Source organism: Odontesthes bonariensis, chromosome 9, assembly GCF_027942865.1.
Source record: "Odontesthes bonariensis isolate fOdoBon6 chromosome 9, fOdoBon6.hap1, whole genome shotgun sequence".
In the NCBI taxonomy this organism is placed as follows: domain Eukaryota; kingdom Metazoa; phylum Chordata; class Actinopteri; order Atheriniformes; family Atherinopsidae; genus Odontesthes; species Odontesthes bonariensis.
The window spans coordinates 36,017,062-36,124,244 of NC_134514.1; the positions used below are offsets into that span (position 1 = coordinate 36,017,062).

Below are 107,183 nucleotides of genomic sequence, written 5' to 3' on the forward strand. Positions count from 1 at the left end.
TCCCCCATTGGGGGATGAATAAAGAATTTTTCTATTCTATTCTATCCTAACTTTGACTTCACTTTATGTTCTGTACAATGTGACCTGGTTAATGGGTGTTTTATATGTTATTTCTGTAATCCCTGACCTTTTGAAAATTTTATGAAAGTAGTTACGAGGACAGATGATTTGAAGTACTTAAAGGAAGTGTTTCAAAAGGAAAAAAAATAAACTTAGGATAACTATAAACTAATGCTCAGTTTCATAAACAGGTGTTAAAAGTTCTGGTACAGTTGAGGTCTAACAGTCAATATCATGACGGTAAAAATTACTGAAATAGTATAGAAATAGTATAAATCCCCCAATTTAACTAAAATTTGGATTATTTCTTCACCATTTGTTTTGCAAAGCAAAGAAAAATAGTAGCCTACAGACTATCAAATTTCTAAAATTCAAATTTCTTACATTTTCCATGTTGGAAGTTTCTTTGAGTCACAGGAAGTTTCTGGGAGTCTTTGGCTCTTTAGAAGATGCAGCAAATTGTCAGTCAAAGTGATTGAAATCAACAGCAATCGATGAGGGATGTCTGAGAAAACACTGTCCTTGAATGATAGAATTGTGTTTGTGTTTAAATGATGATACGACCTAAAAGATGCACCTGAGGAGGAACCATAGCAACCATGGAATGCTGGACATCCAAGTTTGTGCATTGGTTGTTTTCACGGATGTGGACATAATGATGCCACGTGATGTTTTTCACATATCACCTCTGTGATGGGATGTTATATCAAGTTTACCTGAAAACACATTCATATCTATGTATGAAGCAACGTGCCCCAGCCTTGAATCTGAGGGGAAAAGGCCCAGTCATAAGGGGAGATTGCTCTGGGAGAGAGGAGAGGGAAGTTAGTCCAGGTATGGATTGAAACAGAGTTTCCAGAGAGAGATGAACAGGGTGTTAAATTTTACAGAAGAATTTGCTTACTTAGGAACTGGGAAGAGGAAACTTGGAAGAGGGGTACTGGTTTAAGTTCCAACGGGAGGTTTTCCACAGGAGCGGAGCATCTTGAGGGAAGCAGGTAAGTGATCTGGGCAAGTAGGCTGCTCTTCGGCCAGATGGAGGACACCGAGAAGCATAGGGACAGAGATGTTAGAAGTGTGAGCTTCAAGAAACGCAGGAGAGCCATGAAAGAGCCGCTCTACTATGGCAGATAATCTGGTGGAGATTGGGTGCAGGCCGGCGATGAGATTGATGAACAACAGGTGTACTGACCGAGGAGAGGGAACCCAGGACTCCACCCAGCCGCAGGTCCCAGTCTGCCCAACCCATCCTAGATTCCAGAAGATAAACAAATGATAAAGTGAGAAGATTCAGTTGATGCATCTCCTGGATTACTGACTACCTGACAGACAGGACACAGTTTCTATGACCAACAGGAAAGGCTGTGTACCGAAAAGGGATGAGCAGACTCTACTTTCTGAAGAAGGCTCAAATCCTATAATGTGTGCAGCAAGATGCTGGAGATTTTCTATCAGTCCGTTGTGGGCAGTGTATTTTTCTTACCTGTTGTCTGCTGGGGGGAGCTGCATCGGAGCCAGCGATGCAAACAGACCAGATAAACTGACCAGGAATGCTGGCTTCATCACTAGATACAATCTGGAGACATCTGAGGCCGTGATGGAGAGGAGGACTCTGTTATCCAAACTGTTATCCATCGTGGGTAATCCTGAACATCCTCTCCTATCACGTACTGGACAGACAACGGAGTTCCTTCTCCAGGAGGCTCATTCAGCTCTGCTGTCACAAGGATCGCTACAGGAAATCCTTCCAGCCAAAGGCCGTCAGACTGTCCAGCAGTTCACACCAGACTTAATGAGTGAATAAGTATTCATCTGTGTTTATAAATACCTGCACTGCACTCATGTTCAACTTAATTATTCAATATTTATCAGAATCAGAATCAGAATCACTTTTTATTGCCAGGTATGTGGACACACACGAGGAATTTGACTCCGGTTACACCTCACTCTCTTTACTTCAACAATTACAAAAAAATAGACAAAAAAATAGACATAGAACAAGATTAAATCAGAAGTGCAAATTGGTGCATGGTGCAAGGATGAAACACTGAAGTCCGGTTTTAGCTGTTTAACACAGAGACAGCCTGAGGGAAGAAACTGTTCCTGTGTCTTGTTGTTTTGGCGTACAGAGTTCTGTAGCGCCAAAACAACAATTATACATGCACTCTCCATCTGCACATTACTGTATATACATTTGTTCATTATTATTTTGTAAATACTTGTTTTTCTATTCATTATTGTAACTTTAAAACTATATTAAATCTCTTTATCATGGATGTCTCGCATTCTACCAATTTCTGAAAAGACTACTCTGAATATTTCGAACGTAAATATATGCTTAATTATGCTTCTGAAAAATATCCTAAAATATAAGCCTATATTTGCTTCTTTTAGTTTATTCACTCTACAACATACTAACTGGCTTTTACTTTAAATTTTATTTAGTCGTACCTCCTGTAATTATATATATAACAAAGTATATTTTAAAGTGTTTTAGATGATTATATGATGAACATGTGCTTTATCAAAGTTTTTTGAGGTTTCGAAGTGCGAGTTTTTAAGCATATTTCAACATTTGAATAAATTTGACAGAAGCCTTTTGATCTAATCACACATTTGGTATAGCTCTAATTCAAGCAGGTTAATTTGTATGGCGACTTTACTTTTAATGTTTTAGAAATACCCAGTAAGCGTGCCATCTAGTTCTTCGTGAGTAATAAGTGTAGTTAAAGTCAATGTAGTTCCAATTCGACTTATTTGTGCATAAAAAGATAATTCCATGGATTATTGTTGATTCTCTTGAAGCCATTTTTTCAGACCACTTACTTTTGAAGTTAAATTCTTATCATTTTCATTCAGAAAAGTGGTTTTGAGATTGTTATTATATAACTATAGTGTCTTTTTAACCCAAAATCACATTATGCATGTTTGATAACAGTGCCTCGTGTTATGTTGATTGTTGTTGTTATAAAAAACATGTCAGTGATTTCATCATACATGGTTGAGAAAGTTTTAGCAAAGAATGTTTCACATAATCATGAATAAACATACTGAGGAACCTGGGATGCAGCTTGTACGAGGCTTTCTACAAAAGGTTAAAGGCTCATTTCTTTCTGAAGGTAAATGGCTGCAAGTGAAGATGGAGGGTTGAGTCTTTTCTGCCAGAGGACGTCGAGGCATAAATCAAGATGGAGGGTAGAGTTTTACAGAGGTACAATGACTTCAATTAGATTAGTTATATTTATTAAATCGTAAAAGTGATATAACTATGTACAAATCATAATAATATTTATAGTTCAGTCATTTTTCTCTGTGGATTCCTCGACTTTAGTTCATGTGATCTGTCCAACTTCAGTCCCTGAACACATCCACAGTCTGAAGCCCGTCTTCTGTGATGAAGGAAACTGTATTTACTTCTATAGATATTCTTTGTTGTTCATCAAAACTTAAAGCCATATAACTATGTACAGATCGCATCACATTTAACCATCAAACTCATATTTATAATCTTAGATATATTATTTAGATTTAGTAAACGATTTTGTGGGTGAACTTCTCGGCTTAGGCTCATGAGAAATATCCACTTTGTGAAGGGGAGGATCCTCTCCAGTCCCGTAGGCGACATGCACAGTCAGAAGCCCGTCGTCACTGATGGCCGATTCAGTTTCTCCCAGAGGTTCTGCTTTATTTAACGTCCCAGGCTCAGGCTCACGGCCATTTCTGTACCTACAAGAAGCAGAAGAAAAAGAGATGACATCATAAAAATACCTGATTGAAACATTTAAATGCTTTAAATGTGATGATTCATCTGAAAACGTCACATCATTTGATAGAAACACACCTCAGCATGTCATCAACCACTCGGTGGTAGATTCGTTGGTACTCCTCCACCGTGTGATTGTGAATAATGAGCGGGCCGTCGTCCTGTCTGGGAGCTCTGGAGGGCTGGAGGCTGAGGGCCACAGGAGACACTGCTGGGAGGTCTTCAGGTGGGATGGGGTCTTGAGGCTTTGGCACCAAACGCGGAACCTCTAAAGGAGGTTCAGAAGGGCCGGCCACCGCGCCGCGCTTCCTCTTCCGTGAGAGGTTTGCACTTGTGGAGCGCTTGCGTTTTTGAATACTTTAGCCACCTGGATAAGGTCAATAACACAGAAGAGACATTCAGACTGAAGGAACCCACTTAAAGGATAAGACCGGTTTTTTGACATTGGGCCCTTGATTTCACATTATAGCATGATGTTCTACTCACCCCTGCTTGTTGTTGAACATTTGGAGCTGTTCCGAAGATATTCGAGAGGCGTCTGGCTGCTCTCTTGAGATATTCGGCCATGAAACGGTTTCCTATGGGCAAGCTTATACAGGCACAAACTATGCTGTTTATAATTTATTAATTACTCTACACTAGCACTGATAACGTGGAGGTGCGTCGCTTACTTAAAAAAATCCGGGTTACTGTAATTTTGATTTTTTTTGTCGTAAAGTGGGTGTTACTGACGTCCTCGTCGTGCTACTGCCACAGGCAGCCCACAGACCTGCTGCCTATTTATTCATTCGGCTAAAATTCAAAATTAGTAACCCGGATTTTTTTAAGCAAGCGACGCACCTCCACGTTATCAGTGCTAGTGTAGAGTAATTAATAAATTATAAACAGCATAGTTTGTGCCTGTATAAGCTTGCCCATAGGAAACCGTTTCATGGCCGAATATCTCAAGAGAGCAGCCAGACGCCTCGCGAATATCTTCGGAACAGCTCCAAATGTTCAACAACAAGCAGGGGTGAGTAGAACATCATGTTATAATGTGAAATCAAGGGCCCAATGTCAAAAAACCGGTCTTATCCTTTAACAACTTACTTTTACATTCTTACAAAGCAAAATGTACAACAGTTGCACTGTGACCACATGAAAAAACTCATAATTTCACCAGGTTTTCACAGATCAAACCTTATTTTGTTCTACACTTGGATGTAGGAAGATAAATTATTAAAATGTTGGGTTGGGGTTTGTAATTAATTCAGTTAAGTCGTGCAGCAGACCTGTACACTTGCACAGTGGAACGTGTACAAAAACATTTACTATTTTGTCTGTTCACCATACTTTCCTCTACTATTAGTGATTTTATGCATAAATACAACCAGTTTCATTATTTTTACTTGATAAACTCCAATAAATACATTGATCTAGGTTCATTCAATAAGTAACTTAGAACTTTTGTCACTTTTTAACCCTTTATAACCTACCATAGAACTAATCCACCAGAGCACATATTTACATGCTTTTTTTTGGGGGGCATTTTAATTTGCGACACATCAATACAACCTCATGTCCCATATTTTAATAATATGTATGCAATAATTCCATACTAACTCAATACATTTCTAAAAAGTCCAATAAACCACAAAACAATTGAAATAGTTATATCTCATATATCTCTGAATACAGAGATGTCACAGATCCAGGCCTCAGAATTGGAAATATTTAGCCTAATAGCAAATTGCCTAAGTCATATTTGAATGTTTTTGGGGTTACTTACCAAAAAAAGCGTTAAAGATGCCCGAGTCAAAGAGATGACTAAGGCAGATAGTGATTTTGGACTCTAAAATGTGTTCTGATTGGCTGAGGACATAGGCAATAAGGCAGGGTGATGCAGCAGTGGGAGGAGAGTAGAGTTAGGCAGATATCACAATTTGGCCAAAAAATGACTTTGGTAATTATGCTATTAAGCTAATGAAATCCTTCCAAACCTCAGAGAAATTATTTTGTAACTTCATTCATAACTTCATTTTTGAGGCACACTCATTTCAATCAACTGTAACAAAAACTAAGATGAAATGCACGCTGTGCACAATTTGCAAAACAACCACATGTATGTATATCAAAATAGACTGGCCCTCATTTATCAAGCCGTCGTAGAAAGCATCGTTGATATGAGCGGAGAACTCGTCGTACGCAGAGGTTCAAGTGAGATTTACAGAACATGCGTACCACACCAATCCCATCGTAAAACCGAGCGGCTGTTGATAAATCCGGCGGCTGAAATCCATCGTAATGATCCTAACCACGCCTTCTACAAAAGGCCGCACCTCTAGAATTTGCGACATGGAAAGACGAAAGGCGGCAAAGAAACGCTGTCAACAGCGAACAGCGTTGGTGATGTAAATCGCAGACCGGACGAGTTATGTATTTTCCCCTACTGTGATGGTCAATAAAATGTGATAAACTCCAGATTAAATGAAATCTAAAATTGAACGATGTTTTACTTTTTCTCCAATAAGATCAGGAAGAAGTGGTCCGATATGAAATTTGCAGCTCTCCGACGCAGCATGTCACAAACGGGGGGGGGGGGGGGGGGGGGGGGGGCTCCGATCCAGGTTTGGATTTGAGTGCCTTGGAGGAGAGGGTGGCTGGCCTGATCGGAGCTACGTCTTTTTTCCTTGAATAACAGAATGCTTACCAAAAGTCAGAATCGCTGAATCAGTTCCCAGACATCCCAAGTCTCCCGGAAGGTCCGGGAGTCTCCCTGATATTGATAGTTAATCACGGATGCCCGCGAGTCGGATAAAATATCCCGGATTTTAGACTATTCGAGGGAGTTTTTTTTTTTTTTTTTTTTCAATGCGAGTGAGAGCGTGCAGGCAATAAAATAACTCGTGCAACTTGCGCGTTTCGACTGCGCAGGCACGAGAGAGAGAGGGGTGTGGGGAGAGGTTGCTTTTGAAACCTGTCTGTCCAAAGCAACGCTCTGTTCAACGAGCGTCCAGGGCGACTGCTTGTCGGGGGGGGGGGGGGGTGTGGAGTGGAGTGGAGAGGAGACTAGAGGAGACTGAGTCATCTCCCTGAAATGAGTTTTTGGAACTTGGGATGTCTGAGTTCCTCTCTCCTCCTGAGCGCTCTTGGCTGTGCAGGCTGGTGGAAAGAATCTCTGGGTACGGGGTCCTCTGGATGTACATCTGGAAATGGCACTCCCATGCAATAATAATATTGCATACCTTAACGGGCGTATATAAGGGTTCCCCCCGCAGCCGAGAGACAGATCCACCTGCCCTTTAGGAGCCCTGTACACCTCTCCATAGTGGCAAGCGTACTATGCGCAGTGTTAAAGTGCCTCTCCTGTACGGCTCATGAGCCACTCATCATTTTCCCGAAAGAAATCCTGCCGGTCCCGGAACACTCTCTCGCGCCTGATTCGCGCGTTCAGGTCCTCTAACAAAGCCAGATCTGCCATCGTTTCGCCATTACCGCGCCGCTAGAATCACCTCTTAAATAGGCGGTTGAATAATGAGCCATCACTCTTCCAATTACGGAGTTGTAGCCTACTTGTTTAATTTTTTTATTTATTTAATTTGCGTTTATGTTTATATTTATGTTGAAGTCAAATAAAACATGGGCCTTCTTTGAAGTGATAAGTCTGTAATTTTAACCTAGGGATTTGTTGCGACTCATGAGGCACGCACTAGTGACGCTGCTGTTTATGTATGCTATTGCAGTCACCGCAAGTCAAAATGGAAAAGTGCGTACACTGCTTCAGACCTGTCGTGGCGATTTCATCTTTCCTGCGCTCACGATGGATTTGATAAATGCCAACCTTTGCGCAGAAAAGAACGTACACACGACCTACGCATGTTTTTCGTCTTACGCAAGTTTGATAAATGAGGGCCACTGTGTCCCAGGAAGTTATATACAGAAAGGCACAAAGTCGAACTTTACTTTTCAGTGGCACCAGTGGAGTTGTGACAGTTCCTGTCCACAATAACACACAGCGGCACTCCACACACCTCACGCATGAAGGGAGTGCACTTCCCACATAGCCTGCATTTCCTCTGTCCCTGTGTGGCTCTTTTCTAGCTAGATGCCCCCTGAACAATAGCAACAGTGACGTGCTAATAGCACTCCGGGATTGGTTGTGAGTGCAACCCGCAGAACTCAGCTCTCAACTGCTACTGGAAAGGCCTGGTGTGTCGTCGACCGCTGCTCCAGTCTGCCACACTGCTCCTGATGGAGTTAAATGGTTGTTTCTTACAGCAGTGTCAATCAAATGAGGCAGCACTGTCACATACCACTTCCTGCTCTTTATCCACGAGGAACAGTAGCCAATCAGCTGGTCTGACAGGTCAACTCCTGCCATGAAGTGGTTGTAGTCCTTCACAGCAGATGGCACTGGCAGCTCCACTGCTGTGTACTTTCCACCAACCTTCTGCACTCCTTTTCCGGTGTCCCCTGAGGAGGCAGAGTGCAGAGTGGAGCATCCACTTGATGAAAATGAGAGCTCCCTCACTGATCCACCCTATTGTCTCTCATGGAGATTTTTTTTTATCATGGCGGTTAATTCTTGTTTTTGACTCTCAGTGCTCATGTTTAGCCTTTGCATTTAGCTGCATTATTTTCAAATGGATTTCAGGATCAGTTAAAAGAAAGTGGCCTACAACAGGACATCAGTTGGTGTGACTTTGATTGGCGCGCACATGTGGGCTGCATCTCCAGTCGTCCCAGAACACCTTTCATGCATGTAGATTTTCAACTTTTCACTTTATGGTCGTATTTTTTCGCACGAGTTCAACCTTGAGTCACGCAGCTACATATTGAGGATTCTTTCATTTCAGCTGAATCTAAAGAGCGTTTCCTCTTGTGGGAGCAAATATCTGTTTCTTTTTGTTATGCTTTTTCAGTTTAAAATCTCAAGGTATTTGCAAAAGAGACATTAATGAACCATCTTATAGGGTGTGCAAAATGTTCAGGGCTGTTTTAAAACGCATCAGTCAGCTGTTTGTGCAGTTAGGCTATTTATTTAATAAGTTGTTTAATTGTTTTTAATTTCCATGACATGCACAACACATCTGTGTGTAACTGCAGAGTTTGATGCATTTCACCTTCAGACTTTTCATAAGCCTGTAAATGTCTACAGTAGATTCACCCTAGGGTCATTTGAACCGTGACATCCAGTCAAGTAGCCCACCCAAAGTTTTTCCGAAATTGGCTGAACATCAGCCGAGTTACTGAGTTATCCCGAATAGCTTCGTACAAGCGCTAATGGACCCTGGCAGTATCTCCAAAATTACCACACTAAAATCACATGCCATGACACCAAACTTCTACAGTAGTACAAATATGGTCTGTACTCACCAAACGATGCATTTGGAAGTTTGAAAATAGTCCAGGAGTTTATTATTATCAACACAAGCCTGATAGCTTCTCTGCAGCTAAAGCTGTGTCGACGTCACTTCTGGGAGCTGGGAGCTTCAAAGTAAGATGAGGGTTGATCTACTACTGTAGACAACAAAGCAAGGCTGCTCAATTTCTCCATTGATAAAATAAATTCACAACTCTACAACATAAAAATTCATGTAGAATATACTTTGTTGTCTGCAGTAGTAGATCAACCCTCATCTTACATTGAAGCTCCCAGATCAAGGAAGTGACGTCGACGCAGCTTTAGCAGCAGAGAAGCTATCAGGCTTGTGTTGATGATATTAACTCCTGGTCTATGTACAAACTTCCAAATGCATCGTTTTGTGAGTACAGACCATATTTGTACAACTGTAGAAGTTTGGTGTCATGGCATGTGATTTTAGTGTGGTAATTTTGGAGATACTGCCAGGGTCCGTTAGCGCTTGTACCCTTAAGGCCGCATAAGGGATAAGAACTCCTGGGTGCTGTTGATGGTATATCCCTGCTCTTCTTCTGCCTGCAACTTGAAAATAAATTGGGTCAAAGGTTATGACAGAATCGTCATTGTTTTGTGTCTAAAACAATCTGTTCGTTTATAACTTTTTTTATTTTCTGGCTGAAATATGTTACCACACAATAAATAATAGAGAATATAATTTTATATTTGAAAATGGGATATTTTCTTGGGGGTGCTATGGCTAATCCAGGGGGAGCTATAGCACCCCCTAGCGCCCCCCTGGCGCCGCCCATGGCTCTCCGTGTGCGTGGAGACAGGGCTGGACTGGGACCAAAAAATGGCCCGGGCATTTTTTGGCCATGGCGGCCCACCTTTGAATATTTATACGATCACACAAGTAATCTGATCACTTTCTGTGAAAAATCCAATTAAATCCTAACACAAATGTATTCATTTAAATCCATCTCCTCACCTTACAAAAGCAGTTTTGTCATTAAATCGCTCTTCTCTGCCACTCTGTCAATCACTGTGTCAGTATCAAGGGACACAAGAACATCTTTCTCAGTGGCCATCAACATAAAGACTTCCAGTTTGCTGGCAGAAAGGCAACTCCTCAGTCTGTGTTTGATGTAGCGGAGGGTTGAAAATGACCGAAAATGACCGAGGCAGGAATATTAATTTCGTATTTCTCCGGTTACCTACCAATCCATTTCAGCAAAGCAATGTTTCACTAATATTACATGGGCAACTGTAACCTGTAACACCTGCAAACAATATAGTTATAACAAGCTAAAATAACACTGAACACTTTGGTGTCTACATGAGAGTGTCATAAACATTAATGACACACTTGATATCTATGACTGATGTCATTGGGTATTTGCAATATCTGCACACCAGTCAACTTTACATAAGCCTACAAAATGGAATGGCACTAGATACGTTATAGCCTTGCCTACATTAATGATGGTTTAAGTACTGTAATGCTAATGACAGGTGCATGTCACTTTCACACCTTCAAATAAAGTAAATCTACTCATAGCATTAGTTGAAAATAAAGACTCTGAATGATCTCTGTGACAGAAACGCGCACGCGCACGCGCAGACACACACACACACACACACACACACACACACACACACACACACACACACCACAGTCGGTGACCACCTCCTAACCAACAAGGTTGTGCAAAAAAACAGGCTAGGCTTTTTATTCGTGTTGCAGCCTGACTGGATAAAATAAGTAATAATTTCAGCATGATCAATTCCCCCCATACTGATGTAGTGAAGATGTAGCCCACCAGTCGTTTATCTATAAATACCAGGGGTGGAAAGTAACGAATTACATTTACTCACGTTACTGTAATTGAGTACTTTTTATGAGTAATTTGTAATTTTCTGAGTAGTTTTTGAAATGTGTAATTTTTACTTTTACTCGAGTACATTTTGACCCAAGTACTTTTACTTCGCTACATTTGAAACCCCTCACGTTACTGAGTAAAACAAATATTTATGGTGAAAAATTAAATGCGGGCGGATATTTAAACAGCTGTCCCGGAACTGAAAGTCAATAGCTGGGTTTCACCACAGCCATTATAACGAACAGCCTTGCCACTCTCTATTAAGCCCATAGACATAACCCTATAATATGTCTATGATTAAGCCCCATTGTACCGGCTTTTTGGGTGAAGTTCCACCAGAATTCCACTGGGGGCGTCGGTGGAGACCAGAATGAATGGGGCCCTATGGAGCTAGATGCTACAAATGGTCAGTTTCACCTAAGTCTCCTCAAGGGCGCTCAGATTTGAATGTAGTTTCTGAGAGCTCAACATGGGTTTCAAGTCAAAAATCTACTGAACGAGTATATATATCCCTTTGATTTCTTACAGGTTGGCTTCTTGTTGTCCACCACGCGCTAGCATTGTGCTAATGACAGCGCTCGACCAGAATTACGACCAGAGGCACCGCTTGACGGCTGGCTCCATACCAAGCGACAACAGAATTAAGATGGACTTTTTCCGCTTATGTTACCACAGCCTAAGAATCTGTGATGTTACCACACATTCTCTCTTACTACAGCTCTTCCTTGAAAACGCTGCTGCCTTTGAGACCAACAACAAGCAGGATTGTTGCCGTAAAGCGGCATCTCCGGTCGTAAGCTATATATGACGTCATATACACTTCAAATCCTTTTTTTAAGCAAATGAGTGGCTCTAAAAATCTAAAACTCAGCCATGGGTATTTTCTAAACACCCTCTTTCGAAAACAACATTCGAATTACTAGAGAAAAAATTATATCTTGAGATAAGGGCACGAAAGGGCGTATAGCTCCATAGGACTCCATTCATTCTGGTCTCCAAAATTGAGCGCCCCACGTGGAAAAAGGGTGGAACTGCAACCAAAATCGCCTCGTTGGAAACCGGAAATGCACCGTGAGTGGCGTATCTGTACTATTATAGAATCTGTGGTTTCACTTGACGTCACTTCCGTATTTTCTAAGCGCGCGAACCTAAGTGGTGGGCAACTTGAGCTGGGTCCCATTGAAAACACTGTGTTTTGTCTGCCACTTTTTGCCCAAAATGCCTCAGTTTTGTGCCGTTTTTGGATGTTGCAATCGGTCTAACCGAGAGAAGGGAAAGGGTTACTATCGAGTACCTAAGGTAATCGCCCATAGAGGTGAGAAATGGAAAAAACTCACAGAACAACGCCGCAAAAAGTGGATAGCTAACCTACGTTTACAGACTGGAGGGGCTGAATCTGCAAATGCTGTGTCTGCGGTGACCACTTCGTCAGAGGTATGCGCGAAATCTAACTGTTTAGTAGTAGTGCAGTAAAGTATTATGTTGTTAAATGCCAATCAACAGTAATGTAATACGGACTACATTTGGGCTTTGTTTTGAAGGCTGCCCCAGCGCGTTGTTGGCTACTGAGTCAGTGGACTGGGCTCCGACGTCAGTATTTGGATCTCGGCATTTTATCAAAACATAAACATTTTTTATTGTTATTCCACAATGAAGTCCCGCAGGTCAGAGGGTTCTGGGGAAGGTACACCTCCAGTACCTTGCCTGTGTGTCGGAGAACATGGACCTGCTGAACTCCTTCCCAAACATTAAGAAGCTGTCCCTGAAACTCAACACAGGCCTTCCAGCCTCAGCTGCCTGTGAGAGGCTTTTTAGTTCAGCCGGGTTGCTCTTCACAGCAAAGAGAGCAAGACTTACAGCAAAAAACTTCGAAAATCAGCTGCTGCTGAAATTGAACAAGAGCTTTTCCGGTCTAAAGTTGTAGATTATTGGCAGATTTGTGGGATCCTGTGAGCATTTTGTTTTATTTTGAGATGTGGGATCCTGTGGCATTTTATTGTGAATAGTGGGATCCTGTGGCATTTTAGTTTGATTTGTGGTATCGTGTGGGCACTTAATTTTGTGTGCATTTAGTTTTTTTAATACTTTGATTGTAGTTTAAATTTCTTTATTCTTATCATAGTGTTGTCCATTGGACAATAGGACTGAAAAAAATACTTTATTTATCCCAGAGGGAAATTAAATGTTGATGTAGCTCAATTAAATCAAGGAGTTATTATAGATGCTGATGGCTGTGGGCAGGAAAGATTTCCTGTAGCGGTCAGTTTTGCATCCAAACTGAAGAAGCCTTTGACTGAAGAGACTCTGTTTTCCGATAACAGTCTCATGGAGAGGATGTTCAGGGTTGTCCATAATTATGGTACAAGTTGTGACTGTCCTTGTGAGGAAGTATGTTCCTGAGCCCAGTTGATCTTTTGCAAGTGTGGATGTGCACTTTAATACACCTCGAAATAGATTAAAACAACTTGTACTGAATTTGATTCATGACTCATCCTTTTTTGCATTAAGAAACTGAAAGTATTTAAGTAACTTTTAGTCAAATTACATTTTAAATGAAGTAATTTTGTACTTTTACTCAAGTAAATTTTGAGATGGGTAATTTTACTTTTACTCTGAGTAGAATTTAGGCAAAGTAAAGATACTTTTACTTAATTTCAATTTTTCAGTACTCTTTCCACCTCTGATAAATACCTCATTTAAGTCTCCACGCACACGGGGAGCCCTCAGTCCTCCCATTATAAAAACATGTCGTCCTTCTGCTAACATTTCGCCTAACATTAGCCTACTTCTTACCGGGCTGGCTATTCTGACCTCCTCAATCTGTCCCTGGATCACATCTGTCTCCTCCTTCTCCTCTGAATCCACCTCGATAGCTTCTTCCTCTGTGTTTGGCCTACACTGTTCTACGGAGACACTCGTGCACTGGGGGCTGCTGAGGATGTTGACGGCCCTGGCCCTGCACTTGATGGCCCTGCACCCGGTGCTGTGGTCGTGGTGGAAGCACTTGCAAACATGTCAGTAAGCTTCGCACATTTTGCTGCTTGTAGGCTTTTTAGCCTTTTATCTCGCAGCTTCTGTGCACCACCCTTTCGTTTCTGTTGTTTATCCATTTGGGTTTTTGACTGATCTCTCCTAGTCCGTTCAGCTCAAATGGTAGGATTGATGACCTGTGTCAACGGTGAGGGGAGGGGCGGGCCAAAGAGGTGCTGAGAGATTTCATTGGACTAGCCCCGTCAACATGAAATCGTCTGCCGCCCGCCGGTCACTTTTTTTTTTTTTTTTTTACATTAATAAAAAAAAAAAAAAAACGACATCACCGGCCGTCGAGGGGCGTCGGCCCACCGGGAAAATGCCCGGTATGCCCGACTGTCAGTCCAGCCCTGCGTGGAGACTTAAATGAGGTATTTATAGATAAACGACTGGTAGGCTACATCTTCACTACATCAGTATGGGGGGAATTGATCATGCTGAAATTATTACTTATTTTATCCAGTCAGGCTGCAACACGAATAAAAAGCCTAGCCTGTTTTTGTGTGTGTGTATGTGTGTGTGTGTGTGTGCGCGCGTGCGCGTTTCTGTCACAGAGATCATTCAGTCTTTATTTTCAACTAATGCTATGAGTAGATTTACTTTATTTGAAGGTGTGAAAGTGACATGCACCTGTCATTAGCATTGCAGTACTTAAACCATCATTAATGTAGGCAAGGCTATAACGTCTCTAGTGCCATTCCATTTTGTAGGCTTATGTAAAGTTGACTGGTGTGCAGATATTGCAAATATACCCAATGACATCAGTCATAGATATCAAGTGTGTCATTAATGTTTATGACACTCTCATGTAGACACCAAAGTGTTCAGTGTTATTTTAGCTTGTTATAACTATATTGTTTGCAGGTGTTACAGGTTACAGTTGCCCATGTAATATTAGTGAAACATTGCTTTGCTGAAATGGATTGGTAGGTAACCGGAGAAATACGAAATTAATATTCCTGCCTCGGTCATTTTCGGTCATTTTCAACCCTCCGCTACATCAAACACAGACTGAGGAGTTGCCTTTCTGCCAGCAAACTGGAAGCCTTTATGTTGATGGCCACTGTGAAAGATGTTCTTGTGTCCCTTGATACTGACACAGTGATTGACAGAGTGGCAGAAAATAGCGATTTAATGAAAAAACTGCTTTTGTAAGGTGAGGAGATTTATTTAAATGAATACATTTGTGTTAGGATTTAATTGGATTTTTCACAGAAAGTGATCAGATTACTTGTGTGATCGTATAAATATTCAAAGGTGGGCCGCCATGGCCAAAAATGCCCGGGCCATTTTTTGGTCCCAGTCCAGCCCTGTCTCAGTATGCCACCCAATCACAAAAACATGTAATTTTTGAAAAGCTGATTTAACATTTCGCTGACACAGTTTTAAAGACGAGAGTCGAGACGACTTCCTTCACGAACTAACTGCGGAGCAAGCGCGGGCAGGAGATGGAAACAAACGGAACGCAAGCTCCAGAAAGGCACCAACAGAAAGACCAAAATATATGGGATATTTGCAGACGTTTTGAAAACTGATTACCATAGGCTACTGGATGGCTTTCCCATTAGTAAAATTTAGTACCATTATTTCGAAATATTTTTTGTTGGGGTCTGAATAGGGGTGGATTTGAAAGCGTCAGTCGATGCAATTGGAAGCTGGCGCACGCCAGAGATCCTTTGACTATTTTAAGCAAGCCAAGCTGTTATCTTCATCGGAGCTGGTCAAAAATGACATATTGTGGGTAGCCTAGATATGTTTTCTTCTTAAAAGGCGAGCGTTACTGCATTTTTTGTATTTTTTTAATTCAGCATAATAAACCCTTATCAAATCTTACCGGTGCGCCGCACCGCCCCGAAATCTTTTACAGGAAAGCAGCACCGCCTCGCACCGGCTTACTTTCAAGGCTGCATCTGACTAACAGATGTTTATTTTTTAGTAAATATTAATATTAGGGCTGGGCAACGATTACATTTTTTTTTGTAATTCACTTTTTTTATTGCTTTTCAGCAGTACAACAAAAGGAACAACATACATGAACAATGAAAAGAATAAAACAACATAACATGAGAAAAAAAACAAAAAAACAACCCACACACAAAACATTACTCGCTAAAAAATGCTTACATAAACTAAACTAATCCAAACATAAAAATAATTACATACATCAACATACACAGGGTTAACATCTCCAGCATCTCACCTGGCTCCCTCACTCCCACAGTCACCATCCAACAACAAATCAGACTTTTGTCACAGTTAGGACACATCTCGCTTGTCATGATTTTGTTCAAGCTTCTGACCCACATACAGAGAACACTCAGAAGATACAGGATTTGGTAAAGCGAGTTTATTGTAAGCGTTAGGAGGGGGATGTCTGGAACGGTGAGGCGGCTCAGGGCTAGATCCACTGCAACACAGGACACAGGGTTAGATAAGCGGGAAGAGGAGGAATTTAACGTGGCTTGCAGTCGACTTACTCAGGGGCGTGTCTCCTCCGCCAGGGAGAGGTGGGTGAGATTCAGAGATGCTGTTAGGGAATGGGTTTGTAGATTCCTTCCAGATCGTGGTAGAAAGTGAAGAGGGCGGCTGCTTCAGGGCGGGCAGGTCTATGCAAAGAGCGGTTCCAGCTAGATGAGTCTTCCAAAGAGGTCCTCTATCGGAGGGAAGTCTTCTGGCTCGGAAAAAGGGTCTTGAAGCTTCACGGGTGGAACTTCCTGGGAAAAGCATTAACAGGTTAGAGAATATCGGTGATCAAAAGTCACAGGAGGGCTTGAGAGTTACCATATCGGAGTAACAATCCGGCGGTGTGTTGCTGGCGTCCGGCTCCTTATATACATCCTGGTGATGAGGCTGATAATCTACAGGTGCGGGAGTGGAGAACCTGCTGCAGACGATCAGCCTAAGCAGCCCATCCTAAAACGCCCTCTGGAGGAAGGAAGAGGCTAAAAACCCACTCAAGTCCTATTCCCTGCATCGCTATCCACATAAAGAGTCATCAACATTGCCCCACCAATCAACCATCTCGCACAACACTTATGAAGGGACCCCATAGTTTCATGAATATCTCCTCCTTATTGTTCAGCCTGAAAATCAGTTGCTCGTAGCTTGCTATTTTGTTCATTTCTCCTAACCACTCTTTAAATGGTATAATATTTTTGGTTTTCCAGTGTCTTAAAACAACCCTGCACCCTGTAGTAAGGGCCAATCTACACCATAAAGTTTGCTGGAATGATAAGTCTATTCCCTCTGTTATTATGCCCAAAATACATAGGGCGGGGCTCTGAGATAAATTTGTCCTGAACACTTTGTTGATGAACAATATTGCATTTTCCCAAAGGTTTTGTGTCATTTCACATTCATACAACATGTGTAAAAGTGTTCCCTTACTCCTCTCACATCTCCAGCACAAGTCGGATTCCCAGAGCTTTAGTTTCGCCCTACAAGGAGTCCAATAAAGCCTATATATGATTTTATATGTAATTAAGCGGGTCTGTATTTCTCTAGATGTCTTATACCAGGATCCGGTTATTTCCTTCCACTTCTCCATAGTTATCTCGCCCCGTAGATCCTCATCCCGTGCTCTCTTGAGACCCTCAAGTTTTGGTGGGTGGGATTGTCTCATAAAACTGTAATATCTAGATGCCCCACCCCTAGTCCCCTGGTTGCTCTGGACTATTTTTTGTAACTCAGTTTAAGGTAACAAGGGGAGTTTTCGTTGTGCAGACATTATACATCTTCTTAATTGCAGATATTTCCAAAAGTCTCGTTTTGGGATTCTGTATTTAGTTGCAATTTGTGTAAAAGACATAAAATTGTCCCCCTCAAAAACATCTCCCACATAGCTAATCCCTGCTTCAATCCAGGACTTCCAATAGAGAGTTTTTTTTTCCCCACTTTCAATAGTTTGTTATGCCAAAGGGATGACCTTCTAGTAAAAAAAGGGTTTAGTCTAATAAGACGATGTGATGCTTGCCAGGTTTCCCTTGCAAACAACAACAGTGGGTTTCTATATGGAATTTCTCCCTCAGTTTGTGAAATAAAAGCCTGTAACGGGATTGGCTCAGTAAGTTCTTTTTCAATCAAGACCCAACCCGGAGCTTGGTCCTCTGCAGTATATATTTTGGCCATCTGATTAAGAGAAAAGGCATAGTGGTACCAGTCCACTCTTGGCAGGTTGAGACCTCCGTCCTCCTCTGCAGCACATATTTTAATTCGATTTAAACGAGGTCTTTTACCTCCCCATAAAAAGGCATCTACTGCTGTATTGAATTTTTTAAGTAGTGCAGGAGGGAAGCTCATGGGTAGTAGGTGGATGATATAGTTAATCTGTGGAACAACCATCATTTTAAGAATGTTTATTTTTCCCAGCAGAGATAACCCTAATTTAGCCCAGTTTTGTAGGGTGCTCTCGATTTTCAAAATCAGGGGGAGAATGTTTTCTGTCATTATATCTTTTAAACCTGGTGTAAGCTTTATCCCTAAATACATTAGACCTGAAGGAAGCAATTTAAACTGCCAATTCTGTCTAATACTTGGTGGACACAGTCTAGAGAGGGGCATTGCTTCTGATTTTCCCCAATTTATTTTGTAACCTGAGATATGAGAGAAGGTATCAATCACAGGCAGAATTTGAGGGACAGCTGTTTCCGGATTTGTGGTCAGTAGCAAAATGTCATCCGCATACAAAAGTAATTTGTGTTCCATCTTTCCAGCTTGGATACCTTTGATATTTGTGTTATTTCTAATGGCAGCTGCTAAGGGTTCCAACGCCAATGCAAAAATTAGTGGGCTCAGCGGACAACCCTGCCTTGTACCCTGGTGAAGAAGGAAATGTGGGGACATTCTTCCATTTGTTAAAGGGGAACTCCGGGGCATTTGAAGCGCAATCCCATTGCTAGAGGTTGTCAAATACTTACAGTAGGACACAGACTGGTGCAAATCGGCGCTCCCTGTGCGGCGATTGCGCTGTTTGCGCAGCCTGTCATGCTAACCAAAGACGTGGTGGCGTTCAAGTATTTAAAACATTACAACAATACATGCCCAGTAATATTGTTGTAATGTTTTAAATACTTGAACGCAGTTTTTCTAGAGAAGATAATTGCTTTGTATATGGGAGTATCGTCCATTGACTCTTTTGGGCTTGCTGTTTATAAAGTTGTTTTGTAACGTCCCCATGCCAGTAATGTGAGAACCATGCATATGGTTTTGATGGTAAGGCTTGTGACTTTATTGTCGGATGGTTTATAAAGAGGTGTGACGTTTCTGCAGTGTGCAAGTTGTTGTTTTACGTGGAAGGTTTAGCACTTGCCCCTTGGCCACCACGTATTTGGCTAGCATGACAGGCTGCGCAATCAGCGCAATCGCCGCACAGGGAGCGCCGATTTGCACCAGTCTGTGTCCTACTGTCAGTATTTGACAACCTCTAGCAATGGGATTGTGCTTCAAATGCCCCGGAGTTCCCCTTTAACACTGAGGCCTTGGGGTTACAGTATAGAAGTCTAATCCATTTTATAAATGAGGAGCCTAATCTGAACCTAAATAGTGTCCTAAACAAATATCCCCACTCCACTCTATCAAACGCCTTTTCAGCGTCGAGAGACAAATCGACCACAGGTTCAGGGTTATTTCTTACTTGCCAAATTAAATGAAGTAATCTCCTAACATTATCTGCAGATGACCTTCCTCCAATAAAACCAACTTGGTCTGGAGGAATAAGACTGGGCAGGTGTGCCTCTAGCTAATATCTTGGCCAATATTTTTGCATCTACATTTAGAGACACCGGGCGATAGCTTCCACATTGCTGCGCATTCTTACATTTTTATGTATCAGAGTAATTACTGCCGATCGCATACTTTCTGGCATTTTGCCCCTTTCAATAGCATCCCTGAATACTATCACTAACCTTGGTGCTATTAGGTCCACAAATTCCTTATAAAAATCTGTCGGTAGTCCATCATCCCCAGAGCTCATTTTTTTTAATAGCTTGCTGAACTTCTACTAATGTGACATCTCCCCGTATTTTTTTTTTGTTTTTCCTTGGACAGGGTCGGCAATAGGGCTGAACGATTATGGAAAATAATCTAATTGCGATTTTTCGTGCCAATATTGCCATTGCGATGCGATATGCGATAATTTTTTAAGGTCTTTGTCTTCTGTATTATTAAACAAAGACAAGCAATACATCATATAGTATGGCCAATACTATATTACATTCATTTTAAACTGTTCTTTCCTGGAAGACAGACCTCTGTTATGATGTCAGGCTGAATGGATTTGAGAATCATCCCCGGTCAGCTGAATGACAGCCAGTGTAACGCGGCTCTGGTTTAACCTTATTTTGTTTAAAATAAGCCAGTATTGACCCTTCCCAGTCACGTGACTTTCGTAAAGCAACCGCCATTTTGGACGTATAGAAGACAACGATTTGCGAGTAACGATAGTAACAGTAACGATACAGACAGACTGAAAATTGAATAAAAGAAGAAAGAACAAGATGCAGAAAAAAACTCCAGTATCCAGCGAGGTCGGGCATTTAGTGGGCCAGCAGAGGGAGAGGTATTTGGAGAAGCTGAAAATTGGAGGTTTAGAAAACGACGTGTACTTGCTTCCATCAGGGCTGTTTACAGACGTCCGACAGCATGCCACCGCCTCGTCTTTACCCGACTTCGGCCCCCACAACCTTTATATTTATGTTGTAAAAAACCCATCGCCATACACCGGAAAGGATCTAAAGGCATACAAGAGTTTGGATGCCTACAAATATTTTGTGTCGGGCTATGTGACCTGCCTTTACCAGTGGATCGTCCCTGGAGCCGGTGGGCGCCATCTTTTTACAGCTAAGGTTTTTACATTTTTCATTTAACATTGTTCACCAGGATAAACGACATGTAAACCCGTTGACACAGTGTTATAATCTTGCTATTACGAGAATTGCAATGACCAAGTCATAGTGCTTTACTAAAGGCGCTGTGTTATGTTTTATCTAGTAGAAAGGCAACCCTGAAATGGCACGGGGGAACACTAGTGTGCCGTGAGAGATCATCTGGTGTGCCGTGGAAAATCCCTCTCAGGCTTTATCTTTATTTTGCATGTATATGTATATGTTGCCCCTGGCAACCATTAGCGTCTTCTGCCAACATGGCAGGGCATAAAAAGGGCAAACAAAGGAAAAGACAAATCTTTCCTCGTCTGCTGACTGTTGGTACACCCAGGCGCGCAACAATATGCCGGCATGACGTGTGAAATTGCCATTTAGATAGAGTTGAATGTAACGAATGGGTTATAAACGTGACGTTTTGGGGTAGCCTGTAACTTTCGTTTAGACTGATTTAACTTGACACTCGCCAGATGAATGGGCTCCGCCTTGTTCCCCGAACATTCTCAGAAAGTTCAGCGGACATACACGCGGGTCTGGCGATAAATAAAAGTACCCTTAACATGATTCCCTTGGTCAAGTGAAAAATGGTTGGTGAAATGTGCAGTTTATGAGCTCTAAATGAATAAAATAGCGTGAGTTTTATTGTGGTAGGATTTTGAAAGCCATAATTCCACTCGGTCCATATCCATATCCAGGCAAAGTGGTAAATAATCCTTTTGGTTTATCCGCAATAAATGGGCGTGTCAACCACATCAGATGACGTGTTGTGTTTGGGAGCTGAGCCAGGGAATTCTGTGTTTGTGGTTGGGACTCGGGAGTATGACAATTTTGGTAACATTCTAAATGAAGTGAGGAGGCATTTAAAAAAAAAAATCTGTGTTATATAGTCAAATGAAATGGTTTTCAAATTGTTATTTTTTAAATGGTTGATTTTGACCCCTGTTAACCCTTTAGGCGCCAAGATTGTTTTTTGAAAATACTGGATTTTGACATTAATATTTCAAAAGCTGGTGGCTGAAAGGGGGTTAAAGATAGATGCCTACTGTACATTAGAAAAATGTTGCCCATGATCCATAGTTTATGTGGGGTATGAAATTATTGATCTAATTTGCATATTATGACGTCATCAGGTGGCAGCCATTTTGAATCTCATTATGTTCAGGAAATATTGGAATAGGAGGGTTTCAGTTACGTCATCACGGGAGCGCGCGAATTTCAGCTGGTGGGCAGGAAGCTGGACTACAGCATAGCAACAGCATGGAGAATATGGAGATGAGTGAATATTGTAGTGGTTTGGAGCCGGCACATAGGGAAAGGTATTTGGCGTTAGTTGAGAAATACATTGGGCGTGACCCATACTTAATGAAAATGTCCGAATTTTCGCAAAACCGGAACGATTTGCCGAAAATAGAGGCTGTGGACATAACGAGCCACCTGGTTCTCCAGACGTCTTACTACATCAAGCAACAGATGAAGGCCCACAAAAGTTTGGAGGCATACAACTATTACCACAGCGGATGGATCAGCAAACTCGGAGTAAAACGTCTCCAGAATGATTGTGTTTTGGTGTTCGCCAGGGTAAGTTTGTTTATGGTGCATTATCCCAGGGGAAAATGCAGTGTGTAGTGCAGGGCTGGGCAGTAAAGCAGAACTTAACATGTTGAATGCCGAGCTGTGAATGTTGGCATTCATGTTTTGATAAAATGCCGAGATCCAAATGCATTGTGTCTTTGTTAGCCTAATGCACAAGGCAGAGAGAGAGCGAGCGATTCGGTTGTCAAGAACTTGGGAGCTAATGTGCCCTGTTAGCACTTAAGCACTTCGTGGATACTACTGAAACGTGAAGATTGTGACAAATTTGTTTTGTTTAGATCAACCACTCTCAGAGATCGCATGAAACACCGATGACGGTGACTTTAGCTTTGTGTTTTGGTAACCCAGCTTGACCGTCGGAGCCCAGTCCACTGACTCAGTGGCCAGCAACGCGCTGGAGCAGCCTTCAAAACAAAGCCCAAACGTAGTCCGTATTACATTACTGTTGATTGGCATTTAACAACATAATACTTTACTGCACTACTACTAAACAGTTCGATTTCGCACATACCTTTGACGAAGTGGTCACCGCAGACACGAGCATTTGCAGATTCAGCTCCTCCAGTCTGTAAACGTAGGTTAGCTATCCACTTTTTGCGGCGTTGTTCTGTGAGTTTTTTTTCCATTTCTCACCTCTATGGGCGATTACCTTAGGTACTCGATAGTAACCCTTTCCCTTCTCTCGGTTAGACCGATTGCAACATCCAAAAACGGCACAAAACTGAGGTATTTTGGGCAAAAAGTGGCAGACAAAACACAGTGTTTTCAATGGGCTCCAGCTCAGGTTGCCCACCACCTGGGTTCGCGCGCTTAGAAAAATACGGAAGTGACGTCAAGTGAAACCCACCTATTGAGTGATTATGAACTTGTTTTTTTAAAACTTTTTTTTTCTTTTTGTCTATTTATCATCATCTATAATGATCAGGGAACAGGAAAGCAACAGTAAAACAGAACAATGTAGTAAAATATTACTATATCATCATTACCATATAGTAGGAAAACACATGCGAAAAGTTGCCTATATTTTTTCAGGAAATGGTGGATATTGACTTGATGTTTGAACTTATTTTCATTTTTCTGTCTTTTACCTTCATTCATAAGGAGGAAACTAACAATAAAACAGGAGAAAGTGGTAAAATACTGTCATCAATAGGCTAACACATGCAAGAAGTGGAAGACATTGAATTGATTTTTTTTTTTTTTAACCTGTTCAACCTTATTCATAATGATCAGGAATGAGGAATACAATAATAAAACAAGTGGTAAAATGTCAGGATCATTGCGCTGGCGGATAGGTGCGCCGCGGCACCGGGGGCTGGATGGAGAGAGCGCATGCTAAAGATACCAGACCCACTTCTCCCACCCCTGATTCCTCGACCAACACCTCTACGGACACTGCGACCGCGTTCCCCACTACCACCCACTCCATTGAGGTTGGATAACGGCACCGAATGAGTTGGAGTGTGTGTGTGTGCTTGGAGAACAGCCTCGATTCGCATGCCGGCACCATTGCCTTCGGAAGTTTCACCGTGGGAAGCATGAGTGCTCGTCCGATCCTCCTTCTCACGAGGTAAAAAGTCTCCTTCGGAGTCGGAATCGGCAAATAGCATGCTCAATACTTCCGCACGGTTCAACTTCTTACAAGCCATGGTGTTAAAAACTCACTAACAGTTCGCTGACAATAAAAATTCGACTCGCGCGTCTCTACAGAAAAGCTCTGAATTACTGCTTCCGTGTCTGAGCTAGCGCGGCTTTTTTGCACTTCCTTATAAAAACACTGTGAACTACAAAATGACGTGAGCTTGGTCTTGTTTGAAAGGGTAACATGTTTGCCAACTAGTGGTAGGAGGACTGAACACCTTAAAGCCCGTTTATTTTATCTACAGACTGTTTTGTTTATGCTGACGTCATGTCGCAATTCTGCGACTTTGGCGGTTAGAGGGTTAAAGTAGGCCTATATCACTTTTTAATGAAACATTTTTACCTTTATAGAAACTGTCGAGGTTGGTAGCTCCAACAAGGAAGAGAGAGAGAAAGGAGAGGCTAAGGAGGATGAGAGAGAGGAAGAACAGGCTACCAAAGAGGGTGAGAGAGAGGAAGAACAGGCTACCAGTGAGAGAATTCCCGTCATGTAAGGGTAGGAGAGACTGGGAAAGTAGAGGTGGGTGTGGGTGGGTTGCTACGGGGGGGGGGGGGGGGGGGGGGGGGGCCCATTCAGAGAATGTTGTCCCGGGCCCAGCAAAACCTGTCAGCGGCCCTGCAGTAACATTACACATAAAGTGCAAACATAATATAGCAATTGTATACACACACAAACACACCTTTAAATTAAAACTGGCTGAACATCTTGATTATCTGCAGTAAGTAACAGCAACACAGCACAAACTAAAGTGCACAATGAGTATGGCTCTGCCAGCCATAATTCTCCTAGCTGAGGTCAGAAATATAATGGACCGTAAGGCTTTGATACGGCTCCGCTGTACGGCTTGACCACATGTCTGTTGTAGCCGCAAAAAACTCAACAGCCTTCAACTCTGCTGCCACTCTCTGCCTACACTGCATATGTAGCTCCGGTAGGGCATTCTGACTGAAATACGTGCGGGAGGGCATTCTGTACCTCTTATCCAGTGTAGTTACCAAATTATTGAACCCAGGCTTGGTCACCGTATTGACGGGCATCATGTCTTTCGTGATGCATTGGGTTACTGCTTCGGTGATTTCCGCGTGCCGTTTTGAAGTGTGTTCATGTGGCGTAACACCTTCAAACAGTTCGGTCAGTGATCCTTACCGAGTAACGTTATTAGGATTATTCTGCACACTGCTTGATTTTTTTGCCATACATCTATCATACACTGTTTTGTGTTGCGTTTTTAGGTGCTGAGAAAGGTTGGTAGTGTTGCCCTGTGATGTACCAACGCTGACCAGGCAGGTTTTACACAGTACCCGACTCCTTAAAACGAAAATAGTCCCACACAACTGATGTGCAGTTCCTCTTTGAAACTAGCATCCCCGCAGGGTCTGGTTCTGTTGAGCCTGAGCCCATTGTGTAGGTTACAGCTTTGCTTGCAAGTTCTCTCCGGTAGACTGTTTCATAACTTTGCTCCCCGTGTCACGTGACCAGAGTGCAGCCTCTGGTTAGACAATCTCGTTTGATCATATCACATGAACAGAGTATAATCGCAGCCTTTGCGATTAGAAAATTGCACTTGGTCATATCGTGATATTATCGCAAATGCAATATATCGTTCAGCCCTAGTCGGCAAGTGTGCCCGTGACAAGAACTTATCTATATCCGCCTGGTCAATTGTACCCTGGGATGAATACAATTTTACGATTAAAATTTTTTAATCCAATTAATCACATGATTTCCCTGATCACGATTAATTGCATTTCCAAATCCAAAAGTATAATGTATACCCCCCAGTATGCTGGACAAAGGACTGGTAGAGTCCCATATTTCTTCAATATCATTCAAGTACAATTAATAAAGCAGGCAGAGAATGTGTGGTTAGGTCTTAGTCCAGTAAATGTAGGTTTGGGTTGATCAGTTCCCTTGGAATACAGGTTTCTTTTTGGGGATAGGAATGAGAGTTCAGAAAGCAACACTGCTAAGGGGCTGGAAAAAGATTTCAGGAAGTCCTACATTTAGATGCAACAGCATCTAAGCTGTCCACTACTGGAGATACAAGTATTACCTACGCTTTCGTTTGAGAAATGGTAATCAAATCCACAAGATCTGCAGGGCTGAGTATTAGCTGGAAACATGCTTGAAGAAAAGCCAGATGCCAAGAGATTAGGTAAAGTCACTTTAATTTGACAAACCAACACAGTCATTTGGAACAAACCACCTCCCTGATGACGTTCCTGAAAGTGAACAGAAGGATTGGAAATCAGAGTTTCATAGTGAAAACTGGAGCAATCACTGAATAACTGCTGTGTTTGAGACAAACCTGCCGACCTTAGCTGGACCAATGGCGTCGCTTTAAAGGTTTATGGGGCACCTTGAACTGGTCACCTGGCCGCTTGGCTTGGTAGCGCGACTGCGGGCGGTTCATTGATGCATAGCCATGCTGCTGCGGCACCTTGGGCTCCTGGGGACGGTACACCTGCTGCTGCTGGGGCACCTTGGGCTCCTGGGGACGGTACACCTGCTGCTGCTGGGGCACCTTGGGCTCCTGGGGACGGTACACCTGCTGCTGCTGGGGCACCTTGGGCTCCTGGGGACGGTACACCTGCTGCTGATGGGGCACCTTGGGCTCCTGGGGACGGTACACCTGCTGCTGATGGGGCACCTTGGGCTCCTGGGGACGGTACTGCTGCTGATGGGGCACCTTGGGCTCCTGGGGACGGTACACCTGCTGCTGCTGGGGCACCTTGGGCTCCTGGGGACGGTACACCTGCTGCTGCTGGGGCACCTTGGGCTCCTGGGGACGGTACACCTGCTGCTGCTGGGGCACCTTGGGCTCCTGGGGACGGTACACCTGCTGCTGCTGGGGCACCTTGGGCTCCTGGGGGCGGTACACCTGCTGCTGGGGCTCCTGGGGGCGGTACACCTGCTGCTGGGGCTCCTGGGGGCGGTACACCTGCTGCTGGGGCTCCTGGGGGCGGTACACCTGCTGCTGGGGCTCCTGGGGGCGGTACACCTGCTGCTGGGGCTCCTGGGGGCGGTACACCTGCTGCTGGGGCTCCTGGGGGCGGTACACCTGCTGCTGGGGCTCCTGGGGGCGGTACACCTGCTGCTGGGGCTCCTGGGGGCGGTACACCTGCTGCTGGGGCTCCTGGGGGCGGTACACCTGCTGCTGGGGCACCTTGGGCTCCTGGGGATGGTAGACGTGCTGGTCATGGGGCACCTTGGGCTCCTGGGGGCGGTACACCTGCTGCTGGGGCTCCTGGGGATGGTACACGTGCTGATCATGGGGCACCGGACCCCCTAGTGGGTAGACCGGCTCAACAGGAAACACGGGCTCATAGCGGACAAGTGACACTTCCTTTCCATGTTTCTTCGCAGTTCCAGTAGTGTAGGCTGTTGGGGAAATATTTTAGTCCATGTATATAGGAGTCAAAGTCATCATTTTCATCAAGCTTACCATTTACTTCATGTCTTTCAAAAGGTATCAGGGACAACAGCAACAACCTAGAAAAGAAACTACATTTAATGCATATTCTAATGATACTAATCAAAATTTATCAATTTATTCAAAAAAACAAGTTGAAACTTACCTAAAAAGGAGCTTCATCAGATCAGTCATGGTTGGCATCAAACTCAGCCACATCTGACAACTGCTGCCTGGACACAAAATTTGACTAATGACAAAACAGTAGGTCACTGCAGTCAGTCTGAAACACTTTATACTTCCCTTTGTATCATTACTAAGTGGACACAGGTGTTAGTCGTTTGAGGTCGGCGAGGCTCGTCATAGTGCAGGAGAACTTTACTGCATGTCAAACTAAGACAGGACATTGAACAGTTTTACTTTTGTATGTGCAGCACTGTGCTTTATATGCATGGTTTGAGTTTCTTTCTGATTTCATATATATTTGGATGATAATTTGATCACAATGATGAGGCTGTAATCTTTGGAGCCACTTACCAAACTGAAAGCCGATTGGTTTAGATGTTTGCTCATCAATATAAAATTCTTAATGTGTGTCAGAGCTGGTGGTATTGTCTTGCATTCCTTTTCTTTGCTTTTAAATCAGTTATATAGTTTGATGTGTACAGGCCAATTGGTCTTATGAGCTGATTTGTACACAGCAATTCTCTTGCATTGTGTCTTTTTTCTTTACATTCTTTATAGAAGAGTACATGAAAACAAAGTTTAATCATAAACAGAATATATATTAAAGGAACATTCCACCAGTGGAGACATGAATATGTATTGAAAGTGGGCCATATATGTGGTAGAATAGTAGCATAAATTTATAATTTGGTGCCTTCTTGATCGAGAAAAGGCAGAAAATGACTTTTTTGTGCTTTTGGATTAAAGACAACAATCCCCATAGTGCATTGCAATGTTCGAGATCCTCAGGCCACTCCCCCGAGAGTAGCACCGACTACGCTACCTGGAAATCATGTCACACAATTTCTAGTGAAGAGTTTGCGAAATCATTCGTGAATTACTCCTCGTTTGTGTATCGAAATGGTGTGCACTTGCATGGTACCGGGATGTTCAGCCAGCACAAGGAAAATACACGGAGTAAGTTTTCATAGATTACCCAAAGAGTTGGACTTGTGCAAAAAGCCAGGAACTTTTGGAACTGCTAGCAATGCTAAACGCATTTGCCTGGAGGTAAGGCTTTTTTTCTAACTCGACTCTAGCGGCTACTGAGAACACACACTGATATAGTCGTATGCTGTAAAGCAGCACATCTCATATGATTTGGCTGTTTACAAAGTAAATATCTTGTATGTTTTGGTTGCTTGCTGTTCTAGTGTCTGCCTCGCTAACTCCACTCGTCAGCAAAGTTAGCAATGTAACGTTAGACACATTGCTATGTAGATCTAAATAAGTTCGTTATTAGCGATGTAAATCCACCATGTTTTACTGTGTTAGTCTGACGTTATTCAAATGTTTTTAACGTTATTGAACGTATGACATTTCAGACTAAAACGACGTCGACGTCTGCTGCAGAGTTGTCCTCATCATCAGAAAACATTGAATCCCAGACAGCGCCAGACGTCAGCTGTACCTTAAAGCTGCAGTCTGCAAGATTTGTTGTTGTCATACGTAAAGTTCTAATTTTTGGCATTTTAAGAGTTTACATGATCTATCAGAACGCTTGAAGTTGAAAACGGTGACCTCCGTAGTCGTAAAATGCAAGAAATGCTTATTTTTTAACCGAAAAATAAAAAGTTATTCAACTTCCTGTCCCGCCCCTTCAAAACACATGAGAACTCGTGCACGTAGACGTGCACGCCAGATGCGCCTACACGACTCCTCATTCATCAACTCACCTGTCATTTGCGATCATGGAAGACACAGTAAGTAGACTAGCCGTAATGAAGTTCAATAGTCTAGATAAATAACCGTGGGGACGAGCCAACCTTGTATCGCGCGTGCACAATCGGTGATTGACAGGCAGCAGAGCCCAGCTCGTAAACCTGATTGGTTACCTTTTACCGGTCCGGTCCGCAATTTTGTAAACAAACCTGCTGGCTTTGGAGGGACCTAGCGGGACATATAGGGGACCTAGAGAACTCGTTTTTTTTTGTATTGGGGTATTTAATGTACTACTTTCAGGATCCCCGGACAGTTCCAGGCATTATGCTTGAAAAAGAGTTGCAGACTGCAGCTTTAACCCATTCCTCGTGATACATTTTGTAATATTACCATGTCTTATATGTCCTAAATGTCTTTGTCTTATATGGTCTTTTGGCCTTATCCTTGCACTGCCTTACCTGTTTGCACTTCCATCGAGCACTTTACTGTATACTCAATCACAGGGTCAATACCTTTTTTTTAATCGTGTGGATACTGTTGTTTGTGTGTCTTTATGTTCATGACAATTCTTATTTTGTGAATTAAAAAACAAAATGTCACTCCTTCTCTCCTGTCTCCCTTCAACAAAGTTTAGAATAGCATCATAAACTTGGAAGGAGGTAACTGATTTGCAACAAACTTATAATGCAATGTATACTTGTAATGCTTCATAATTTATAGTAATTTTAGGTAGGCTATGATCACAATTCTGTCGTTTTGTCATCTGAGGTAACAGTAGCTATATTGTTCCAGTTCTTAAATGTTGGTCGTTCAATAACTCGAATACACTTGGAGCAACATTAGGCTACTAAGAACCACAACAACATACATTTAACCATTTAATTAAATAACTACACAAACAATACAACTGTTGAATGAATGTAAAACAAGGAAACTATAGCTCCTCCTGAGCGTCCTCCACTTCTTGGTGCCCGCAGTACTGGCCGTCTGGAGCTGGGTAGTTCTGGCGGATAGCCTGCACGACACAAGCAGGTAACACGACACGATGCCCTCTGCTCCTTGCAGGACCCACTCAAGAAAGTGCCGGTAGGCTGTTAGACGAAATTGTCTAGACAAAACATTGATCACAAAGTGAGTGATGGCATTTGAGCCTAGCGTGCCACAGTAGCTTGCATAACTGCAAGCTATTTGTGCAATGAACATGCCACGTTAGCGTGTTAGCAAGAGTACTCCTTGACATAGTAACAAAGAAAACAAACTTACTTTACAGAAAGACGTCCATTTGGCCCTGTAGGCTTTGGCTGTCGTTTCCAGTTGATTTTAGGTATTCTAAAGTAAGTCTCCAGGACGCCACTATCCATATGGGGTGCGAAACTCGGGTGATCAACAACACACACGTCCGTGTCATCCTCCGATTTCGTCCAGAAGAAAAAATTGGCACCGCTGGAATTCTCGGCAGCAGACAGACTCTTGTTCTGTGTCCATTGGCGCACAGTTAGAGCACAGGCACCACCAATTCGCCCCAGCTCGAGCCATTTCTTCTTCTAAATCCCAGTCCTCCGTATTGCATCTGTCTGAGTATTCGGTACCTTCGACCATGTTAGCTGCAGCTCTCAAAAGCACTGGCACTGATCTGTGATAGGTCTGTTAGCGCATTAGGTCCAACCCCCCTATGGGCGGTGTTGAAGGGTGGGAACTAGCGCTTGTAGTTTCTACAGAAATCCACCCCTCTTCCACTTCCTCCTACAATGACGCAAAATGACGATTTTTGCGTCATTGTAGGAGGAAGTGTAAAGAGGTGAATACGGATTTCTCCCGTCTCAGGGGGAAATGAGAGAGTGTTGCATGACCATTCAAAAGTATGACTGGGTTTCTAACAATGCAAAGCCTAATGCAAATGGGTGGAGTGTCCCTTTAATGTCTTATACTAAACTTATACTACTTATACTATACATTATATTAGTATAATGTATAGTATAATCCTAACGTATAACTTATAGCATTTAGTTTTATTTTAAATGTGCTGCCATATGAATGAAAGTGCCATAACATTTGTTGTGCAAACACACTTTTAACATCAGCATCTTTATGTAGTTTTTATGTAGAAGCCTCGCTCCACTGTCTGTTTCCTTGATTGACTTGCTGCTATCAGTTGTGTGTTTTGCCTTTAAGTGATATTTTAGACTGGAACTACTACGCTGAGAAAACAATTCAACTTGGCAGTGTTTACAGATGACTTTGGTTCTGTCGACTCCGCCGTCTGGAAGAACTTTAAAATGAAAATGGCCGAGTAAAAGTTCCGTACCCTTCTCCATGTTTGGTGGATCCGCCGATTACTTTCTTTTCCGGTTCCACAGCAGACAGCAACAGACTTTTACAATAATAAAATAAATAATAAGACAAAAACCCGTGGCGTAGTGGGTTGAGCAGGCGCCCCATGTACAAGAGGCTTTAGTCCTCGCTGCAGCTGGCCCCGGTTCGGCATCGGACGGCCCTGTGCTGCGTGTCATTCCCCCTCTCTCTGCTTCCTGTCTCTCTGAACTTTCCTATCCATTAAAGGCACAAAAGCCTTTTTTATTTTAAATTTAAAAAAAAAAAAAAAAAAAAAAAACCTGCGTTAATGGCAAATATTTATCAGCGTTAAATAATTAACTAGTTAACGCGATAATAACGCGTTAACTCGCCCAGCCCTAATTAATATATATGTTTGTATATACTCACTGGCCACTTTATTAGGTGCACCTGTTCAATTGCTTGTTAAGACAAATAGCTAATCAGCCAATTGCATGAATGCAACTCAATGCATTTAGGCATGTAGAGGTGGTCAAGGCAACTTGCTGAAGTTCAAACCGAGCATCAAAACGGGGAAGAAAGGGGATTGAAGTGGCTTTGAGCATGGCATGGTTGTTGGTGCCATACAGGCTGGTCTGAGTATTTCAAAAACTGGTGATCTGCTGGAATTTTCATGCACAACCATCTCTAGGGTTCACAGAGAATGATTCGAAAAAGAGAAAATATCGACAGATGTGTGGCCAAAAATCCCTTGTTGATGTCAGAGGTCAGAGGAGAATGGGCAGACTGGTTCGAGATGATAGGAAGGCAACAGTAACTCAAATAAGCACTCGTTCCAACCAAGGAATGCAGAATACCATCTCTGAACGCACAACACGTCAAACCTTGAAGAAGACGGGCTACAGCAGCAGAAGACCACACCGGGTGACTTGATGAAATATAAGGATTTACAAGAAGTTCTCACTGCCTAAATAAACCATATTTAACCTCGGATGTATGGGCACCACCTTCAAAGAAGGGAAAAGGAATGTTAAAATGAATGTTTCAGTCTCATAGCGCTACTTTGTGATTTCTCGTTTGGTTTGACCGACATTACGTAAAGAAGACATACAACACAGCCTATTAATGATTTATATATATGAACTATTTATTAAAACGATATAACCAAAAACATGAAACTTAAGACAAACAGGAAAAATGTGTATATGGATGATTGTATAGGAAACACTAAGTGAATTGCAAAAACTATGGGGAATGGAAGAATCGGAATTACTTAAATTGTCTAGATTTTGTTTACTGTTTGCAGTTAAAGGCTAACATCTTGGAGTCATTTATCATTTAAATGTGAATTCTCTCAACACCCATCGTATACCGTTACTTGGGTTGACACTTTAGCCTTGTTAGTCAGCTCTGAACACACCAGCCAGCTGGGTCCAAGTGGGTTTCTCTCGGTTCCGCGTCTCAAGGCCTTCCTTAGTTGTGGGTGACTTTTGTGGATTTTCAAGTTGCCTGGACAGGTCGCTCTTCTTCACGGGAGGAGGGCTTCTGCCCTGGAGACGGAACTGGCTGGTATCGAGAGTTTCACCACAAAGAATGACAGAAAAATGTCCAAGTGTCGGAGTTGGTTTGGTTGCTGACCAACTCTGATGAGGGGAACTTAAATTCACAAAATATTAACAAAAAGTTGACAAGCTTAATGCTGGGTTTCTTGGTAAGAAAAACTAACAATGTGATAACGTGTGCAGCAGCGGAGATTAAAAACGTGCGACGTAAACAAACACGAAGACGAGAGGACGATGCACGAATGAAAAACAAAAATGTATGTCTTTCTACAACTTCATTCTGTTTCTTTCTTTGCTCTGATCTTCTTCCTTCTCATCTTTCTATCCCGTCATCTTTCTGTCTTTCCATCTTATTTCTTCATTCTTTCATTTCCTTCATCCTTCTGACTCGTACTGACTTTCCTATCGCGGGTTCTGGGATTTGTTCGCGGAGGCGGGGCATGACGTAGGCTAACACTTTCAGCCAATTGTATGCCTGAATCTGTTGTGACGTCTGCCTGGGCGTGTTTTGTAGATCTAATTCTAGCGTTAGAGATTTTGGATAAAACAAAGAAACTCGATTTCTCTATTCCTCCGTATCATAAAACATTTAGAGGATTCTGAAAAGACCCCAACTTGTTAAGATATACGTACTATTGCACTGTTAGAGCTGCCGTGTTGTTGTTATCGGGGGCTTATTACACACGGGACTACTGTGATGACGTCATTAACACGCGCCGCCGCAGCAGCATCTTTACACAGAATTTGCTACTGCTTCTGGTAACATGGTTCCTAATTGCGTATTTCCAAATTGCCATGTTGCACAAAACTAGCAGTAGCAAACTCCGTGTAAAGACAGCCGACAGTCACAGAGCACGGAGTGAACGAGTTGTGCTGTAGCAGTGAGCGTTGATGGCGTCATACCAGTAGATGCGTGCCCCCAATAACAATAACAAAGTATTGGTGAAATAAAGACAGATAATGCCTTATTTAGAGGCCGTATTGTCAATGCCCTGTTCTTTCCCGTTATATTGATATACGTGGATCTCGCCGACTTTCACCAAACTGTTATCGGTGTGTAGATGAACGTATTTTATGCCAGAAATAAGGTCCAGGTTTATAAAAAAATTACTTCCCTTTAACTGTTATATTAGTAAATCATAATTTTAAGGGTCTCGGGCATGTAATGTCTACTCACATTCTTATCTTTCGCCTCCCTCCGACCCTCCCAGATCCCCATCATCTTTTCTCCCAGTGTATGGGACTACTTTATGCATGATTAATTATAAAATTAATTAATAATAATATGGATGAATATCAAAATATGAAGCCCTAACCACTGATCATGTGTTTACAATGCCAGTTATGCTGGTAAACAGTTGTAAAAAAAAAGACAGTTCTAAGAGCACAATAAACACAACACAAGTTGACCCAACAAAATCGTATTTATATACATTTATATAAAGAAAAGCCTGCTGATGTCAGCGTCTGTGTAATAAGCTGTCAGCTCATTGGTCACAGAGCAGGACAGGTTCTGGGAACAAGTTTATCGTAAATTTTCATATAGAGCGCCCTGTTGTTCATTTTCCATCGGTATTTTATCGACTATTTTTTGACTCTCACAGTAATACGGGACAAAGAAAAATCCTTTTCAGCTAAATACGGGACAGGTGCTTTTGTTTCTAAATACGGGACGATTCCGTTTTTCAAGGGACGGTTGGCCACCCTAACCTCCACTTTCCAAAGCTGAGAAAGATTGAGGGGGGGTTAAAGCCTGTGTGTAAGAAACTACCCATTCATTTGCATTGTAGTGGAGGAGACCAGAGATGGAACGTGGAGTCAGAAAAATATTTGTCAAACATTATTTGTTCCACCGTCCCCCCCGGGATCTGCACCCATGGGGGAGTGTATATATAAGATGAATCTCTACATCTGACAATGAGCAGTGGTTGAATAATCCAACTTTGCCCACATTCAGTTGGTATGGTTAGGATTTGGGTTAAGGGGGGAATGTCATGGTTTTCTCTGGTTGTCAGACCCAAATGCAGAAAACTCAAGAGTCAAGATAGTTTGAAGTGTTTTATTTTCAAAGTGAGGAAAATTGTCGTTGATGGAGTGGATCTTTCCAGGAAGTGAATTCAGTCAGGGGTTGGCACCACAGCGGCTGCAGGAATAACTGGGACTGAAACAGATGCACAGGTGAGTCTGGATAAGGTTTTCTGAGCAGGATGCAGATGATGGGAGACTTACAGTTTCTTAGATGTGGATCCACTTGGGGGGGGGCAGATAAACACTGAGGGGTTTCTGAAGGTTGAGGGTTTGAATCCAGATGGGTGTTCCAGAGCACGGTGGAGAGCGGACTGGGTTCGATCGGGAGCAGTAAGGAGAGCACGGCTGCCAGTAGTTAATCAGGTCCAGGTCTTGGGAGAGTCTTCAGGTTTGTGTACTGGATACAATGGTCCGAGCTTGGTTTCAGGAAACTGGAAAATCTTGGAAGCAAAAACACAACTAGTTAGTCTTCAAGGTATCGACAGGTTCATGGAAAGGTAATTCACAGGCTTGAAGTACCACTTATGGCAACAATCAGGCGCCGAAGCACTGACAGCGATCTCCTTAAATGCTCCTCCTTGATGATGGTAAGTTACTGCAGGTGTGCCTCGTCAGATGCCAGCCTCAGCCACCGTGCTCTGACTACCACCTGGTGGAAGGAAAAAGAACCACCACACTCCCAGAAACCCAACAGGGAAGGTGTGATGGCCACAAAGCTAGGTCGATAACCCCATGCATCTATACATTTACACAATAAGTTGTATTTTTCCTATGCTGCATCATGGGGGGATATTATATTCATTTGTCTTCAATATTTTGTATTTTCTTTGATTTCTGAGTTATTTAATCTAGTTTGATTAGAATTAGTAACTGTTAAACAAACTCTTTTGGTTCTCTGTTAGCAGATAATGTAACACAGAATGATTCCCATATTTTCTTTCCCATATTTAATATTTTCTCTTTTTGCCCATGTCTAACCAGCTCAGTACCTCACAGAAGGTTTGGTGAAAACCAAACACGGCATATCAGCACAAACACCTCTTCAAAGCTGTCGAACACGATAGTGGAGGAATGATAATTTAGGCCTGTTTTGAAGCAACAGAAACACGTCATCTTACAGTCATGAAGACGACAGGGAGCTCCTCCGTATAACAAAGTATTTTTAAGTGAAATGTATGGTAATTTGTTCAACAACTAAAGCTCGGCTGAAACTGGGTCATGCACCAAGTTAGTGATCCCAATTACACCATGAATTCAAATGTTGTAATACTCCAGTCAAGGCCCAGACCTCCAATTATATGGCAGGATCTCGAGAGAGCTGGGCATAAATAAATGTTGGCAAACCTGAAGCAACATTTTAAAGAAGGGTAGAATAAACTTTCTCCACGTTGATTTTCATTATTCTGTAGCATCTAAGAATTGTGAGAGGGTATACTCTTTTTTTTCGCATGACTGGACATGTGCAGGAGTAAAGCAGGAAGGATTGATGTGAATCACAGATTGTTTAATCCTGGACATATCACCTTAAAGAAAGAAGAAATGTGCACACAGATATAAAGTTTCTGTCCTTGTTGCCCACTGAGAGGGTTCAGGTATCTTAATTTGCTATCTATTGATTTAGCTATTTTTCCTCAATAGCTTGTTCTGCAACACAATAATTTCCCTTCATGGATGGATCCAATCCAATCCAATGCAGTTCAGTTAGATTCAATATTTATTTTAATTAACTATATTATTGTGGCCATGTCAGTTCAATGACCTGCAGCAGAAAAAAAACACGAATCAACAAGACAATACATGCAAGACACAAAACAAAACACTGCGAAGAAAAGCCACAAAGCCAGAGGGCACATCAAAATTCCAGCACGACTTTCAATTTCCAATATGGAAATAGTTGAAAAGAGCCAGAAAAAGACAAAATGGACATGTTTGAGTATATCTGAAGTATTCCATAGCATGTGGACTGTGAAGTCCCAGCTGAGTTCAAACAGGTACAAGGTCTCCTTGTTAGTTTTTACCGAGTTTTTACATTATTTAGTGGTTAAGGATGCATTACTCTGATGTTATTTTATGTATCTGGGGTAATGCCTTTTGGCTAACTACTACCCCACTATTTTCCTGTAATTTATTTCTGGTAAACAAACATTTAAACAAACCCTTTCACTGGACAAGCACATTTTCTACCAGCCAGAATATCAGATTTTCGGTTTTTTGGTTTGACATACACAGGACATTTATTTCAGTGCATTTCATTAAGATAATAAGTTGAATAAAAAACTTGTTTGAAGAGGCTGCAACAAAATTTGAAACAAAATCATTTTAATATATTGCACAACGGTTGATCATCTCATGCATAAAAACAAGAAGTCTTGTTTTCTAATCTCTACAGATGCATTTGTTGGTTTTTTTGCTTTATCATATTGATAATCTTTTAATTACAATTAAGTTTATTTAGCTCATCTCAGTTTATAATTTACAAAGATAATTTACAGTGCAAATACCATTGTTACTCACAAGACATTCCATGACTGAAAAAGGGACCAGTACTTTTTTTTTTTTTTACAGATTCATGCAAACACCATTCTCTTTGGGCCAGTGTTTTACTGCTCGGTTAAGGTCATGGTTGGTTTGACTCTTAATATCAGGATCAGAGGCAGGGTAGAAGCCTATCTTCACTGAATACAGGTTCGGGTAAACATATTTTGTGTGTGTCAATTCTGACAAAAGAACAGCAGAAGACAGAAGCAGTAAAACGATAAGTGACACCAAAGCACAGCAGAGAATCTCAGTGTTATTTATTATCACCTACACTGGTACAAACATTTACTTTATCGATGAGTTGAAAGTAAAATGTAAATTTTTCCAATGTCTTTCCTGTTTTTACTCTTGGTTGTTTTTGCTCCGTTTGAAACATTTTGTGGTATGCATGGTCTGCCAAATTTAGGCAGATCCTTTCCTTCTTTCTTTACGCTTTATCTATGTACAAGTGTTTCATCGTTCCTTAAGTGCAGTGTATTGATTGGTACACCTGCCATCGCAATCCTAAAAGATGAACATTTGTGCTTTGGCGATGGTGTTGACATTCAGTGTTGACAACTATTTAACAAAGCAATAAACTCAAGTTTTAAAATGTGCTGAAGGATGTTGGCAGAAAGGGTTTTGGTTTCTTGTACCAAACACATGCAGAAGTTACACACCCCACTGTGTGGAGCTACAAATCATCCTGTACACATTTGCTGAGAGATAAATAACATAGCTTGCATTGACTCAACCAGAAGTGGGGCTTTGTAAGACCATTGCACACAGTAAGATATGATTTAAGAGGAATTTAATTACATCTGCCTTCATTATTTTACTCTTAGTGCATTTACTTGTGAATGATGTCATTCAACATTATTGCTCATTTACTGTTCTCCTCCATTTGTTCAGTCTTAGAACTGGAAGAGCCGTGGCCCTTTGGTGTACGTCTTCCTGTCTTTAAACCAATCCTGGCTCCAGTTTGCTGGCGTACTCCACCTTCATGCGCTTGTTGGATCCTAAAGGCCTCTCTCAGGTTCTGAGCTCGGACCTCCATGCTTTGAATCTCTTCTACAAGTCGACTAGGAAACCAGCCCCTCTCACCATCATGGAGTCTTTCAGCCATCATCCAACCTGAAATACAAACACAAAAAGACCAATTGTGGCATCATGATGGAAAGGAAAAAAATGTGGATAATAATGCATAAGGCAAAACCTGACAATTGTAAGTCCTTTTTTTATTGGTCAAAAAATCAATTTTTTGTTTTGTTTTTGCATCTACTGAACTCACCGTCATTTGTTCGCTCGAGGAGGTTCATAACATCAGCCATTTCAATGGACAGCTCATCTGGCTCTTGAGCTGAGTATGACTGAATACACTGCACCTGTGGAGAGTCTGATGAATATTACAGACAGTTTTCAGTTCATGTCTCCTTATACTTTGAACTGTATGCAATGTTGTGATTTGTTTTCTCACCTGGCTGGTGGGAACTTGTAGACATGAAGCGTGTGCGCCTGTTAGGAGTGAGTGTACACATCCATCGAAGCTTATCACTCCTGGGACATTGATTTAATTTATTAGTATTCAGTTAAATAAATTCATAATTCATAATTGTTGCGTCTTTTTTTCTATATTGTCATATTTTTTTCTATCATTTGTCGAGTAACTACCATCTAGTACAAACCCGCACTTTAGTACAGACATGTGTATATTTGTTTTATTAACAAAATAAAATCATAAAAGACACAAAGATGTTTTGTATGCGTATTAAAGAAAAAACAATAGATTGTTTTGTTTTATCCTTGTTAGCTTTAGTTTTTTTGATTGTTTTAAACAGAACCTGTTTGTTCTTGGGTTTTATGCTAGATATCTTATTCTTGAACAGCAACATTCTGTCCACACTGAATTTTCTTTACTTTATATTAAACTATGTGTATGCCTGTCTGTCTTCACATTTTATCCCTGGTGTCTTATGAATACTCAACCCAAGTTTTTCTTTTTAGTTCCATTTAATTCTTAGAATTAATTATTATTATTCCATTGTTTATTTAGTTGTATATATTTTAGGCTAATTCATACATTATCTTGTGGCTGGAAATGTTATTTGTAAGTAGCAGTAAAATGATGGTAAAAGTAATGGTTTTGTCCCGCTGGCTGACACACTTTATAAATGGCATCAGGAACACCAGTATGAAAGCCATGTTTTACCGTTGTAGCAGTGTAGATAGTCTGAACTCCAATACATACAGCTGTATATACATGTACGTCTGGGTGATTATGAGATGATTCTTCAGAACAGATAGAAGAAATGAAAAATTCTGTTCCGTTTACAGTATTTGGACTTTCTTTAATCTTTTAGATCTTTAACTTTTGGAAGGATTTGGGTTTGTTTCAGCATTTAGTGACATAAATCTAATTAAGAGGTTTAGTAGGTGAAACAAAGTACTTTGTGGTGTTGTTAACTATTCAAACATCTAACATATAACCCCAACTACATACTACTTTGTTAGGATACCAGAAACCAGGGAAGTTCTAAGCTGCTGATTTCATTTAGTTTATGTTATCCTCTGCATCAAATCTGTGTCTAAATATTAACTCACAACTAAAGATATGATACGTTAATAAAGCCTGGTGTTTGATGTAGTGGAGTGGTATAATATAGAGTATAATGTTGCCTAAAACAAATACTTAAATAAAGTATTTATATCTCAAAATCTAACTTAGGTTCAGTACTGGCGTAAATGTACTCTTTTCATAACTGAAGCACAATAACCAGCGTCTGGACTTTCTGGAGCAAAGTTAGATTAAACTGTCGGGACTTATAGCATTTAAATGCTATTTTTAGTGCTTTGTATGGACATCTCACGTCTTTAGTTCTATTTAAAAGAAAAAAGGACACATTTTAAGACAGTGTAAGGATACAGACTGTGTAAGGATATTAGAAATACTGAGAGAAAACTTAATTAGAATTGGTCTTTGATGATTTGACTTTGGAATAACACTTGATTTTTAACTATCAGTGTCATCACTAGTAAACTATCTGCGCATTTATGGCAGCAGGGCAAGACAGCTGAGATAACTATATGAGATCCATGACACCTGTAGAGGATTAAAATTACATTTAAATTGTTTTAACAATATCAGGGAACTAAGACCATAACTGTTACAGAAAAAGCAACTTTATTCCATAGGGTTACATAAAGTATCTTAAATCAAAGAGCAAAGTAGCTGATGGGATTTTTGTGTTGTTTCATGTGTACTTGTTTTTTTCTCCTGAAATAAAATCCCTTTCCCAAAAGAACTGCACCTATGTTGTTGTTGTTGTTTTTTTTTTACCCCTGTTGGGAAATTTAACATATGCTGTAAAACCTTTGAAAAACAAAATATGAGCTCACCAACAGTTTGTTTGGAAGGAAAACAAAGTCTATCCTTAGCTGATCGTGGCTCAGATACTCACATACTGGAGGTCTTGATCATGTAGCTGATTGTACGATCCTCTTGGTTCTCCAGCATCTTAAGATTGAAGACATTGGCCAGCTGCTGACCCTGGTTTTCAAGATCCTCTGTTCTTAACATGGCCCGTGTGCATGAGTCAAGAACCTGGAACTTGTCCCCACTAACAAAATATGGCCTCAATTAACTTTCTCAGTTTTTATTACGAGACTCCATATTTTTTTTCTTCAATTTTTCTTTTTCCAGGTTCCAGTTGATATTTCTTACATCTGTATAAAACTAGTCTAAGCAATAGTTAGACAGTAATCCTTCCTTCATTGAGAAAATAAGTTCTAAGGCTGAAACTCCTACAAAGAGTTTTATAGACTCTGACAGACAGAGGACAGATGTAGCCTGTGCAGAACTCTCTCCAAAAGTTAAAAGAGTAATAGCTCTTGTGACAGACCAGCTGAAGGCTTTAATGAGTGTGTCTGTTTGGCTTCTTGTTAGCCAGTCGTTCCCGGGTTCTGTTGTGACCCTGTATTGGTCATCCATTTGAGCTGCATGTTGGTGCAGGGCAGTGGGTGACGAGCCTTCCTTTTTAAGGCTCCACGTCTTGTACTGCCCCTACACATCATCATTCTTTAGCAAAGTGTCGAGCCACACTCGTTGCAGTGTAGGATCTCTTAATGAAGGGAATGTGAGGAAATACAGCAGCAAGCTCTGTGGAGCACCTGCCTTTCTTCGACAGAGACAGGATCATTCTTTCCTTTCCTTGTTACAGTTGAGAGCTGAGCTGTAACAGTATCTGTGCAGTGTCCCCCAGTCATTGTTTCTTGCATTAAACTTCTAACTTACAGCTTGAAATTAAATGTATTTTCAATCCCACTAAGATTCCCATACAAAATGTAATGGGAATAAATAAAGCCATTTTCACACATGCACTAAAGATGTTCTGGAGCAGTGGCATGTGATCATGCCAATGACAACATTTGCTCCAAACTACTTGTGGAGAAACTCCACCTTGCCCCTTGTGAAAAACATCAGCAAATGAGATAATGGTCATACATGTCAGCTAATATTCTACAACATTGGTTCCAACTGAGGGATTGAGCGTGTGTGTGTGCTGGTGTGAGCTTGCCCTTTCTGCTGACCCGCATACTCGTTATTCTCCATGTGTTGTATTCTCACAGTGATTTCCACGCTAAAATGTCTGTACTGTGTTCAGCTTTCCGTGCCCTCTAGACAGCGGTTCCCCTGCACTCTCACATCTCCAGCAGCAAGCCTCCCGCTGGGAGGTGCTGCTATGTAAAAAACTGTCCAGACCAAATTGTTTGTATTTTTTCCTGGAACTCTCCTGTGTTCATGTGGGATAACAGCTTAAGAGAACAACATGGTAGGATTACTGTGAAACTGTTGCATTAGACTAGAAGACTGACAAAGTGATAACTGAAGATTGTAAAATACTTTACCAAATGCTTACCTTCGCTTCGTTATCAGTAGCAGATTGTTAAAGAGGAACATGTAGACTGGTTGGTGGAGCTTACGACTTCGCATAGTCTTGGTACTTTTTGGTCCGGTCATTAGCTGCACCTCGCCCTTTTTTAGCAACCAACGTGAGTGTGAAATGATGGGCACAGACTAAGAAGAAAATAAACATTCGGGACATAAAGAGAATTAGCTGTGCTCACTGTGACCTCACTGTGCTTCATTTATAGAATTTGCTTTGCCATGTGTTTTTTTTGGCATTGACTTTTGTGAGAAGCCTCAGTGTTGCATCTCTAGTCTAGTCCTGGTGAACACCCAGGTATCTGTAGCGTTCCACCACCTCTACCTCCCCTTCAAGGATTTAAAGAGCGGCTTATTCCTACTTCTTCTAAAATATAAAAGAATAAATATTTTTGGGTCCAGCAATTTGTTAATTTAAAGCCTTGTGTTGTAAACACTTTATGTGTAAAAAAAAATTCTAACCCAGTGGATAAGATGAGGGGATTGTTCCACAAAGTGGTCAGTCAGTGTTTTTGCTTTCAACCTCCTGTCGATCCTTTGTGGTTTACTCTCATTGCTCCGTCATCAGACTCCATGCATAAAGTTAGTGTAGTGATGCTAGCATCACAAATTCCCTTCTTGATATGTTTGATAAGAAAAAGTCTTAAATGATGTTATGAAATTCCTTTAGTTATGTCTCAGCATGTAATAGGATAAAGACATGAAAAAATCTGGGCGACACATTGATTTGAACCTGGTCTTTTCTGGATTGTCCATGTTCACATGGACAGGAGAAGTCATTAAACTGCTCACCCCATAATTAGTAGACAGTTAGATCTAATTGCTCCTCTGTCCTAAGAAGACCTGTGCGACTTCTCTGGAGGTGAAAATGCAAAACATTAAAACTTAGTTTACCTTGGATTTAAATTCCAGTGTTTTCTCAATGCTGATGAGCTCCTCTGTGCGACTCATTTTTCGCACCCCTTCGTTGCACTCTTTTACAATCTGAGGAAGATAAAATTTAAAACCCTAAGCCTCATAATTTAAATGGAATTTCATTTTTACAATTTATCCCCAAAGGAAAATCATATTCTTTCAAATATTGCCAAGGAAAATAGACTAACAAATAAATAAATAGATGAATAAATAAACAATTAAAAAGTAAAGAAAGTAGCTGAAAGTAACTTGGATATAATGAAAAACTTAGGTGCTATCTAAGTTATATGTCAAAATAAAATAAAAAGGTTAAGGCTAGGTCCAAACTTTCCACAACAACATGGTTAGCCTGAGGAAACAGACTAACTTTTTCCTGAGGTTGTCCAAACGTTGCTCAGCTATTTGCTTACATGCTTCTAAAGATTTCTAAAATCATGTTGGCAAAAATATTCTTTATCAACAATCAGTGCAAACCTTGGTATCTTAATGATCACGATACAAAAGAATACACCATGATTGGTACACCAAGCCAGCTGATTGGTGCTCACCTGCTCCAGTTGCTGATGTGCTTTTATGGCAGTTTCCTCCCTCTCTGAGTTTTCCTCAGCTTTTTTCAAGATGTTCTGCAAAGAGAAACAAATAAAAAACAATGGAAAGCTTCTAAAGTGACACCAAAATACCATTTATTGCTACAGCTTTTTACATTTTTGGATACTAAACGTGCCACAAATAGAGGTAGATAGCCTACAATGAATTCAGCTATTACACAGGTTGGCATGCTCACTTGTACAAGCAACTTGAGCCTTGTGATCCTCTGGAAAGGAAGGATGAGGAAAGAGGTAAAAGACAGGCCCCTGACCCGTGGATGTCTTTCCAGTGAAGCCATGGCCTCCCGAAATGCCAGGTTTTCCTCTCTGGGGAGACAGTCATGGTAAGACAACATAATAACCATACAGCTCTGTCAAACAAATGCATACACTATATCTTCTTTTCAGTGCAGTGACAGAGAAAAAAAACACTTCTACACTACAGAAGCACAAAGTTTAGTCTGATCCACCCAGAAATAAACATTGCACACTGGTTGTGTTGACAGCTGACTGATATTTAAGTAAGATATCTCTAAGCTCTTTACCTTGTATCCTTTTTTCCTTTGCCAAAATTGGGAGCCACAGCAGAATTATCATCACCTTTTTTTCAACCCAATATCATAAGTGAAATAAACATGAGAATTACTTTGTGATGAAATATCTGTTGTTGGCGCAACGCCTGGAACAATGCAAACAGAAAATCAAGTAGCAGCTTTGTCATGATTTCTCAGGGTGTGGTACACAAGACTCTCCTTGCTGTGGCGAACACACAAATTCCAATGCTCAATTGACTTTTCAAGAACCTCATTCGAGACATTGCTTTACAATTTTTGATCAGTGTGTGTTCTGTTAGGTTTAGGCACAGAGCCACTTGGTTGAGGTTAGAAAAATAAATGGTGTTGGCAAACGGAGGTGTCTTGAACCTTATTCCTGCTCCTCTTTAGATTTGCAAAAGCAGTGGCTTCATCACCATCACCTGAGGCAGTGTTTGTCACTATGGTAACCAAGCAGGCTGGTCTGACAGTTGGACATAAGAGCATGACTGTGCATGACTCCTCTGCACACTACAGTCAATGGAGGCCAAGGTTGCCATTTGCCAAGATGCTGGCAGGTCATTTCAACACATTACACCTATTGTCCATCTTGTACAACAACAGAATGCTCTGTTACAAAATATTAAAATGTTGAAAATGCTAAATCTATTTGAACAATGGGAGGACAATCAAACTAACAAAAGGCAAATATACTTTCATCCAATTGCTATAAAAGGAAGTAGATTAACTAAAAACCAAAATTGCAAACAATATAATTGCAATCTGTGTGGAATTTGATCTGGTCAAAGCAGATGTAAGAGTTGTGAGGGAAGGACTATCATCCCTGTCAGATGAAGTATTGCTCATTATTTATCAAAAAAAAGGTGAAAGAGCTAAATGGACATATGTAAGGACATGGAGGGCAGAAAAAGAACAGGAGGTATATGAATTTGTGGGGTACCTGAACATTAGCTGTCCATGTCAAGATTGAGCTGTCTTATCACAGCCTAACGGAGAAAAGCTGAATACACACCATGTGTGATCTTTGCTCAATTTCACAATCAAGAAGATGCATTGGATATCATGAGAAGAGCCAGATATTGAGGGAAATTAACTTTTAAGTGAAAACTAATTGCCGTTTTCCCAGTCTATATGCTGTCGCCAGAGTGGTAAACATCAGGAAAATTCAGACCAAGTCAGGGTGTCTTGTATGGTATTTTCTTTCCTGCTTGATTCCTCATCCCACCAGAAGCAAGAGTTTGTGGATGTTGATAAAGCATTGTACTATGCGAGGAAATGAATCAGTGAAGACAATGACTTACTACATTGCAATATCTTTACAGAGACATCAGAATTCTTTTAGGTTTTTTAATCTTCTGTCTTTTAATCTATCGCAGTTCCCTAGAAAAGGTGTTACTCATAACACCAACTGACCTTTAGTATAAAGACATAAACAATAAGATGCTGCAGCAATCGGGGTGTTATCTAACTAAAGTTTTTTGTTTTGTATCCAGGGTAACGCTAACCCTCTGTGACATTCTACATATATTCTTGTGAAGACATGCTCTGAAAAAAACCCTCCCTCTCCAATCATGTATTCAGTACAAAATTCTATTCAGAACAGGGGACGATGATAAATCACCATTTTCTTAAGTAAGAAATCATTTGTGCAGCATACTGTATGAGCAATGGTAAACTGTAAATTGACTGTACTTATAGAGTGCTTTCTAGTCCAGTTGGCCCCTTAAAGTGCTTTTACACCCCAAGCCAGAAAAGCATATCTGCCAGATAATGCATGTATTCATAAAACAAGGTACTCACAAAATGCGTCTGTAGTTCTTCTCCTGGTACACCTGATTTATGACATATTTGATGAAGACACGGAAGTCCTCTACTGCGTGGTTATAAACAATGTCACACACATCAGAAATCAGAATAGACTTCTCAATGCGGTGCTCCAGATCCATTAGGAATCTGAAAATGTTAACAGACCATTATCCAAGGATAGAGCAGAAACTGACACTTTACAGTAGAAATGTAGATTCCAGTGGCACACTGATTGAAATTAAGTGGGGCCTTGTCCTACCTTTCACTGACTTTCATGACTTCCTCAATGTTGGAGAACAGGAAATGCATGTCGGATTGGCTGAGTGTGTTGAATAATTCAGGGTTGCGTAGAAAGTGTGCCTCCAGAATTTCCAAACTCTTGTAGTAGGATGCTTCTGAGGTAATAAGCTCAAACATGGCCTAGAGAGAAAAGCAAAACATGTAGCCCCATCGACACTTTCACTGATAAAATCACACTGATGCCATACTTCATTGGTGATTAAAGCTCCCATAATGTGCATTTTCACTTCACTGATTTTGATTTGAACCACAATTGATTGTAGATAGATTGTAATAATGGAGATTTTTTATTTTTCATTATATGTAATCTTAGCATCAAAGTTTGTTTGAGCATGTATTTCAGTCTTGAGCACACAGTGCATAATTATGTGAATTCATCTCAATTACTTTTCATTTCCTTCATCAACTAATTGTTTTGTCTCAGTCATCAAATGACTTAAGTGTGAGACTTTGATCAAGTGATAACAGGTGGTTCTATTTGTATGCAGTTCTATTTGTTTGGTCCTTTAAAAGATCCATGATTAGGTAGTTTACTTACAATGAAGTCAACAGTACAGTTACATACAAGCAAAAGCTGTTATGACAATTAAAACTCGACCATTCTTCCAGTTATTGTCAACTATGATAAAAAGAATAGCTTTTGTTTTACATTTAGTGTTGCCTGAATCAAGGATCAAATCAAGGATACCATACAATACGATACAAGCTGAAAAAGAGGAGAGACTGAAAAGAGGAAGTGTGTGTTTGCCAGTTTATATTTATTTAACATACCTAGTAGTATCTAACCTAGTTAGTGAGACAAATGATGATATAACAAACTGCGATGTAGAAAAACCTCATCTTGTTCTGGAAATAGAAATTGGGTTCAGAATGCCAACTGACAGAGAATAAGAAGTTCTTCAACAATATGGCCTGAGACTGTCAGAAAGGTCAGTGTATCTGACCTTTAAACACTTTATCTTCTTTTGAGGATTCCTTATTTGAATAATTCTTAAATTTAGTCATAGCACGGGTAACTTTTATCAGGTTTTTGAGTTGTTTTCTTTATGAGGTGGGTCTGCACTGATGTCCCACAAAAAACCCATTATTCAGCAACTGCTGATAATAGATTGGGGTTTTGAAATATTTCTACAGGTTGAAGAATCCATATGTGTTTTCGAGAATTGAGTGTGTTGTATTTGCTGTGCTGAGTTTGAGAACAGCTGCTGGGAAGTATACTGATCAGACACAACATCAAAAACACTGACAGGCGAAGAGAATAACATTCATTGTCACGCTCCTTCAGACTCATGAAATTGCTCACCTCTTGCATTATGATTTCATTTTGGGATAACTGGGTGAGAAGGCCACTGGCTTGCACCGCTTCCAGGTTCTGCCACAAACTTAATGATTGAGCACTGTTCCTCAGTTGAAGTTGTAATGTTGGTGGTGACACTACACCACCCTCTGCAACCACAGTTCCTGTCCTATGTCCAGGATAAAGGTTCTCACGCTGCCGCCGTTGCTCGATCTCCTGCTGTTTGGAAGTGTCCCGGTATTCCTGGTACAAAAAGGCTAAAGGGTAAAGACACAACCATTGTCCATTAGTTTCTTGATTACTGTTTGTTTAAGAATTTCAATTTACAAAATCTAAGCTTAATACAGCAGCAAAAAACTATGTCAACCCATGATGGCCAGCATAATAATGAGCAGGTCCTCCTCATGCCATCTGGTTTACAAAAGTTTTTAGGTATCTGTCAAGTGTTAGGCTAACAACCAAATTGTAACATTGCATTGTTACAAGATGAGTGGTGTTACTTATCTGTATATTACAGTTTTTCTCTATTGGTTTGGCTCATTTCTTGAAACAGAAATTACATTATCAAAATAACATGGACAAATCTCCAGACCACCTCGCAATTGTTCACAACAGAATGGCATTTCTCATTGCTTTCATCAAATTGCAATTGTCTTAATACATGTGTCAATTGTTTCAGTGCATCTCTGCAAAAGATTAAGTACAAGTAGCCTACAGTTTGCACAGTTTGCCTACATTTAGCACATTTTCCAAGTGAATAGATTTTGGTGATCTGAACTGATTAGTTGATTCTTGGTCTAATGGTTCTTCTATCCAAAATATGTCAGCATGATTTCATTGTATAAGTCATCACATGCACAATAATCTGTTCAATTGTCAAAATGGGCCAAGAACATGATACCATCAATACTATATAGAATCTCATGTAACGTTTGATAAATTCATGACAGTAATTGAGTGATTGATTTCTTGCTTAGAAGCAGTTCAATGTGCTTTACAGAGTAAAAGAAGTAAATAAAAACAGTGTGTGAAAACAGCTAAAAAGCACAGATGGGTACATGTAATTTTTTTACTCTAACTTTTGCAGATAATAATGGGATTGGAAGCAAATGAGACCCCTCACATCCTCATGTTTGTAAACGAAGCCGGCTTCAACCTGGCCAAGGGGCGAAGACGTGGCCACAACATTATTGGCCACCGGGCCATGGTGGATGTTCCAGGCCAGCGAGGGGGCAATATAATTATGTGTGCTGCCATTTCTGAGAATGGTGTGGCCACTCACATCCCCACTCTTGGCCCATACAACCCACAGAAGCTCCTCTTCTTCTTGGACCACCTTTATACTAATTTGGTCCCTGAATATGAGCGAGGTCTTCTTGAGTCTCACCTACCACGCTACGTGATTGTGTGGGACAATGTCAACATGCTCCCACCTTATTCCCCTTTCCTTAATCCTATTGAGGAGTTTTTCTCTGCTTGGAGGTGGAGAGTGTATGAGCATCATGCTCAAGACCAAAGATCTTGTCATGTTTAGACATTACAGAAGATCAGTGTAGGGGATGGTTGCGGCATGCACAGCGTTTCTTCCCGCTTTGCATTGCAAAGTAAATAAAATATACGTTGCGATGTTGATGAGAATCTGTGGCCAGACAGACAGCAACGTCTGGATGGCCAGGAGGGTGAGGACGGGGGAGGGTGAGGGTGAGGGTGAGGGTGAGGGTGAGGGTGAGCGGGAGGGGGACGACAGCAACCAGTAAAGTGTTGCCATAGTGTTTTCTGTAAGCTGCAGATTTATTTACAGTACTGTAGGCCACATAATTTTGCTTATTTTTTGTATGTGTTTATATTACAGTATATGTGTGCTATGTATATTTTTCTTTTCCTTCTATAATACTATACTGTATGGAAGTTACGTACTTCACAGTATTTGTGTGAATAAAAATGGTTGGTATGAGTGTATTGTGTGTGCTTTGAGGCTACTCTTACTGTGAAACTTTTTTCCTTCAGTTTTATACACTATTGTATTCTGTTAGGTAGTCCTATGCCATAGTAACAAAACATCTAAACATTTTGACTTGTAGTGCTCACACAATGCCAAAAGGACAATGCATTTTGGGGGCACTGACTATTTGAATGAGAAAGAAACTTCATTTTGACACATGGCTGAATTGTTTAGGGGGAGATATGAGCTATTGCTGGTGAACCATGGTGTTTTGCTGAACCATTCAGTTTAGTTTTGCAAAAAGTACTAAAGAGTGTTGAAAACGTCCGGTCAGTTTCAAGAAATGAGCCTAGGCAACTGAGAAAGATCTTTGCAATTTGGGTGGCACTGACTCTTTACATGGGAAAGAAATCAGGTCTGAAGCATGGGTGAACAGTTTTGGGAGAGATATGTGCTTTTGCAGGTTAGCTATGGTGTTGTGCTGAACTATAAGAGTGTTATGCCAAATGATCTTAGAGTTTTGAGAATGTAATTTCTGTTTCAAGAAATGAGCCAAACCAATAGAGAAAAACTGTAACTCCATGTAGTTTCAATGTTATGACTTACCCACCTACACAAACACTGATGGCAGTGGTATCTATATAATTATCCTTGATAGACTAATAATAAATTACTATCACAAAGAGCAATTAAGTATGTCAAAACATAACAACTATTGGTAAACAACTGTTTTTAGAGCCACTTTGGACCCATCATTGTAGCGAACATTGAAATAATTAAAAATGGATAATAGAAAAAAAGATAGATAGATAGATAGATAGATAGATAGATAGATAGATAGATAGATAGATAGATAGATAGATAGATAGATACTTTATTAATCCTGAGGGAAATTCAATTATTTTTTCTTAATTCAATTCAATAATACTCTATTAATTCCAAAAAGGAAACTGCGGTATAAATCGATATTAAGAATACTAAGTAAATCTCTCCACTGGGTTCCTGTCGCTCAGAGAATAGACTTTAAAACAGCTCTGCTTGTGTACAAGTCTCTTCATGGTCTCGTGCCAAAGTACATCTCTGACATGTTAGAGCCATATGAACCAACTGGGGCTCTGAGAACCTCAGGGCGGGGTCTCCTGCCTCAGGGAGGGGTCTCCTGCTGGTGCCCAGAGTCAGGACTAAACAAGGTGAGGCTGCGTTTCAGTTTGATGCTCTAAAATCTGGAACAGTCTTCCAGAAGATGTGAGACATGCCTCAACTCTGACAATGTTTAAATCCAGGCTGAAAACAGTTCTATTTAGCTGTGCATATAACACCTGAAAGTATTTTATCCGCACTCTTCACTTTTAAATTAATTAATTAATGATTATTTTTCATGTTTTTTTGGAATGATTTTATTTGCCTTCTTGTGATTTTATGTAGCTGTAAAGCACTTTGAATTGCCTTGTGTTTGAATTGTGCTCTCCAAATAAACTTGCTTTGCCTTGCCTATTTATACAGAATTCAATTTTTCTTTTTTCCTCCATTTATCTGAATTCCCGAACTGCTTTCCTCACTCTTCTCTCCTTTTCTTCTCATTCGTAATCACGTGCTCATCTGCTTCGACCCTCAACGTTATCAGGATTTTATCATCCAGATCTTATTTACTGTTTGAATATATGTTTTTTGGGCTTCATTAAACTGCAGTGTCTGCACTTTGGGTCCTCCATACACAATGCTAACATAAAATGGAAAAAAGGAAAGGGGATTGGCTGCAGAAGTTAATCACGTTGCCAATGTTGTTGGGTTTCTGGGAGTGTGGTGATTCTTTTTCCTTCCACCAGGTGGTAGTCAGGAGCACGGTGGCTGAGGCTGGCATCTGACGAGGCACACCTGCAGTAACTTACCATCATCAAGGAGGAGCATTTAAGGAGATCGCTGTCAGTCCTTCGGTGCCTGATTGTTGCCATAAGTGGTACTTCAAGCCTGTGAATTACCTTGCCGTGAACCTGTCGAGATACCTTGAAGACTAACTAGTTGTGTTTTTGCTTCCAAGATTTTCCAGTTTCCTGAAACCAAGCTCGGACCATTGTATCCAGTACACAAACCTGAAGACTCTCCCAAGACCTGGACCTGATTAACTACTGGCAGCCGTGCTCTCCTTACTGCTCCCGATCGAACCCAGTCCGCTCTCCATCGTACTCTGGAACACCCATCTGGATTCAAACCCTCAACCTTCAGAAACCCCTCAGTGTTTATCTGCCCCCCCCAAGTGGAGCCGCATCTAAAAAGCTGTAAGTCTCCAATCATCTGCATCCTGCTCAGAAAACCTTATCCAGACTCACCTGTGCATCTGTTTCAGTCCCAGTTATTCCTGCAACCACTGTGGTGCCAACCCCTGACTGAATTCACTTCCTGGAAAGACCCACTCAATCAAGACAAATTTCCTCACTTTGAAAATAAAACACTTCAAACTATCTTGACTCTTGAGAGTTTTCTGCATTTGGGTCTGACAACCAGAGAAAACCATAACAGAACAATCAGGCCATTCAGACCCAGCAGAGGCTCTCAATAGAACCTTAACAGAACAGCACCGACAAATTCAGTCACATGACAATATGCTTCATGCTCTACACGATCACTGCAGAACCGTTGATCAACGTCTGGAACGACTAACCAGTTTGATTCAAAACCTGCAGCCTAACCAGTCAGCTTTACCAGCAGACGGCGCCTCTGCTCAACCAGTCATTCCACCAGCTGTTCAACAAGTGGTTTCCCGTGATGTCACCTCTCCCAACCCGGAAAAGTTCTCTGAGGTTAGTTGTGGTGGATTCCTTTTTCAATGCTCTCTGGTTTTTAATAGATCACCGCAGTCATTTCCGACCGATGAGTCCAAGATCGCCCATATTTTGGGTCTTTCTGGCGAAGCTTTAAAATGGGCCGAGGCTCGGTTTCAAAACCCGACCCACTTCGGCTGCTCTTTTCAAGAGTTTATAGATGAGTTTAAACTCTCCTTTTCCGAGGAATCAGACGAGACCTCAGTTTCCAGAAAATTATGGAACTTAAAACAGGGCTCCAAATCAGTGGCTGAATTCTCCGTAGCGTTTCGCACTCTCGCAGCAGCGTCCGGGTGGGACACCCGAGCCCTAAAGACAGCCTTCTTCCAGTCGCTCAACGATTCTTTGAAGGACGAATTGACTGTCCTTGAGGAACCCAAGACACTAAATGATTTGATTTCCCTAACCACAAAAATAGATAATCGCTTACGTGAACGAAGGAAGCAGAGGGGCGAGAAACAGAATTTTGGACCAGCTAAGATATCTTCCTTTTCCAAGACCACTAGTCCATTAGTTTCATCCCTTGGATCAGAACCCAATTAACTCCAGAAGAACGACAAAGACGAAGGAACTAAAATCTGTGTCTTTACTGTGGCGAAATTGGACATTACATTGCTTCATGCCCCATCCGCCCAAAAGAGAGGGCCCGTCAGTAGATATGGGGAACCTGACAGGCCAAAAATTCCCGACTTCATCTCCCCGCCTTAAGGCTGATTCTTACTCGGCGCGACCTCGCTCATACTAGCTGGTCGCAAATGGCGCAAACGGTCACGTGTCCCAAAATTCCGCCACGCCCCCCGTCGCAAGCTAGAAAATCCTCGCGCGGCGCAAGGGCGCGCACACAACTTTTTTTCTGACTTCACGCGCGCTCAACTGAAAACAGCTGACCAAGAAAAAGAAAAAATGAACACTGCAGAGACCGCGGTGACCGAGACGGTGCGCCTCTACAAACATCTGTACGATGTATGTAGTGTATGAAGTTACACTGGGACAACGTTAGACAAAGTTTGTCTTGTTGCAAAGGACGAACATTCCACCTTCTCTTCTGTTTTTGCCGCAGCCGCTTAGCTCTGAGATACATATACAGTTCTACACCCAGAGTAAATTCATTAAGCATCGGATGTGCCAGCCTCTGCTGACGTGACACCACAGGTGGCATTGTGTATGCTTTCTTCCTATGCTTCATATGCAGCTTGTTTCCTCAACAGTGACGCTCGCTGGTTTGGAGAGAACTGCAAATGTGACGCATACTCGGCACAAACTGCGCTTATGAGCTGAAGGAACTGTGAAGGGTCTGGCGCTTTCGATGACGTCATTAATGGTTCTCGAGCCAGAACAGTTGCGCGTTTGCGCCGAGTATGAATCAGCCTTAACACTCCCGGCCGTCATCCAGTTAAACAAAGACTCACTACATCTCACCGCCCTTATTGACTCTGGTTGCGAGCAGAATCTCATAGACAAAACGTTGGTGGAACAAGCTAGGATAGAAACTTTCAGACTCCCTACACCTCTGAAAGTCTCAGCCCTAGATGGGAAGGAGTTACCCAGAATCACTCACCAAACCAGTCCAGCTAATTATTTCAGGTAATCATCGTGAAATGATCTCCTTCTTCGTCTTTCCCACTTCTGATCCATCCATAATTCTAGGATTCAATTGGCTCCAAATGCATAATCCCCATCTTGATTGGGCTGGGCTAAGTGTCAAATCATGGTCCACTAACTGTCTCTCTACCTGTTTGCAGTCAGCAGTTCCATCCAACCAGTCTCCGGCCATCCAGGATGAGGTGGACCCCAGTAATTTGGCTTCCGTCCCAGAGGAATACCATGATATAAGTCAAGTATTCAGTAAAAACAGAGCCTTATCTCTTCCACCTCACAGGCCATACGACTGTGCTGTTGATCTTCTCCCAGGAGCTCCACTACCCTCTAGCAGACTGTATAACATCTCGCGCCCTGAACGTCAAGCTATGGAGAAATATATAAATGAATCACTAGCTGCTGGACTCATTCGACATTCATCCTCCCCACTAGGAGCCGGGTTTTTCTTTGTAAGCAAAAAAGATGGATCACTCCAACCATGCATAGACTATAGAGGACTAAATCTAATCACTGTTAAGAACAAATACCCATTACCTCTGTTGTCCTCAGCTTTTGAACACGTCCAAGGCGCAACCATTTTCACAAAACTTGACCTGCGAAATGCTTACCATCTCGTCCGTATCCGCCAAGGGGACAAATGGAAGACTGCCTTCAAGACTCCCCTTGGACACTTTGAGTACCAAGTTATGCCATTTGGCCTTTCTAATGCACCCGCCGTTTTCCAAGCCTTAGTCAATGATGTCCTCCGAGATTTCCTGAATGTTTTCGTTTTTGTATATCTAGATGATATACTTGTCTACTCGAAGACCATGTCCGAACATCGGAACCACGTTCGGCAAGTTTTACAACGCCTGCTCGAAAATCGACTATACGCCAAAGCCGAGAAGTGTGAGTTCCACAAGTCCTCCGTCTCCTTCCTGGGTTACATTCTCGAGAGCGGACAGGTTCGATCAGACCCTGAAAAGATCAGAGCAGTCGTGGATTGGCCCATCCCAGAGTCACGTAAACAATTGCAAAGGTTTCTTGGCTTTGCCAATTTCTATCAGCAATTCATCAAAAACTGCAGTCAAACCGTCGCCCACCTAACAGCACTAACCTCTACCAAAGTACCGTTCTCTTGGACCACAGAAGCAAACTTGGCCTTCTCCACATTAAAACAAAGATTCGCCCACGCACCCATCCTAATCCAACCCGACCCATTAAAACAGTTCATTTTGGAGGTGGATGCTTCAGACACTGGAGTTGGGGCAGTCCTGTTCCAACGATCAGACCCTGACGGAAAATTGCACCCATGTGCTTTTTTCTCTACCAAATTGTCTTCTGCAGAAAAGAACTATGATGTGGGTGACCGCGAACTCCTAGCTATTAAGTCAGCACTAGAGGAATGGCGTCATTGGCTGGAGGGTGCTGAACATCCCATTCTGGTCTGGACGGATCATAAAAACTTATCCTATCTTCAGTCAGCTAAACGTTTGAACTCACATCAGTCCCGTTGGTCTTTGTTTTTCTCTCGTTTCAACTTTTCTATATCTTATCGCCCAGGATCAAAGAATACCAAACCCGATGCTCTGTCTCGTCAGTATTCTCCAGATGACTCCAACAAGGTTCCTGCTCCCATCCTTCCCCCTACTTGTACCATCGGTTATCTAACCTGGGAGATCGAAGACATGATACAGAAAGCACTCCAGTCTGAACCTGATCCCGGTAATGGCCCCACCTAAGAGAACGTACGTACCTTCTGCTGCCCGCTCTAAATTGATACACTGGTCTCATAGTTCCAAGTTCTCAGCTCACCCAGGCTCCAGTCGTACTATATCCCTCATCTCACGAAAATATTGGTGGCCATCTTTACACAAAGACGTCAAGGAGTACGTAGCGGCTTGCCCCGTGTGTGCTCGCAACAAGCCTTCTCACCGTCCTCCAGCAGGTTTATTACAACCACTACCCATTCCCAAACGACCATGGTCTCACATCGCTGTCGATTTCGTCACCGGACTTCCGTTATCCCAGAACATGACCACTATTCTCACCATAATTGACCGTTTCTCTAAAGCCTGTCACCTAATCTCCCTCAGGAAACTGCCATCTGCCTTCCAGACTGCCCAGCTCCTCGTGAAACACGTATTCCGTCTTCATGGCATTCCTCAGGAAGTCCTATCTGATCGAGGCCCACAGTTCATATCCCAGGTATGGAAACAGTTTTGTTTTGCTCTTGGTGCCAAATCTTCTCTCACTTCTGGTTACCATCCCCAGTCTAACGGACAACCCGTCTGATTGGAACAAATACCTATCATGGGTAGAATAACCCCACAACTCGCATGTTTCCTCAGCTACCGGCCTATCACCGTCTGAAATCTCTATTGGATACCAACCGCCACTTTTCCCAACTGAAGAAAAGGACATTTCAGTAACCTCTGTGCATCATCACATCCGTCGCTGCAGAAATGTCTGGAAGAATACCATCACCACATTACAACGTACCACAGAACAGAATCGTCGCTTCGGTGACCGAAAACGAGTACCAGCGCCTCACTATTCCCCGGGACAAAGGGTTTGGCTGTCCTCACGTGACATCCCTTTCAAGTCCGTTTCCAGGAAACTTGCCCCTCGCTATATTGGTCCTTATGAAATAGAATCAGTCATCAGTCCCGCTGCGGTTCGTCTCCGTTTGCCCCCTGCACTCCGTATCCATCCATCTTTTCATGTTTCCCAAATTAAACCCGTCCAGACCAGTTCCCTTTGCCCTCCAGCCAAACCCCCTCTTCCCGCCCGGGTCTTTGAGGGGCACCCAGTGTATTCGGTCCGACGGATCGTGAACTCCCGTCGGCGGGGTCGGGGCTGGCAGTACCTCGTCGATTGGGAGGGTTACGGTCCTGAGGACCGTTCCTGGGTGCCCCGTTCATTCATTTGTGATCCCTCCTTAATTACTGACTATGAGGCTTCTCTTCCATCCACTTCCTCTGGACCGCCAGGAGGCGGTCGTTGAGAAGGGGGTACTGTTGGGTTTCTGGGAGTGTGGTGGTTCTTTTTCCTTCCACCAGGTGGTAGTCAGAGCACGGTGGCTGAGGCTGGCATCTGACGAGGCACACCTGCAGTAACTTACCATCATCAAGGAGGAGCATTTAAGGAGATCGCTGTCAGTCCTTCGGTGCCTGATTGTTGCCATAAGTGGTACTTCAAGCCTGTGAATTACCTTTCCATGAACCTGTCGAGATACCTTGAAGACTAACTAGTTGTGTTTTTGCTTCCAAGATTTTCCAGTTTCCTGAAACCAAGCTCGGACCATTGTATCCAGTACACAAACCTGAAGACTCTCCCAAGACCTGGACCTGATTAACTACTGGCAGCCGTGCTCTCCTTACTGCTCCCGATCGAACCCAGTCCGCTCTCCACCGTGCTCCGGAACAACCATCTGGATTCAAACCCTCAACCTTCAGAAACCCCTCAGTGTTTATCTGCCCCCCCCAAGTGGATCCACATCTAAGAAACTGTAAGTCTCCAATCATCTGCATTCTGCTCAGAAAACCTTATCCAGACTCACCTGTGCATCTGTTTCAGTCCCAGTTATTCCTGCAACCGCTGTGGTGCCAACCCCTGTGGTGCCAACCCCTGACTGAATTCACTTCCTGGAAAGATCCACTCAATCAAGACAATTTTCCTCACTTTGAAAATAAAACACTTCAAACTATCTTGACTCTTGAGAGTTTTCTGCATTTGGGTCTGACAACCAGAGAAAACCATGACAAATGTTGCATTTGAGGCATGTTAATATTGAACATACCTTTAATGTAAACATAGCAAACAAAACATTGTGTGGCAATATATGCGAGGTAAGTCAGAAGAACAGATGTTAGCCTTGAAGAGGATAGGATGTAAATTCTCTGCTGTGATGCAGAAAGTGAAGAGGTGAAAGAGCTATTGTGGAGAGATATTATATCTCTCACTAGGTGGGTGAAAGTTTGCAGATGTATGAAGTGACTTTGAACAAAGGGGGGGGCCGTTGCATAATCTTCCACACTCATATACCACAGATTGCTTTGGTGGGCGTAGAATTACATAAGAGAGTGAAAGACACACAGAACAAATGCACAGGCAGATAAGACAATAAGTATATCTGTGCTATACTGATGGATTTCCTGGACTTTGTTCTCAATTTTAGGTATTCTTGATCTTTTAATTTTAATACTTGTGAAGGTAAACTGCTTGACTAACCCCTGAACCATTTTCTGTGAACACAGGGATTTGGCTACTCTATCAGTCTGTCAGTGCAGGTCAATATCAGCTGAGAGAGGCACCTAAACTAATGTCCCAAATCTGTTTGCATGTGTGCTGCAAACAACATGAATAAACAAGGATTTGTAAGATACATATCTTAAGTAGACCAAAAAACCTTGGCCTACTGGTTAAGTGCATAATCTTTTTAAATACATTTAATGGAAAAAGTACAAATAGAGAGAGTGCAAAGTGCAGGTTAGGCATTTTATAGTGTCAAATAGATGTTAAACAGATGAGTTTTCAAGAGATTACTGGTAGAAAAGGAAACCCCTACTTTGATAGCACTTGGCAGCATATTCCCCCATCGTACAACTACAAATTAAAACATTCTGGGAGACCAGCAAATAGATTGTTGCAAATTTGTCGCAGTGACAAAAGATAACCATGAACTATCTTCTGTGCTGGACTACGTCAGCTTCTGTGTGGACAATGTCACAACCCATAAGTACATCCGTACTTTTCCAAACGGTTAACCTTGGATGAACAGGGGAGTCCAAAGGCAATCACAGACTACAAAAGCAACTACTCTTGTCTGTCAACAGGAGAATTGTGCGCAGCACAACTGGCTACAATCTTTATTAACCTGTTCAATATCTCGCTTGAGCAAGCCACAGTCCCCATGTGTTTGAAATACAGCACCATTGTTTCTGTCCCAAAGCCAGCAGCCATCAAGTCCCTGAATGACTATCATCCAGTGGCCCTCACGCCCATTGTAATGAAGTGCTTTGAGCGTCTGGTCCTTGCACACATCAAAGCTAATGCTTCCCCTCCCTAGACCAACACCAATTTGCATACAGGGCTAAAAGGTGAACTGAGGATGCCCTCTCACAGGGTCTCCACACTGCCCTGTTACACCTGGAGGAATCAAACAGGTCTGTGCGGAGGTTATTCACTGATTACAGATCCGCCTTTAATAATAAACACTCCATAACCGTAACACTGGTGCACCGCAGGGATGTGTGCTCAGGCCCCTCATATACCCCCTTTTCACACGCGACTGCGTACCCATGCACAATACCAACATCATTGTGAAATTCGCAGACAACACTACTGCGATAGGTCATCTCAAACAGCAATTAGGCAGCCTATAGGGAGGAGGTGGGGAATCTGGAACACTGGAGGCATGATAACAATCTAGCCCTAAATTCCAGGAAGGAGGTGACACTGGACTTCAGATGGCGGAGACAAGGGGGCCACCAACCAATCAGCATTGGGGTAGTGATGGTGGAAGTAGTCCAGAGATTCAGATTCGTGGGTGTACACATCAGTCAAGACCTGTCATGGTCAACAAACACATCCGCATTGGCCGGAAAGGGTGTTCAGAGGCTCCACTTCCTGAGGACCCTGAAGAAGGCTCAGCTACCGCAAAAAAACGATGATAAATTTCTACAGGGGGAACCATAGAGTCAGTCATCACGTACTGCATAACAGAAGGGTTCTCTAGCTACACCTCGAACAATACGAAGGCCCTCCAATGCATTATCAGGTCTGCCCAGCAGATTTATTTATTTCTTGCACCTTGTGATTGTAAATATTTAGATATGATTGTATATTTCATATATATAATAGTTGTACATATTTGTTGTACATTTTATCATCCCAGTAGATACGCGTGTAGAAAGCCCCCAGATAGCTCCTAATAACAACAACACGGCAGCTCTGAACTAACAGTGCAATAGTACGCGTTCATTCATTCATTCGTCTTAAAGTGAAATAAAGACAGATAATGCCTTATTTAGAGGCTGTATTGTCTCTGCCCTGTTCTCTCCCCTTATATGGATATGGATCTCGGCTTATCTAAGTATCGTCCGAAGGATGCTGACTTTCACCAAACTGTTATCTGTGAGTAGATGAATGTATTTTATGCCAGCAATAAGGCCCAGGTTTAAAAAAAAAAAAAAAAACGAACTTCTCCTTTAACTGCTTTTATCTATTGTTTTCTACACTGCGTATCTGTTAGCTTGCTCAAAACGATATCTCACTGTACTTGTATAGTGATAATAAAGACTTCTACTCTACTCTACTCTACAGCTATACCACATCCACCCACAGATAAAATATTCCACCCATGGATAAGTGGGTGGAATGATTTATCCTTTGACCTACACACCTATGTTTTTGATGATTTTGAGGTTGTTGGTTTTGGCTTGGGATCTTTCTCCATTGCTCTGCAACCTGAAAGGAAAATACAGAACATACATGTTAGTGCAGACAAGTATGTGTATTTATATTGATTCAATAAATTATGCAAATGAGTGCAGAAATTACAAATATGAATTATCAGTGCCTATCCCATCACAGCTTAAAAAGTAAACTGTTGGTTTTGATGCCTTTTTGGGCTATTTATAATATAAAAGCATCCATCTGAGCACCTACTCAGTCACTTCAATGCCAAATTCACTGTCTCATTTTGTTTTGCATAAAAGTGTAAGTACAAAAAACATTACACATTTCAGTTAGCTTGTTTTGTGTTTGATAGCTATTTCACAATTCAAACAATATAAAAGCATCCTTTCTGATTTTCATGTCTTAAACCTCTCTATCTCTAATTTCATTTGATCTGACCTGAGGTTGATGTTATCCTTGTCTGCTCCGTCAGAACTTGGCTGTTGTGAGTCCATTGTTTTTCCTTCAATCTCCTGTAAAGTGCAAGCTGCTGCTGTTTGTTCTGAGAGCTTATTCATTTCTTCACTATAAATGCTGTGAGTCCGGTAAGTGATCATGTTAGTTGTGAAATCTTTATGCTGGCTGTTGGAGGCAGCTGAAACGTCCACACTCATCCCTCCTCCCACTCCTCTTCTATCCATAGCATCCCTGTTGTTGAAAGCACGTCTGCTACTGGCCTCACCATTGCTTGGCAACAAAGCTCTGGAATGGTGGAGCTGTCGCAAAATCTGGGGGCTTGATCTATTATGAAAAAACAAACAAACAAAAAAGACACCACCTTAAAACTACATTTTCTTTTCCACCTGGAAAACAAAATCATTCAAATCTGAGCATGCTAACCTAAGAAAAACAAGTGCACCCACTTTCATTTTCAAGGCTTTACATATCAAGACACTATTCAAAAGTCTTGTCTTTACCAGTTCTTAGGATGAACATCAACATGTGACATTTTTATATAAGAAAATTAAGCCAAAAGGCATATGTAGTGTGTAAAACTAAGTATTTCCCATGATTCAATAGGGTGTAGAACCCCATTAGGCATTAATACCTTAAAGTTATACAGTGATACAGAATATCTATCAAGTTAAGGACCAACACTGTGATTCTTTATTCAGTCATTCTGTAGTAGATGTGCAGGTGTTCTTGGGATCATTGTCCTATCGCATGGGTAAATTTCAGCCAAGCTTGTGCTCTCAGGGAAATTTGACTCGAGATATCTTGAAATCTTTGGTATAGAGGAGTTAATGGTTTACTCGAAGACTTTAAGGTGCACAGTTCTTTCATCTGCAGAACAAATCCAAATCACAAGCCCTTCACCACTGTGCTTGACAGTTGGTATGTGGAATTTATGCCTGTATATTGGGTTTGGTTTTCACTAACTGTGTCACAGTTCTCTCTGGGTACTGGCTTCCTCCCACTGTCAAAACACATGCATTTTTGGTTCATTTGTGATTCTAAATTGGCACTAGGCAAGGCAAGGCACGTTTATTTGTATAGCACAATTCAACAACAAGATGATTCAAAGTGCTTTACAGAGAAATAAAACGCACGATTTAAATTTTAAACAAAAAAGAAAGTAATAAGAACAATAGATAAAATCAGATAAAATCAGTAGTTAAAATGTGATAAAGTTTTGAAACTCAAGCTTCAGATTTGGAGCTTTATTCAAATGCAGCTGAGAATAGGTGTGTCTTCAACCAGGACTTAAACACACTGAGTGTTTCAGCTGATCTGAGGCTTTCTGGGAGTTTGTTCCAGACATTTGGAGCATAGAAGCTGAATGCAGCTTCTCCATGTCTGGTTCTGACTCTGGGAACTGATAAAAGACCGGATCCAGATGACCTGAGGGGTTTGGAAGGTTCATACTGGGTCAGGAGGTCACTGGTGTATTCTGGTCCTAGACCATTCAGAGCTTTATAGACCAGCATCAGAACATTAAAGTGTATCCTCTGATGGACAGGCAGTCAGTGTAAAGACCTCAGAGCTGGACTGATGTGGTCCACTTTTTTGGTCTTAGTGAGGACTCGAGCAGCAGAGTTCTGAACAAGCTGCAGTTGTCTAACGGACTTTTTAGGTAGACCTGTAAAAATACTGTTACAGTAGTCAAGCCTACTAAAGATGAATGCATGGACTAGTTTTTCCAGGTCCTGCTGTGACAACAAATCTTTTAACCTTGATATATTCTTAAGGTGATAGAAGGCTGACTTTGTTATTGCCTTAATGTGTTTTTCCAAATTTAAGCCTGATTTATGGTCGGTGACGCGAGACGCAACGCGAGACGCAACGCGAGACGCAACGCGAGACGCAACGCGAGACGCAACGCGAGACGCAACGCGAGACGCAACGCGAGACGCAACGCGAGACGCAACGCAAGCCCTTGCGCGGTTGCAAGCCCCCCCTTGCGTGCTTGTGTGTGTCACCTCAATTTTCTAAACTTCACGCAAGACGCTATCTACATCACATCCGGCGGCGTGTTCATTTTCCGGTTTCATCCCCTAATAAAAGACTGCTGTTTTCATAGACATAATATATTATATATTATATATATACATTATATATTATGTCTATGGCTGTTTTCAAACGCCAAGGTAGAAAGCGAAGAAGAAGAAGCATGAATCCACTCGAAGAGAGACTTGGCGAAGAGGTCCCGGCGATGAATTTCCTTTCATCGTAGTAGGCTTGTCATTGAAAAAACCCGCTGCTCCACCTATTGTCCTGGCGGTGAATCGCCACGCAGCACACGCAACCGCCGACAAAGCAAAATGAAGCATAAACGTCTCGAGCCATTAACGCAAGCGCAAGGGCAGTTAAAAGAGGTATAAAATCAGCCTTTAGGTCTGAGTCCATCACTACACCCACATTTCTGGCCTGGTTGGTAGTTTCTAGGTGTATAGATTGAAGTTCTGTGGTGATCTGTAATAGTTTCTCTTTGGCTCCAAAGACAATTACCTCAGTTTTGTTGTGGCACATCCAGTCATTAATCTCCTCAATGCATTTACCAAGAGCCTGTACAGGGCCTCGGTCTCCTGGTGACATTGTAATGTATATCTGCGGGTCATCTGCATAGCTATGGTAGTTTATTTTGTTGTTTTTTATAATCTGTGTCTAATCTGGGAATATGTAGATGTTAAACAGAAGAGGTCCCAGGATGGAACCTTGGGGAACTCCACATGTGACTCTTGTGTGCTCAGATGTAAAGTTACTTATTAACACAAAGTACTTCCTGTTCTCTAAGTATGTTTTGAACCAGTTTAGTACAGTTCCGGAAAGACCCGCCCAGTTTTCCAGTCGTTTCAGTAATATATTGTGGCCAACTGTGTCAAATGCAGCACTGAGATCCAGTAAAACTAAGACTGACATTTTTCCACCATCTGTATTCAGGCATATGTCATTAAACACTTTGGTCAGAGCAGTCTTAGTGCTGTGGTGCTGTCTAAAACCTGACTGGAAGGTGTCATAGCAGTTATTTTGTGTTAAAAAGTAATTAAGCTGTTGAAAAAAATCCCATGATCTTACTTAAAAATGGAAGATTTGAGATGGGCCTGTAGTTGTTCATTTGTTCATTTCAGCAGAGGTTTGATTACAGCTTGGTTTAGTGGCTCTGGAAACACACCTGACATTAAGGACAAGTTCACGATCAGTAACAGGTCTGACTCCAAAATCTTTGAGACCCTTTAGAAAAAAGCTGTTGGCAGGATGTCTAAACAGCAAGAGGAGTAGTTCAGCTGACGTAAGATGTCCTCCAGGTCTTTGCTGTTAATGGGTTGGAACTGTGTCATGGTGTTTAAAGCGGTCTTCGGTGGACACGGTACATAGGCTGAACCTGCTGCTGATGTACCAACTGCTTGTCTAACATTTTGGATTTTGTCTGTGAAGAATTTGGCAAAGTCATTGCAGGCCATGGTGGAATGAAGTTCAGTTGCCACTAACACAGGAGGGTTTGTTAGCCTGTCAACTGTAGCAAATAAGGCCCGAGCATTATGACGGTGTTTGGTGATGATGTCAGAGAAGTAGGACTTTCTTGCATTCCTCAGTTGTAAATTATAAGAGTGAAGTTTCTCTTTATAGATGTTATAATGAATGGAGATTTGTTCTTCTCCATCTGCGCTCCCCTTTCAGACACTCTCTTTTCCCATTTTTCACCAGTGTGGAATTTCGCCATGGAGACTTCTTCCTTCCAGAGATAACCTTCACCTTAATGGGAGCAATAGCATCCATAACATTTAACATTTTAGCATTGAAGCATCTGACGAGCTCATTGACTGAAGCCCCGGACAGGGCAGGTGTTAAAGAGAAGACCTGGTTAAAGATCTCACTACTGTTTTCACTTATACACCGTTTTGAGATCACTGCTGCTGAGACATTTGTGTGCAGTGAAATCGTACTCTCAAAGAAAACACAGGAATAATCAGACAGGCCCACATCAGACACAGTAACCTTTGAAATGCTCAGACCCTTAGAGATCAGTAAGTCATCAAAAAAGTCTGCACAGTATTTGGGGGGGGCTGTAAACATTCAGAAACAGAACTCTGGATGAGGCCTTCAGCTGTACAGCCACATATTCAAAGGACTGAAAACCTCCAGGAGATAACTGCTTCCATTGACATGATTCATTAAAAAAGACTGCCACCCCTCCTCCTCTCCTGCTCACTCTGGCCTCGCTGATAAAGCTGGAACCAGGAGGGGTAGACTCAATAGCCCCTTTCACACTGAGGAAGAACCCACGTTTAATTCGTGAATTTAGCGTGTCCGCTGTTCCTTTCACACTGACGACCCGGGCTGGCGTGTCAACTCGACTCGCCATTCGACCCGCGTCGGACCCTAGTCTTTTTGCCGAGCCGAGTTTGATGTGAAAGCAATTGACGCGGGTTGGACGTGGGCGTGGTGTGACGTGAGGAGTTTAAAAGACAGGATGGACAGCTGATTCAGAACAACAGCGACAGGTGAGGACAAGTTTCCCTCTGTTTTAGCCTACATCAAGTTCGAGACATTTTTGAAGATGGCCAACTGGGGAGACAAGGAGGTCCGCGAGCTCCTCAGCCTCCGAGCAGAGGACGTTATTTACCGCCACATGTCGGGGACGGTGAAAGATGGACCTCTGCTGGAAGGGCTGGCTGTTCGCGTTCTTCAACTTGAAATTGTCGATGGATTTCCTCAACTTGGAGATTATAGTGCTCTTGTATTCTCCGCATATGTTCTTTGGCGGCATCCCACGTTGTGACCATCCACACCCCATAAAATAACATCTCCATGAACTGCATATACAATTGCAAAAACAAGTCCTCAAGGTGTCCCGCCATCGTTGGTTTGAAAAATTTGATGCAGACAGGTGTATTTAACCCTACCTCTGACACATGGGTTGTGACTACGTCATTGTACACGCCCAGCATTTTATGTGTTTCGTGTGACGCTCTGCCACTAGGCAACGCCCCCTGAACTCGGCTTCAGGCGGCACGGGTCACCCTGACACGCCAAGCTTTCACATTGCTCGACGCGGGACAAAGTGGCAATTTGGACCAGCTAAGGTAGCGGGTCTAAGTGTGAAAGGGGCTAATGAGAACAGCAGCACTGTTATTTTGGTCTAACCAAGTTTCAGTTAAAAACATCAAATCCAGGGTGTGCTCAGTGATAAAATCATTAATTAAAAATGTTTTCCCAGCTAAAGACCTAACGTTTAATAAAGCCAACTTGAGTGTTTTAGAGGTATTATTTCCCCCCTCGTGTTTGGGAGCAGTCTGTGGCACACAAGGTATGTTTACTTTATTTAAAGATATTTTAGAGTGCAACTCTCTGTGTTTTGATTGGGCCACATTTCTCCTTCTGTCACCTAAAAGTACAGAAATTTTAAAACCTTCTAATAAACAGGGTCCCAGCTTGTCCTGGGAAAAGTCACAACTGCCATAATCCTCGCATCCCTCTACACATCACACATCAGACTGCGGAGACAGAACATGATGGCGGTGTGGAGGGACAGGAGGGGGCGGGGCTGGGCGCAGTCGCTTCGGCTGCTCTGCTAGGGGAGGGGCTCGGTGGCAAACCTTTGGCCGCTCTGGTGGGGGGTTTATGGGGGACAAAACGGGATTGGGCTGGGGGGTAGATCTGAGCCCAGCGTTGAATTTCAGGTGAGGGGAGGAGGGAGAAAGGGAGGGTGAGGAGCGCGATGACCTGTCAGGGGTTTGGGGGCCTGGGGAAGGTCCTGGTCCCTGGTCCTGGTCATTGGTGCTGTTGAGAGGGTTGGGGGCAAATAAGGACCCCTCTTCTTGCCTCTGATGTCTCTCCTTTCCGAAGCTCTTCTTGGGTGGGGGCAGATGGAGTTCCTCCTCAAGGTTTCTGCTGGGCTTTGTTTGTTCCTCTCTATGAGATAACTCCTGGTTTATCTCAGTCTTGACACCGAGCACAGATGGAAGACGTAGGAAGTAAAATAAGTTGGAGGTGAACAGTTTCACCCCTGTCTTGTTAAAATTAAATCCATTTGCCTTAAAAAGATGCCCGTGTTCTCAAAAAATTATTAATAAAATGCACTGAGTGGTGCCGATAAAAGCCATTTATTCAGTGCCAACAACCTGCTGAATCTTTCCTCTCCTCCTCTGACGGGTGGTACAGGTCCACTGATGAATACAACTGCATTCAGCGAGCTCACTGCGTTAAATAATTCAATAAAGTCCCATTTCAGAACCTCAGATTGTTGCTTGGACACATCGTTTGACCCTGTATGCAGAACAATGTTTGTCACAGATGGATATTCACCTTCATATTGTTGACCATGTCGCTAGGAAAGCAGAGGACTTTAGTGTGCTTACCGCACATCCTTTGTACATCATTTACGGCAGAGTCACCCACAATCAGAGTTTCAGGCCCAGCCTTTAGCTTTCCTTGTGGCCTTTTACTTTCTGACAGGTTTTCAGTCCTTGCCTTGCTGCTTTGGGATGGATGGTCATCCAATAGAGATCCAGAGTCCTTCGATAGTGGAGCAAATCTGTTCTGCAGTTTCACGTTCGGTTGTTTTGGAGGTTTGTTGTTAACCTTCCCATTCACAGATGTCCAGTCCTGTTTCCTCCTATGTACAGGGGTAGAAGAGCTCCTCTGTCTCGTGGGAAGTGAAGGCCGGTCGGTTTCACATATTTCAGCTCGCTGTGCCCTGCCTGTGATACGTCCTCCCACTTCCAGGAGACATGATTTACTTTTTGGTTTTGCACCAAGATGGTTCCAGGGAGGATTATTATTGGATGATTTATTATAGTGCACAGTCTGCTTTCTTGGTCGTGTTATCTGTGCTCCTTAGCTGTGTGTTAGCTTGCTCATCTCCACCAGTGTTCGAACTACGGGGGGACTCGGGGGGATCGGAGACCCCCTGAAACTGACACAAGACTCCCCGAAAACATGATTTGGGAAATGTTGGGGGGTCTCTAAAATATTGGCAAAATGTGATTTCCCCTGATGAGTTATGATTGCAGACGCGATGTGTGTGTGGAGGTGTGGAGCCTGTGTGCGTAATTGGCATAAAGCTGTGCTGTCCGCCGCATATGATTCTGTATAGCTTCTCATGTCAAGCAAGCAACCCCCCCCCGCGCGCGCACGGAAAAAATGGGACCTCCCTGAAAATGTCGGCATAGTTCGAACACTGATCTCCACTATTCTGAATCAATGGCAAGGTTGTTTCATTTCCACACAGTCCATTTACCTCCACATTTACTTCTAAGCGATGGATTTTTGTCTCCAGTATACAATCTTCTGCAGGAGGCTGTAGTAGTCATCTGTGGAGAAGGGAGACATCTTGCTGCTAGTTAGCCTGACGGTCAGCACCTTTCCAGGCTATTTAGCTTTAGCTGAGTGCTAGGTGCCCGGACACTGTAGATCAGGCTTCAGCTGTGTGTAGGCCACGCACACCGAGCGCTGAATATATCCATCCATCCATTCATCCATTATCTTCCGCTGGTCCGGGGATCGGGTCGCGGGGGCAGCAGCTTGAGCAAAGAGACCCAGACGTCCCTGTCCCCGGCCACTTCCTCCAGCTCTTCTGGGGGGACCCCGAGGCGTTCCCAGGCCAGCCGAGAAACATAGTCTCTCCCACGTGTCCTGGGTCTTCCCCGGGGCCTCTTTCCAGTGGGAACACCTCACCGGGGAGGCGTCCAGGAGGCATCCTAACCAGATGCCCGAGCCACCTCATCTGACTCCTCTCGATGCGGAGGAGCAGCGGTTCTACTCCGAGCCCCTCCCGGATGACCGAGCTTCTCACCCTATCTCTAAGGGAGAGCCCAGACACCCTGCGGAGGAAACTCATTTCGGCCGCTTGTATTCGCGATCTCGTTCTTTCGGTCACTACCCACAGCTCGTGACCATAGGTGAGGGTAGGAACATAGATTGACCGGTAAATCGAGAGCCTCGCCTTCTGGCTCAGCTCCTTCTTCACCACGACGGGCCGGCGCAGAGCCCGCATCACTGCGGACGCCGCACCGATCCGTCTGTCAATCTCCTGCTCCATTCGTCCACTCGTGAACAAGACCCCGAGATACTTGAACTCCTCCACTTGGGGAAGGATCTCATTCCCGACCCGGAGAGAGCATTCCACCCTTTTCCGGCCGAAGACCATGGTCTCGGATTTGGAGGTGCAGATTCTCATCCCAGCCGCTTCACACTCGGCTGCGAACCGCTCCAGTGAGAGCTGAAGGTCACGGCCCGATGACGCCAACAGAACCACATCGTCCGCAAAAAGCAGAGACCCGATTCTGAGGTCGCCAAACCGGACCCCCTCAACGCCCTGGCTGCGCCTAGAAATTCTGTCCATAAAAATTATGAACAGAATCGGTGACAAAGGGCAGCCCTGACGGAGTCCAACCCTCACAGGAAACATGTCCGACTTACTGCCGGCAATGCGGACCAAACTCTGATACCGGTCATACAGAGACCGAACAGCCCATATCAAGGGGTCCGGCACTCCATACTCCCGGAGCACCCCCCACAAGAGTCCCCGAGGGACACGGTCGAACGCCTTCTCCAAGTCCACAAAACACATGTAGACCGGTTGGGCGAACTCCCATGCTCCCTCCAGGATCCTGCGGAGGGTATAGAGCTGGTCCACTGTTCCACGGCCAGGACGAAAACCACACTGCACCTCCTGAATCCGAGATTCGACTATCCGGCTGATCCTCCTCTCCAGTACCCCCGAAAAGACCTTACCAGGGAGGCTGAGGAGTGTGATCCCCCTATAGTTGGAACACACCCTCCGGTCCCCCTTTTTAAAGAGGGGGACCACCACCCCGATCTGCCAGTCCAGAGGCACTGCCCCCGATGTCCACGCGATGCTGCAGAGGCGTGTCAACCAAGACAGCCCCACAACATCCAGAGCCTTGAGGAACTCAGGACGGACCTCATCCACCCCAGGGGCCTTGCCACCGAGGAGTTTTTTGACCACCTCGGCAACCTCAGCCCCAGAAATGGGAGGCCCCACGTCCGAGCTCCCCAACTCTGCTTCCTCATCGGAAGGCGTGTCGGTAGGATTGAGGAGGCCCTCGAAGTATTCCCCCCACCGACTCACGACGTCCCTAGTTGAAGTCAGCAGAGCCCCGCCCCCACCATACACAGTGTTGACGGTGCACCGCTTTCCCCCCCAGGCCAGCCGAGAAACATAGTCTCTCCCACGTGTCCCCCCCTGAGCCGCCGGATGAGGGACCAGAATCTCCTCGAGGCCGTCCGGAAGTCGTTCTCCATGGCCTCCCCGAACTCCTCCCAAGCCCGAGTTTTTGCCTCAGCAACCGCCGAGGCTGCGTTCCACTTGGCCTGTCGGTACCCATCAGCTGCTTCCAGAGTCCCACTGGCCAAAAAGGCCCAATAGGACTCCTTCTTCAGCTTGACGGCTTCCCTCACCACTGGGGTCCACCAGCGGGTTCGGGGATTGCCGCCACGACAGGCACCGACCACCTTACGGCCACAGCTCCGGTCGGCCGCCTCAACAATGGAGGCACGGAACATGGCCCATTCGGGCTCAATGTCCCCCACCTCCCCCGGGACATGGTTGAAGCTCTCCTTAGAGGCGATTCCGCCAGCCGTTCCCAACAGACCCTCACAATACGTTTGGGCCTGCCAGGTCTGACCGGCTTCCTCCCCCACCAGCGGAGCCAACTCACCACCAGGTGGTGATCAGTTGACAGCTCCGCCCCTCTCTTCACCCGAGTGTCCAGGACATACGGCCGCAAGTCCGACGATACGACCACAAAGTCGACCATCGAGCTGCGGCCTAGGGTGTCCTGGTGCCAAGTGCACATATGGACACCCTTATGCCTGAACATGGTGTTCGTTATGGACAGTCCGTGACGAGCACAGAAGTCCAACAACAAAACACCACTCTGATTCAGATCGGGGGGGGCGTTCCTCCCAATCACGCCCCTCCAGGTCTCACTGTCATTGCCCACGTGAGCATTGAAGTCCCCCAGGAGGACGAGGGAGTCTCCCGGAGGAGCACTCTCCAGTGCCTCCTCCAGGGACTCAAAAAAGGGTGGGTACTCTGAACTGCTGTTCGGTGCATAAGCACAAACAACAGTCAGGACCCGTCCCCCCACCCTAAGGCGGAGGGAGGCTACCCTCTCATCTACCGGGGTGAACCCCAATGTACAGGCGCACAGCCGGGGGGCAATAAGTATGCCCACACCTGCTCTACGCCTCTCACCGCGGGCAACTCCAGAGTGGAAGAGAGTCCAACCCCTCTCGAGGAGGCTGGTTCCGGAGCCCAAGCCATGCGTCGAGGTGAGTCCGACTATATCTAGCCGGAACCGCTCAGCCTCGCGCACCAGCTCAGGCTCCTTCCCCAGCAGAGAGGTGACGTTCCACGTCCCAAGAGCCAGCTTCAGTAGCCGAGGATCAGACCGCCAAGGTCCCCGCCTTCGGCTGCCGCCTAGCTCAAAATGCACCCGACCCCATGGCCCCTCCCACGGGTGGTGAGCCTGTCGGAAGGGGGACCCGTGTCGTTTCTTCGGGCTGTGCCCGACCGAGCCCCACGGGCACAGACCCGGCCAACAGGCGCTCGCTGACCAGAACCAGGAAATACGACCACATTAGTCCAGTGCTCAGGTCTCTGCACTGGCTTCCTGTCGCTCAGAGAATAGACTTTAAAACAGCTCTGCTTGTGTACAAGTCTGGTCTCGAGCCAAAGTACATCTCTGTACTTTGATTAATTAATCAAATTAATTAATTAATAAATGATTATTTCTATGTTTTATGGAATGATTTTATTTGCCTTCTTGTGATTTTATGTAGCTGTAAAGCACTTTGAATTGCCTTGTGTACGAATTGTGCTCTATAAATAAAATTGCCTTGCCTTTATATACTCAACTTTCAGGGTCAAATTAAATGTACCTTATGATTGGACACTATGTGGTTGTGTCTTAGAATCAGGGTCATCTTTACAGTTTTGTGTATTGAAAGAGACTAATGGAGATCACAGGGAATAAAAGTTTACTGAGATAGCAAAAGCTGTTTTAACAACCACTACTGTATTCCACTCTGGTGACAATACTCCAACTTGCTTGTATAGCTTTAAATTGGAAATTTTAGATTTTTCTTTTACTATTTTTTTTATTATCATTATTTTTTTTGGACAGGACAGAACCTCTCATGCCTTTAAAATTGCTACTACATCTTTTTCGCAGAAATTTTCCAAAGTATGCCAACCAAAGTACACTTTTTCTAGTTTAACAATACAATTCAGTACTACAATATTATAGAATCTTTGTCCACAGCATGAAGGTGTCCAGAATATGTCATCTGTGCAGTTTGCATTTGTAAAATTTAAGTCCTCTGGTTTATTTTTAAAAAAAAATCAGCCCTGGTGTGATTCGTTTAAGCTTGCCTGAAACCTTTCAATAAGCATCAATAGCTATTCAGAGCTTATTTATTCAGGGATTTGAAGCTCAGTTTATGGTACTTGGCAGTTGTTTTAATCATTAATGTTTGGCTGGATGGTTAATAACATATTTTCTGTAATGTGACAAATTCATAATTCATATTAATTTAAACTCAAATTATTTTATTGGGAGCTTACTTTAAGATTTACTTTTTCATTCATTACTGTTTGCATAATAGAGCAGATAATGGGAGAGTAGTCATGAGTACGCATGCACAAGGAGGAAAAAATGTTTTGTTTTTTTAAAAAAAAGAAGAAAAAAAGCTGTATTTCAACTACAATCCACTTCTCAGGATTCAGCCACCTATAAAGTTGTTTCTTGTACACAGACCTCTGAAGTAATGGTAGTGCACTTGTGTTTGACCCACCTAGCCAGGCATTCAAAATGCTAAGACTGCGGGAAAAGTATCACTGAGGGAATATTTTATGTACATAAAGACTGTACTTTTTAATCACAAGCATTTTCACTGCACACTGATTTGCGGCACATTGTCTCAACTGAGAAAACGAGACATTGGTTTGAACATTTAACAGAGCTTGTGTATGTAAGCCTAGTATATGATATGACTGCATGTACAACCACAGGTTATTGCCCATATTATTTGCTGCCACATTTCCTATTTGTGAACCTTTTTTTTCATGATTACTATGGGGACACAATTTTACTAATGAACTGCAATCATGAATGGGATTCAGTTATTAACAAAAGTTTAAATATTCATGGGTTCAGGTTAAGGAGTGGCTACAGTGATATGTTAAAGTATACTATCCAACAGTAGGCATAGGTCAATATATCTGTTCAGTAACATATCTCTCTGCCAACAAGTTTCAGTGTCAGTGGAATGCATTGTGTATCAGGTTTTAGAGATACTGTGGATGACTTGTAATAATAATAATAATAATATATTTTATTTATAAAGCACTTTACATCTACTTAATGATCTCAGAGTGCTACATTTTAAAACTAGCATTAAAAAAAATAAATAAATAAACAAACAGAAAAATTATTTTAAGATTTTTCAATTAAACTAAAGGCTTTTCTAAAAAGTTGAGTTTTCAGGCCTTTTTTAAAAGAATCCACAGTCTGCGGTGCCCTTAGATGGTCAGGGAGAGCATTCCACAGACTGGGTGCAGCTGAGCTGAAGGCGCGGTCGCCCATAGACCTGAGCCTTGTCCTCTGGAGCTGGAGGAGATTGGCCTGTCCAGAGCGGAGATGATGAGAGGAGGAATGGGGGGCGATGAGTTCTTTGAGGTGGGGGGGGGGGGGGGGGGGGGGGGGGGGCAGTGCCAAGGAGGCACTGGTGGGACAGAAGGGAAATTTTGAATTTGATCCTGTATTGGACAGGAAGCCAATGGAGGGATTTGAGGATGGGTGTGATGTGGTGGTACTTCCGCACCCCCATCAGGATCCTGGCAGCACAGTTCTGAATATACTGCAGCTGCTTACACATTACAGCTCGTAAATAGCAAATCAGTTACAATAATAATAATAATAATATATTTAATTTATAAAGCACTTTACATCAATTTAATGACCTCAGAGTGCTACATTTTAAAACTAGCAAAAAAAACAGTCAAATAAAAGTTATCAGTGTAAACAAGTAGAATAACAGACTATGTGCTAATCTTTCAACACAAGTGCCTAAAAATGTTTCAGGGTCTATGAGAAGCTCATGTGGTCATGGGCACAGACACTGGGAAGCTGCAGTCTGACTAATTTCCGCTTGTTTGCAAATAATTCAGTATTCACTGAGCCTCTTGATGAGGTTGAGGGTAAATATTCTGGAAATAAAACAATTTTCAGTCAAATTCTTTGAGACAGGGCTGAGGTTGATGAAAATGATCTTGGACAGCAGGGAATGTAGTTTTACTGACTTTGAGCAGAGGTGCTGATCACATTTACGGTTCAAAAGAAAAGAAAACCATTAAGTAAAACAGGAGGAGTCATTTAAATGGAAACTGCTGTGGATACAAGCACCAAAGAAATTCACAATGCTATTTCAGAATCACTTAAATAGCACAACAATGGCTTAAGAACAGAATAGATTTTAAAGTTCTGCTGCTCGTCTACAAATCACAGAATGGTTTAGGTCCAGAATACATGAATGACATGCTGGCAGAGTATAAACCCAGCAGAGCTCTGAGATCTGCTGACTCAGGTCAGATAGTGGAGCCCAGAGTTCAAACTGGACCCGCTGAAGCAGCTTTTAGCTGTTATGCTGCACACAACTGGAACAAACTACCAGCAGAACTGAAATCATCCCCAACTGTAAGCACTTTTAAATCCAGGTTAAAATCATTTCTCTTTCGGTGTGCGTATGGTTGAGTTTATATTTTTCTTTTTCCCCTCTTCTGTGATGCTTTTAACTGTGTTTTCATTTTTATTCTATTTTTTTTTCTCTTTAAATTGCTTGTTTTTATGCTGCTTTATGCTGTTCTTTTAAATGCCTTATCTTTATGTAAAGCACATTGAGTTGCCTGTGGTATGAAATGTGCTATATAAATAAAGATGCCTTGCCTTGCCTTAACTGCAGTGGTCAGTGGAATTAGATGGACTCAATTAAAACTACTTAGAACAGGACAACAAGAAAAGGGACATTTTTAACCTATAAATCAAGTACATGCTCAAAAATTTAATTTCACTTTTTTTTACTACACTTTCTTAACTGCAGAATATTCATGTCAACACCTAGTGGCAACATTAAAGTGATAGTCCGGAGTAGATTCAACCTGGGGTCATTTGAACCGTGACATCCAGCCAAGTAGCCCACCCGCAGTTTTTTCGATATTGACTGAACATCAGCTGAGTTACTGAGTTATCCCGAATAGCTTCGTACAAGGGTTAATGGATCCTGGTCCGTATCTCCAAAATTACCACACTAAAATCACATGCCATGACACCAAACTTCTACAGTAGTACAAATATGGTCTGTACTCACAAAACGATGCATTTGGAAGTTTGAAAATAGTCCAGGAGTTTATTATTATCAACACAAGCCTAATAGCTTCTCTGCTGCTAAAGCTGCGTCGACGTCACTTCTGGGAGCTGGGAGCTTCAAAGTAAGATGAGGGTTGATCTACTACTGTAGACAACAAAGTATATGCTATATTCTACATGGTTTTTTATGAATTTTTATGTTGTAGAGTTGTGAATTTATTTTATCAATGGAGAAATTGAGCAGCCTTGCTTTGTTGTCTACAGTAGTAGATCAGCCCTCATCTTACTTTGAAGCTCCCAGCTCCCAGAAGTGACGTCGACGCAGCTTTAGCAGCAGAGAAGCTATCAGGCTTGTGTTGATAATAATAAACTCCTGGACTATTTTCAAACTTCCAAATGCATCGTTTTGTGAGTACAGACCATATTTGTACTACTGTAGAAGTTTGGTGTCATGGCATGTGATTTTAGTGTGGTAATTTTGGAGATACTGCCAGGATCCATTAACCCTTGTACGAAGCTATTCGGGATAACTCAGTAACTCAGCTGATGTTCAGTCAATATCGAAAAAACTTCGGGTGGGCTACTTGGCTGGATATCACGGTTCAAATGACCCCAGGTTGAATCTACTCCGAACCATCTCTTTAACTGTGTTTTTTTGCTCAAGCTGCTATGAAATATTTCAGGTTTGGATTGTTTTAGGTAGCCAAAAAATGTGCTGTTTTGCTGGCCCCTTTCTGAATAACTTTTATCTTTTGACCGGCAAAAAACCTTCTGATTCTCCAAACTAACAGCCGTCTATCTCTCTATCTACTGTAGGTGAGACACTGACTGCATAGTACTGCACACGACCCCACTTAAAAAAAGAAAAGAAAAAATAATAATCACTTGTTTTATGTTCAACTTTAATGAATTTCGTGTTATTACTCCGTATAAGCATGCAGATGGTACTGAAAATAAAATGTGTTTCCTATCAAATTATTCATTTGTGTTTTCATTTATTTTCTTAATGGTTTTATTTCAGTGTCTAATATATTAAAGTGTACAGAGCAATATTGGGACTGTTTATTAGATTATTATTGTTTATTTTGTGCCAAGACCCGCATTCCTCATTAGATGTTTCCTGTTTTGTATCACATTTTCTGCCTAATATCTGGCAAGTAAAATACAATGAAGGAAAACAAAGACCCCCTCACCCCCAAAAAAGATATTTCAAGTAAGCTCTGTGCATGCTTTGAGTCAATTATTCAACTGGTGCTCACTGAGTGCTCAGCAGGGGGCAGCTCATTGCTCTTTTGTTCACTATCACAGCTATGCAGCTGGATCAAGGTTACTCATACTCATGGCTATTCGATTCGTTCTGGTGTTCTTTCTATATTTTCCCCTCTTAATTCCTTGTAATGATATTGCTGGTGCAAGACTATAAAGGGATAAAAGCAAACAAACACAGTTCCGTAGAAAGTTCCCTTGTTGTGGTTTTACATTCTGAAAAACTACTCCATCTGTCAGTATTGAAATAGTTTCTCTTTGTTTTAAGGCCCTTTTACTAGAAACGGTGAAAAAGTCAACATTCTTATAAGTTTCTTTGTTTTGCTTTGTTTTGTTTAAGAAAAAAAAGTCAGTGACTTTGACAAAGAATTCTTTCACATTTAACTCATCTATTGCAACCTCAGGCCACAGGTAAATGAGTTTATCACACTGGTTCTTCTATTTCTTGTGGTCACAGTCATATGAGATGGGTTTTTTTCTGACAAGAAATTACTCTTAAGAGAGACAAGACATTTTTATGTGCTAATTACTGAAGTATGACAAAAGTGTGTAATGTGTTTGAACAAGGATTGCACTGTACAGTATGTGCTTGTTTGTTTTATGGGTGTGTTTGTATTCAGCAAAAGGGTTGGGCGATGTAGGCATGCAGACTCACCGTTTAGTGCCTGGCAACAAAGGTGATTTCTGGGCTGTGGGAACATAAGAGGAGGAAACTCCTGCTCTACTGGAGGGACTGTGGTCTAAGCCAGAGATAGTAGAATCTGACGAGAAGTGGAGAGAAAGAAACAGTCAAATGTTGATGATAATGTGCTCCAGTGAAGAGAGAAAAAAATTGAATACAGCAGTTATTGCTGCCTTATTAAAGACATACATTCATACCCTCACACACACGACACAGTCCTCCTTTGAGTCTCTGAGTTATGATAGCTTTTTACTTCAGTCAGTACATCTCAGTCATCTCATAGTAGATATTTGTAATAGCAACATCAGGAATGACTTAATAATTCCATTTGCAAAAACGTAACTTATGATTAACAGCAGCATGTCCATTCAACAGAAGAGTATCTTATGTGAAAAGTCATTTTGTGGTAAAACTATTGTCCAAAAATTGAACAATCCTAATTTTTGTGGGTCTTTAGACAGCCTACAAAATACAGAAAATTAAACTCCCACTAATAATGCACACTCTGAAGAAAAGAAAAAAGCAATGCGCAGGTCTGAGTGATTTTTACACAGATACACTCACAAAGGGAGGTAGAGAAATAGCGCAATTCAAATCGACTGATCTGGAAAAAAAAATGTTTGGGGAGCTATGAAAATAAGGCACAATAAGCTATTTTAATTCTAAGATTTGTGAAAGTGGCCCTTAATGGCAGGGTATGCGCCACAGGCATTTACGCTTGCTTTAATTAAACATTCAATGAAAAATATTTTTGATCAAAATGTTCTCTCCAATTATTGACTTGCAGACATGTGAAAAACAAAGCAGATTTCATGTATCAGGACATATTAAAAAATAATCTGTTCTTTATCAGGTCTTACATATAGGTTAATGCTAACTCAGATAAACAACAACACATGACATATTACAGTGTCATCATCTATTTAGCAAAAGCTGAGCCAGAATGCAGAAACAGTGTGTCGGAAACTAATCACAAACATTTATCGACAAAGAGAAGTGAAAAATGATTGAGTTCCCATCAGTGGGATCCAGTTTGAGCTTTCATCCTATTATCAAGTTGATGTTGAGTGATGTCACGAGTAAACACAGAAGTGGAGGAGTGCTGTGAAATAAGTCAGCTAAAATTAGGGCCTGTTAGACCTGAAGTATACCAAGAAACACCCACATAAAAGCCAAGAAGGAAGTACTTTCCTTTATCGTGAGGACTTTGAGACAATTTTGTTATGCTGCGTGTCTTATCATCTGCTGTTGTGCCGAAGTCAGGATACAAAGTAACAGCAATTCAGTTCCTTCAGCATCAGTGAAAATCCCCCTTTCATATATGGCCCAAGTGCTAAGTTAAGTGTGAGTATGGATGGTTCCTTTAAAGAAATGTTCAGCTCATGAGACCCAGCAAAGCTCCATAATCACCCTGCACCAGAACAGGTCAATCTCAGCTCATACCACACTGCTACCATATGACTGAAACTCAGCTATAGCTCACAAGTATCAGTTACCTAACAGCTTGTAAAACTGGGTGGGCATTTTTATCAACTTTATGTTGACTCTGTCAGTCAGTCAGCAAGATCAGTCATTCACCACAATTAACACATGATTAACACATGATACATTTCATCAGGACCCACTTGGCTGCCCTCTTGGCTGATAGTATAAACAATTACAATAAACTGAATTGAATGGAATTGAAGGGAATGCGACTGAAATGAATCGGATGTACGTGCCCTGAGGTAACTAAACTGATCTACTCTCATCTACTTCTAGTCTTCACTTTTTTAAGAAACATCTTTGGCTTTATAGTCAGCCGGGTCAATGAACCCACACTGAATCCCCTTCTCCCAAGCCACCAATAACATCACCTTCGCCTTCATTCTTGCCCTTACACCCCATACTCCTTCATACTGTCTAATACCGAGAGTCTTCATCAAACCAGTAATCGCAAAGGTGCTTTGTCTTTGCTTGTAAAATGAGCTCTGAGTTGCATAGGCAAAACTTTGAATTAGATGAAATAAGACAACAATGCATAGCAATGCAATGTGAAGGAATCAAGAATAAATATGAAGCCATTAAGAAAAGCTTGAAAAAAGGAATTATACTTGACCTTGCTGAGTAAAATATTCAATCACTCAAGGGCTGTTGAATACTAGCTGAGCTGTATATATATATATATATATATATATATATATATATATATATATATATATATATATATATACAGCTCAGCTAGTATTCAACATAAAGTTGATAAAAATGCCCACCCATATATATATATATATATATATATATATATATATATATATATATATATCCCCTTAACGCCTGAATTTATATAGCTGTATATAAAAAAATGTTTTGTGTGTGTTTTCGCCTTTAAGTAGATGGTAAATAATGCTAAGAGTATTAATTTCACTTTTGCACAAAAAATAAATAGAAATTTTGGTATGTTGCAAATTTGCGAAAACAGGCATAATGGTCAATAATAAGATAACAACAACACAGTAATATAACAGTGAAAAATGTTTTTTTATTCAATACCAGACATAAGCCTGCTGCAGACTGATTAGAACTTTTTTTTTTTAAATCAACGATCTCTGGTAAAATGATAAGTAGTGCACACTTACCTATAGCACCTTTTAACTTCATCTCAATAGGTCTCTCATTTACCCATTGCTACTAATACTCAGAGCACCTCTTAATCTTATCTTGTACAAAAGTAAATCTAGTAAAGTGAGGTTTAATGTCTTGTGCAAAAGCACTTCAGTACCTGGAGAGTCTGGGGATTGATGGTCAGAGGAAGACAACTCTTCCACATGAACCATGGCCCTCCCATTTGGTTACCAAACACATTACTTCTTTAGTGTATTCAGCCTCAACATTTTATGACTAAATAGTTTTCTTTTTTGACTGCCTAGTTATGTATTAATTAATCACCACCTAAGCTGCCGGGCAAAGTCTGAGCTCAAATGCTTTTCTCGATGTGTTTGCTGTGGCTCTGTGAACATTACACAGTGTCACAGAGAAATGTCTAAAGTACAGGACACATTTGGTAATATTCATTTTCACTGTTATGGAATCTATACGAAATCTGTCATCCGTAAGAACAAAGGAGGAAGATAAAACTTTCACTGATTGTATTTTGCAACAGGTGTTAACCAGGCCAGGGTTAATATTTGCTTGATATCATAAAGTCAGAGGCTGACCTGTGGAAAGAGCACATATTATGGACCACTATGTGCAATTCAGACAGAACTTGTTTCTCAGGTTGATTTCTACAAAAGAATAATAACAATGCCAAGCCATAATTTTCAAAATGAACAATATCAATCATGAAATAAGTGGCCTACAAAGTCTATTGTTTTCGGGACATGCCAGTCAGTAAATTAAGTTGACTGGTTCCCCAAAGTCAAAGTGTTTTCCTACTTTCAGGTTGCTCAGTTGAGACCAGCTTCTTCTTCCTCATTGATCGGTAAAACCGTGAGTTCCTGCGGATAGGCTCTCTGCTGAAACCAGTGTTGGATTCGTCCTCATCGTCGTCCTCCTCACAGCTTTGGGGAACCGTACCTCCGGCCCGACCTTTTTCTGTGGTTTCCTGTGCCTTCTGTCCCCACTTGCCCCTGAACAGGGCTGCCACAGACATGGTGGAGGATTCTTATTCCTTTCTTACAAAAGTGAAAAAGTAAAATGTTGCTTGACCTCGAGGAAACCGGTTGAAAGAACTTTGTCATAATTAGCCAAAATCCAAGAGCAAATCCATAGCTGCGAAAAGAAAACGCTGTTGAAGTATAATTCCTAAGAATGCGCCCAGTCAAAATAAGAAATCTGTGATGAGAAAAAGGTTCCTCTCTTTTCTTTCTGTCAGTGGAACAGCAGAGTTGTTGGCTACAATGGCAGCCTGTGGGACCAGAATAGTGTAAAGCCTATTTCTGCCTTTACTATAATTATTGCATTTATGACTCTCTCTCCTTCTCTTTGTCCCTCCTCTGTTTTGCTCTCTCTCTCTCTCTCTGTCCCTCTCTTCACACACCCAGTTGCATGCTGACATTCCTGAATGCCTGGCCTTGCCATCAAGCTTTTCTCTCTGCTCTAAACCTTTCTGTTGTGGAACCAGAAAAGCCACCTTTTGGAAAACCGCCTTTTCAGTTTCATCTGGTTTCAGAGTTTCTCAGATCACTCTAAGTTCCTTTTCTTCTTGAGGTGAAGATTCAATTATTTAGCTTAATTGGAGAAAAAAAATACAAAAATACAGCGAGTATGTATTTGAAAGATGAATGTATGTTTTTTTTTTTCCCTTTTGTGGACAGTAATGTGTGCAGTGTTCCATGTCCTGCTTAGCCAGGGCCCCATGTTGCAGTTTTAGTGTAGTCAGCTGACAAGAAGAGTTTAAAGTTCACATTTTCCCTTTTTTCCACACAGCCATAAGACTAGCTGTACTCTGTCTGAAAGGTTCTAACACAAATCATTGTAACAAAATGGACACAATATCTTGCAAGATTAAGAAACTTTTATTCATGTTTGTTTTGTGTGATTCAATTAATGGAATGTTTTGTTGATTTTTTGTTGGGGGGGGGGGGCTTAGATTTTGTGTGACTATTGGGAGAAGATACCAAGAATGTCCTTCTCTCTCAGAATATTAATAGCACTAAACAGTCAAGGTACTTTTTAATTTCAAGGCACCGACATGTGGCTTAATGGGGAGATTGTGGCTTAGAAGACAGAGTGGACCATCTGGAAGGTCTGCAGTTTAACTTCCAGATTCAAGCTATGTCAAATGTACAAATGTCCATGTCTATGACAGAAATGGCACTCTTTGTATGAAACATTGTGACTGTAGCTCACTCTGTAAAGCTCTTTGAGTGATCAATAAGTCGAGAAAAAGTGTTTTTCTCAATGAGTTCATGTCTGTATAATGGAAACATCCAGGCACTAGGAGACAGTAAAGCTCTCTGGCATCCTGTGTTTATACTGCATATATTACATGTTTCTGATCTGCAGTTGCTGGTCTTGCCGCCCTACCCAGCATTTATTGTTATATTGGTTGCTGTTTCAATATGCTTTTAGTTTCTCTCTTCCTGTCCCCTCAACTCCCCAAGGCTGGTTCTAGCAAAGATCTCTTGAGAGTTATAAACAATAGTCGACTGCAGCCATTTTTGATGCAGGGACAGAATACCACAAAAATGCCGTCAAAATACATTTTCAAAACTAGAAAGACCTATCTAGCTTTTCTAAAGAAAAGTATTCATCTGACCTGAGCCCTCAAATCAAACAAAGCCCTTACAGAGTACATAAAAACCTAGGCCCAGTCATTAGTTACAGACTGAAGTATGTCTGACGGTGATCCAGTGAGTTGCTGTATAAGATGCATGAGTTATCACCCAGCTTAAATGAGTAGTCGCCATCTCATTTGTCACTGCTGGCTGCTTAGTTACCAGTACTGACTTATCATTGGTTCGATCAATAGTTGGCTTCAGCAGGCATGTAGCCTCTACATAAAGTACATCTGGCTTGATGCTCAGTAACTCAAACCTCTGTTGCCAGTTAGCTTGACCATGTCCAGGATGCATGCCCAGACCTGCTCCCTCTTGCCCATTTGCGCTCTATGAGCAAACATCTAAATACACATAAGAAAACTCTAAATAATACTTTTGAAGGAGCCAAAGCAGGATTCGCACCTCAGTGTTGCAGACATCAATGGTGAAATTTCTTAGTGACTTTAAATGTGGTGACATCTTGCATTGATGGATGTAATTTTGGTCTGTTGCTTCTTTTTGCATTTCTTATGCAGTCTTATTTTCTTTACCTTTTGATTTTTTTTCAGGCACATATATTTACACAGGTGTTGGACAACACTGATGAGAAGAGAGAGTGTGTGAAGGAAGAGATTCTCCATTCATTTCAATTTACTTGGAAAGCTAGAGGACGAATTAATGAGACTGACTATGAGACCCACTACCAAGCTACATGTTTTGTTTTTGTTTTTTTTTGTTTTGTTTTGTTTTTTTTAAATCGGAGAAGTCAAGTCCCACACTCCTCTCATCAGTGTTGTCCAACACCTGTGCAAATGTATGTGCATTTTATTTACTGGCAAAGTCCAACATGACTCTTGAGAGCCCCACAAGAAAGCAACCTCTGCCCTGGGATGACAAAACCTAGCATCATCCTCTAATCCCGACAGATAAGGAGGCAAACTAGGAATAGAGTTTTGAATTAAAGCTCACTGTGTGAAAACTAAAAGTTGGATTGAGATTATGATTAAAAGGTGAGTGGCAGAATCTTCTGCCAGACACACAGATTTTTTAATTGTTATTTTTTAACTGATGACTTCAGCTGCAACACAGTGTAACAACACCGTAATTGACAGGAACAGTGGGTTGAAAGACATGTACAGTATCAGGTGGGGGGACGGAGGGGGGGCATGGACATGGATGCAGACTTCAGAGAAGTAAAAGCAAACTCGTTTATTTACAAAAAAATAACAAAAGTCAAAACAAGGCGCGGCTGAGCCGGATGACGAAACTAGACTGTGGAACAAAACATGAGTATGACGGTGACAAAAACAAAAGACTTGACGTGACATGAAAACCACTTAACTTAAATCTACGTGGCATGAAAGGTTAAAGGATCTCACAATGAATGTGAGAAACCAGACAGACTAAATACTGAGAGAACTGATGAGTGACTGGATGCAGCTGAGAAAAATTGACAGGTGAAGTGACTAAAAACTCAGAACCTGGGGAAAACCCCATGGACATGACATACAGAAATTCATTATCTCATCACTTTATTCTTGCTTGCTGTTAGACTTAAATACAAATGTGTATTGACAGTGCCAATCCTCAGGTTCAACACTGGTTAACAAGGTGTATTATTAACATACATATATAAACATATATATATATATATATATATATATATATATATATATATATATATATATATATATACATATATATACATATACATATATATGTATATAGATATATCTTGTGATGTGTTGCAATGTCATGTAATTTGATTATCTTCATTTTATTATCATCATTCACTGCATGAGCCTCATGCTAAATGCACGACAGTTGGCAGTTGTTTACAAAATCTGTAACAATATTCAGTTTAATACAGTAAAAGCCATGCCTCTCAAATATGTAAGGTGAACATGTCTTGTGTTGAGGTCTATGTATTCAATCAACAGTCTGCAGAAATCCCAATTTTTGATAGATGATTCTAAGCAAACTCTTTCTGATGCTACTAAACAGTCCTGAACAAACGCTTTGCACCTTTTGCATAGCATACGCGTTTTACAAAGAGTTGTTGTTTCTGAAGAGAGTATTCAATAGTTTCTTAAGAAGCTATTACACCGATCAGCCATAACATTATGACCACTTGCCTAATAGCGTTTGCTCCTGGAGTGTCTTGTACCAGGACCTTAACAAAGGATCCTTTGCTGTGGGATGCCAGGATGGTCTTCTTGTATCGGGCTTACTTCTCACAGGTTGGTACCTGGAGAGTTTAGAGGTCAGAGGAACACGTGCAGCTCTTTAACATGCTTTTCAGCCCATCATAAACTGTTCAAGTCAAGTCAAATTTTATTGTCAATGCTGCCATATGTGCAGGACATACACAGAATTGAAATAGTGTTTCCCTCTTATCCCTGGTGCAAAACAGCAATAAACATGGAGTAAAATATGAAGTAGAAGATGAAAAGATATATTAAAAAAAAGATATATACAAGCTAAAAGATATTTTAAAAAACGGCATTGGCAAATCTGCAGTATATGGCAGTATAAACAGAATAAACAGATTAACAGTATAAACAGAATATACAGTTTGAACAGTGAGCTATATACAGTTCGTGTACAATAATTGACTGTACACAGTGCAATTTGGTTTGCAAGATGGTTTAGAGTTTGTGAAGGGACTGGTCCCATTTGGTTTGTGCATGGGGGGGGGGCAGTGTCCATAGTTTGTGGGGGTAGGGGCAGAGAAGGAAAGGGGGGCAGTGCTGGGAGGGAGTTCAGCATCCTGACAGCCTGATGGATGAACCTAACTGCTTTTGCAAGGCTCAGTGCTGCAGAAGGATGCTCAATTGGGGGAGTGGTGTTGCTATACTATATGGCTGTGATTGGTCCGCAGAAATGTTTAGGTACTAGGTATCAAAGTGAAATCCATGTGAGTCCCAGGATGCAGGTTTTCTCAGCAGTACATTGCATTGAATCAAGATGAATGAGTGTTGCTCACTTTACCTGTCAGTGGTTTTAATGTTATGGATAATTGGTGTATGCTTCAGAAACATTGATGTATGCCTTCAGAAACAATAGCGCCCTCTGGAGCCACAGTATGAAACGTCATAATTCAGCAGCAGCTTAATTTAAGCTTTTTGTCTCCGCCCGCTGTTGCTGCCGCCTGTGTTCCATGCGCATGCGCAGGAGTTACCCAACGACCCGAACGAGTCCTGTGTCTTTCTGAGATAAACTTCCGGGTCAGGTAGAAGGACAGAGGACGCGAGGAAGACCAAATTATAAGGAATAAGAAGAGTTATGTGTTTGTATGTCTTAGCCTGTCCAAGTTGAAGTGTACTGACTTCTTGTTTATAGTCTTACAACAGTAGCGGAAGTTAAGATGGCTGGCAGCAGACTGGAGAGGTTTGGAACTGTGTTCTCCAGGTCAGTCAGCATTCTTTCTTTTTTTTTTTGTGCTAGTAAAAGCGTTAGGTGACCATTACTTGTAATCATATTCATGGTTTCAACGTGAAAGCGGTGTTTTTTTTTTTGTTTTTTTTTACCGCATTGACATTTGCTCAAGAGCAAACGAAATGCTGTTGAGCATTCATGATAGAAATCCTGTTAGTAATTCTGTCTAAGAGAAAAAAATAAAACCTTAACAGAAAAGTCCCTCAAGCAGTAGATGTTGTGTTGTGTTGTATTGTAGTGGTTGTCAGCTGATGTTGAGCTACGTCCCACGTTAAATCCGCGTGTAAACTGTAACTTCAATGGAGGCTGATGTTGTGTTGAATAAATGAATAAATAATAATCTTTTTCTTGGCTCTTTTCCTTGACCTCGATGAAAAACGTCATGGGGTTGAGGAAAGACGGTCTAAGTAACTGAAACTACAGTTGTTCAAAAAATATTCTACAAAAAATCCTTTAGATACTTAGTCCCATGCAATCTTGTCACACTGCTACCACACGCTATCTCTTTTATATCATTATAGAAATCATAGAACATTACTTTTATAATCTTACTGTTACGTGCTCATATTTATCCACACAAATCATGGTCATATACCCAGATGAAAAAGTTAAGAGTGTCACTATGAAAGTTACCGCACAAACAATTATGAGTGGGAATTATCTCCTTTCTTTGATGATGGTCCAGTGTTTCCTGTGGTAAAAGAGATGATTAAGAAAGCCCTGAAGCTCCTTTTTTGAGCTGTTGGAAAATTCCGAAAGCTCGTATCATGTTTCATGCTCATTTTACAGGTTTCATGGCTTCTGGCGACACCGGCTGCTTTATGCTGCGTGTACACCAAGAGCTTGAGAAGCTTCGCTTTGGTAGCTTTGGTAGCTCGTGACGTCACATTTAGAATGTTCAATTTTTAAAGGCCCCGCGGCTGTGCAGCACCCCCGCGAAAAAAAACATGAGGAAAGAGAGGGCAGGGACACGAATAAACGTGTTGTTATTTACAATTTGTTATACAAGATATACATCACGTTACAAATGATGTAAAACTACATTAGGTACACCTGAGAAGAGCAGGAATAGCAGAGGCAGCTGTGAAAAATAAACTAAATTCGAAATTAAATCCGAAATAAAACTTAATTGCAGTGAGAAAGGTATGCGTGGGGTTACTACACTATTGTATTGAAGCACTCGACACGGCAATTGCAACAGTCTCAGGATTAAACGACTATTGTTTGGATAGGAACCAAAGTTTACTCGTCTGTTTCCGCGAACCTCGCGGATTGTCGGACCCCTACAATCTGTGGATTGTCATTGGTTTTCGCCGAACCGCGTCATAGCTCATTACCATAAAGTTAGCTTGAGTTTAATCGCTGGAATCCGCTCTGGTCGCCCAGTTCGCTCACCCTCCATAGAGAAATAATGATTTCCGGCGCTCAGGTAGTGTAGGTCGCTCTTGGTGTACACGCAGCATTACAGTGCACACTTTCATTTCCACAGATGATAAACGACTCTGTATGTTTTTATTTTTTAATTGCTTTGTTGAACTTGTTTTCATAGATCAAATTGCTTGTTTCTGTGACAAGATCAAAACAAGGCCAAACCAGCAGCAGAGTCTGTGCAGAGCAAGATAGCTGTGAAAAAATTAGACATTTTTAGGGCAAGGAAGAAGCCCAAATGATGCTTGATATTTTGAAAGACACAGATATCATTAAAGCCTGGTTTATAGTCGGTAACGCAAGACGCAACGCAAGTCGCAACGCAAGCCCTTGCGCGGTTGCAAGCCCCCCCTTGCGTGCTTGCGTGTGTCACCTCAATTTTCTAAACTTCACGCAAGACGCGAGCAGAGCTATAAGTAGCCACCACAGCCCTTTTACAGACAGCCGTTCCACTTCCTATTCGGCCCATTATAAAAAATTTGGCTGCAGTTCAGTTGATTTTCTCTGGGGGCGCTGGCGAGCGAGTGCAGAATGACCATTTTCCATAGGGCTGGCGCTAATAACTCAAAAAATGTCCCCGCTAGCGGCTGAAACCTGAAAATAATACTGTGATTTCTGACAGAGGGATGTGAATTTATATCGAAAGTACAATAACCTGGGAGTTATAGCTTTCTGTTTTCTTACAGGTCTGGCATTTGCGAGTCAGTATCCGCTAGCATCTAGCTAACGGAATCTGAATAACGCACGGCTGATTACGACCGGCTGCTTTACGGCACTCGTCCACTGTGCCAGAGTGCTAACCTGGTGCCGCTAACAACAACCAAAGCTAAACCAGAGGCTAGTCTGAGAGTATGTAAAAGGGCTGTGCTGAAATCTGTAACTATTTGAGCTAACACCTCTCTGCTAGCTCAGCGCTAGGACTGACCATGCCGTAAAGTGATGCCACATGCGTGACGTCACTCGGGATGCAATACTGACAATAAATGTGTATTTTAAACAAATCTAGTGAGAAAATAAAACCAAACAAAAAAATCAAACCAAGTGCCGTTTGAAAGGATCATTTATCCTGCCTTTAGGAAAATTAAAATGAAAAAATATAAAAAATTCTATCAAAAGCAATGGCTGCATCTAAGGTGGATTTCATAGTACCACCATAGAGTTCGGCGTGCTCTGCACTGCTTCGTTGGCGCCCCTAGAGTGCAGTACCACCCGGAAATAGCCGCCAGTTTTCCCTCTCCTCATAATAGAGACTCTCTGGTAGCCACTCTGGACGCGAGCACAAGCCACTATCTACATCACATCCGGCGGCGTGTTCATCTTCCGGTTTCATCCCCTAATAAAAGACCGCTGTTTTCAAACGACAAGGTAGAAAGCGAAGAAGAAGAAGAAGAAGCATTAATCCCATAGACATAATATAATATATATATTATATTATGTCTATGAAGAATCCACTCGAAGAGAGACTTGCCGAAGAGGTCCTGGCGGTGAATTTCCTTTCATCGTAGTAGGCTTGTCATTGAAAAAACCCGCTACTCCACCTACTGTCCTGGCGGTGAATCGCCACGCAGCACACGCAACCGCCGACAAAGCAAAATGAAGTATAAACGTCTCGAGCCATTAACGCAAGCGCAAGACGCAAGCGCAAGGGCAGTTAAAAGAAGTATAACTCAGCCTTAAGCCTTTTGAATAGGCACAATTATCACAATGGTATAGGTGGATGTGACAACGGCACGACTCGTTAATCATACTGTGTTCTGTACATGGAAACAGGGAATATGAATGTAACTTATGTTAACACCATAATTGTTTAAATTAGATTATGGTGATATTTTTTTTTTTATATATATTGCGGTGCATGTACATGTAGTCACTGATTTTAGTCATTGTGTTTTGTATGTTCACCAGGGTTCGGGACTTGATGCGCACACGAGTGATAAAGCCACATGAGAAGCCCATTTGGTATGATGTGTACATGGCCTTTCCTCCAAAGCGGGACCCACTTTATGTCAAGCGACATACCCGAGCTTGTACCAATGAGCAGGAGACTGTGCCTGAGATCTTCTATGCAGAGGATGAAGTTAGAGCGTAAGTTATCTGCATTTACTTTAATTAACAACCAAAAATGTGTAACTTTGTACACTGCCTGGCCAAGAAAAGAAAAAAAAAGTTATCCCACTGGATTTAACTTGGTTAAGCAAGTAAAAAGCCTCCTTTTTGGAAAAGCCCATCGTTTATTGATATGTTTCAGCTGGAAACAAGTTATTAAAACCCAGCTGATGCAGTGAGTTGCTTTTTTTCCTTATACAACCATGTCAAATTCCATGATGAAGGCTCAAATTATTGGTCGTCATCAAGAAAACAAATCAACTAAGGACAATGCTGAAACTTTGAAAATTGTATTAAGAGCTGTCCTGGAAGAATAGTGGAGAACCATCATCTTCAAAGAGAACTCAAGTTAATGAGATTAGGTAGTTGTGGAGCTGTAAAAAAAAAAAGCCATGTCAGTAAGTAGGTTTACAAGACACTAGGAAAAAAACAACCAAAAAACAGATTTTTAAGATGCATGTAAACACGGTAGTCCAGTTGAAATTGTACAAAATCTATCTGTTTAGACTGGACTAATGCATAGAAGCTCCTCCCACTCACATATTTTTCTGTTCCTTTTGTCAGATGGCTCCACACCTCAGAAATTGTGAAAATGATTCAATTAAGACTACATGTCAACTGGCAGTCACTGAAAGTATTTCCAGACTGCCAGACTTCACAGAATCAGAATTTTATAACTGCAGCATCATCTGCCAAAATCAGCATTGAAGCAACAAAAAGATAACATATTTGGAGTGAGTTCATCTATGATCCATCATAGAGAAAGTCAGAAATTGCAGAAGGTTGTCTCACATTCCACAGCATCACAGTGTTGAACATACATCAGTTAACAACTCGAGTCCCTCCTGTGATGGGACGTGAAGGACGGAGGTCCAGTTAAATGGCCAAGTTGAGCTGCAACTATAGCTGGACTTAGCTATGCATGTAACCATATTGAATAGGGCTCATTGGGGCAAAAAAAAAAAGGCTTCAGCTTGCTAGGGAGCATAAAGATTGGACTCTGGAGCAATAGAAGGTGATGTGGTCAGATTTACCTTACTTTATAGATAATAAGATGACAATGTCAGGATTTATCGGGCTCAGACTGTGATAGAGTGGTTCAGGGAGCATGAGACATGGACTGCTCATCACAGAGTCCACACCTTAACCCCACTAAGAATCTTTGGGATGTGCTGGAGATTTTATGACACTACATAGTCTTATCGATACAATGCAACAGCAAGTGTGTGCCGCGCACCTACATGCTTTTTTTTTCTTGATTTCTCTATTTTTAAATACTTATCATAGAATGTTATGAACAATTGTACATTAGTACTTTGATACTGTAACATCTATAATGTAACAGTACCGACTAATGCTGATACTTCAAAACCACCATGTGATTAGTGATCAGTATTGGCTTCTCCAGCAATTGTACATCAGCCGTCATATACTGGCCCAGAAATCCTGATTGAGGCGTTTTCTTAACCCTTAGGAGTCTGCGCCTGCATCACCTGCTTTATTGATTTTTTTCAGCAATTGAATCACGCTCAGTAATCATTTTTGCATCAATTTACATCGTTTTTTTGTGTAAAAGATGTCTGTGGTGTATGCGTTGTATTGCCTCTCGGACATTTATATCACAGACTCCTATGGGTTAATAAACTGAAAACTAGATTTATTATTTAACTGATTGATGTATGGATTTATGTTTGTAAGAAATGGAATTTTGTCCAACATGAAATTACAATTAAATTAGATATTTGATATTTCTTGGCTCCACTCTTAACAGATGTCCTGTCTTTTAGGAGATTCTATGAGCAGTATGGGACAGGTTCTCGGCCTCTAGATATCTCCAAATCTAACTTTGTTTCTACATGTGAAAGGTACGTTGGCTATATTTGGTTTAATTGTTAGTGAAAATCAGAAATTAGATTTGTTTTTCTCATTGCTCCCAAAATATGTAATGGGAATGGCAGCCTACGTTACAATGCCCTTCATAATGTTTAGTTGACCCCTCTGCTCCCCAGAATAAAATTCTAAATCAAACAGTTCAGATGTGATTAAAGTAGACATACTTTAATTTAAAGTCATCTTCATACATTTCAGTTCCACCAACACTTTTTATACACAGTCCCCGTCATTTCAGGGCTCCATAATGTTTAGGACAAAGTAATGGTAGGTACATTAAAGCAGCCATGTTTAGCCCTTTGTTGTATATCCCTTACACACAATGACTGCTTGACGTTGGCGATTGATAGACATCACCAGGTGCTGAGTATCTTCTCTGAGGATGCTCTGCCAAGCTTCTATTGCAGCCACCTTCAGCTCCTGCTTGTTCCAGGCGCTTGTCCCTTCAAGGTTCTTCTTCAGCATTTGTGTTGCCTTCGCAGTATATTTGGGATCATTATTGTGTTGCAAGATGAAGCTCCGTCCAATGAGTTTGGAGGCATTTCCTGGAACTTGAGCAGATGAAATGTTTCCATACATCTCAGAATTCATTGTGCAGCTCCATCATCAGTGAAGATGAGTCTACCAGTACCTGTGGCAGCCATACATGCCCAAGCCATAACATCCCCCCCAACCATGTTTAACAGATGAACTGGTATCCTTTGGATCTTGGGCAGTTATTTTCTGTCTCCACACTTTCTTTTTGCAAACTGTATTCTGTCCATCCTGTTTTTGTGGCTAACTAGCGGTTAGCATCTTGCAGGATAGCCTCTGTATTTCTGTTCATCAAGTAATCAGCAGATAGTCTCTGACAAAGACACACCTATCTCATCTCGGAATATGTGTTGTAATTTCTACATGATGAAACTTTAACTTTAAATTAAAGTCTGCAATGTGCACATCTGAATTGTTTGATGTAGAATTTTACACTGAGGACCAAAGGGATCAAAGAAAAATGTGACTTTGTCCCAAACATTTTGGAGGGCGCTGTATGTGAAAAAGAAAGTTTAAGATTTAAGATTATACTTATCAAGACATAGTAAAAAATAATTCACATTTTAATTCACCAGACCAAAATTACAGTTTTAGACACTTTGTAAGTCTTTAAAGTGATAGTTCGTAGTAGATTCACCCTAGGGTCATTTGAACCGTGACATCCAGCCAAGTAGCCCACCCGCAGTTTTTTCGATCTTGGCTGAACATCAGCTGAGTTACTGAGTTATCCCGAATAGCTTAGTACAAGCGCTAATGGAACCTGGCAGTATCTCCAAAATTACCACACTGAAATCACATGCCATGACACCAAACTTCTACAGTAGTACAAATATGGTCTGTACTCACAAAGCGATGCATTTGGAAGTTTGAAAATAGTCCAGGAGTTTATTATTATCAACACAAGCCTGATAGCTTCTCTGCAGCTAAAGCTGCGTCGACGTCACTTCCTTGATCTGGGAGCTTCAAAGTAAGATGAGGGTTGATCTACTACTGTAGACAACAAAGTATATGCTATATTCTACATGTTTTTTATGAATTTTTATGTTGTAGAGTTGTGAATTTATTTTATCAATGGCGAAATTGAGCAGCCTTGCTTTGTTGTCTACAGTAGTAGATCAACCCTCATCTTACTTTGAAGCTCCCAGATCAAGGAAGTGACGTCGACGCAGCTTTAGCAGCAGAGAAGCTATCAGGCTTGTGTTGATAATAATAAACTCCTGGACTATTTTCAAACTTCCAAATGCATCGTTTGGTGAGTACAGACCATATTTGTACTACTGTAGAAGTTTGGTGTCATGGAATGTGATTTTAGTGTGGTAATTTTGGAGATACTGCCAGGGTCCGTTAGCGCTTGTACTTAGCTATTCGGGATAACTCAGTAACTCAGCTGATGTTCAGCCAATATCAAAAAAACTTTGGGTGGGCTACTTGGCTGGATGTCACGGTTCAAATGACCCTAGGGTGAATCTACTCCGGAGTATCACTTTAAATCTTTAAAGTTGTCTTTACCAAGAAAATGAACCCGCAGCTGGGCATATTAAATGTAGTACAATAAAATTGAACATGTAATTAAAGGAATTATTATACACAATCCCCTCAGTTCTGTGTCAATTATATTTTGTTGTATTTTATTTATTTAGTTGTTTGTGTATTTACATTGAAAAATCTAAAAAAAACAAAAACTTTTTCAGGGTGGTGAAAGTACATCTCGTCATCTAAACCATCCCTAATATCCGGTCTTCATATACCATCTTGCCTTTAGTCACTTGACCTCATTGGGTTTTTTTTATATATATTGTTGACATTCATTTAAAGTAAGCTATTAATTTTCAAAACATAGTAACATTTCTCTGCCTCAGCATCTGCATTATGACCTTGTTTCTGTTCCACTTGTAGTCAGGTTGTAGGCATAAACCAGCAATCGGATTGTAAAAGGAGATAACATTTTGAATTATGATTAAATGAATTATATCATGTCTCTAGCAGTAGGCCTCTAATTTCTTTTTCCTCTGACTATGATCCTTAAGGTTTATTGTCAAGTATGCAGAGTTACAGAGCCAGAGTGAGCTGACTGACTCAGCTCTGTTTGAGGAGACGGCGAAAGCTTTACTTAAAGAGGGTATCATCCTGAGACGGAGAGGACTTCTTCCTGTAAGACCCGTCAACACATTTTGCCTATTCTGTGTGATAATCCTGTAAACCTTTACCAACCAATATTTGTCTCAAAATGATTAAACTGAAAAAAAAGAAATCTACTTATGTTATAGAAGCATGAATCTGATTCTGCTAGACCCAGCACTGAATGTATCAGAATGTGGCTTACATCAATCAGCCATATGTTTTTGTTTTTTTTAGCTCCTGGTGTCTTAGTTCTCCCATTGTTTTTCAGACAAATGAAAAAAGCTGCTGTTGTTTGGGGGGATTTTTTTCCCCCCATCACTGTAGCTCTTTGGGTCATGTTAAAACTTACTTTCCTCATTGTCTGTAGATTTAGGGAAATGAGGAGTCCGTTTATGTAGCCTATATTGGGGCAACAAGCACAAGTTTCCTATAACTAACTGAAGAACACATTTTTCTGCATGAATCATTTGAAACGCCTTAAAACAGTACTGCTTTTGTTCTGCAGGTGGAAGAATCCAGGGATCCAGTGTTTGATCTGAAACTAAAAGACATGTTGGCTGAGCAGCATTCAGTTGACACTCAAACAGCTCAAACATAGGAGACAACAGGATGCACTTCCCACATCACAGACTCCAGCAGCTCATGGATTCTCCACTCCATCCACTGCGTTTCATGGCACGTTTGCTCGTTTGGATGTAATGGCCATCCGTGGAAAACAACTTTACCTTCGCCACTAAGTCATGTTCCTGTTTCTTCGACACCAGCTGATGTTGTCATTTAAAGAAAGTGCTACAAATCATGAGTCTACAGTGCAGTGGATAAAGTCAAATAGTCTGTGTTCATGTTATTGAATATGTGAAATTAACCAAAGCAATAAAAGGCTAAATTAAAGTTACTATTATAACTTTCTAGTAAGTGTGGCATTATTAACTCTTTGACATTTCCCATGAGACCGTATGTTTACAGTGTGTGAACATAATACTGCCTAACCTTGTAAAAGTCTTTGTGCTGTTTAATAAATACTAGTGCAGTATTTTACTACAGATACTTTGAAATGCAGCCTCTTGATGTATTCACAGTTTTTGGTTATCCTTTATGAAGCTCGCATTCAGATACAGGAGAAAAAACAAACTTGCAACTTATTTTACTCTTAATAAGTCTAATTTAAAGAGGTATGATGTCACACTGTTCAGATGAAAGCTCCAAAATCCAGAGCACTGCATCTACATCCTGTTATCCTGTATTTTTCAGTTGGGAGGAAATTATTCTCATTCACATCCAAATGTAAATTGGTCATTCTTTATCTCTTTCTACTAAGTTTGGTGAAATTTATATCAGTAGTTCTTAAGGAATCTCATTAATACCCTTTCACCCCTTGATGGAGGACAAATGAAGCTGTAATTTCAAGACAATAAAACAACACAAGAATCCAGGATGGAAAACACCACACTTTAAACACAGGAGTAAACTGGGATTAAAAAATGAATAAATAAAAAGTTGGAAAGGAAATTGGACAAAAATGTGAGAGTGGACCCTGAAAAAGCTGTATGTGGGACACAGACCCCCACAAACACGATGAGGACAATATTTTGACACAGAGGGAAACACAGAAACAGGTGATGATGATAATCTGACAATAACAAAGGTTCAGAAAACTGCAAACACAAGTATTAAATCTTGGTAAAATTGCAACAAAGATGGAAAACAATTTTTAATAGTATATTACCTTTACAACTTTATATTTCCTGATTATTATGAATATCTTAAAAACTCATAGGAAAAGTATATCTATTCCTTACAGATATATAAAAGATCTTTAGGCTGGTTTAAGATTAAGATCAAATTTATTGTCATGCATACACACGGAATTTGTCCTCTGCTTTTAATCCATCCAGGTTGGCACCTGTTGACACTCATGCTCATGCACAGGGTCACACACTCAGACAGGTGCCATACACTGGAGCGGTGGGCAGCCATTCACAGCGCCCAGGGAGCATGCACATTTTTTTTAGCAAGCATCCAGCACTCACTGTTAATCTTAGCATGTCCACGCCAAGGTTTATTTCATGGAATATGCATGGAGCTGGGTCCAGGGAGAAGAGACTAAAAATCTCCAATAAATTGAAGGACCTACAGGCAGATATTGTTTTATTACAGAAGATTAATTCATCAATGACTGCAGCTGATGTTCTCACCACAGCACAGTTTCCTCATGTGTACTCAGCCTGTTACAACTCCAGAAAAAGAGGTGTAGCCATTCTGATAAGCAGAAAAGTAAATTACACCGTAAACAACACAGTTATAGATCCAGAAGGCAGATTTATAACAGTTGACTTATCTATCCAAAATATGAATCTCTGCATTGCTAATATATATCTGGCCCAAATGTTGATGAGCCCTCATTTTTTCACTTCACTCTCTGATCACTCAGATAACACATCATAGGAGGGGACTCTAACATGGTATCTGACTCAGGAGTGGACAGGCGCAGTACTACAGGAAGTCAGCAGAACTGGCAGTCCACAAATGTTGTTAAACAATATATGAATGATTTTGGTCTTTGTGATGCTTGGGGCTCCCATCACCCCACTCTCAGAGAATAAACTTTTTTCTCACCAGTACACCACTCATATTCAAGAATAGATCATTTCTTAGTAAGCAGCTCTTTGATGAGTGATATTTCAGACACCAAAATCCACCCCATCACTATCAGTGATCACACTCCAGTTTCTATCACACTGAAGAATAACAGAGTTACATCACTAGCTAGAAATTGGAGATTTAATACATCATCACTAAAAGACCCTGATTTTATTAATTATTTCAAAAGGGAATGGTCTACATATCTAGAAAATATTGCCCTATCAGGAATGTCAGCTTGTGTTCTCTGGGAAGTAGGAAAAGCAGTTATGAGAGGCAAAATAATCTCTTTTTCATTAATTAAGAAAAACAAGGAGAGTTCAAGAATATCGGAATTAGAACTCAGGATTAGAAGTTGTCTACAGTATTTCCCAAGAGGGACACATACTGAATGAATTAAGGAAAGCTAAACTTGAGTTAAATAAAATTATTGACAAACAAACACAGTCCTAAACAAGGAGATTCCATTGGTGGTCACCGTGGTTGAAGGTGCATTGTACAGGATCTTAATCCAATTAATATATGATTCCCCAAAGCCAAATTTTTACAACGTATTGAAGAGAAATTTCAAATTCACTCGGTCAAATGCTTTTTCTGCATCTAAAGTGGCTATGATAGTATCTTCCTGCTGTAAAGATGAATAACGAATTAAATGAAATAGTCTGCGTGTGTTGCTGGTGGACTGCCTTCCTTTAATGAAGCCGGTTTGGTCTTGATGGATGATGAAAGGGGTGATTTTTTTCAATCCTGTGGGCTAATGTTTTGCTAATAATTTTAAGGTCTACATTAATAAGAGAAATAGCACGGTAATTTGATGGAAATGTTTGGCGTTTGTTGAGTTTGGGGAGAAGTGAAATTAGCGCTGTATTCATATGTGCTGGACATCTTGAGTTTTGTTTTATTTCAGCTATTGCTCTGATGAATAGAGGAGATAAGATGTTCCAAAAATGTTTGTAGAATTCAGCAGGGAAACCATCAGGTCCGGGTGATTTGTTATTTGGCATAGAATTAAGTCCAGACTAAAGTTCATTTTCTGTAAATGGCTCGTCTAGTCTGTCAATTTGTTCTGTCTGAGTTGAGGGAGTTCAATTTTATCAAAGAAAGCATCAATGGTATCCTGTCCTGGGTCAGTTTCAGATTAGTATAGTTTAGCATAGAAATCTCTGAATATAGTGTTAATTTCTTGTGGTGAATGGACCCTGCTGAGTCCATAATAGTGGGAATTATTGCATTTTTTTGTTTTGTTTCGTTTGATTTGATTAGCCAAATATTTGTCAGATTTATCGTCATGGTGGAATTGTTCTTGTCGAAGTCTCTGAATTAAGTTTTTTTGTTTATTATGTATCTCGTTTAACTGAACCTGATGTTTCCTCATTTCGTTCTGGGTTTCTTCCGTTGAATTATTTGCATTTAATATTTCAGTTCTTTTATCTTTTGTTGTAATTTAAGTTCTTCTTGCTTTTCTTTCTTCTTTTTATGAACAAAGTAGGATATAATTTTTCCTCGTAATACTGCCTCACCGGTTTCCCAGAGTAGTGTAGATGATGATTTTGGAGATTCATTTATTTATAGGAAGGAGGCCCACTCTTTCTCAAAATTATCGCTGAATTCAAGGTCATTAAGAAGAGATGTGTTAAATCACCATCTAGCGGTGTGTTTATGTAAACTTGGTTGAGTCCAAGTAAAAGTTACTGGAGCATGATCGCTAACTATAATAGAATGAATTTTTGACTCGGAGATCTCGGATAAAAGCGAGTTACTAGTCAGAAATAAATCCATTTGTGAATAGGAGTGATGCACAGGTGAGAAGAATGAATATTCTCTGGCTGCTGGATGTTGTCACCGCCAACAGTGGGCGAGACCAAAATCACTCATGAGTTGTTTTATTGGATCTGTGGATTGCCAAATATGTTTATTGCTTGTATTACTGGATTTGTCCATTGATTCCCGCAAGGGATTAATAAAGTTATTCTGATTAAGTACTGTATTAAAATCACCTCCTAATATCACTGGACACTTGGAAAAGTCTGAAATCGCTGAAAAAAAGTCTGAAAGAACGATGAATCATCTCTGTTGGGGCCATAAATATTTCCAATTGTTACTGGTCTATTGTTAATCGATATTTTTAAGATGATAAAGCCTCCTTCCGGGTCTGTAATTGTTTTTAGTAAGAATGGAACGGATTCTTTTGTTCATGAGGACACTCCCCCCTCTCTGTTTTGAGTTATGGTAAGCTGAAAATGAGTGAATAAATTGTGATGACATTAATTAGTTATGAACAGAGTCAGAGAGGTGTGTTTCCTGTAGTAAACAAATGTCCACATGTAAACTGTCCAGATGACTAAGAACCCTAATTTTTTTAAATTAAAGAAACTGTCAAAAACAAGTATAGATGTGTGTTAGATGTAAGCTGACCATAGCTGAGTGTGTGTGTGTGTGTGTGTGCGTGTGTGTGTATGTGTACATGTGTTAATATAAACCTATGTAGACCAAAGTGTGTGTGTGAGTGTAACAAACATAGAACAATAAAGAACAAAACAGATACACAATTAACAAAACAAGACATGAAACTACATGAAACCATAAACAACAGCCAAAACATAAAATATATGAGAGGTGCAATATAGTTTTTTCCATTTTTTTTCTTGTTACTTTGAGACACCTGTATACATCAAAGTTTAAAGAGTTAGAAAAGCCAGGGGGTAATATCCTTATTTCTGTACAATTGCCCCTCCATGTACAGCTTATCTGTAGAAATAACTGCTCTCTTTCCTTCCTGGATCATCTGTCGTCTAATGGGGAAAAGGTGTTTACGTCTCTGGGTGATTTCTTGTGGAAACTGGTCATTGATGGAGAGATTAGTGTTTTTCAACTCCCGTCCTTGTCGCTTGACCAGCTCCTTTTTTAAATATATATATATATATATATATATATATATATATATATATATATATATATAATGTTCACATTTTGCAACAATGGGTGTGGGTCTGGTGGCGTTGGGTCGGCGGGGTCCCAGACGGTGGATGTGGTGATCTGTTCGACGGTATCAGCAGGGAGTTTGAGGTGTTTCATCATGAAGTCCTGGATTCATTTTTCGGGTTCCTCTGAGGATGTCTCTGGGATTCCGGAGAAGACCAGGTTGTCCCTCATACTGCGTGACTGTAAGTCCAGGATAGTTTTATTTTCGGCAGTAACAGACTAGCTGATCGTTAACGGAGGATAGGTGGGTTAGCCTGAGAACCAACACTGAGAGGATGAGGAAAAGTTTCTTTCCCCAGGCCAGGGGCGAGGCTAGGGTATTTTTAGTGGTGCCAAGGCACCACCGTGAGATAGCTCGGCACCCCCTGGCTCAGCACATTTTTAAAATATTATATTATGCAAAAACATGGTTTTTTTTGCTCAAGGATGCATTATTTTAGTGACCATTTTATTTATTTTCTAGCATTTGTTTTTGTTTTAACTCTTTACTCCCAAAATAAATGTTGAGTTATCTTCAATATTTGTCTCAGGCTCTCTGTTATCCCTGTCAAGCCACAGATTTTTGAAATGAAGAGGTCAAAATTGAATGTTATAGGGGAAAACACTACTCAAAGCAAAACTAATACGGCTCCAAAATGTATAAATGTACTAGTTCGCTAGCCTAGCAAGCTAGACCCCTACCGCAAAAAGCTGTACAGGGGTTTAGTGACGCTGGATTGCAGTGTGGGCGGGATAAACGGCTGTCTGTTAAGTTGCCTCTGCACTCAACGTCACGCAATAGGATGGCGCAACAACCAATCAGAATGATGAAGAAGGATTACGCAGTCAGCGCCACGGAAAGTACATCGTGGTGTGTAGTCTAATGTCAGAGAGGAAAGAATATTATTTTTCTTTTCGACTTTGCCTGTGTTTTCAATACCGCCACTCCAATCTGTAAATGTAGAAACTGTACGCGAATAATGTGGAAGAATGGAACTAAACGACACTTGCTGGGCGCAGCCATTGTTTACCTCTCTCTGGAACTATACACTTAAACGTCGCACCTCTGTCGTCACTAGGTAGCCCGGCCTCCGACCCCGCTGCTCACGATTTGATTGGCCTGATTAAGTTTCGGTTTGCAGCCTCGCAAAACAACTACAAGTGACTAGACTAGCCCGGGAGCAAATTCAATTTGCGGTCGCTAGGGGCGTCTAGATTTCTAGGCTACTAGTTCGCCTCAATTAGTGAGAAATAATGTGCCTCTGTGAGCACTGGGGGCTGGGCAAAGACCAGATCCTAAAATCGTCCCTGCCCCAGGCCATCCGTCTGCTGAACACTGAGCGTTAAACTGGACTCCACTTCTATCTGTACTGTTAATATTTCAGATACCTTATACATTTTCTTTTATTCTTATTTCATATTTTTTATTCATTTTTATTCATATTTGTGGTGTGTTAGGGATCACACACACGAGTAGTATCCGTTTGATGGTCTTTTATTAAACACATTCAACTCGGCACACATACATGTTCAACATGGTTGCCTCTCTATCATTCTAGTCAGTAGTTATGATCTCGCGAGTGTCACTACCTAATCTCGCGATAGGTTACTTTTATTATAAGAACACTACATCTTCCCTCTTTTTTTAATAAAGAACTTTCTGGTGGTAGACTTAAACAAAAAATAAATCAGATCTACTTCAATGTAGCTATACTGTTAACATAAGTGTTCTTTCTTTAGATCAGAATGAAAAAATAAACTTCTGTTTTAAACTAAACTTAAGAGTATTTCACCCTTCCCTCTTTTTAAACAACAAAATCATTTTTTTTTTTTTTTTTTTTTTTGTAAGCAAAGTTAAAGTTCAGGTAGACATCACATAGTCCTTCTGCCATGCAGGTGGAGACCTGACACGAGTCGACTTCACAGGAACATCAGGTGCTGCTGTCATGGGCCCTGGACCTATGGAAGGGGAGGAATGGGTGGTTATGGGAATGGTGACAGGGACAGACTCAGCTGGTGTGAGAACTGGGTTTGGAATGGAGGGGGCGCTGAGACTGGCATCACCACTGAACCTCTTCACATGAGCGGCATTTCTCATTTTGGGTGGGCTGTTGGGTTGTTGAATTATGACTGCATTTCCTTGTTTACTGATGACTTCATATGGCTGTGACTCGAAGTTGGGGTCTAGCTTGTTGGACTTGTGTAGGTTCTTGCAAAGAACGGTGTCTCCTGGTTGTATTTCCTGATCCTTGGCTCCTCTTCTCTGATTAGCAGCAATGTTGCGTTTCAACTTGTGCAAAGCGTCCTTGTCATGAATTTCCTCTGAAGCAGCTGCATGGGGTTCATCACTGTCAGCAGGCATACCGGTGAAGCTGGGCAGTTTGTCGCGGAGATCTCTGTTCATCAACAGCTTTGCCGGGGACACTCCTGTGACTGCATGAGGAGTGGTCCGGTAGTGGAACAGAAAACTTTTCAGTGCAACTTTCCAATCCTTCTTTTCAATCTTGGCTATTTTGACTGATTTCAGAATTGTTCTGTTAAATCTTTCCACTTCTCCGTTTGACTGAGGCCAATATGGTACTCCTTTCAGTTGCATGCCATGCGCGGTGAGGTAATCATGGAACTCTCTGGATGCAAACGGTTGTCCGTTGTCGCTTCTCAGATACTTGGGATAGCCATGAATTTGGAACATCATTTCGAGAGCATTAATCACATTGGTTGCATTTGTGACCTTCATGTAGGCAACTTCGGGCCACCTGGAGTAGTAGTCAACTACAGCAAGCAGATAGTTACCTTCAGAGATGCTCAGTAGGTCAACTGCCAGGTAAGTCCAGGGCTGGTCTGGCAATGGCGTGCGCTCTAACTCTTCTGGTGGAGCGTTCTTGCCAATCACTTGACATGGGTAGCATTGCTTGATTTGCTTTTCCACCATTTTGTCAATTTCAGGCCACCAGACTTTGGTTCGCAGTCGGTTCTTTGTTCGCACAATCCCTTGATGTCCTTCATGTCCTAACTGTAGCACGTGCTCTTGCAGGGCTTCGGGAATCACGATCCTGTTTCCTCGCATGACCATCAGTCCAGCCGTCCAAAGTTCATCTTTGACTGCCTGGAATGCTGTGCCTTTGAAGTAGGTCCAGTCATTTTTCTGTATGGCTTGACGTAGCTTGGAGATAGTCGGATCATCCTTTGAAGCTTGCTCGATCTCACGGGGGGTTAGAGCATGAGGTGTGGAATCTTTGATGATGCTGTAGATGTACTCATCTGTTTCTCTCTCCTCAGATTTGTCACAATGACCAACGGGTTGGCGACTCAGGGGGTCGGCCTTGTTGGTTTTGCCGGGGATGTGGACTACTTGGTAGGTAAACTGTTGCAGGTACAGCAACCACCGTTCCACTCTGGCTGATGGAGGGAGTGAGTTGGGTGATAGCACTTTCACAAGCGCCTTGTGATCTGTGAGGATCTTGAATTCACATCCGATGAGATACAAGCTGAATTTTCGACAGGCCCAGAATACTCCGAGAGCTTCTCTTTCAAACTGAGAGTAGCGTGTCTCAGTGGGTGTGAACTTCCTGCTGGCATAGTAAACTGGCTTCCAGACTCCGTCTGTCTGTTGTTGCTCTAAGATGGCGCCTACGCCGAAGGGGGAAGCGTCACAGGTGATTCTGGTTGGTCTTCCAACTGAGTAGTACGCCATGACAGGGGCTTCGATCAAAGCGTCTTTGAGCTGGTCAAACGCACACTGTTCCTCCTTCTCCCATTTCCACTCAGCATCTTGCTTAGTGAGTTCCCAGAGAGGCGCAGTTATTGTGGCGAACTGTGGGACGAACTTTGCACAGAACTGGGCCAATCCAAGGAAGCTACGCATTTGTGACGCGTCAATTGGTGGGGGAGCATGCGCAATGGCTTTGACCTTTTCGTCTGACACTTTCAGGCCATCTTGTGATAGGACATGACCCATGTACTTGATTGAGGTCAGTTTGATCTGGCATTTCTTCTCATTGATTGTCAGTCCTCTTTCAGCTAGCCGTTGCACCACGGTAGCCAGCCTTGTGTCATGTTCAGCTTCTGTGCTGCCAACTACGACTATGTCGTCAGACATGTTGTATGCACCTGGGCAGTCTTTGATGACTTGGCTGATTATCTGTTGGAATTTTTCTGAGGCCATGTTCACTCCGAACAAGAGCCTTTTGTATCTGTAGAGTCCTCCTGGTGCAGCGAATGTTGTGATTTCTCTGGAATCAGGGTGGAGCTCTACTTGGTGATACGCCATGTTGAGGTCAATTTTGGAAAAGTATTTCCCTCCGGCTATTTCCTGGATGGTCTCGTCGATGGTAGGCACCGGATGATGCTCACGGACGATGGCCGCATTGGCTCTTCGCATGTCAATGCAGATCCCCACGTCTCCATGTTTGCGATCATTTTCCGGCCTTTTCTCCACAGAGACTAGTGGATTCACCCAATGAGCTGGTTCTGACACTCCCTCAATGACGTCTAGGTCCACTAGCTCTTGTAATTTCTCGATGACGCGCTGCCGTCTATTGAATGGAATTCTCCGCACTGGCTGAATGACTGGGGTGACGTCTGGGTCAATTTTCAGTCTGAGCTGGTAGTTCTTGAGTTTCCCCAGCCCAGTGAAGACTTGTGGGTACTTGATGCGTAGACTTGACCACGCGTCGGCTCCAGAACAGCTCAGGATGTTTGCGTCGATGCCAACTCTCAACAGTCCTAGCTCTTTGCTGGTTCTGCTACTTAGGAGTGATGCTTGTGCTTGTGGCACCACGAAGAACGAAGCAGTGGCACGCCGTGTTGTGTTTGGGACTTCAACTTCAAGTGTGCATTTGCCTAGGAGCGTGAGGGCTTGCTTGCTGTTATAAGGATACAGTTTTGTAGAGGCAGGCTGCAGACTGACCTCAGGCCTGGCCTTCTGTAACCCTTTAAAATCATGCACGGACAGCGTGTTGTGGTGAGCACCAGAGTCTATCACCATGGGTAAGGTGAACCCGTTCAGGCGCAGGTCTAAGGTGTCCTCTGTTTTAGATATTCTGAATAGGTAGAGATCTTCAGAATCACTCCGTGAGTCATTGCTTTCTCCTTCTTCTACCCTATGTTGGCCTTTTTTGTTTCGACCCTTGCTTCTTTGGATCATCCCTGCTGCGACCTGAGGCTCTGCTGCGACCCTGTGAGCCCGGCGTGTCATCTTGGTTTGGCTTGTATTTGTCTTTGTGGAAGCAGAGATCATCGAAGTGACCCTTTTTGCCACAGTGGCTGCACTTGTGATTCTTGGATCGGATGCATTCGCGAGCCATGTGTCCTTGTGCACCACACTTGTAGCACCCTGACTGTGATGCTGATTTGGGCTTTGGTTTGGGCCTTGCTCTGCCAGAGACTTGGTTTGTATTGGATGGAGAACTGAGAATTAACGCCTCCTTGTGGTGGTATGAGCCAATCACTTGGATAAGGCGATCCAGTGTGAGATTATCTTCTCTGTATAGTTTGGCTTTTAACTCTGAATTTTTAATGTGCAGTAGTACTTTATCTCTTACATGGTTATCAGCTTCAGCATTGAAGTTGCATGTTTTCACTAGTACTTTAAGGCGAGTGATGAAATTATTTATTGTTTCACCAGCATTGGGCTCTGTTTCCCAGAATTTTGTACGGGCTTTTGGTATATTCTCCCTTAATGCAAAAGTGTTGTCGAAGAGTCGGATGGCTACTTGAAACACATCTCGTGCAGCTTGCTGATCAACAGCGGGTTGGTGGGCTATCTGCTCGTCAGTGAAATTTTTCCATATCTCACGCAGTCCCTCTCCCCCTGTTAGCAATAAGACAGCTCGCTTATGTGCAGCATTTACAACTCCTGACGCAATGATGTATATTTCTAGCTCACTCTTCCACATTTCCCATCGTTGATGTAAAGTTTCAGGCTCTCCAACAGTGTCTAACGGTTTCGGTGGTGTGAGTCCACCCAGCGCAACATGAGCCATCTTTACTTTCGTTTTCAAACGTGGCTTCTAACAGGCTTCGTGAGCAGTAATTCTGTCATATGCACGCTCAATTCCGGTTATTAAACGTTTTGGCATCACACAGAAAACTTATTTCACTTCCCTGAAAGAGTGTCGTCGAATTTCCAGTGAGGATCCGGAATTGTAGCTTCGACGTTTGTTGCAATGTCCATGCGAGGTCGTGACTTGCAGATTTTTTTTTCCCTCCGGGTCCGTCAACAGCTGAGAGGGCTTGTAATTCCGTCCTTCTATGCTGTCGGGACCATCCTCGTCGCCAGTTGTGGTGTGTTAGGGATCACACACACGAGTAGTATCCGTTTGATGGTCTTTTATTAAACACATTCAACTCGGCACACATACATGTTCAACATGGTTGCCTCTCTATCATTCTAGTCAGTAGTTATGATCTCGCGAGTGTCACTACCTAATCTCGCGATAGGTTACTTTTATTATAAGAACACTACAATATTTAATTTTAATTATCTTTTTATTGGTAGCAGGACAAGGAAAAATTTCACTGCACATTGTACTGTGTATGATTGTGTATGTGACAAATAAAACTATCTTGAATCTTGAATCTTGTTAGGTTGTTCAGGTGGAGAGATTTGTTTTCCTTGGTGAGGTTTGTCCGTTGTTGGGTGAATTCCAGACTGAGACTCATCTGTTGAAACTATCGATGAAGAACTTCACTTAGCGCCACTCTGGCGCCCAGTAATGACAGTTTTTGATCTATGGAGAGGAGTGTGTCGTTTACTTCTGAGGAACTCAGAGGAATGAAGAAGCATCTGAGGAAGCATGTGAGTCAGGCGTGCGGGGGCTTCTGAGCTTTACTGGAGCGGACCGTTGTACACAGCTGCACGTGAACACCGTCGATGTAGTCCTCCAGATGATCCAGGACGGTAGGATGATCCAGTTTTTAAAAAAGAGAGACAAACGTAGGAAGACTAGAAG

At 41.8% G+C, this 107,183-nt stretch overlaps 2 protein-coding genes across 4 annotated transcripts; one reads left to right on the forward strand and one right to left on the reverse strand.

The window, feature by feature from the left end:
- Positions 1-37,670: 37,670 nt before the first annotated feature.
- ngef (neuronal guanine nucleotide exchange factor) lies at positions 37,671-81,840 on the reverse strand. Of its 2 annotated transcripts, none has more exons than XM_075474166.1 (15): positions 81,287-81,832; positions 77,843-77,948; positions 61,487-61,828; positions 61,032-61,096; positions 48,293-48,543; positions 46,949-47,109; positions 46,684-46,836; positions 44,527-44,656; positions 44,291-44,365; positions 43,722-43,811; positions 42,802-42,959; positions 41,344-41,502; positions 39,363-39,442; positions 39,177-39,281; positions 37,671-39,019 (listed from the first exon to the last, which is right to left on the reverse strand). In XM_075474166.1, the coding sequence occupies exons 1-15, from the start codon at positions 81,501-81,503 to the stop codon at positions 38,769-38,771; spliced, it is 2,343 nt and encodes a 780-aa protein (XP_075330281.1). In that variant the 5' UTR covers positions 81,504-81,832; the 3' UTR covers positions 37,671-38,768. The 2 variants fall into 2 exon arrangements, 1 of the variants encoding a protein (XP_075330281.1); XR_012770316.1 differs by having other exon boundaries at positions 38,931-39,019; positions 39,177-39,270; positions 81,287-81,840.
- Positions 81,841-86,294: 4,454 nt separating this feature from the next.
- mrps23 (mitochondrial ribosomal protein S23) lies at positions 86,295-95,672 on the forward strand. 2 transcript variants are annotated; one of them, XM_075474167.1, is made up of 5 exons: positions 86,298-86,523; positions 89,884-90,063; positions 91,872-91,949; positions 94,536-94,659; positions 95,135-95,672. In XM_075474167.1, exons 1-5 carry the CDS (start codon positions 86,480-86,482, stop codon positions 95,225-95,227), a joined length of 519 nt encoding a protein of 172 aa, XP_075330282.1. In that variant the 5' UTR covers positions 86,298-86,479; the 3' UTR covers positions 95,228-95,672. The 2 variants fall into 2 exon arrangements, with proteins under 2 accessions (XP_075330283.1, XP_075330282.1); XM_075474168.1 differs by lacking the exon at positions 91,872-91,949 and having other exon boundaries at positions 86,295-86,523.
- The last annotated feature ends 11,511 nt before the right edge of the window (positions 95,673-107,183 follow it).

What these genes read in the sequence shown, in the direction of transcription:
- mrps23 (XM_075474167.1), top strand. Translation starts at nt 86,480, where the DNA reads ATGGCTGGCAGCAGACTGGAGAGGTTTGGAACTGTGTTCTCCAG. An exon ending in TTTGGAACTGTGTTCTCCAG is followed by an intron (nt 86,524 to 89,883) that starts GTCAGTCAGCAT and finishes TATGTTCACCAG; the next exon opens with GGTTCGGGACTTGATGCGCA. An exon ending in TTTGTTTCTACATGTGAAAG is followed by an intron (nt 91,950 to 94,535) that starts GTACGTTGGCTA and finishes ATGATCCTTAAG; the next exon opens with GTTTATTGTCAAGTATGCAG.
- ngef (XM_075474166.1), bottom strand. Translation starts at nt 81,503, where the DNA reads ATGTCTGTGGCAGCCCTGTTCAGGGGCAAGTGGGGACAGAAGGCACAG. An exon ending in ATGAAATCATAATGCAAGAG is followed by an intron (nt 47,110 to 48,292) that starts GTGAGCAATTTC and finishes TTTTCTCTCTAG; the next exon opens with GCCATGTTTGAGCTTATTAC. An exon ending in AAGAACTACAGACGCATTTT is followed by an intron (nt 44,657 to 46,683) that starts GTGAGTACCTTG and finishes CTGTCTCCCCAG; the next exon opens with AGAGGAAAACCTGGCATTTC.